This window comes from Bactrocera dorsalis, chromosome 6 (assembly GCF_023373825.1).
Source record: "Bactrocera dorsalis isolate Fly_Bdor chromosome 6, ASM2337382v1, whole genome shotgun sequence".
NCBI classification, from domain to species: Eukaryota; Metazoa; Arthropoda; class Insecta; order Diptera; family Tephritidae; genus Bactrocera; species Bactrocera dorsalis.
The window spans coordinates 4,904,033-5,048,211 of record NC_064308.1 but is presented as its reverse complement, the minus strand read 5'-3'; the positions used below and the strand labels follow the sequence as shown (position 1 = coordinate 5,048,211).

General features: G+C 37.8%; 2 protein-coding genes across 2 annotated transcripts; one reads left to right on the top strand and one right to left on the bottom strand.

Moving 5' to 3' along the window:
* Positions 1-13,635: 13,635 nt before the first annotated feature.
* Positions 13,636-15,432, top strand: LOC125779252 (proteoglycan 4-like). Its single transcript, XM_049459893.1, has one exon. The coding sequence runs from the start codon at positions 13,636-13,638 to the stop codon at positions 15,430-15,432; it is 1,797 nt and encodes a 598-aa protein (XP_049315850.1).
* A 60,110-nt stretch (positions 15,433-75,542) lies between these two features.
* Positions 75,543-119,482, bottom strand: LOC125779251 (uncharacterized). The gene is made up of 5 exons (XM_049459892.1): positions 118,191-119,482; positions 117,641-118,136; positions 116,035-117,570; positions 75,799-76,047; positions 75,543-75,724 (listed from the first exon to the last, which is right to left on the bottom strand). The coding sequence occupies exons 1-5, from the start codon at positions 118,506-118,508 to the stop codon at positions 75,543-75,545; spliced, it is 2,781 nt and encodes a 926-aa protein (XP_049315849.1). The 5' UTR covers positions 118,509-119,482.
* Between the last annotated feature and the right edge of the window lie 24,697 nt (positions 119,483-144,179).

Below are 144,179 nucleotides of genomic sequence, written 5' to 3'. Positions count from 1 at the left end.
AAAGGAGAATCGACACTCACCACCTATTTGTCGACTTCAAAGCTGCTTTCGACAGCACGAAAAGGAGCTGCCTTTATGCCGCGATGTCTGAATTTGGTATCCCCGCAAAACTAATACGGCTGTGTAAACTGACGTTGAGCAACACGAAAAGCTCCATCAGGATCGGGAAGGACCTCTCCGAGCCGTTCGATACCAAACGAGGGTTTCAGACAAGGCGATTCCCTATCGTGCGACTTTTTCAACCTGCTTCTGGATAAAATAGTTCGGGCTGCAGAACTCAACAGAGAAGGTACCATCTTCTATAAAAGTGTACAACTGCTGGCGTATGCCTATGATATTGATATCATCGGCCTCAACACCCGCGCCGTTAGTTCTGCTTTCTCCAGACTGGACAAGGAAGCAAAAGAAATGGGTCTGGCAGTGAACGAGGGCAAGACGAAATATCTCCTGTCATCAAACAAACAGTCGTCGCACTCGCAACTTGGCACTCACGTCACTCTTGACAGTCATAACTTTGAAGTTGTAGATAATTTCGTCTATCTTGGAACCAGCGTAAACACCACCAACAATGTCAGCCTAGAAATCCAACGCAGGATAACTCTTGCCAACAGGTGCTACTTCGGACTAAGTAGGCAAGTGAGAAGCAAAGTCCTCTCTCGACAAACAAAAACCAAACTCTATTAGTCACTCATAATTCCCGTCCTGCTATATGGTGCAGAGGCCTGGACGATGTCAACAACAGATGAGTCGACGTTGCGAGTTTTCGAGAGAAAAGTTCTGCGAAAGATTTATGGTCCTTTGCGCGTTGGCCACGGCGAATATCGCATTCGATGGAACGATGAGCTGTACGAGATATACGACGACATTGACATAGTTCAGCGAATTAAAAGACAGCGGCTACGCTGGCTAGGTCATGTTGTCCGGATGGACGAAAACACTCCAGCTCTGAAAGTATTCGACGCAGAACCCGCCGCGGGAAGCACAGGAAGAGGAAGACCTCCACTCTGTTGGAAGGACCAAGTGGAGAAGGACCTGGTTTCGCTTGGAATATCCAATTGGCGGCACGTTGCGGAAAGAAGAAATGACTGGCGTGCGGTTGTTGACTCAGCTATAATCGCATAAGCGGTGTCTACGTCAATTAAGAAGAAGAAGATATTGTGTTTTTTGCGAGATTGAAATGCTACTTTATTTAAAATGTATCAAGATTAGAAACTTTTTATTATATTTTTTTCACGATATTGTATTTTTTGCTAGCTTGAAAAGCTGCTTTAATTAAAATGTATCAAAATTATTTATTTTTTTATTTTAGTTTATTTTTGGCCTTTACACTATTGTGTGTATTTAAAAAAAGGGCACAGCCCGACTCGTTGTAGAGGGTATTTTAGACGAATAGGTTCTTTTTTATGAAAGATCTTTTGCGCAGATCCTACCGACTGCGCCAGTAATATTTTTATAACAATAGTAGTTTTTTATTGAATAATATTTTTGTAACAATTAACAGTTTTTATTAAATAATATATTGTAACACGATCAACCTTACGAGTAGAATGACGAAATATGAGTGAATCGTGACAAACGCGATTTAGCAAATGGTGCCGCTTAATGTGCGGGAAAATACTGAATTGAAGCACTTTGGCAATGTTGCTTTTGCTGGCAAAAGCATCCAATGCAGCATTGGGATATATATATGTTTTGTGCAATTGAGAGCTCGTTGAAGAGATCAATGCGCTTTTTGTACGCAATCCTGCTTGTTTGCCAAAGAACAAGAGGTACTGCCGGATAATTGTCAATGTGGACTTTGCAAATGTACAAATACTATATATTGCCAAATATGTATCAAATTAATTAATTGCGTTTAACCGATGGTTTTGGTTTAATAAATTTAATTGAATGAATTTGTGTTCACTTTACCGTCGTTTATTGATTAGTTAATTTCAAATTTATTTTTTTTTAACTAATTGAAATTTATAATTTAGTATTATTAGAAGATTTGCATATACATATGTATGTATGTTTGTTTTATATGTTGTTATTTTGATTAACATTTCTGCCTTTGCTTATGCAATACCGCTTATTATTTTGTTAAACATGCGAGTTAATACTTCAACTTTTTTTTGTTGTTGAGGAGATATTTTGCGTGTTTTAACACAACTGTAAGCATTTATCGGGATCAATAATTTCTTATATATATTACCAAACTGTTTTGTGTGTTAGCAATATTTATAGGAAAATAAACCGAGTGCCAACGAAGTTTTGGTTAGAAACGCAAATTTAATTTTGAAGAGTATTTCAATATGACCCGTTCATACATAATGAATTTACTTATTTCAAACACCAGTTCTTGCCAAAATACAATGAACATCATATACGCAATACTAGGCAAAACATGTGCTTAGAGGGCTCAGGATGTTTAAATGAGTTAAGCCTCCCCTTATATGTATCTATACACAACAAACAAAGTGGCGCACAAAGTGACACACCTCACCTGAGAAGACCACCACGCTCAGCAAGTGGTCTCCACACGACGATATCGTGCAAACTACCAAAAAGGAATTGAATCGTCGCTCACATTACGTTCGTTTTTTTCAAAATCATCCCGCGTTCTGCGATATATTCGATTGGACAGCTGATTCCGTTGTTTACATAAATGCGACACCGATTTGCCCGTTTTTATTAACTCGATCATCCAAATGAGAATCAGGACATTGGCAATACGAACTGATATACTGATGTATTTGTAATTAGAATAACCGTACGATTCTGTACTATGATACAGTCTAAAGTCTCTAAATTTGAGATTTTGAGTTAGAGACAATTTTTGAGACTTGAGACGATTTTGCTATTCTGTAAGTGACAGTCACAAAATCTATTACATTTCATTATTCAGATATGTTTTTGCTTTTTTTTGTACTTGAATGAAAATAAATATGTCGATAACAAATATTACATTTTCTTTAACATAGTTAAAAAACATCATTATCCATAAAAATAAAAATATATGTTTACTTTTTTTTCATAATATTTACGAAATTTATTTAAAATTGATTTATTTTTAACATTTTCGTGTTTAAGTTGCTTACAAAATATAAAAAAAACGACAACCGATTAATATCTATGATGATCTCAATTCAGTATATTCAAAATGGCAGACAAGAATTCTTTTTAGTTTTGTGACCTGCTATCTACCAGGTCTCAATATTTTGAGACTAACGCTAGAGACTGTTTAGTGAGTAGTAACTAGTCTCCAATTGAGATCTTACCTCAAAATGTCTCAAATAGAGACTAGAGACTGGTTAGAGAATCCCGCTATAAGTTTAACATAAATAGCTTTATTATAAAAATAAATTATTCTTTAATTCGTACCCGAGATCAACCGGATTTTCACTTACATATGATAGTTAACGCGAGTTATGTTTTCTGTTGTCGCAACAGAAAATATTTTTTTAATAATCGATTCACCGTACTGTGCGGTTTGCCGTCAGGTTCTTTATTAAATTATATTGTTATGTATCCAGATATTCCCCACACCCTACACACCATATTCCGTACGCTTCCCAACATTTAATCTCTATTTCTCCTTGTCTCCCATCTCCTATTGCAATTATTATCATCTCGTCCACTCCACCCGCTATTCGCTTTAAGTAGGCTATGTGCATTTCAATGTAACTAGAATAAGTCAGTTCGATTTTTGAATTGCCGAAATAAAAAACTCGCTTAACATACTTAACTGGCGCAGCCGGAAGCGAACCACGCGTAGTATTTTCTGGAAAAGAAATTTAAGAGCGTGTGCAAAGAAAAACCTAAAAGAAAATTTCGGGATTTAAAAGAAAAATAAAACTAGTGTTAATAAAAGGCGCGAGAGTAAATTTCGGGGCTCATAAGTCAAACGTGCATTACGTTCGAATTTAATATAAGTGTAATATTGAAGCTATTTATTGGACAAAAGTTAGACCAGTGAAGAAAGAAAATAGTAGAAAAACGTACAATTTAAGGAAAAAAAACTTAACAGTTAAACCAGTGAAGAAAGAAAAAAAGTAGAAAAACGTACATCTGTAGGTACAGTTGCGTAAAGTTTAAAGCGAAAAGAACAAGAAAAAAATTACATGCAAAACCAATAAAAACTGAAATTTAAAGTAAGAAAAAAAACTTAACAGTTAGACCAGTGAAGAAAGAAAAAAGTAGAAAAACGTACAATTGTGGGTACAGTTGCGTAAAGTTTAAAGCCAAAAGAACAAGAAAAAAAATTACATGCAAAACCAATAATAACTGAAATTTAAAGTAAGAAAAAAAAAACTTAACAGTTAGACCAGTGAAGAAAAAAAGTAAAAAACGTACAATTGTGGGTACAGTTGCATAAAACCAATATACTTAAAAGAGAATAAAAAATCACATTCACGAGCAACAACAGCGGCAACAGTGACAGCTATAAAAACAGCAACAGCTTCAGCAGCTACAGGCAGCAAACACTTGCAAACGTCGTATTGGAAGCTTAACAGAACCAATTGCAGCATCAATAACAAGAACATAATTTCCTTCAATTTAAATTATTATTCAATTCTACAAAATGAAATGTATGTATAATAGAAGTTAATGTTACGTATCGTATCGATAGCTTAAGAATTAATTTTTTTTTCTTCCTTCTTGAGAAGTATAATACTGATAAGTACAAGTTTGTAACGCAGAAGCGAATTAGAAGTATTGTTGTTTAAGTTAAGAAAATAAATCGAAAATTGCTTAAATTGCGTACTAAGTTATAAACATGGATCAGTTGGACATAAGTAGCAGATTTAAGCTCATTAGCTCATTTCGAGTAATCTAAATGCGGTTCCGCATTATGATGGTAATGGAGACGCATTACTTAATTTTATCGAAAGAATTGACTTAATGGTGCCTATTTTGGAGCCTCTCCCATCCGAATATAAAGTATTGTTAATGGGCAACATTAAAGACAAAATTACGGGTAATGCAAGAAGGTCCCTGCTAATGAATGGAAACTTAGATACTTGGCCATCAATTAAACAGGTTTTGATCGATTATTATGGCGAGAAAAATTCAGTTGAAGAATTAATCGACAAGATTAGAGCATGCCGATGTGACTCTTCTATTGAGAACTTCTATAATAAATTAGCAACACTTTTATGTCGGTTGAACAATGCGCTTTATTTCAGTGAAAACAAATTCCCTGAAGTTAACAGCGAAAGCAATGCCAGAATTGCCCTAAATTCTTTTAAATACGGGTTACCGGAACCTGTCAAAAGCATAATCGTAAGTCGAGACCCAACAAGTCTAAAGAACGCTTTCGAAATCATAAAATCTAACGGCTATTTAAATTATAAAGCCTCGAATTCTAATAATTTCAGTAGTAGACTACAACAAAATTACAATAGAAATGGAGGAAATTTCGAACAGACATTAAATTACAGAAATACGGGAAGATACGACAATAATAACGAAAGATTCCAAAATCAACATAGACAACAACACAGTTATAACACTCGACAGCCAAATTTTTCTACACAATCGATACAAACGCACAACATTAGCCCCCAGTCACACAGAACACAAAATCACAACCAACAAGCAAACCATAGTACACAATACAATCATTTAACTGGACGTAACCAACACCTTCATAACAACCAATATCACAATCCTTCTCATAACGAACCTGCACTTGAGCCAATGGATATAGGCATGAATGAAAGCAATCAGAATTTTCAATTTGGCGCTCAAGGAAATTACCCTATATAGTCATAAATACGAATGTGAAAAAACTAAAATTTATTATTGATACTGGCGCCGAATTTAGCAAAATAAACCCAAAGCTTTGCATTCCGAAATGGAGAACAATGTCGCCCACCTTCAATATTAAACTCCTAAATGGAAATGTCTCAACAAACATACGGTATAGCGTACCACTTTTTAAAGAATTTCGGAAAGAAAATCAGTTTGTCGATTTTATTATAACAAACTTTATAGGTACCCGGTAGACAGACAAATAAACGAGATGTTAGTGCAGAAAATAATTGTTCCGAGCAACAGTCCTTATAATTCGCCTCTATGGGTCGTACCAAAGAAAATCGACAACGGTGGCGAATTATAATAGACTACAGGAAGCTAAACGAACAGACGATGGACGACAAGTTTCCAATTCCGAATATGCAAGACATATTCGACAAATTGGGAAAGTGTAGCTATTTTAGCACAATCGACCTTGCTAAAGGCTTCCACCAGATCGAAGTACATGCAGACGATAGATCCAAGACGGCATTTTCGACAGCAAGTGGCCACTACGAGTTTAATAGTATGCCCTTTGGGCTAAAAACAGTTCCCGCGACTTTCCAAAGACTAATAAATCATGTTTTACGAGATTATGTCAATAAAATTTGCGTTGCGGATACATCAAAAACTATTAGCAATCGCAGCGATGCCACCACCATCCACCGCGAAAGAAATTAAACAATTTTTGGGTATCACAGGGTATTATCGGAAATTTATACGCGATTATGCAAAGGTTGCCTATCCAATGGTTCGATATTTAAAAAAGGATTGCGTTGTTGACACTAAAGACAGTGAATTTTTAAACTCTTTCGAAACATTGAAGAAGTTAGTTACAAATGAACCAGTTTTACAACCACCGGATTTTAATAAAAAATTTACATTAACAACCGATGCATCTCAGTTTGCCATCGGGTCTGTGCTTAGCCAAAGCGGACATCCAATTTCCTTTGCATCACGTACTTTATCAGACCATGAGATACGCTATTCGACTATAGAAAAAGAAATGCTTGCTGTTGTGTGGTCTGTAAAACATTTTCGAACCTATCTATACGGTCGCAAGTTTACAGTTCACACCGATCACAAACCTTTGACGTGGTTAAACAATCTCAAAGAGCCTAACATGAAGTTACAAAGATGGAAAATTCTTCTTAACGAGTACGATTTTGACATAACCTATATAAAAGGTAAAGACAACACGGTAGCGGATAGCTTAAGCAGATACGTAAAGAATGAGGATTGTAAAACAGCAATAGTATTTAATAACGAAACTATTCAAAACAATAATAGTGAAGAACAATTAGAGACATGGTCCACGGACGGACCGGTTCACAGTGCGCAGGAAGATAATTTAAAATACATTTTTTTTACAGAGAAATCCATCAATTATTTCAAAAATCAAATCTATCTTCGATATGGCGAAAACGAAAAGTTTTTTATAAAAATTGTACACAATAAGTGTCAATCACATATTGTTGTAACAGAAAAGTAAAATTTAAAAGAAATAATGCGAAAAGTATTGTTAGAGAATGGGTTACTGTGCATTTTTTGTGAGAACGACGAACTTTTTCTTAAATTTCAAAACATTTATACTCAGAATTTTCAAATTCAAAATCTAACATTGTATAGATCAAAGACAAAACTAATGGAAATTACGGACAAAAATGAAATACTAACTATAATAGAAAACGAACACCTTTGTAACAATCACAGAGGCATACAAGAAATATTTCTTGAATTGAAGAATAAAGTTTTTTACCCTAAATTATTTAAAATAATAACCAAAGTCATTAATAATTGTTCAATTTGTAAAATAGCAAAACACGACAGAAATCCAGTTAAACATCCTTATCAAATAACAGAAACTCCAAAGTATTTCAACGACCTAGTCCACATGGATATTTGGTTTCCATACAGAAATGTAATGTATCTCACAACAATAGATAAATTTTCAAAATACGCAACGTTCCATTAACTTAACGACAGGAATTGGATTGCGATCTTGGCAGCTTTTAAGCAACGTATACAATTTTTAGGCAAAATGCGGAAACTAGTATTTGATAACGAACGCTGTATATTGCACAGCGCAGTAAGATTGTTTTTGGAAGAGGAAAACATTGCGACACATGTAACCACCCCATGGCACAAAACAGGTAACTCCGACATCGAACGTTTACACGGTACTCTAAACGAACATTTGAGAATAATAGAAGCAGATAAAAGCAATAAGACAGTAGAGTTAAGTGACAAACTTTTCAAAATATTTAACTCGTACAATAACACAATATATTCAACAACAAAAATGAGGCCAATTGATTTTATAATTAAAAATTTTGACAAAGAATCGATTCAGAACTTATCTAGAGAATACGAAGAAGAAAAAATTGAAAGAAGCAATCAGCCTAACAAAAAGAGGCACCATGAGTCAATTCAGTTGGATAACGTAGTAGTTAACAGACAAATTGCAAATAATACACCTAAATACAAAAAATTGGATAAATATGAGGGCCATGGTAATTACGTAATAGACACATCAAATAAAAGAAGAGCGAAATATTATAAAACACAATTGAAACGCAAATATAAATTCCAAAATGAATGAAGAGAAAATTTATGATAAATGAAAAAAAAATGTTTAAAACCAAATGTATGAATTATAAATCAATTAAAGAAATTTATGTGATATGAATAATTTGCAGAGACGCAAATTTCCTAAGGGTGGAGGTGTAATGTATCCAGATATTCCCCACACCATATTCCGTACGCTTCCCAACACTTAATCTCAATTTCTCCTTGTCTCCCATCTCCTATTGCAATAATTATCATCTCGTCCACTCCACCCGCTATTCGCTTTAAGTAGGCTATGTGCATTTCAATGTAACTAGAATAAGTCAGTTCGATTTTTGAATTGCCGAAATAAAGAACTCGCTTAACATACTTAACTATATTACTTCATTCTTAAACTATGCTTAGCTTAATTTAGTTAGAGCCGTTGTGCTGATTCGACATTTCTCGCTGTCAGCGACCGGCATAACCCTATGTAATCAATTTAATAATTAGGTTATCTTATTACAAGAACATTTGTACATGTATATACGTATGTATATAAATGTGTGTTTGTATATACACGACCATGGCCGTATTTTGTTTTGCAACTTTTGTATATATGTATTTATAGTTGCAAAATACACATATTTGCAATTATTATTTTATTTTTTTTTTTTAAATATGCTTCTTCGTACATTAGGCAATATTTATTTTGGGAGAGGTGGAGTCATCTGATGACGCAACTACACCAGCGTTACTATAGGGTGGGCCATCTAACGTTTTAAATTTAAATTATCTATATTTCGACATTGGAAACGTCAAATACCATTCGGAAAGTGACAGATATTCAGTAAAAAGTCTAAAATTTACGAAATGGGTCGCTATTCACTATTCTACAGTTCGTAGTTTGGGCAGAAGATCATTTGACCGAGGATGGTCAATTTTACCGAAAAATCATCTTTTCGAACCAGGCTCATTTTTCTTCGAAAATGAAGAAGGAACCGTTACCATCAACGGTGAGCGATATCGTGAGTTATATTATTACGTTCCTTTGTTAATTGCACCAAATAAAACACTTTATCTTCTTGAAGGTTACACCAATGAAGATCTTTATTTTTAAATTAATTTAACATGAAGGTAAATAAGTAAAAGAAATTTGATGAGTGAAGAAAAAATACAGTAAAAATTAAAACAATAATAATTGTATAAAAGTTGGTAAACAGGATGTATGTATTAATTAGTACACAAATGTTGCAATGTTTTGTTCTGCTGACTTTAATATTTTAAAATTAAAGGGAAAAATTATTATTAGTAATTTATGAATATGAATACTTTTATATTGCTGACTTAAACTATTTAAAATTCAAATGAAAATTTTATTAAGTATGTCAATAAAAAATAAAAAAGTACAATAAGAAAATAAATTTAATGATTTGTTGTTGTTGTTTTATTTGTATAAAGTAAATGATTTATTGTTGTTGTTTTATTGGTGTCTTCTGGGTTTTGGTGGGGGTTGATGTGACGATATAACTCCTCTCCCCTTAGAGTAGAGCGATGGCCACAACGAAGTTGGTGGGGACAGAGCGGCTTCAGTGGGCTTAGGATAATACCAAATTCTGGGGTTTTTCCATAACAGAGTTAAACTAGTGATAGTTATGGTGATGAGTATCAATGCTGTTATCGTTATTATGTTTCTTCTTTGAATTGCATCCTTTCTTAATTTCATAATATCATTTTTGTTGATGAAACTGTAATCTTTGATTTTCTCTAGGCTCAAAGTCTCTGTTACTGTTGTTATTTGCACTTTTTCTAGATTTATACATATGTTGTTCCCGCTATCGTGACGGAGCAATTCGTGTAGTGGAGGTTATCGGTAGTCCCTTCTCTCCTACACAGAGGAGTCCGTTCATCAATTCCGTTCATTTTCATCACCGTGCCAGCTTCAACAAGCGTCAACGCCTGGCTCATCAATTCCGTTCGTTTTCATCACCGTGCCAGCTTCAACAAGCGTCAACGCCTGGCTCATCAATCCCGTTCGTTTTCATCACCGTGCCAGCTTCAACAAGCGGCAACGCCTGGCTCGCCAATCTCGCTCGTTTTCATCGCCACTGTATACATCACGCTGGTCTGGCTGTCCACTGAAAGGGGGGTGTGGACACTTCATCTATTGAATTAAATCTTTTATTTGCTAAGGGTTCGTGGGTCCCAAGGCTGACCCTGGAGCGGCTGAGCATACCTCAGCTATGGAAGAAACCCCATTACAAATGGCGCCCGAGCAGGGACCTGACTTTGTGAGTGATAGTGAAAAACATGAAACGGTCACCAACGCTCATGAATCAGGTTCGCCGCGCCCCACACACAATCATAAGCATCGCAGTACTCCAGCGATGAAGGCTCTAACGCTTGAGACGGACACGACCAGTTGGATTTACTGGCTGAAGAAGAACACCACATCGCTGTCGATGGGCGCACCTTAGCAGACCTCCGTAGCGAGCTGAGCGCCTGCATCCGTGCAAAGCGCCACCATAAATTCACGGATCACCTAGTGCAAGCCTTAGAAAGGGAGATGAAGGAGGAAGGTAACGCCGCCATACTCGTTCCAACCACCACGGTAAGAATCCCAAGCAAAGCGGTAGCAACACGTGGCGACATAACCTCAGCTGCAAGAGTGCCGGATTTGGAGGTTATAAACTCCGTGCGGCGATGGAACATACGCTACAGCGGTCGCGAAAATTTACACGACTTTCTAGAGCGATGCGAAGAACTAGCCGAATGCTACTCTATAGCAAACAACCAGCTTTTTGCCACGATGCCGGAAATTCTGCAGGACAAAGCGCTGCAATGGTTTCGTGTAAAACGCAACACCATCAACACGTGAGACGACTTTCGTTACGAGGCTGAGCGGTTCTTTTTACCGAAGCGTCACCTCGAACATCTGGAGGAAACCATCCATCAGCGCAAGCAATTTCCCAGAGAGAAGGCAAAGGATTATGTGCTGGCTATCCAAACGCTTATCCGCCAGCACCCGAAACTTCGCAATGAAGATCACACCGAACGCATATATGACGGCTTAAGGGTGGAATATCGCTTATATGTCCGTCGGAGCGATTTGAACAGCGTGGACGAACTACTGGAATTAACGGAAGAATTCGAGTTGCTGAAAGGAGACCAGGAGACCAGGCAAGCGAGAAACACCAATCACTGTTTGACGGCGGTAAGTAATAAGTATTGCCGCGAGAACGTTTGTTGGCGATGCAAGCAGCCGGGACACCGAAGACACCAATATCGCAACCAGCAGCGAATATTTTGCTCTCGCTGCGGACTCGACGGAACCATGTCGCGAGACTACAATTGTCCTACACATGTGGCAGTGCGAGCCACTCCGCCCGAAACCAGCACAGCAGCACGCAAAGCAACGCTTCCGTACCCAGAATGAAAGCACGATGGCCGTTATTATTGCCCATTACTATTGCGGGCATGCAGGTCGAAGCCCTGGTGGACACCGGAGCCACGCTCACATACATCGGTAAGGAACTCCAGCGTCATCTAGACAACCACAGGATTAAAGCCAAATGCCAGACCCGTCGCATTCAGCTAGCTAACTGGACGTATATACCTAGCACGAAAATGTATCCCGTTACCATCGAGCTGGGTAAGAAGACGACGCATCTACTCGTATCCGCTTTACCGACGCTGTCGGAACCTGTCATCCTGGGCATGGATTTCCTGAGGAAACGGGACCTGACTATTACCGTCGATGGTCAACCCCTAGCCGCTACACGCCTGAGCACGCAGGCACCTGCCGACCACCTCGCGATGCTAACCGAGAGGCAAGATCTTACAGAAAGGGAGAATCACCAACTGAATACGCTCCTCACTGAAAACGCAGCAGTGTTCTCGACCATCACCAGCCCCAGCACAGCCGCCGAACATATGATTCGACTTAAACACGATCGCCCATTGAAGCAGAGCTATTATCCGCGCAACCCAGCGATGCAAGGAGTAATCAGTCAGGAGGTGAACGAATTGATTGCAACCGGCCGCATCGAAGTCTCTAACAGCGCTTACAGCTCGCCCATTGTCTTAGTGCGAAAGAAACAAGGAAGTTGGCGAATGTGTATCGACTACCGGCAACTTAACGCAGCGAGTATACCAGACGCATACCCACTTCCCCAAATAAACGCAATCCTGGACCAGTTGAAGGAAGCTCGGCTTATCTCGACCATCGACCTGAAGAACGGCTACTGGCAGATTCCGCTACACCCCCGCTCACGCCCTTACACCGCATTTACCGTACCGGGGAGAGGTTTATTCCAGTGACGAGTGATGCCTTTTGGGCTGCATTCGGCGCCAGCAACATTCTAGCGAGCCTTAGACACCGTCCTGGGATCAGAACTACAGCCGAAGGTCTTCGCCTATCTGGACGACATCATTGTACTGGGAAACTCTTTCGAAGAGCACTTAGACTACTTGCAAGCAGTGTTCACGCGCCTCCAACAAAACCGCATGCAGATCAACTTTGAGAAGAGTAAGTTCGTGCAGCAACGCCTCCATTACTTGGGCCATGTAGTCAGCAACGAGGGTATTCACACCGACCCGGCTAAGGTGGCAGCCATCTACCACCATCCGAGAACTACGCCGTTTCCTGGGAGCAGCCTCGTGGTACCGACGTTTCGTAGCAGACTTCGCCACAATATCAGCACCACTGAACCGTTTATTGAAAAAGAACCAGCGTTGGTCATGGGGTGCCGAACAAGAAGAAGCATTCCAGGCGCTAAAGGAAAGACTAACTAGTGCACCCATCCTGGGCTGCCCTGACTTCGAGAGGCCTTTCTGTCTGCAGACTGACGCCAGCGGAGAAGGACTAGGCGTGGTACTATTTCAACGCCATTCGGACCAAGAACGGGTTATAGCATACGCCAGTCGCAGCTTGACAGAGTTGGAGAAGCGATACTCCGCCACCGAACAGGAGTGCCTAGCCGTATTGTGGGGTATAAGGAAAATGCGACCATACCTGGAGGGCTATCATTTCGCCGTAATTACCGACCATGATTCGCTTAAATGGCTTCACACCCTGCAGAACCCATCCGGAAGACTCGTAAGGTGGGCCCTAGAGCTACAACAGTTTGACTTCGACATCGAGTATCGCAAAGGTACCCTCAACGTAGTCGCCGACGCGCTATCCAGATGCCCACTGAAAGGCCAAGAAGGCAATGCATGCCGTCCATGATCAACCGGACAGATGGTATGAAAGACGTACGCGCCAGGTACACGATCAACCAAAGAAACATCCCGATTACAAACTTATCGATGGCCGGCTCTTTCGGCACATCGCCCCACGCAATACGCTATCCAGGAGCACCGTCGACTCGAAGTCCTGAGAGAAAATCACGACGCCAGCACCGGCGTCGATGCCAACAATGTGCCGAATATAAGATAGACCAGCGCCGACCTGCCGGGATGATGGCCACCATGCAATGCTCACGACCATGGGAAGTTGTAACGGCAGATTTTGTAGGCCCACTACCACGCTCAACAAATGGCAACTCGTGCTTGCTAGTGCTCAGGGATAAGTTCTCCAAGTGGGTGGAACTCGTGCCAGTCCGGAATGCAACCACCGCCAGTGTTATAAAGGCGCTACGAGAACGCGTGATATACCGGTTTAGCTGCCCTGACGTATTCCTTACCGACAACGGGAAGCAATTCACCGGAAAGCCGCTTACACAGTTCCTGGAGAGCCACGGAATTCAACATCGTTTCACCGCCATTTACGCTCCACACGAGAACCCAAACGAGCGCACCAACAGAGTCGTGAAAACTATGATCGCCCAACGAGCAAAGGCCGATCACCGGACCTGGGACCACCAACTAGCCGAAATAGCTTTCGCGATAAATACATCACAACACGACTCGACAAAAACATCAGCAGCTGAGATAAACTTCGGGTACATACCAGCTACACCGAAACAAATCCGCAAAGAAGGAAACGTGCCCGACGAAGAAGCCACCACCGTGCCGACACTCACCGAGCTTTGGCAAGAAGTTTCTCGCAACTTGTCCACCGCAGCAAAACGCCAGAAGAGATACTACGATTTGCGCAGACGACCATGGAAGCCACTTATCGGCGAGAAAGTACTCAAAAGAGATCATCCGCTCTCTTCCGCAGTAAACAACTTTGCACAGAAGCTTGCTCCGAAGTATTCTGGCCCATATATCGTCAGAAAATTCAAGTCGACCAATACAGTTGAACTTGTGAAGCCGCCGGACGAGCCGCAAAGGCCGCCACCTTTCCGGCCACCCCCGGAAGCACGACCGCGGGTGCACCCGAATACAACCGCGTTATATGCGATAAGTACCGACAACACTGGGTCAGCTGCCCGAACTCGTCCTAGGGTACCCAGACAGCACCTGGAGCACAGCGTCAACGCCTCCACCCGAAGTCGGCCGGCCACAGAACCAGCGGCATTAGAAGCATTGCTACGACAGACGCCGCTCAGCACCAACGCCCGGAAGCTCCCGACCACCAGGCGAGCCCCAACGCCACGGGAAGCAGACCGTGAAGCTGGTGCTGCGACAGAGCCGCGCGCCGCCCAAACCCCGACGCACCCAGCAGGCCAAGCGAAGGCCCAGGTAACGCTCTCCGCCAAACAAAGCGACCTGCCGACTGCAGCTTCGCTCCAACTCGGCCAGCGACGCACGGCAAAGAGTACCGCGAGGAAGGAAGCCAGTACCGCGGAGCTACTCGCAGAGAAGGTGCAAGAGGCACCCGCTACAACAACGTCGGCATGCTCGAACGACGATGGGGCGTCTGCCCCAGCAATTGACAAGACCAACGTCGAGACGACGCCGCCTCACCCAAAAGCGACGCCAACCCCGACAACGATCCGGCCTCCAACTGCCGAGATCAGCGCGCAACCGGCCACGCCTGAGCCACTCGCAGAGAAGGTGCAAGAGGCGCCCGCTACAACAACGCCGGCATGCTCGAACGACGATGGGGCGTCTGCCCCAGCAATTGACAAGACCAACGTCGAGACGACGCCGCCTCACCCAAAAGCGACGCCAACCCCGACGACGACCCGGCCTCCAACTGCCGAGATCAGCGCATAACCGGCCACGCCTGACACATCACCCCCACAAGTGACACCGGTGGGCGAAATCCCAGTGTTCCTGGAAGGGCTGGTGATGACCAGACAGCATTTTATCAAGCGCTCCAAGCGAACGCTGTTCTTCCTGGGACGACGTCTAGCCCTTCAGAAGCTAGAAGGCGACCGGGTTCTGGTGCGATACGGCGAGGACAGATGCGTGCTTCACTTATACGAGTAACACCTCAGAGCAGCCGTTATAATTAAGTAATTAGCTTTAAGTATGTATTTGCATTACCTTTAACTGTACAATCCATCCCGTAGGCCAGAATTTAAAACTAGTTCTTTTACCAGTTACCATGTTATTCATGCATTTATACGATTACATTAAATGGGTGTCACTAGTTGTAAGCTATAAGACCTAATACGCCTTGTACTATAGGTTAAGAAATACTATTAAATAAAGGTTTCCACACCCGCTCCCCGTTCACGGCACACGCCAACTAGGACAGCCAGCCAGCCTCCAGCCGAACCATCGTGGGAGATCTCGTTCCACCCGCCGCCAGCGAAGTATCATTGTCCGCAGTCAGGGGGGGACTGTAACGTGGCTTTTACCACCTTACAATAATTTACGTCAACTTACCTCACTACAATGTTGAACGCCGCTAGAGCCTTCCACCGTGTACCCGCACCATACGCACACAACTTACCTCACTACGATGTTGGAAGCTGCTAGAGCTTTCCACCATACGTCCTAACGCACCATACGCATACTTACCTCGCTACGGTGACGAAAGCTGCGCTGTGCTGCTATATAAGCAAGCACTTCACATCGAGTGGGATCATTCCTTCCAGCACTCTGGCGAGGACGGTCGCCATCGACAGCATCAGGCAGGGGCAAGTTAAAAACAATAGAAATAGGAAGTAGAAGTAGGCAGTATGGGGTAGAAAATCACGCAGAAAAGGCATCATGCCAGTGCTCGCGATGACTGCCCTATACAGTAGAAGGGGGGGAGCGCACTACCTGCCCGGTAGTTGAGGGAATGCGCAGGCCTCGCGCAGAAAAGGCATCACCGCCGGGTGATGCCAATGCTCGCGATGACCCTACCCGGTAGTTGGGGGAATGCGCAGGCCTCGCGCAGAAAAGGCATCACCGCCGGGTGATGCCAGTGCTCGCGATGGCCCTGCCCGGTAGTTGGGGGAATTCGCGTGCCTTGCGCAGCAAAAGGCATCACCGCTGGGTGATGCCAATGCTCGCGATGAAACTGCCGTAGCCGCGTCGAGAACACGTGGCGTCAGTACCGCTGCTTACGGCACCGTTATTAAAACTAACGCGACTAACAGGCGACATGTAATGTAAGGACAGGGCAAGACAGTCGATAGTGGGAGGCCAACGAAGACGGTTGGCTATTAACGAAATCTCTCCTACACAGAGGAGTCCGTTCATCAATTCCGTTCGTTTTCATCACCGTGCCAGCTTCAACAAGCGTCAGCGCCTGGCTCATCAATCCAGTCCGTTTTCATCACCGTGCCAGCTTCAACAAGCGTCAACGCCTGGCTCATCAATTCCGTTCGTTTTCATCACCGTGCCAGCTTCAACAAGCGTCAACGCCTGGCTCATCAATCCCGTTCGTTTTCATCACCGTGCCAGCTTCAACAAGCGGCAACGCCTGGCTCGCCAATCTCGCTCGTTTTCATCGCCACTGTATACATCACGCTGGTCTGGCTGTCCACTGAAAGGGGGCTGTGGACACTTCATCTATTGAATTAAATATTTTATTTGCTAAGGGTTCGTGGGTCCCAAGACTGACCCTGGAGCGGCTGAGCATACCTCAGCTATGGAAGAAACCCCATTACAGTTTTAATTACTTTCGTATTATTCATAGGAAGAGGAATGAGATGGAAAAGCGAATTCGTACTTTTAGCCAAGTTTGGTAGTTTTATATTAAAAATTAGGTTGCTATTATTATAATATGCTTGGAGTTCCAGAAGTTCGTAAAGGTGTCCGTCCGAAACTAAGTCAATATTTTGGGACTTAAAATGGTGTCTTATTTCATCCAATTCATCTGGATGAAGAATAAGCTTTGATACTATACCAAGCTTTGCGAGCATTACAGCTTTTATTATGTCAGAGATATGGTTCAATAATAAATCTATATTATAATCCAGCTGATTCATGTATTGGATTTCTATTAGCGCAGTGTCTTCTTTTAGAATATGATTAGTTGTTTTTGCTGAGAGTTTTCCTAAAAATTTTGTATTGCTTTCCTGATTGTTATTTATATGCTCTGTCAAATTTTTAAATCTATGTATCATCTGTATATTCAAACTTTTTTGATTTGCCTATATTATTTTTGAATTTAATGTTGTGTCCTTGAGTTCTTGAATTTGTTTATTTATAGTCATAGCGTCATTTGCGTCCATGTTCCCAGTTACATATTTTTTTACAGTGCCTAAGCCGTTGAATAGTCCTCGTTTTGTACGTTTATATGGATTTAAAGTCTGTAGTTTGTTTTCGAGTCCCTTAAGTTTCAGCTTACAAATTTTAGCAGCATCTTTTAGAAGGCTACTTTTAATTTGTCTACGATAGTAATTAATTTTGAAGTTTGCGAATTATAATTGTCCGAGGCTATTGTATGAATGAAATTGAAATAACTTTCAATCGTTCTCGTGTGTCCAATCTTCAGGGCTATCAGATTCTGGTCTTTGTGAAAATTTTGTATTCCCAAGACTTGTCCGTAAGCAAAGGCTATTCTAAAAGTATATGATTGTTTATTATTTTCGTGGTGTCAGTTTAATTTTTGATTTGTGTAATTTTTTGTCTATAGTAAATAGTTTGTAAAGTAACGTCATTATCTTTTAATACTTTATGTTTTGAGAACACTTATTACACTTATTTTGTTTCTCCTACATTCTTTTCTATATATATCCTCTTCTTTGTTCCTACACTCTGGAGGTTTCTTAGATTTATTAAGACGACTAATATTTTTTTAATTTAGCTTTCATAACTTTTTCTTTAACAATAGGGTATAGTTTTTCTTTAAATTCATTTAACTTAACTAAAAAATCGTGCTTGTTGTCGTATTTTATGTCTCTTGAGAAGTTATACGGTCTTCCAAATGGTGTAAATGGTGTATGGTGTAAATTTTGTCGATGAATGGATTGTATTATTGTAAGTTATAAACGTCTCATCTAATATCTCTTCGTGATCTAATTCCATTGTCTTGGATTTTCTGGTTGTCATTATAATTCTGTATATTTCAGTTAGGGTTGAATGAAGTCGTGGAGAGTTGCTACTGGATTGTTGAAATGATGTGAAGTAAAGTATAATTTCATATTGTCTACAAAAATCTTTAAAAATGTTAGATATAAATTCGGTACCCTGATCACAAACAATTTTCTTAGGTATTCCCGCAATGTTCATAAATGTTTTTAAAGCTTTGAGCACACAAACGCTTGTTCTTGATGGTAATGTAAAGCCTGTCGCATATTTAGAAAACTTATCGATGATGGTCAAAATTCATTTACTATTTATAGTATATAACGGGTGAATTTTTTGAGGTTAGGATTTTCATGCATTAGTATTTGACAGATCACGTGGGATTTCAGACATGGTGTCAAAGAGAAAGATGCTCAGTATGCTTTGACATTTCATCATGAATAGACTTACTAACGAGCAACGCTTGCAAATCATTGAATTTTATTACCAAAATCAGTGTTCGGTTCGAACACTTTTTTATCGACAAATTTTGTTCAGCGATGAGGCTCATTTCTGGTTGAATGGCTACGTAAATAAGCAAAATTGCCGCATTTGGGGTGAAGAGCAACCAGAAGCCGTTCAAGAACTGCCCATGCATCCCGAAAAATGCACTGTTTGGTGTGGTTTGTACGCTGGTGGAATCATTGGACCGTATTTTTTCAAAGATGCTGTTGGACGCAACGTTACGGTGAATGGCGATCGCTATCGTTCGATGCTAACAAACTTTTTGTTGCCAAAAATGGAAGAACTGAACTTGGTTGACATGTGGTTTCAACAAGATGGCGCTACATGCCACACAGCTCGCGATTCTATGGCCATTTTGAGGGAAAACTTCGGACAACAATTCATCTCAAGAAATGGACCCGTAAGTTGGCCACCAAGATCATGCGATTTAACGCCTTTAGACTATTTTTTGTGGGGCTACGTCAAGTCTAAAGTCTACAGAAATAAGCCAGCAACTATTCCAGCTTTGGAAGACAACATTTCCGAAGAAATTCGGGCTATTCCGGCCGAAATGCTCGAAAAAGTTGCCCAAAATTGGACTTTCCGAATGGACCACCTAAGACGCAGCCGCGGTCAACATTTAAATGAAATTATCTTCAAAAAGTAAATGTCATGAACCAATCTAACGTTTCAAATAAAGAACCGATGAGATTTTGCAAATTTTATGCGTTTTTTTTTAAAAAAAAGTTATCAAGCTCTTAAAAAATCACCCTTTACATATCTCAATGTGCAAAATTTGAAGAGGTTCGTTTGGTGTTTTTATAACTTGGAATTCTAATTTTGGTGGGTGTCTGTCGTATTTGAGTGTATTTCAAATTTCACAATTATTTAGAGTTTTATTTATTATAGATTGCATAAGGGGAAAATAATGTTGTCTCTTTAAGTATTCATAAATTTCGGTAATTCTTCCTATTTTCATGACAGGTACGAATTAGTTCAACTTGTTTATCATTGTCAGTTACATCTGATAGGATTTTAGTGCATCGGACGATACGAAATTGTTTTCCATTTGAAAAGTATTTTGAGTATATCAGTTGAATAGTTCTGAAAGTTGGTTCATCGGAGAAGATGGCAGTTAGTTTACCTGAGAGCATACATTTTTTAAATATCTGAACTATTGTGTCTTGAGAAAATTCTTTTTCTCTTATAGTTCTACGTTGTTTGTTTCTAAAGATGGTTTCAACAGTCATACTGGGTTTTTTGTCAGACCTTTCAAATAAAAGTTGCATGTTGAATTCATTTAAAGGTTTTTCTGAAATTGGTATGCCATCATTCACATTTTCCTTACATGAATGTATTGCAGACAGTTCGTCCGAATCACACAAATTTATATCAGCGGTTTTATCATGGTCTAATTCTATCCTGCTCAATGCATCTGCGTTACTGTTCAATTTTCCTTTTTTGTACGAGGGCTGCTATATATATTTCTGGCCTAATAATGAAAATAGGCATATTTATCAACGAAAATGTTTTTTTTTTTTCGTTAGATTTGGCTCGTCTTTGAAGCCCCACACGGTCGATTGCTGTTTTGTTTCGGGCTCATACGCATAGATCCATGATTCGTCACCTGTGACGATCTTATAAACGTCTTTTGAAGCACCGCGATCGTATTTTTTCAGCATTTCTTTACACCAATCCACACGAGCCTTTTTTTGAGCGATTGTCAGAGCGTCGGCCACGATTGAATTCGTTGTACCAGTTTTCACACTGCTATAGGATGGTGCTTCATAGCCATACACAGATTTTAGTTCATCGATGCACTCTTGTCGTGATAATCCACGCCGAAAGTTGTGAAAAATTATCGCACAAAAATGTTCACTAGTTAATTCCATTTTTTGGCCGAGATGAATTTTTTAATTCCCTGTAAATAAAACAATTCGCTATTAAATGACAAAACGTTCTGAGTGATGTTATGCTAAAAAATGTCAAACTTTCCAATGGAAATGTCAGATTGCACCAGGCAACACTTAGTGTTGCCTAGTCCAGAAATGTATATAGCATTATATGTATACGATCTCGTAGTCATACTCTTCCAACTTCAGGTGCCATCTCTGACTATTCGGATGCCCAATCAGCATTTATATATTGTGATAAAGCACTTCACTAGCATGTTTAATTATATCCAATGTAATGTGGAGCACACACTACTGCTTTAATTCAACTAACAAACACTTTATACACTTTGTGTTTTTTAACGAATTTATTTAAATTATTTAAGTTTATATTTTATAAATATTATACAAAGATGATGATTTGCCGGAGCTGGCGATCGAGATTCCGCGAATCGAGGGCGAATTGGTTAATCGCGATAGAGAAGGGAGAAGATGATGCGGCGCAGTGTATATGCGAAGCTCTTGTAGACAATGTTCGTGTGCGAATGTTGATGTTGATGGGCGAACTTCAGCTGACGAATTGAGGGTGACGAAAGTTGACGTGCGAAGTGTCAATAAGCGATTATCTAATTCCTTTTTGTTAGGTTGATGGTGTATGGTGTCGTCGTCCGGTGATCGCTGGCTGAGCGTGGTGGTGTTGTCCTAGGGTGCGCCAGTTTTTCCCAGGCAGAGTGGTGTATATGTGCGGGAAGATGATGAAGTCATTTAGACATACTGGGCCCCCTAGGAAAATTTTTTGGCTAGTATTACGTATATGATGTTCTATGTATTTCGGCGGGAAACTTGTGTGTTTGAAATAAGTAACTTCAATATGTATGAATGGGTCATATTGAAATACCCTTCATATTTCATGACTTGACGACTTGTATTATTTTTAAACCCGTTTATATATTTTTTTTATTGGCGGTTATTATTTGTGGTTTTATTTAAAATTTCTTTACCATCGGCTTGGTAAAATAGCTGTTTATTGTTTGCCTTTTTTTGTGTTATCGGCTTATAAAGGATAGTAACTTCACGCCTGGCTCAGATGTGGCCAGAATGGGTACTCCCAAGCCCTAGATTTTGGACTATGAAATTAGAGGGTTCTTGCGAGCGAGTAGCCGGTAATTGCAAACGGCTTCATTTAGAATTATAATTTTTGAAGTGGGATGTTCAAGTTGTACAACAGGTTCCCATTCAAAACCTTATATGGAGCGCTTATGTAGGGACGATAAGAGCGACCTCTGCCTTTTTTTCTATCCCTTTGGAACAATTTTGTTATATATTGTGTTAAAGTGCGTATGCACTAATTTGGTTTTTAGTATCCACCGCTCAATGATTTATTCAGGATTGTGTTTTTTCCATTATTGGCGAAAGCCATCCTGCGGGGTCGAAAAGTAACATATATTTGAATTTTTAATATTGTTAGACCGAAATCTTACTTTGTTTTTCTTACCAATATGTGAGGTATTGGAATATTGTGGCTCTAGTGGTAGTCGTACGACGTACCGGCCATTATTTGATCGAGTAGTTGTAGCTTTAGAGAAGTCTTCACAATACTGATCTTCTAGAGTTTGAAATTTCCTTAATTGTGAATTAAGGTATTTATTTGAATTGTACTCAACTTGAGTTGGTGTGGTCGTAACTAGTTCGGTAACTAGTCCACTTTGTGTTTCAGAGTGGAGCGTTTGAACTTTTTGTGCCTTTGGGCAACATGGTGTGCCTTGGCAATTTTTAGAATTGTGGATTTCGGGATTTGCTTTTGTTAAACGCGTGGTTCTTGTTGTGTAAGCACCTTTTTGGAGTGAGTTAGGATGTCTGCTGTAATGAAGCATTGAATGGTATATTTTGTGACAATGTAAGCAATTAAATTTGCTTTTGCAATTTTTATATGTGTGCGCATGTGACAGGCAATTTGTGCAAAGTCGTTTTGACCTGACAAAATTATTTCGCTCGTTAACTTTTAATTTTTTAAACTTCTCGCAAGTTTTAAGTTTATGCCCTTTTTTTACATAGTTTGCATGACGTTTTCTTTTTCTGTTCGGATATGAACGATTGCGTTATGTGAAAGCGTTTGGTTGGTTTAGCTTGAGGTCTATTTGAGCTTATGTTTTGGTCATGTTTAATGGTCTTAGTTTTGATTATTTTTTCTTCTAACCTTTCCGCAATTTCATATTGGGTGATGAGAAAATCTTTCATTTGTTGCCACGTTGGGCACTTTTTTCGTGATGAGAGCGATTGCTCCCATAGAAGTAACGACTTTTCTGGTAATGCGGCGGTGGAAATGTTTACCAGAATAGGATCCCAGCTGTCTGTGGGGATATTAAGTGTCGATAGAACCGACAAACAATTAGTAACAGTGGATTCTAGTTTAATGAATTCTACACTTGTTTCTTTCTTAATTTTAGGCAAGTTTAATAGTGTCGTTACTTGCTTATCGACCAGTATTCGTTCGTTTTCAAATCTAGCTTTTAGAGCTTCCCAAGCCAAATTGAAATTGTCGTCATTTAATGCGAACTGTTTAACTATTTCTCCTGCTTGACCTTTGGTTTTGTATCGGAGGTGATACAGTTTTTGTGCCCTTGATAGTTGTGAATGGTTGATGTAAACGGTTGTAAACATGTCCCGGAAGGACTGCCATTCTTCATAACCTCCATAAAATGTTTCTGTGTCACATGCGGGCAACTCGAGGTGGATGCCTGAACTTGCCTCGTGACTGTCCATTTGTGGCAGCTCTACTCTACTGTGGAGAGTAGGGGCAATTGCCTTAATTAGTTTTAATTGATCGGAGATCATAGCTTTTGTTTCCTCATATTGGTCCAAGCAGTTTTCGTAAATATCGTAAGCCGATGATTTAAAATTATGTCGCAAGTCTGAATCGTCAGATTCTAGTATGGCGTCATGAGCCGCCTGGAAGCGAGTCCAAAAATTTTTAAGATTTTGGCTTTTTATTTCTAATAACGATTCCGAGTTTTCGTGAATCGGTGATGCGGCAAATCTAGCGCAGTATCGTAATAAACTGTCACTTTGTGAAATATATTTAACAACCTGTTTTGAGCGTGTAGCTCCAGGTGTACTTTAATTTTTATTATTGTTCATTATTTTAGGTATTCGTAGAAATATTTTTTAAAAATTAGATAAGCGTTTCTCAGTGTGAACTGAATACTTTTTAAGTATATAAACGTTTTTTTTTTGTAAAAGACGGGTTATCTTTTTTCTTTTAATTTTATGTTTATTTTATTTACTTTGCTTTCAAACCGCACTATTAATTTTAAGTATTTTCTATATATGTAGGTATATAGGCACACTCTAACGATTGGCTTGTATGTACTTATTTTGTGCAATTGAGAGCTCGTCGAAGAGATCAATATGCTTTGTGCATAAGTAAGCACGAATTGTTTGTGCTTGCGATTATGCTTTTTCTTATATTCTTAAGCAATTGAGAGCTCGTTAGAGAGATCAATTCGCTTTTTTGATTCTTCTTCTTCTTAATTGGCGTAGACACCGCTTATGCGATTATAGCCGAGTCAACAACAGCGCGCCAGTCGTTTCTTCTTTTCGCTACGTGGCGCCAATTGGATATTCCAAGCGAGGCCAGGTCCTTCTCCACTTGGTCCTTCCAACGGAGTGGAGGTCTTCCTCTTCCTCTGCTTCCCGCGGCGGGTTCTGCGTCGAATACTTTCAGAGCTGGAGTGTTTTCGTCCATACGGACAACATGACCTAGCCAGCGTAGCCGCTGTCTTTTAATTCGCTGAACTATGTCAATGTCGTCGTATATCTCGTACAGCTCATCGTTCCATCGAATGCGATATTCGCCGTGGCCAACGCGCAAAGGACCATAAATCTTTCGCAGAACTTTTCTCTCGAAAACTCGCAACGTCGACTCATCTGTTGTTGACATCGTCCAGGCCTCTGCACCATATAGCAGGACGGGAATTATGAGTGACTTATAGAGTTTGGTTTTTGTTTGTCGAGAGAGGACTTTGCTTCTCAATTGCCTACTTAGTCCGAAGTAGCACCTGTTGGCAAGAGTTATCCTGCGTTGGATTTCTAGGCTGACATTGTTGGTGGTGTTTACGCTGGTTCCAAGATAGACGAAATTATCTACAACTTCAAAGTTATGACTGTCAACAGTGACGTGAGTGCCAAGTCGCGAGTGCGACGACTGTTTGTTTGATGACAGGAGTATGCACAAATTATTTGTGCTAATGTATATGAGCAAACAATATACTGTAATATTTTTTTGTAATTCTGTTTGGTTTGTTTTTGTTATTAAGCAATTGAGAGCTCGTTGAAGAGATCAATTCGCATTTTGAATGCAATCCTGCTTGTTTTTGTTTGCCAAAGAACAAGCGGTATTGCCGAATAGATGCCAATGTGGACTTTGAATATGTACTAATGTTTATGTGTTAATATGTATTTTATATAGTTCTTACAAGTTGTGTATGCTTTGTTGTACCTTTGGTTTTTTTTTTCTTTTGAGAGAGGCAGGTACAGGGTAGGCCATTTAAAGTTGACCCATCTGGCAATGCTGTAACTTTTAACAGCGCTGACAAATCGGCCGCGTTAGAAGCGTCATTCGAAGACAATTTATACCATGGAACAGTACACTCCAAAAGAACGCGCTGAAATTGTTCAGCTTTATATTCAAAATAACTTTTCAATTGTGTTAACTCAACGTGCGTTTCGCAAAAAAAATAAAGTGAAATATGCTCCAGTTAAGAACACAATTAAGTCTTTATACGCAAAATTTGTGAACACCGGTAATCTCAGTAATGCCAGTCATGCATCCAGACAACGCACAAGACGTTCTGATGAAAATATCGAAGCTGTACGAGCCAGTATTGAGGAGACTCCATCGACATCGAGTTATCGCCGCTCTCAGGAATTAGACATCTCTCGCACCACTCTCCGACGCATAATTCATAAAGATTTGAAGATGTTTCCATATAAAATTCAAATGGCACAAAAACTAAACCCAGCTGATTATCCGCGACGCCTTAATTTTGGCAAATGGGCCATCGAAATGGCTGATATCGAAAAATGGTGATGTTGACTGGCCACCGAGATCACCAGATTTGACGCCACCAGACTTTTATTTGTGGGGTTATTTGAAATCCAAGGTATACGCTAATAAGCCAAAGACCTTAGCTCAACTGAAAGCCAACATTCGACGTGAAACAGCCGCCATATCATCCGAAACATTGGCCAAAGTCATGGAAAATGTCGAAAAAAGAGTGCATTTAGCTGTCAAAGCTAAAGGTGCCCATTTACGCGATCTAATTTTTAAATATTAGCTGAAACAAATCCCCTTGGACCAAAATAAATTATTTTTGAAATGAACAAAAAACATTGTTTTCTTTTGTTCTTTTTTTTTAGAAACAAATGGGTCAACTTTAAATGGCCTACCCTGTATTTGAGAAAGTTATTTTCTCTTATGTACATATATGTTCATATGTAAATAAATATGCACTTTTACAATTAGAACCCTCGTGTAATATGTATTATAGATATATGTATGTATGTATACATATATATTTTGCGCTTGGCAATTATGCGCAATTTTGGGCATACATATGTGCATATATTAAATTAATAAAGGACAAAATACGCTTACTGTGGTTTCCTTTGTGACTGTATATACAAATTTATGTGCATTTAACAAATTTCCTGTGCTCCTCTCCAATCTGTTTCCATCTGGTATGCTTCGTAATATTGTTTGTGCGTATATTTGTCTGCGTTTATTCGAGCCTCTGATATCAACTCCTTCTCCTTCGCTTCCAGTTGGTTGTCTTTGGTTTAGCGTTGTTTTGTTTATTTTATGTTGTTTTAGATTCGCGCCCGCTTAATTTGTTAGTTTATATTTTAATTTTGGTTTCGCGCGCGTTTAGTTTGTTCGTATGTTTGTATGTATGTTGTACTGCTGGGTTTCGCACCCAGTGCTTTTTTTGTATGTAACTATTTTTAGTTTCGCGATTTCACGGGCGGTTTATGTGTTGTTTTTAGTTTATCTCGACTGTTTTTTATATAATTTTAGTTTTGTTGGCGCACACTTTTAATATGTACTAGAGGACCTGTCCACGCTTCACTGTGGCTGATACATAGATAATACTACTACTACCATCTATATGATTTCTATTAGTTGGATTATAGCTATTAGTTAATGAGGTATAGCATTTTTCTGAAGCAACTTGTGTTAGTTTAAAAAAATCGAGCATTTCATGTGTCAATAAAGCATTGTTTTTTTGTGAAAAATACTGTTGAATTTGGGCTCAGGGAAATCGACCGTTGAGTTGCAAAGTAGGTGCTCGCAAGTTCATAATCCAACAAAAACAACTAATTCTGAGAAGTGCTTAAGTACTCTCTAATCGCAATAAATAAAGAAATATAGCTCCATCATTTCCCGCTGGAGTCCAATCGACAGTCATTCTAGTGGACTGCACATGATGAAGTTGGTGGTGATGGTTTTCAGGCGTGGAAAAACGAAAAAGGCGGCTGAAAAGGTTGTGACATCAGTCTTTAGGGATGCACGTGGTATAATACATACTCAACGACTGATTACTGAACCATTTATAATCTATTTCACGGCGTATTTGGTTGCAGTTCTTTTCTTCTATTCCAAATACTTAGCAATTGTATTATGGAAAACGTCAATGTTATTGGAAGTGTTTCCGCTGGGTGTACTGTATTCTCTGGGTTGAAAAACACTCTTTAGCCATTCTTCAAATAAACTGCGAGACGCACAACAGTCAAAAAACGTTCATGAATTGCAGAAGTAAATACCCTACAAAGCCCTTTATTGCAGTTCACGTATCGACCGTATCGTTTAAGACCAATAACCGCCATATTGGTTCCTTTGATGACGTACTTACAAACGTATTTTATAGATTACACCAAACTGCCATACTAAACATTGATATGAGTTTTGAATGTGAATTAGACAACAGTGGAGAATATAGTACGATCAATATGTTCTCAACTTCGATACACTACTCTAAGTTGAATGGTAAATGTCCTGCCATTGTCGTCTGATGAGCTACGACGATAGAGTGGATAGCCATCATTTCAAGTTTGCGTTTCCGAAAGAAAAGCGCGTGGATAGTGTTTCGTGCATTTATTGCAAGTGGGATGTCTGCAAGGTCCATGCACCATATTGGTTTTCATCGCTTCGTAGAATAATGGATCTTTCTCTGCATGAGGAATTTCGGCAGAAATGATTTCATCAATTTGATCTGGTGTAACCACCATCCACCATTCAAAGAGAAATGTGTGCCTGGGGCAAACCTCTTTTTTGCAACTCAACAGAGTATATCCAGCATCTGACTGCACCATACTTGTATATACATACGTTGCTTCAAGATAAAGTTCATCAAACACCGTAGCTGTTGTTTGAAAAGCCTTGCTGTATTATCGCGATGATCGCTTGCTGATTGACAGCGATCCATAATTCCACACATATGTCATCGCATCGTGGGAGTCTCATGAAGTTCTTGTGTCTTGAGCTGCCATACGTTGATGGCAAAAAGAACGCCGACCGATATTAGCGATGTCTTCGTTGCTTCGTAACAAATTTCAATCTGTAATTGATCACTTCGTTTGAAACACACATCAAGTTTTCACTGAATAATTTTCAATAATTTTTCCGGAATAAAAAAGTAAGCGACCGAAATTGAACGATTCAAATAATTTACAAATCAAAATATTGAAAAACAAAACAAAAAAGAAGTGTATGAAAAGTCACTTTTTGGAAATTTCCAATTTTTCGACTTTTCCTTATGAAAAGTATATGGTTTTTTTATATCTAACCCTTTCCAGATCCACAGCGAACAACTTCTGATTTCATGAAGATTGGTTCCGCCGTTCTCGAGCGTTAGCGTTACTAACAAACTAACAATCATTTTTACTTATGTACATATGTATGTATGTATGTATATACAAAATAAAACGTTTGTATGGGAAAAAGAAAAGGGCTGTTTTTAGGGGTTTCCGGCAACTTTCGTAATTTTTTCTTACATAAGAACCTTCTCCTAATAATAACATATACAACAAAAAAAAATCAGCCAAATCGGTTCAGCCGTTTATGAGTGATGAAATTACAAAGAAAGTGGCATTGATTTTTATATATATCGATTAATGTTTTTAGTTAGTTTTGTCCATATTTTCTGTACTTTTTAGTTTGTTATGATATATGTATGTACATACATATGTGTATATACATATATAAAAGCACCATTGTTCTGCTTGTTCTGCTTGTTTATTTTGTTTTCTTTTTTGTTGTGTCACTGCACTTTTTGTCTATTTATTGTATATGTATGTATATACTTATAATAAATATATTTTGATCTTCGTTCTGGTTGGGTCACTGCACTTTTTTTTGTTTTTTGCTCACCGCACAAGTATATATTAATATGTTTATATGTATGTTTATTGTGGTTTATGTTTTTCCACTAGTGCCTTTCTGTAAGGCTCGAAGGACCATGACTACTCGGATGCCCAATCAGCATTTATATATTGTATAAAGCACTTCACTAGCATGTTTAATTATATCCAATAAATGTGGAGCACACACTACTGCTTTAATTCAAATAACAAACACTTTATACACTTTGGGTTTTTTAACGAATTTATTTAAATTATATAAGTTTATATTTTATAAATATTATACAAAGAAGATGATTTGCCGGAGCTGGCGATCGAGATTCCGCGAATCGAGGGCGAATTGGTTAATCGCGATAGAGAAGCGAGAAGATGAGGCGGCGTAGTGTATATGCGAAGCTCTTGTAGACAACGTTCGTGTGCGAATGTTGATGTTGATGGGCGAACTTCAGCTGACGAATTGAGGGTGACGAAAGTTGACGTGCGAAGTGTCAGTCAGCGATTATCCAATTTCTTTTTGTTAGGTTGATGGTGTATGGTGTCGCCGTGCGGTGATCGCTGGCTGAGCGTGGTGGCGTTGTCCTAGGATGCGCCAGTTTTTCCCAGGCAGAGTGGTGTATATGTGCGGGAAGATGATGAAGTTATTCAGACAATCTCAAAATTTCGAATTGGGCTCCTTGACACTCATTAGCCATGTAAGTGGCCTGTGGTCAGTAATTATTTTAAATTTACGACCGAAGAGATATGGGAGGAATTTATTTAAATTATATAAGTTTATATTTTATAAATATTATACAAAGAAGATGATTTGCCGGAGCTGGCGATCGAGATTCCGCGAATCGAGGGCGAATTGGTTAATCGCGATAGAGAAGCGAGAAGATGAGGCGGCGTAGTGTATATGCGAAGCTCTTGTAGACAACGTTCGTGTGCGAATGTTGATGTTGATGGGCGAACTTCAGCTGACGAATTGAGGGTGACGAAAGTTGACGTGCGAAGTGTCAGTCAGCGATTATCCAATTTCTTTTTGTTAGGTTGATGGTGTATGGTGTCGCCGTGCGGTGATCGCTGGCTGAGCGTGGTGGCGTTGTCCTAGGATGCGCCAGTTTTTCCCAGGCAGAGTGGTGTATATGTGCGGGAAGATGATGAAGTTATTCAGACAATCTCAAAATTTCGAATTGGGCTCCTTGACACTCATTAGCCATGTAAGTGGCCTGTGGTCAGTAATTATTTTAAATTTACGACCGAAGAGATATGGGAGGAAATATTTGGTTGCCCACACTGTGGCTAAAAGCTTTTTCTCGATAGTGAAATAGTTAATCTCACTCTCAGAAAGAGTCCTACTTGCGTAGCAAATAGGATTGTCACTACCTATGTGATCTTGAGAAAGGACTGCTCCAAGTACAATGTTACTTGCGTCTGTTGTGAGTAAAAATGGCTTTGTGAAATCAGGGTATTGCAGTATTGGATCGTTCATTAAAATGTTCTTGCATGTTTCGAAAGCTTCTAGATATCTGGCGTTTAATGTTATGCTTCTGCCCTTTTTTAAGCATTCTGTCATTGGTTTTGCAAGTCTTGCCAGGTTCGGGATAAACTTCCTATAATAACTAAGTAGGCCTATGAACGATTTTATTTCACGATTAGTGCGTGGTATTGGAAATTTCTGGATAGCTTCTATTTTTGTCGGATCCGGTTTCATCCCTTTCGTCGTAACTACGTGTCCTAAAAAAGCAATTTTTTTTCGCATAAACTCTGATTTGTCCATGTGGATCTTAAAATTTGAACATCTTAACTTTAGAAAGACTTTTTCTAGATTCTCAGTATGTACCTGGAGGGACGTCGAAAATATAATAATGCCATCTAAATACATTAGACAGATGTTTCCAACCAAATCATTTAAACATTATCCATAACCCTCTGGAAAGTTGAGGGTGCGTTTTTTAAGCCAAAAGGCATTCTTACGTATTCATAGTGACCCCCTTCCACAGTAAAAGTTGTTTTTGATACGTCCCGTGGATCAATTTCAATTTGATGGAAGCCACTTGCTAAGTCCAAAGTCGAAAAGTAAAGGCATTTGCCCAGTTTATCCAAGATCTCAGATATGTTCGGGAGTGGGTACCTTTCTGAGACGGTTTTCTCGTTCAACTTCCTGTAGTCAATGACCAGTCTCCATTTCGTCTTCCCCGATGCGCCCTTTTTTTTTGAACAATCCATACTGGAGAGCTCCATGGGGAAAAGCTCGGCCTAATAATCCCTTGCTCCAACATCTCTGATATATGTCTCCGAACTTCCTCTTTGTGAACGAAAGGATATCTATAAGACCTAGTATGAAAAGGAATATCGTCCGTCGTCCTAATTCTGTGTTTTATTTCATTTGCAAACGTCAACTTTTCATCCTCTCTATAAAAGATATCACTGTATTTAGTACAGGGTGATGGAGTCATGTGTAGAAGTTCACGCAAGTGAGGAAAGTTCTCTGATTGCCATTCACTTGGGAGTGGCCAGAAACGATTCTTTTACATGTGACTCAAGCAGCTCACGACTTCCGGTTTTTGACCAAGTATCCTCTGGGTAGCCTAAGAACATCCGTTTGAAGGCGAGCTAACGTGAGAAGGCGAAACATCCCCTGCATAGGGTTGTGCGCTGGGTTTGGGACCCGCCACGTAAAAAAACACCCCCAGTGAATAATCATAACCAGCCTCGGATGAGAGACCCCCCTTTTGATGACGACCATGGCAAACGAAATAAGGACTACGAATTGAGGGCATGCACCTGGAATGTCCGGTCCCTTAACTGAAAAGGTGCCACTGCCCAGCTGGTTGATGTCCTCGTGAAAACAAAGGCTGACATCACCGCCGTCCAAGAAATGCGATGGACGGGACAAGGACAGAGACGAGTAGGTCCTTGTGACATTTACTACAGTGGCCATATAAAGGAGCGCAGGTTTGGTGTGGGATTCGTGGTGGGAGAGAGACTCCAACGCCGAGTACTATCATTCACTCCGGTGAATGAACGTCTAGCCACAATTCGCATCAAAGCGAGGTTCTTCAACATATCGCTGATTTGCGCCCACGCCCCGACGGAAGAGAAGGACGATGTGACCAAAGATGCCTTTTATGAGTGCTTGGAGCGCACTTATGAGAGATGCCCCCGTCACGATGTAAAAATCGTGCTTGGCGACTTCAACGCCAGTTTGGGCAAAGAAGGTATCTTTGGTACTACGGTCGGTAAATTCAGCCTCCACGACGAAACTTCCCCAAATGGGTTGAGGCTGATCGACTTCGCCGGGGCCCGAAATATGGTTATCTGTAGTACTAGATTCCAGCATAAGAAGATACATCAAGCTACCTGGCTTTCTCCGGATCGAAAAACTACCAACCAGATCGATCATGTTGTGATAGACGGAAGACACGTCTCCAGTGTTTTAGATGTGCGTGCGCTCCGAGGGCCTAACATCGACTCGGACCACTATCTTGTTGCAGCTAAGATTCGCACCCGCCTCTGTGCAGCAAAAAACGCACGCCAACAAACACAAGGAAGGTTCGACGTCGAGAAGCTGCAATCACAACATACAGCCGAACGATTCTCTACTCGGCTTGCACTCCTGCTCCCTGAGAGCACTCGTCAACAACTCGGTATAAGGGAACTGTGGGACGGCATTTCAAACTCCTTACGTACAGCTGCAACCGAAACCATTGGTTTTCGGAAAGTGCAAAAGAACAGCTGCTACGACGAGGAGTGCCGTGTCGCAACGGAGAGAAAACAAGCTGCCTACCTCCCAACGTTACGATCGACCACAACACGTGCGGGATGGGATAGATACCGAGAGTTGAAGAGGGAAGCGAGACGCATTTGTAGACAGAAAAAGAAAGAGGCCGAAATGCGTGAGTACGAAGAGCTTGATAAGCTGGCCGACAGGGGTAATGATCGAAAATTCTACGAAAAGATGCGGCGGCTTACATAAGGTTTCAAGACCGGAGCATACTCTTGTAGAACCCCCCCAAGGCGATCTAGCCACCGATGCCCAGAGCATACTTAAATTATGGAGGGAACACTTCTCCAGCCTGCTGAATGGCAGTGAACGTACAACACCAGGAGAAGACGAACCCGATACCCCAATCGATGACGATGGAGCAGACGTTCCATTGCCCGACAATGAAGAAGTTCGAATAGCAATTTCCCGCCTGAAGAACAACAAAGCGGCAGGTGCCGATGGATTGCCGGCCGAGCTATTCAAACACGGTGGCGAAGAACTGATAAAGTGCATGCATCAGCTTCTTTGCAAAATATGGTCGGACGAAAGTATGCCCAACGATTGGAATTTAAGTGTGCTATGCCCAATTGATAAAAAAGGGGACCCCACAATCTGCGCCAACTACCGTGGGATTAGCCTCCTCAACATCGCGTACAAGATTCTATCGAGCGTATTGTGTGAAAGATTAAAGCGAAAAAACTGATTCCACCTTATCAGTGTGGCTTCAGACCTGGTAAATCAACAACCGACCAGATATTCACCATGCGCCAAATCTTGGAAAAGACCCGTGAAAGGAGAATCGACACTCACCACCTATTCGTCGATTTCAAAGCTGCTTTCGACAGTACGAAAAGGAGCTGCCTTTATGCCGCGATGTCTGAATTTGGTATCCCCGCAAAACTAATACGGCTGTGGAAACTGACGTTGAGCAACACGAAAAGCTCCGTCAGGGTCGGGAAGGACCTCTCCGAGCCGTTCGACACCAAACGAGGTTTCAGACAAGACGACTCCCTATCGTGCGACTTCTTCAATCTGCTGCTGGAGAAAATTATTCGAGCTGCAGAACTGAACCGAGCAGGTACAATCTTTTATAAGAGTGTACAGCTGCTGGCGTATGCCGATGATATTGATATCATCGGTCTCAACACCCGCGCCGTTAGTTCTGCTTTCTCCAGACTGAACAAGGAAGCAACGCAAATGGGTCTGGCAGTGAACGAGGGCAAGACGAAATATCTCCTGTCATCAAACAAACAGTCGTCGCACTCGCGACTTGGCACTCACGTCACTCTTGACAGTCATAACTTTGAAGTTGTAGATAATTTCGTCTATCTTGGAACCAGCGTAAACACCACCAACAATGTCAGCCTAGAAATCCAACGCAGGATAACTCTTGCCAACAGGTGCTACTTCGGACTAAGTAGGCAATTGAGAAGCAAAGTCCTCTCTCGACGAACAAAAACCAAACTCTATAAGTCACTCATAATTCCCGTCCTGCTATATGGTGCAGAGGCCTGGACGATGTCAACAACAGATGAGTCGACGTTGCGAGTTTTCGAGAGAAAAGTTCTGCGAAAGATTTATGGTCCTTTGCGCGTTGGCCACGGCGAATATCGTATTCGATGGAACGATGAGCTGTACGAGATATGCGACGACATTGACATAGTTCAGCGAATTCAAAGACAGCGGCTACGCTGGCTAGGTCATGTTGTCCGGATGGACGAAAACACTCCAGCTCTGAAAGTATTCGACGCAGTACCCGCTGCGGGAAGCACAGGAAGAGGAAGACCTCCACTCCGTTGGAAGGACCAAGTGGAGAAGGACCTGGCCTCGCTTGGAATATCCAATTGGCGCCACGTAGCGAAAAGAAGAAACGACTGGCGCGCTGTTGTTGACTCAAGTTTATGCTTTTCTTCGCCATTCAGATGTTCCATTCGGAGTAAGTCAGATAAATTTGCAATTCTTTCACTGTTTGATTTGCAATGCATATTAAAGTTATTAAGTTCGACGAAGTTTTCTGAATCATACGGACTTTTTTTCAGGGGTTGCTCTAGGAAAATTGTTTGGTCATTCCCCGTGGGATTAACTACTTCTATTGTACTAAACCAGTCTTTCGCAAGGTATTTATAGTTTATGGAGAAATAAATAAGCCGTTGTCCAAAGTTTTTGTATAATCAACTGGCAGTTTTACGATTTGTTTCAAATTTGCTTCTATTGTGAATTTATCAGAGGAAAAATTTGGTTTCATTTTAAGAGGTATTGCAATATTATTTGTAATTAGTATTTTATTTTCAACATCGATTTTAGCTTTAATTTTTGTCAGAAAATCTAAGCCTAACAGTCCGTCAAAATAATCATGGAATTTAAAAACTATGGATGTAAGAGTTCCTGTTTTTCTAATTTCTTTGAAAATGTCACTTGCTTGTCAATTATATATTTATGTAAGATAGTAGATACAGTTATTGGAATACATTTCTTGATATCTAAGGGATTTATAAATTCCGCGTTTATAAATGAAGAAGAAGCTCCGGTATCTATTAGGAATCTTAATTGTCTGCCAAATGGAGAGCTTATACTGATATAGGGTAAAATTATTAGACAAGGCTGATTGGATTTCCCTTATTTCGCTGTAATATTTTTCAATCGATTTGCCGTATTGTTTTAAACAATGAAGATCTCTAATTAGGGATGTTTCTGTCCTTTTATCTGAATAATGCGATATCAAGTTCCCTCTGATTTCATATCAATTGAGGGATATGCCATACATGTTTAAGACTTCGTTGGCTTGACCATCTATTTTATTTCTTATGGCCCTCAAGAGGATTAGTCCATGAGGAGTGTTATCTGCTCCCCTAATGTAAAGAAGTATTTCTTCCACATTAGTAACGAATTCGTTCAGCAATCTTGGATTACCATCAAATTTCGGTAGGTCCTTGATTACATCTAGAGTTCTAAGTGAGTTAAAAATGCCGATATTATTCATGTTTTTACTATTACATAGCTGTCGTTTTAGTCCCTGATATACTTGGAACTTCTGTAATTGAAAGCATATTAAAATTTAATGTATTGTCCTCGGATATAACGCGTAGGCTTCTTGACTTAAAAATCTAAAAACTTCTAGGATAAGGAAAATATCTAGATTTACTACTGATCAAAAATAATAACTTGTTTTATTTACATAAGATAATTTGGTTTCGATTGATAGGATTTTGGAATCAAAAAATGCCTACACAAAAATAATTTAATTTAAATATGTAATTTATTTTTTATTTAACTTTTCCACTTTTCCACTTCTTCCTTTTTATTGTTGAAAAATTTTTCTTTTGAATTAATATATTTTTATTGAAAATTTTTTCTAATTTCATCTATTTTCGCAATATATTCAATAACCACTCATTTACTTACAGAGCCCTTATGAGAATTGTACGCATGAGGGATTTAGGTTCTTTTTCCAACGGTTCTCGAGTATTTCCACTTATTTTCCTTGTAGCCTTATACCAATATGCTCTTGATATTCGTTCTCCGTCCGATTCCTTCGAGTTTTTGAACAGGCGGCCCCTTATGTGGTCCAAGGATTTAATTATTAACAAAGATATTAGGGTTCTTGCAAGATTGCAGATTGCAAAAATACTACACCGAAATATACAAGGGCACGAGAGCACCCATTGCAGAATCTAGTGATATATGAGCGACTGATTCAGTCAATTTATTGTAAATGACTATTGTGCATGGCTGTTGCGAATTGGCGCACCTTCTGCATACATTTTTAACAAAAAAAACTGTAACAAAACTTTATAATTTATATAGAAATTATAAAATATAATTAAAATTTACCTTTCTCAACAATTTAACGACGTAATATGTCTTTATGTAAAATGGCAACTACAACAGGGTTGCAGTTTTATTTTTGCGTGACACGCTAATATACATGGGTTTTGGTCTGACATATTTCACAGCCCTTGCAAATATTTTTCTGCTTGTGTTTTTTGTTGTGCCGTTGTAAATCTGCAATGCTTGCACCGTGCACCGGGTTTTGCAAGAGCAAGAGAATACCCCTATGGGTTTTGGTCTGACATATTTTACAGCCATTGCAAATAATTTTCTGCGTGTGTTTGTTGTTGTGCCGTTGTAAATTTGCAATGCTTGCACCGTGCACCGGGTTTTGCAAGAGCAAGAGAATACCCCTATTATTTTGTTAGCACTTTTAGTTAAGTTTCAACCCGAACCGTTAGCTTTCCGACTGCGCCAGTTATATTATTACATTCCTTCGTTAATTGCACCAAATAAAACACTTTATCTTCTTGAAGGTTACAAGTAATGATCTTTATTTTTAAATTAATTTAACATGAAGGTAAATAAGTAAAAGAAATTTGATAAGTCAAGAAAAAATACGGTAAAAATTAAAACAATAATAATTGTATAAAAGTTGATAAACAGGAAGTAAGTATTAATTAGTACACAATTGTTGCAATGTTTGTTCTGCTGACTTTAATATTTTAAAATTAAAGGGAAAAATTATTATTAGTAATTTATGAATATGAATACAATTTAGTTTGTAAGAAAATAATCTTTTATATTGCTGACTTAAACTATTTAAAATTCAAATGAAAATTTTATTAAGTGTGTCAATAAAAAATAATAAAATAAAAGCAAATGAAATTAATTTATTTGTTGTTGTTGTTTTATTGGTAGAAAGTAAATGATTTATTGTTGTTGTTTTATTGGTGTCTTCTGGGTTTTTGGTGAGGATTGATGTGACGATATAACTCGCGCAATGTTACCCGAATTTTTCTTCAAGCAAATTGAAGAGGAAGACTTATACAACATTTGGTTCTCGCAGGACACTCAACACTCAATCTTTTACGTCCTATCCTCGAAATTTAAAATTTTATATGGCCCACCCTATATTAGAACTCTCCTGAGTTCTTGAATTTACAATTTTTATTTTAGTTGTTTTCTTCTTTACCATTCTTGTAATGATTACTATTATTATCATTACTACGAGTAGAATTATTTATATTATGTTGATACCATATGATACATTTTTAAGGTATTTTAATTCTTCAACTTTTTTTACATTTTTAATATTTTTTAATGCGATATCATTAAATGTCAATTTTGGTGTGTAGCTCTGGTTTAATCTTTCGACAAGATACACATTGGTATGAATACATTCTATTTTATTATTTTTATATTCTTGTTACAAAATTTCTATTTTACAATTTACAAATTTAATTACATAATTATTATTTAGAGCGATTTTTCTATCATAGCAGTTTTGTTTCATTACTTCGTTAAGTGCATTTCTTATCATTACTGTATCATATAAAAATGAATCGCAAAATATGTTGCTAAGCGCATAACTCAACAACGCCTCTACCAATTTGGCCAATTCTTTTTTCTAAATTTTCGTTGAGGTTCAATAATGGTTTTTACGGCAAGGAAAATTCGAATAATTGCCGGAAACCCCCTAAAAACAGCCCGTTTCTTTTTTCCATACAAACGAATGAATGTTTGTTTATTAGTAACGCTAAGAGAACGACTTAACCAATCTTGATGAAATTTTCAGAGAATGTTCTGCGGGGATCGGGGCAGGTTTAGAAATAAAAAAAAAACATCTATGCTTTACTTGAGGAAAAGTCAGAAAATTGGAAAATTCCAAAAAGTTATTTTTTCCAATACAATTTTTTTTTTAAATTATTTTGTTTTGTTTTTCAATTATTTAAATCGTTCAAACTTGTCGTTTGTTTCAAAAATTTTTGAAAATTATTCAGTGAAAATCGTATGTATATTGCGCACAAAGTGATTAATTACAGATTAAAATTTGCTACGATGTCACGAATAGGTCGCGTTAATATCGGTCGGCGTTCTTTTTGGCATCAACTTACATTAGCAGCTCAAGGCACATGACCGAGTACTCCCAAGATGCGATGCCATACGTGCGGTATTATGGATCGCGTTCAGTTAGCAAGCGAGCGTCATGATGTCACAGTAAGACTTTTCAAGCAACAGCTTCGATGGTCTTTATCTTAAAGCAAAGTATATATGGTGCTGTTAGATGCTAGATGTTCTCTGTTGAGTGGCAAAAGAGAGGTTTGCCGTACGCACACATTCTTCTTTGGATGGTGGATGGTGGTTACACCAGATCAGCAGAGAAAGATCTAGTATTATTCGAAGTGATGAAAATCAATAAGGTTCATGGACCTTGCGGACACCACAATCCCACATCGGTTTTTATGTCTGACAATAAATGCACGAAACACTATCCACGTGCTTTTCCTTCGGAAACACAAACTAGAAATGATGGATATCCGCTCTATCGGCGTCGCTCACCAGACGGCAATGGCAGAACATTCAGAATTCAATTTAGAAGAGTAAATATCGAAGTTGACAACACATGTATCATACTATATTCACCATTATTGTCTAATTCGCATTCAAAACTCATATCAATGTTGAGTATTGAAGTTTGGTGTAATCGATAAAATATGTTTGTAAGTACGTCACCAAAAGAAGCAACATGACGGTTACTGGTCTTGAACGATACGGTCGATACGTGACCTGCACTAAAGCGCTTTGTAAGATATTTACTTTTGCAATTCATGAACGTTTTCCATTCCTTCATTTCGACATATCAGCCTTCAAATCCGCGTCTATTATGGGATACGAACAAAAATGACATTGCCGAAAACATTTTACATCACCTTTGCTAAAAATTGGAAACGGATCAATTCCAGTTGATACTTCCGGTGGTTTGATATCAATTCCATCTGCAGTTTATCGATTCACGAAAGATGAATCACGAATGGTTATTTGAACATCGGCCAGATTATCGTAACTGCGATTCTTTGAGTGCACGTACAATGATAGCTGTCCAAAAGTACCGATGTTATTGACTTAAACTGGAGGATTCAAAGTCAAATTCCGGGAGGCTTGCGCTTATACAAATCGATCGATCGTGTTGACAATGAAAACGACGCCGTGAATTATCCAGTGGAATTTCTAAATTCTTTGGAGAGTCTTGGTATGCCACCGCATCATTTGCGTCTCAAAGTTGGATCTGTCATTATTATGTTTCGCAATCTGCAAGCGCCGAAACTGTGTAATGAGACTCGACTGATTGTGGCGCACCTATCGAATACCAGGGGCAGAATTGTTGATTCTACGAATTTCTTTGAGTTCTATCGATTTGCCATTTCAGTTCTAACGGATTCCGTTTCGAGTAAAAATTGCATTTGAGATGACAATCATCAGGACACAAGGGTACAAATGTGTGGCATAAATTTGGAACTGCTATGTTTTTCACACGGCCAAAAATACGTGGCGTGCTCACGAGTTGAAAAACTATATTCTCTGTACATTTACGCACCAAAACAGAAACCAAAAAATTTTGTTTATCAAGCTGCGTTACATTGAAAAAAAAGAAATAATAAATTTAACTTTCTTTTCATTTCAAAACACATAATTTCACGCAGAAAAACGACTGCGGGGTCAGCTAGTTGTATATAAATTCACATGTATTTGAAAATATACATCTTTTACATAGTTTTAAATTTTTTAATGATTTATTCGCTTCATAATCGAAATAGTTTTCGCAAATCTAGGTGACAACTCTTTCTTTTTCATTAATGTGTAATTTGTTTTCATTTCGTAGCGGAGTTATTATTTGAATTTCAGTTTTAAGAAAAGTCTTCGGTATTTGAATGGCAAATATAATTGTGTGATTTTATATACTACTACTCCTACTTTTGACAATTCTAATTATTAAAAATCAATTTCATATTTTTCAATTTCTTCCCCGGTTAACATACTTGGGTGCACCATATTGTACTTTGCCGCCGCTATGTTGTTTTGTATTTCTTGAACTTTATTTCCTATCAATTTAAGTTTGTTCAGTTGGTCATTATATAAAAATTTTCCTTCAATTATATTTTGTTCTTTGGTTATTCCATTTAGAGATTTTATTATTTGTTTCCTATCTAATTCTATGGCCTCTTTCAACAGGTTTAATGATCTATTGAAATGTTCATTAATAGCTATTTGTTTATTATTTAAATTTTCAATTGCATTATGGTTATTTTCTTCAAAATTTTCAAATGATCTACTATGTCTTGCCTGTCATCATCATTCATATCTCCAAAAATCCATTTATAGGCTTTTCCCCCTATATTTATCAAACCTCTTTTCTTTCTTTCTTTGATATATGGTGTTATAGACGTGATTTTTGCTTTTATATTTTTTATTTCGTTATACAAAATTTCTTTGTTGTCAATATTCAACTGTCCTATGTTTTCTTTAATCTGGTCGACCATTTCTGTTATTTTGTGTGGATTTATGATATGAAAAATTGTACTTATTTCATTGACTATATCTATGTCTTCCATTTCTATGATTGTGTACCCCGCTTCTTCTATTATTGGTGTGATTTGCAAGAGTGCTGCCACCAATGTTATAGTTACTGAAAAAAACACAATTGTCCCCCTCATCTGTATGAATTAAATTATTATTTTACAACCGTTTAGTTTAATAAGTGCCTATAGATATTATATTATTATATTATCTATTACTCCGTTGGGTTTTAGTCCCCTCTTACGACAGGCATCATCGACCATGGGTATATTCTTGGAAAATCCCGTATCCACTGGGGTATTACAAAAATTATGCAATAAAACTTTTTTAGTTTTTTTAGTTTTTATTATCCCCATTAAATGCCCTTAAACTAAATTAAACGTATCTTTATCCCTCTCTTTTCAATTTTCAATATTTGCCAATTTTATTGATCTTTTAATATTCGTCGGATGAACGTTCTGTAGTGGACTAATTCGGTAATACGGTTGATATTTATGCCGTACTCTTTTGAAGTTTTTTTATTGGACCTTCTTCTCTTGTTTCTATATAGTCTTCCCTTTCTTTGTTCCACTTGAGCGTTTCCCTTCGCATCTTCAAAACGTTGGAAGGCACTTCAACTCTTGCCGATCGTTAAATTTCCTACAACAACCTGCATTCTCATCTTTGTTGAAAGATCAGGGTCCTCCTGTATTCCTGTTAGTTTCTCCAACAAGGTTGAGTGCAATCTCTCTACGTCCGCATTTCCTGTATGGCTGTTTGGCTTTGTGAGATGAACCTGTATTCCTTCATCCCAAAGGTATGCCAGTAATCGTTCTGCGCTGTCTATAATGACTTTCTTCAGTTTACCGAATTTCGAAAAATGGTCAATCATTATTGCTTTCCTTACGCGCCAGTTTCTATCTGTTATTTTATACACTCCCCAAAATTTTGTGAGCTTATCTAATGCTGTTACGAAGGCTTGTTTTTTGAAATGAAAAGTATCAATGGGCACTATTTCATTTTTATTTTCAGGGGTTTTTGTTAATTGAAATTTTGGTTTTATTGGATTGCTATCATATTTGATTTGTTGGCATTTTTGACAGTTGTTTATTAGTAGTTGAATATGTTCCTTAAATTTAGGGTAATATATTTTATAAGTTTCGTTTATACCACTATGCATAGATTCTTTTGTATGGTAAAGAGATATTTGCTTATGTAACTCCTCTGCTTCTTATATATCTGAGGCTCTTTTTGTGCATTTTAGGAATTTTAAATTTCTATCTTGAGCAAAAATTTCAATCAGTAATTTTTGCATTTTATGGTAATCCGCTTCAGATACTTCGGAAAATATTCCCACTATTCTGTTTCCTTTTATGTATCTTTTTAGTGTTTCCTTGTTCTCTTCTTCTTCATCCATTGGGTTTATTTCCAATATTTTTCTACCATGGATATTTGAGCTTTTGGCCTATATATTAAAATAGTTAGAATTTTTTATTTATTTACATCTTCTTCTTTAATTGGGAAGTGCTCAAGCAGTTCTTCATCTGCTGAATGAGTTGTTTCTGACAATTCCAGGTTTGATTCATTGTTGCTACCTTCTTTTATTTTTAGTGAGTTCTCAATTCGACTCAAGAAATCAGCTACGACATTATTTTTTCCATTTAATTATTCTATTTCAAAATTGTTTTCCTGTAATTTCAATAACCACCTCTCATGGCGTTGAGAAAAATCCTTTCCTTTATATTTATTAACTAGATATTTTATTGGACTATGATTGGTAATAACTTTAAATTTTGTGCCATATATGTACGACCTGAAGTAAGTTATTAAATATATGATTATATATGACTAGGAATTCTTTATCTGTTGTAGCATAATTCCATTCATGATTATTTAATGTTCTGGAAACGTTGCACATTAGCTGACCTTGTTGAGAAAGCACTGCGCCTATTGCGTAATCACTTGCATCTTGCATCAATAGTAAACTCTTTATCATATTCAGGGAATTTTAAAATGGGATCTGATGAAATTAGTGTTTTCAAATTTTCAAAAGTATACTGCGGATCTCCTGGATTTATTTTATAACCTTTTTTAAGTATTGCTTTATGTGATATGCTACTTTCGAATAGTATTTAATAAATTTCCTATAATACCCCTCCCAAAAAACCTTTAAGCTGTCTCTCTGTTTCGAAGCTCTTTTACTGCCAAAATTTTTTCTGTATTAGGTTTAATTCCATCTTTTGTTAAAGAATGCCCTAAAAATTTTGTTTCTTTTGTTAGAAAGCTACATTTGCTTGCTTGAATTTTTAAATTATGATTCGCTAAAATCGCGAAAATTTTTTCAAGTGATAGAATATGCTCTTCCAAGGACGTGGAAAAGACCAAAATATCATCCAAATAGACAACACAAATTTTGTTTATGAATTCTCTTAGAATCTCGTTTATCATTCTTTGGAACGTGGCTGGGGCATTTTTAAGCTCAAAAGGCATACGGGCGTATTCATATAGTCAAGCCGGAGTAACAAAAGCTGTTTTCTCGATGCTCCTTTCTGCCATTAAAATCTGGTGGTAACTTTTTGCTAAATCTATTGTGCTTTGCTCAATTTATCCAAGATTCCTTCGATATTTTGTAGAGGATCCTTATCATCTACAGTTAATTGATTTAATATCCTATAATCAACTACTAGCCTGAATTTCTGAATTCCTGAATTATCTATCTTCTTTGGTACTATTAAGATTGGTGAGCTATATCTATTGTGATTTTTTCTAATTATGCCTTGCTCTTCTAACACACAAATTTGTCGTTATGAATAAACTTGCTCCTGTATCGTTTTCATGTGGAATGGAAGATTCGCACCATTTTTTTAAATTATTGTCATATTTTCGACATCAATTGTTTTTAAATTTTTGAAAATGAAATCATTCCCTATCAATAAATCATATGGTTTATTAAAATCCATTAATACCCATCTCCTTCTGGCGTTTTCCGGATATTTGAATTTGAATTCTTTTGGGCAAGGGCTCTTCACCTTAATATTTGGTGTTTTAATTATTGCGTTTAAAGTATTTATCACAATGTTTTCACTTTCAAGCACTGGCAATTTAAATTTTTCAAAACTAGATTTTTTTATTACGCTTATGGTTGAGCCTGGGTCAACCAGAGCATATAATTGTTTTCAAAAAATCGTTAATAAAATTGTAATTTTATTTTCCCAAGATTCCGAGGCTAGTTTGTAAAAAACTCCTCGTTCGCATTGGATTCTTGTAGATCACCTCTTCTACTCATTGCGTCCACGTCCATGGGTTCAGGTCCCCTTCTTTGAAATTGTCTACTATTTTCCGAGCTTCTTTGGTGTCCCGAGTAATTAAAATAGTTTAGATTAGTTTGAGTTTGCCTTGAATAATTTTGATGACTTTGCCCCGATGCACACCGGTCGAGTTCGTAGGCCAAAAATGAAAAACTTAAAGTTTGAAATTTACCACTGTTTGTATGAAAGCTACAGTCTGGTTCACTTGATTAGAGGCAACAATTTTTGTGAAAGAAAATGTTGATTAAAGTTTCTATATTTGATCTTTCAACAAATAGTTTTCTGATAACTCAAGCTAGGACTGTACTGGTTTAAAAATACAAACACATCGAAATATTATTTCAGCTAACGGTATTTCGTAGCGGTAAAAGCTCGGCAGTTGCAATATTCTGCTTGATTTATTGTTTCACTTGAATAGAGGCACTTACAAATTTAGAAAAAATATATAAAAAGATACAAGAACAAAGTTTTTTAACCATTATTTTTTAAAGATTAATATTTTGTGCTGCCACCTTGTTTGTAAATTACTTCATAAACACGTTGGGGAATGGATTTGTACAAACTCTCGAGATAGACTAGCGAAATTTCAGACCAGGCCGCTTTAATGCTTCGAATTAAATCATTTTTGTATTCAAATTGTTGTCCGTTCTCATAAACCTTACGAGTGAGCCATCCCCATACATTTTCTATAATGTTGAGATCTGGGGAATACGGGGTCATGCCAAGATTTCAATGTTTTGGGACGCCATGCAAGCTTTGACCAATCTTGCAGTGTGAGCAGGAGCATTATATTGTTGAAAGATCCATAGAATTGGTCCAAATGTTTCCCGAATCTCTGGAAAAGATGATTCCAACATCGTTTTATAGCTGTTTCCCGTATTTCTGGAGTCTACAATTCTCAGCTCGAACGCGCCATAGTACGATATTGCTCCCCATACCATAACTCCACCTTCACGGCTGTGATGGCGACTCAAGTAACGGGTGATTTTTTTGAGGTTAGGATTTTCATGCATTAGTATTTGACAGATCACGTGGGATTTCAGATATGGTGTCAAAGAGAAAGATGCTCAGTATGCTTTGACATTTCATCATGAATAGACTTACTAACGAGCAACGCTTGCAAATCATTGAATTTTATTACCAAAATCAGTGTTCGGTTCGAAATGTGAAAATCCGCTTTTTTATCGACAAATTTTGTTCAGCGATGAGGCTCATTTCTGGTTGAATGGCTACGTAAATAAGCAAAATTGCCGCATTTGGGGTGAAGAGCAACCAGAAGCCGTTCAAGAACTGCCCATGCATCCCGAAAAATGCACTGTTTGGTGTGGTTTGTACGCTGGTGGAATCATTGGACCGTATTTTTTCAAAGATGCTGTTGGACGCAACGTTACGGTGAATGGCGATCGCTATCGTTCGATGCTAACAAACTTTTTGTTGCCAAAAATGGAAGAACTGAACTTGGTTGACATGTGGTTTCAACAAGATGGCGCTACATGCCACACAGCTCGCGATTCTATGGCCATTTTGAGGGAAAACTTCGGACAACAATTCATCTCAAGAAATGGACCCGTAAGTTGGCCACCAAGATCATGCGATTTAACGCCTTTAGACTATTTTTTTGTGGGGCTACGTCAAGTCTAAAGTCTACAGAAATAAGCCAGCAACTATTCCAGCTTTGGAAGACAACATTTCCGAAGAAATTCGGGCTATTCCGGCCGAAATGCTCGAAAAAGTTGCCCAAAATTGGACTTTCCGAATGGACCACCTAAGACGCAGCCGCGGTCAACATTTAAATGAAATTATCCTCAAAAAGTAAATGTCATGAACCAATCTAACGTTTCAAATAAAGAACCGATGAGATTTTGCAAATTTTATGCGTTTTTTTTTTTTTAAAGTTATCAAGCTCTTAAAAAATCACCCTTTACTTCTCCTCCTTTCTTAAATCATGGAAATAGTAATTGTATCCATCCGGCCCATCCAGATTAAATTTCTTTTCGTCACTAAATAAAACTTTTTTCCATTCACTAGGGTCGTTATTTGTGACAGAATTCCAAGCCATGTAGTCTCTTGCAAAATCGAGGCGACGTTGCTTGCGAAGTTTATTCAAGGCGGTTTTTTTTTGTAATTTTTTATATTTCAGATGTGGTGCTTTCAGAATAGCCCTTCTAGCTGTGGATTTGCTAGCTGCAACATCAGCTAATTTTATAATTTTTGATGTTGAAAGTGCGGAATTGGATGCAATCCTAAGGACTTTCCGGGTTTCCTTTGGTGTTAAAGCCATCGCAGTCCTACCTTTGTAGTTCTTTCCGTAGGAGGCACTCTTTTTCACATAATGATCAACAACATTTGGACTTCGACCAATCTTTTTGGCAATTTAGCGATTCGAAAGTCCTTCAGAGGTCAACTTATCAATTTGTCCTTTTTCTCGGTCTGATAAACTTTTCCGCTTTCCCATTTTATTCGAATTTATGTACATGTTTAAGACTTAATACAATGAATGCTTAGAAAAAATATTTAGTTTCACACCTTTATTGTGCAAATGATGTAAGCAAACTAAGTGCCTCTATTCAAGTGAACCAATAAATCAAGCAGAATATTGCATCTCCCGAACTTTTACCGCTACGAAATACCGTTAGCTGAAATAATATATCGATGTGTTTGTATTTTTAAATCAGTACAGTCTTAGCTTGAGTTAGCAGAAAACTATTTGTTGAAAGATCAAATATAGAAACTTTAATCAACATTTTCTTTCACAAAAATTGTTGCCTCTAATCAAGTGAACCAGACTGTATTTCTTAAAACACCAATAAAACTAACGGTAGATACATATTTGCTCTATCCCATTCGTAGGGGCTACGAAAAGCGCGAGGGAATGAGAGAATAGAAACACGCGGACTGTGCACTGAAAATAGCTTAAAAATTATCTCTTATAATAAATTAAATTGCAATATAAAATCGTGTTTAATCTCCATAAATCGAAATGAGTATTGATAATAAAGGTATATATTATATAATAAAGTGGTTTTTATGTAATAATATTTTGTTTTATTATTTTAAAACAATTGTTTTACAAGTGCCCTTTTGAGTGGTACGTTTTTCTTTTTAAGGTATACAAAGAGTTGTTATCCCTGTCTCGCCCTTAAATGAATCAAGTTTGTTTATATCAGTTTATGTTTTCTAAATCTATGCTTTTGATTTCAGACGCAACTTTTTGCAACTTTCTTTGTTATTCATGTTATTCTACCAGGCATGCAATTTGTTGTGTGATATTTCTTTTTATAACTTTTTGTATTTACGTGTATGTATATATATTCGTGAGTATTTTATTATTTTGTATGTTTTTTTTTTTTTCATCATACATATATATACGTATTTGAGTTTTCGTTTTCATTTTATCAGTTGATCACTTTTATCAAATTTTTGTTTTATACGTACGCTTTATCCAGCACATCGGCAACTTTAACGTCTATATATTTTTGAATTCTGGTGTTTAGAAAATGTGTGAAGAAATATCACTTATCACTGAAGCAAATTTAATAAAACTTCAGTTTCTACTTATTAGAAGTTCCGTTAACAAAAAACTTGATATTAACTTTTTACCCTGCTATGATAACATTTTGAAGGAAAAACAGTTATCCTGAGCAAATAAAGGTCTCAGAATCTGATGTTGAAGTTGAGATAAAAAAATTATTGGACTACATTGTGACACAAATGTAATTAATGAACGGAATAATTCCTCTAATTACCTATTATCAACCGGAAAATGTGGCTTAAATGGCATTTCTGGTCAGAGCGAATATAAGCAGAAATTTGTAAATAAATAATTTGGAAGACAATAATTTATTTGTCACGACACATGACCCAAAATGATGAAGAGCACAAACAAATTTGGAAAAATCGCAGGCCTTCGTCCACCCGATATTGCTGTCCTGTTCGAATTCAAATTCAATTTCAAAAGGAATCAGTTTAATAAACCCTAAATGCACTAGATTTGCGCTAGATCCTGCAAAGGAATAACCTTCAAAATATTCCTGAATTATCTTCCTTCGTCAGTCCGTAAAATTTTAATTCACGCTCCCGATTGAATAATTGAATAACATAATATGCACCAGTTTCAACTGGAGAACTCTCATAAGAATATGCTGAGTCAAGCAATAAGGACGTTAAGATGTATCGACTCCATCATACACGAAAGAACTAACGGACTAACTAACTAGTCAAAGAAACGCAAATGCAAATGCAAAAGTAAATCAGTTTTATTAAAACCAGTTTTTGATTTAGTCGAATAAAATTCAAAAAATTCCTTTTTTCGTTTATCAACTTTTTAATTTAATATAATTAAATAAATATTGTTACCATCAAGTGATGGCGTAGTGGAAAACGGGAGAGAGAAATTTCAAGAGTTTTGGCAAAAGTTTCACTATTATGTAGGCAGTGGAAGTATTTTTGGCCGCAGATCCCATACAAGATCAACCACTGTGCGATAGCTGTCTTGTATGGTTATTTTGTTGTCCATAGGAACTTATTTGATGTTGTCCAGATTGTGGACGATACTGTTGTTCTGAGGAATTTTGGTCTTGTGAACGATAATGTCCTGAGAAGCTTTGATTTTGTTGTGAGCGATATTGACGAGTGGTCTGTTTTGATAAGTGGTCTGTTCCCTTTGTCCCGAATGCAAATTTTATACTATACTATATTACTATTACTTCTGATATTAACTTGAAAATTGGTTTCCTTTAGTTGATGAGGATTTAAATTGCCTTCATCCAAAACAGTAAATTTATAAATTTCATTTGTTATGTCAGTCAATGATGTGATTGGTTGCACTGTATATGCATATGTCTCTGCTGCTAATTGTTTTATTCGCTGAATTAGCATTCCCGAAAAAATTTCTTTCATAGTATCACCATTTTCACTTGGCGCACTATATTCTGTTATATTATCTATTATTTCTTTTATTCTTCTACTTAATTCCGCTATGCTGTTTACCCTAAGTTCCGACATTTCTTTGTGATCGTCATTTGATCTTTAGTGGGTCTGTAATGCTGTCTTAGCTTAGCTTTACAACTAACCCAATCTTAAGGTGGGTTTGTCTGCAAAAAATTTTTTGCTGAACCACCGATTTTTAGATCATAGATCGCCCTAAAAAATGTTTCTTCCTGTCCTATATAGTCTCTGCTTTTTGCGCAGTTATTTGAGTTAAAGATGCTAAGCATCGAACAAGTATTTCTATTTATTCTGTTATTATACTTGGTGTGTTTTTAAATTTAATTTAATTTAGATTAAGAAATAATAATTGCTTTTGGCAAAATGCTTTTGTATAATTGTATATTCTGAAGTTAATTAGTTTAAGCGAGTAGAGGTGTATATACTTATTTTAAAATTTTAATATTTTAATATCTAGAGTGTAATTTTTATTATTGTTTTTGTACCTTACTGTTCTTGCTGCTGGCTTTGATAAAAATATTGATTGTTGCCACTGTTACTGTTGCTTTTGCTGCTACTCCTGTTGTTGCTATTGTAGTTTTTGCTGCTGTTGCTGTTATTGTTGTCTTTGCTGCTACTCTTTTTGTTGTTATTCTTGCTTTTGCTGCAATTTTTATTTTATTTAATTTTTTTCAAATTTTTAACTTGGTTTCTGTGGCGTTTTTCCTTTCTCTTGTTTTACGCAAAATTCCTGCTTACTTGTTAATTAATGCAATGTGTTTTTATTGTGTTGATGCTTTTTTCATATTTTTATTTGCTTTCCGTGGCGTTTTTCTTTTCTAGTGCACTGTTTTTTCTATTGTTTTAATGTTTTTTATGTTTATTTGCTGAAGAAGAATTGTTTCACCTTTCAATTTGATCACAGTAGTAATTTTTTATTTTAATTAAATACCGCAACCGAAAACCGAAAAAAGGTTATTTATTAAATTGAAATTTTTCTGTTGTCGTAACAGAAAATGTTTTTTATGAATAAGACCTCTATTCACCGTACTGTTCGGTTTGGCGTCAGGTTTTTTATTAAATTATATTATTTCATTCCTAAACTATGATTAGCTTAATTTACTTAGCCGTTGTGCGGATTCGACATTTCTCGCTGTCAACGACCCGGCATAACTTAAGTAATCAATTTAATATTTAAGTAATGCGATACCAGGAACTTTTATACATGTATATATTATAAATGTGTGTTTGTATATACACGATCATGGTACAGTATTTAGTTTTGCAACTTTTGTATATATGTATTTATACGAGTAGTTGCAAAATACACATATTTACAATTATTATTTTATTATTTTTTTTTTAAATATGCTTCTTCGTACATTAGGCAATATTTTGGGAGTGGTGGAGTCATCTGATGACGGAACTCGCGCGAGGAAGTGACTCAAGTGTGTGCTTCCCACTAAGTTGGGCACCCACATATTCACCATTCATTGTCTATACGACGATCTCGACAAAAGCAATGTGAAGAAAATCAAAACACGATAGAGTGAAATACCTGGGTGCAAAGCTGTAAAAGTAAAACGGTAGATCGGAAATACACCAAATTCCTATTGTCCTCGATAGAAGAGACTGTAGGAAAGTGATCGGAATTCTAACTGGCCACTGTCTGGTGAAGGCACACGCCCGCAGAATGGGGCTGAGAGATCGAGAAGACTGCAGGAAATGTTTAGGACTAGGCACCACGGGAACGGTGAAGCATCTCTTGTTCATTTGTGCTGAATTATCAAGACTACTCTCTAGGCATCTGGGGTCCCCAGAAAGACAGCAGAGTCCGTTAAAATTCGTGTCATCCTAAGGCATCTTAAGATCTAAGGATAATTACATCCCTTGCTCCTAGGAAGACCTCTATCTGGTATCGTAAAGGACCAACACTGGTCTATGCGTGGCTTGTTGTCTACCAGTTTAATCTAATTTAACCTATATAGAGGTTAGGCCAAGTTTTCGCGCAAATGTATCTATTTTAGTCATAAAGATACACTGTTATGAATTAAACACGCTGTTTTATTTTCATTGGGATAACGCACACATTGACCGCTATATGCGTTACAAAGTCACACGGAAATTCGAAAATCTTTATATTAGGTAAATGGGGTTAAGGGAAGTGTTAGTCTAATTCACCCATTTTTGACATACAGACATAACATTATAACAGAAGATTAATTTCAGTTATATTGATTCAGTTATATAACACATTGACCAATATTTTCGACCAAAAGTCAACTATAGGTATCGGGGTCTAAATATTCGCTATCTCGAGACATGAACATGTTTTATTGGATTTAAAAAATTTTTGGTCATAAGGTGGGTCGATTCCGGACTTTTTTCGATTCGGGATTTCTAATAGTGCGGAAAAGTTGCCTTAGTACTTCCTGACTCCAATGCAACTTTTTGTTTTGAGATCGGATGGCATCTTCAATCCCAACTCCGGCCTTGAAATTTCGTAAATTCGCCTAAAATCGTGAAATTGTCTACCTAGCGCCTGAAATACGCATCTCATGGCAAAATGTACAAAAGAAAAGTTATTTGTCACGTCAATTGCTACCGAAATGGTATATGTGATCATGGCCATAGGACCAAGTTCCCGAGATACGAGCGAAAATGCGGCGCGCCACAGCGCAAGGTGAAAATCGGCTTGCAGCCACACTTCTTGACGTTGATTTCGCCGAGTGCTATCACTTACATTCATTCACCTACGCCAAAGGACACGTTCGGATAGGTCTCCACACAAATATTTTTTCATCGAGTTCCTTCACTCTTGTCGGTGATTTCGCCAAGTTCTATCACTTACATACATTCATTTTCCTGCGCCATACGACACGTTCGGACTGGTCTCCACATAAATATTTTTTCATCGAGTTCCTTCACTTATATTCTCTCAACAGAACACAGAACTCAAAATGTCTGTATCTAAATTAAAATTTAGACAGAAATGTCCTGTGTTTGGCATATATCCGTACAATCTCTCTGAGTCCCAGTTACCTACTTACCAGGATGTTCTTTTGTGTTATCAGTTTGAAAGATTTCGTATAGGGCGACTCCGAGGCGACAACTATGAACCTAGGAGTAAAGAGGTTACAGAAATAGTTGCAAAAAAGGTTGAAAATACTTTCAAAAAGTCATCAATTCCGATAGTTTCACACACCAGAGTTGTACAAATGCTCACCACATACCATAAGAAATTTCTGACTCTTAAACAAATGTTTTTAAGGAACCCAAGAGGTTTGAGCTCTAAAAGAGACGACTTTGTCTCTTCTGCCGGAAAATTATTTAACATCGCTACTTATAAATGCATTTTTTTTTCTTCTTGCACTTGCCCAAAGGAAAGGAAAGTTCCTATCAATGAACAACCATTTCTCTTGGACCAGAGAACCAGAAGAATTGGTCGCATTGGAAGTGTTGATCTACCTGAAACAAAAAAGATTACAAAGAAAAATGAACGTAAAGAGAAGCTTTCAAAACGTCATTTAACATCAACACTTACCAGAAAAATGTCAGCTAGAACACGTGACCATTCAGATCAGCCAGACTCTCATACAGACGACAACAATGTAGGTGCGTCGCACATGGATTCTTCCAAAAACGATGCTGATGATGAATTTTCTCTTCCATCCCCTAAAACCAAACAAAACACACTAGCATTAGAACACACTGCTTTAGCTGCCCAAAGGTTTGGAGTAAGTGATAGAGCAGCGGCCTTGATTGCTTCATCTGCTTTCCTGGATGCCAAAAAAGCAGGTTTGATAACAGAGGATCAGGCTAGCTTTGTCACTGACAAATGCAAGATTAGTCGGGCAAAAAAAAGTGTTGGAGTTAAGCTCCAAAACACCGAAAGTATTGACTCTAAATATAGGCTGTATTATGACGGCCGCAAAGTCAATACACTTACACAAGTCAGCGAAGGTGAAAAGTACTACCGCGACACTGTCAAAGAGGAACATATTTCTCTTATAGCGGAACCTGGTTGTCATTACTTTGGCCACGTCACGTCTCCTTCCGGGTCAGCTGAGGATGAGACGCAAACTATATGGCAACATTTACAAGACAACACTTTTACACCTTTACAAGGAACACAGGTTGGAAAGGTGGAATCATTCGGAAACTAGAAGCAAGAATAGGTAGGCCATTACAGTGGGTTGTTTGTCTTCTTTATTTCAACGAACTTCTATTTCGTGCTCTTTTCGAACACATAGATGGTGTCTCGAAGAGTCCAAATACATTCTCTGGCGAAATAGGTAAACTGCTCCCTGATTGTGAGAAGTGGCTTGTTGTCAAATTTGAAAGTTTTCCATCCTGCCAATTAACTTCTGAGGTTATTAATCCGACCCAACTTAGCACAGACTAAGCTTATCTCTATAAAATATCAGAAGCTGTTATTTCCGGTCAATGTTCCTCAAATTTAGCGTCGATGCATCCAGTTAACATGTGCAAATCTCACTGGCTCACCTGTGCAAATAGAATTCTGAGATTATACATTTCTACTGGCAAACTAACAAAGGAAATAAAGATTTTGATCAAGTACATACTTACAGTTTACTCACCTTTGTGCTTCTCAATAAGTTTCAACAGTTCAATCAAAGATGGCTCGCGCCATCTCTATGCTGCAATTCAAAGGTCGAGATACCTACCTGCTAAACTGCGCAAGGTTGTCGATTCATCCATTCAACAGAATGCTTTCTTTGATCTTCCAGAAAACATTCTCCTTAGTATGATGAATGACGAACGGATAGAAGTCAGAAAGTTGGCCTTGACCGTCTTCTGGCAGCCAGAGAAGCAGAGTCTGACACTGTAAATGGAAGGGTTAGATGTAATAAAGTGCCAAAGCTGAATTTCAAAGCTAATAATTATTACGATATGATTAAATAGAAGAAGGGCTGTCTGGAGACACTGCAGAGGTATGGAAATTAAGTGAATTCCCTTTCACACCGTGGCAGTCGAGAAAATCGTCAAACTGGTGACAGAGGCATCTTTTAAAGTTATCGTTTTATACGCTCTACACTGAAATCTAGGCAGCAAGTGCCAAAGTTTAGTACAAAATCTGATTTTATCAATAAATTTTACACAGATTCAGACTAAAACAAACCTGACATATGGTTGGTTGGTTGGGTTGGGCTTGGGAGGAACCCGAAGAGCAGCCACCCCCACGCGGTGTGTTCTGGGTGACCAATACAGGTTAGCTGAGAGCTGCAACAATTTTCACCTTGCGCTGTGGCGCGCCGCCTTTTCGCTCGTATCTCGGGAACGGTTCGTCCTACGGCCATGATCACATACCATTTCGGTAGCAAATGACGTGACAAATAACTTTTGTTTTATACATTTTGCCATGAGATGCGTATTTCAGGCGCTAGGTAGACAATTTCACGATTTTAGGCGAATTTCCAAAATTTCAAGTCCGGAGTTGGGGTTGAAGATGCAATCCGATCTCAAAACAAAAAGTTGCATTGGAATCATGAAGTACTAAGGCAACTTTTCCGCACTATTAGAAATCCCGAATCGAAAAAAGTCCGGAATCGACCCACCCTAATGTGGCTCACATTTGCTTTCGTAAACATACAGACAAATGTGCCAAAGAAATAATATATTGTATATGCCATAGAACAGTGCTTCCTAAATTGAGTTTTGCCATGTCCGGTCACTTTCACACTGTCCTTTCGTGACCCACTTAATAATGTTAAACTCAAGACGGTTACATGAGATTAAATAATACACGTTTAATAATAGTAAAAAGAGAAATGTTTTATTAATATTAAATTATAATATTTTGGTATCTTTGGTACTCACTTTTTAGTGCGAAGTATGTAGCGGTTGCTTATTTTTAATTATAGAGTTCAAGTTTGCTGAAATTTCTGAAAGTTTTATTCTGAGATCGGGTTCCACTTCCAGTCTGTTTCGATATTTATTTTTAAGGTAAACAAGTGTTGAAAACCCAGTTTCACATTTGTAAGTGGTCACAAAAACATTAAAAAAGTCATTGCTTGATGAGCTAGCATTGTGTATTCTTGACGAAAAGATAACCAAAAATCAATCAATGGTCTTCTGTCAAATGTATTCTTGAGTGCTGTATCCGTCGACAGTTCAATCAAAGAATCGACATCTGAATCTGGCAAATTTGTTTCGGTATCTAATTTGAATGTAAATGCGTTTCTTATCCAAGCTTTGTTGCCATTGATTGGAGGAAAATATTCTTGAAGATTCCTCCCAAATGTTATAAATGTTCTTTAAAATGAGTTAAGATGTCTTGTGGCAATGCACAAATGTTCTTTGTACTTCACATAAATTACTAAATGCTTTACAGTTCCCTGTCTCCACGCGTTGTAACCACACTATAAGTTTTTTTCTTGCAGCTTCCACTTTGTCTCGTACTTTAAATATTGTTACATAGTTACCTTGCAATGTTTAGATTATTTAAAAATTCAAAAATATCAGATATGTAAGCAAACTAGTTAACATCATGAAATCTGTTCTTGAATTCAAATATTACATCTCTAGCTGTTGGGGGATGTTGCTCCAAAAAAACTTTTACTTCTTCTTTTAATTCGATAAGCCTTTTTAAGACATTACCTCTTGACAGCCATCGTATCGTATGTGTTTGAGTTCCTTGTGAAAAAGTAGACTTCATATTTTTTCCTATTGTTTAACTCTCTCTTCCTATTTACGAAGAACTCTTTTGGCTTTTCTTTGTATTCAGGATGTTTCAGTTCCCAATGCCGCTGCAACTTTGAAGGTTTCATTGATTCGTTCGATAGTTCGACACTGCAAATAACACATAGTGGTTTGTGATCTGTACCCTCCATAAAACCGAATTTAATGTAATCTTCAAGATATTGTCGGGTCCATGACTCCTTTTTCTTTTTTGAAGATTCATTTATTTCATTATCGTGGACCCGTTTGTTGGAATCAATATTAGAACTTGTACTTGGCCGTACTAACTCACTATCACTCAAATTTTTACTTGTGCTGCTCACGTAACTGGTACTTTGTGTTATTATCTATTTATCCATTGTTATTGTTGTTAATAATCGTTTTGATATGTAAAATACGTAGTTAATTCAACACTGCACAAACCTGTTTGTACTGCCCGAGCGGAATGTCAGTGATTGGCGGAGTTGGGTGATTCGAGGTGAGGGAGGAAAGGGGAGGCGCTGAGCCAGAGAACTTAAAGATATAGAGAAGATGCAAGCTCGATGTCGAACATTTTATAGAATTGTAGTACTGAATTCACCTCACAACCACAGAATTCACGATGTGAAATGTTAACATTCTTAACAGTTCTCTCACATACTCAAACAGAGAATATGAGAGAAATAAATATATGTATGTACTCGTATTTTCGGCATATAACGACATAGCATATATGCCTAAGCAGGGAATATTGAAGGAAAATAAGTACTTTGATATTCCACTTTTAACAGCGAAAAATGTGTATAAAACACACCTCTCACACAGAGAACATAAAGACATTTTTTATGTTCTCTGTCTCACATACCCAAGAATATGAAGAGACGTAAATACGAGTATATGTATTAAGGTGGGCCAAAAATAGTTTTTATTTTTATTTTTCTTAGTTACCATGAAAATCTCATCCAACATGACTAAAAACAAATTCTGGTAAGACCTGAGCTCTTAATATCAATATTAAGAGATGCCTCATCGACATTTTTGATTTCCCATATAAATAACACAGGAAATTTTGTTTATTTTGTTTGGATTTTTAATGTACACAAACAAATAATTGGTAAGCGAGAATTAACACTTATTCTTATAGGAAATTTAACGATCTACAAAAAAGGTCTAGAACATTTTTCGACTGAGGCAACGCATTCAAAGGTATTCGTTGTTAAAGTCCAACAAAAAATTATAAAAAGTGATTTCCACAATTTTTCATCTTATATTGCAAATTGATGCCTAATAAGCATACAAATCATATTTTTTCGATTTATCTCATTTTTATTTAATTAATTCATAAAAGAAATGCAATCTTGTCATGCTGAACTTAATTGTTAATTTTCATTATTATTTTTTTATTTTACCGCTTATGTCATTGTAACTATCGATCTTAGCGACACCTATATTTTTTTTTTATTATTTTATTTATTGGATCTGCTTTTTCTTAAAGCCTAACAATAAGTTATAAAATCTTAAATCTATTTAAAAACTAGACAGTCTCAAGCAAGTGATTGAGCTGTTTTGGTGATGCGTCGCTCTTTAATACGCAGGCACATCTCTTCTTTTAAGTCGTGTTTGATCACCGGAATGTACCAAAGCATTAGCCAAAGAGTTTGGGTGATCTCAGAGCTTAGATATTTACTTAATTCTGCTGTCTTCTACTTCTTTCTTTACCAAAGGGATACCAAGGTCTTTATGGATATTTTCGTTACGCATGTACCATGGTAAACACGTGATTGTTCTAAGAATTTTCGATTGAAACCTTTGTAATATATCAATATTAGTTGCACAGGTCGTACCCCACAGTTGAATGCCATACATCCAAATCGGCTTTATGACCGCATTATATAAAAGCACTTTGTTGTCTAGGCTAAAGGGAGTGTGGAATCCAAAATCTAGAGACAACAAACGTCAAAAGTCTACGAAAAACAAGGAGCGGCACACAAATAGCACTTATATGCATGCGCGCTCAAGATGCTAAGGCCGCACTCAAAGTGGGAAAGATAAAAATTGGTTGGTCAATATGTCGCCTTCGGGAATACTCGCCTATCCCCAAGTGTTATAAGTGTTTCCATTTGGGTCACATGGCTCGTAAATGCTGCAGCTTGACAGACAGATCTTCCCTATGCACGCGTTGCGGATCCGCAGGACACGTAGCAAAGTCGTGCACAAACGTTCCGAGCTGTATGCTCTGCAAAGGGGAGCACTCTGTATTGAGCACGACTTGCCCAAAGTACCTCGAGATGATGAAATCGCTAAGTAAATGAAGATACTACAGCTGAATCTAAACCATTGCGCAGCAGCACAAGATTTGCTAGATCAGATAATCATAGAAGAGAACATTGATGTCGCCATACTAACAACAATACTCCCAGCGTCCGGAAAGCACATGGATTGCAGACCAAGCTGGCAAGGCAGCAATATGGTCCTGTAAAGGGCAACCTTTTAAGACCTGCTCCAGAGAAAAACATAATTATTTCACATGGGCGAATATTCAGGGGATTTATTTTGTAAGTTGCTACGCTCCTCCCAGCGCCGCAATTGCAGATTTCGAAGATTTCCTCTTAAGGCTGTCTTTAGAAACCAGAGGCAAAACACTTTTTATAATAGCGGGTGATTTTAATGCTTGGTCAAGTGCATGGGGCAGCAGATGTACAAACCACCGCGGGCGGCTAATTCATGAATATCTGAGTCAAACGCACTTAACAATAATGAACACCGGAACTCGAAATACTTACCAAAAAGGCAATAAAGGATCCATTATTGACATTATGTTTGCAAACGATTCGCTGAGCAGGCACATTAAGTGGGCAGTGTCAGACATATACACAAACAGTGATCACATGGCAATTATAGCGCAAATTTCGTACACCCGAGAGCAGGAGCTTCTAAGCAGAAACCCCTCCCGAAAGCGAAGTTGGAAACAACAAGAGTTCGACCCAGACCTGTTTGACCTAGTCTGGAGTGCATCAAAGCCATCTGGTGACAGCGCCGCCCACTTGGTATCAACAGCTCGAAAAGAACTCGTGGCAGCATGCGATGCAACAATGCGTAGAACGTCACATCACCACAAGCGGCGGCCTGTATATTGGTGGAAAGATGAAATTTCCATGCTGAGAAAGCTTTGTCACTCAGCCAGACGGCGTCTACAGCGTAACTGGGGCGAAACTAACGAAAATCGCCTTAGGGAGGAGTTTAAAAGCTACAAGAAGCTCCCGAAGTCGGAAATTACACGAAGCAAAAAATCATGTTTTGAGAAGCTGTGTGAGGAAGCAAACCTTGACCCTTGGGGTACTGCATACAAAATATGCATGTCCAGATTTAAAAACAAGCAGCAGCAACCTAAAGATGCCTCTTTTATTAGAAAGGTCGTCGAAACACTATTCCCGAAACACGACCGGATTTCATATGTCAAGCGACGAAACGAAGCTGCATAGTCACCCCCGTTAGTCACGGAAGACGAACTATTGGCAATAGCAAGGAAAATCAAAAACACCACAACGCCTGGATTGGATGGCATACCTAACAGAGCTCTGAAGGAAGCCATAAGCTTAAAACCCCTAGTTTTCGCTAAAATGTACAACGCTTGTTTAAAGGAAGAGGTATTCCCCGAATTTTGGAAAGTACAACGTTTGGTTCTGCTCCCAAAACCAAAGAAACCACCTGAAGAACCTTCACCTTACCGACCTCTGTGTATGCTCGACACAATGGGTAAAGTGTACGAAAGTATAATACGAAACCGCTTGGAATTAGCAATCCAGAAAGCTGGCGGATTACCAGAGAGACAATGCGGCTTTAAAAAGAAGAGATCCACTATTGACGCACTACGAGAAATCGTCGATGCTGCGAGATGTGCAGTAAGTGGCAAAAGATGGAAAGGTAGCAAAAAAAAAAAACTGCGCGCTGATTACCCTGGATGTAAAGAATGCGTTCAACTCAGCAAAATGGGCACAGATAATCAAAGCCCTGGATGGAATACGGGCCCCTGAATACCTCATAAACATAATAACGAGTTATTTTAAAAACAGACGGACGAAGGCACCAAGAGCCACTCTATCTCGAGTGTTGGCCCACTATTATGGAATCTTATGTACGATGGGGTGCTAAAAAGACAGCAACCAACAGATATTAAACTAGTAGCTTATACGGATGACCTCATGGTGGTAGCAGTAGCCAAACAATTAGCCGACCTGAGAATTAAATGATTAATGAGTGCATAAATGGTCTACGCCTGTGGTTCTCTTCTGTGAGTCTGAAACTGGCGGAGGAAAAAAAAGAAGTTTTACTCATAAGTACTAGGAAGATAGAAAAACGAATAGAGCTCACTATAGGGGAGTGCGAGATTACCTCGCAGCCGCAACTGAACTATCTGGGAGTAATATTGGATTCCAAATTAAAATTTATAGAACACCTGGAGTATTCTTCCGCGAAGGCAAATAAAATCTATAATGCCCTATCGAGAATGATGACCAATAGAGGCTGTGTTCGTTCCAGCCGGCGATTCTTAATAGCGAAAGCAATGAGTTCCGTAATACTGTATGCGGCACCAGTTTGGAGACAGGCAATGGATATAAAAGCGTATGCTAAACAAATAATTGCAGTGCATAGGCTTTCTGCAATTCGAGTAATAAGTGCTTTCCGGACTATATCAACCGACGCTGCTGAAGTATTAGCCAGCATGCCGCCCATTGACATCCAGGGAGATGAACTCGAGCGTCTACATCAGCTATCAACGCCTAAAACAGAATCGGCAAGGATCGAGGAGAGAAACAAGAGCACCAAAATGTGGCAGGAGCGGTAGAATTCCTCATCTAAAGAGCGATGGACTCACCGACTTATACCAGACATCCACTCATGGATAGACAGACGACATGTGGACCTAGAATTTCATATGACCCAAATGCTTTGTGGTCATGGATGCTTTAGAAGCTACCTTTTCGGATTCCACAACGACATCAGTCCGAATTGTCCGACATGTGCAGGGTATATAGAAGACTCTGAGCATGTATTATTTTATTGCCCTCGATTTTGGAGTACAAGGGAAAAGCTAAAAACCACACTCGGAGGTAGTTTTACGGTCGATAATTTAACGACACTCATGTGTCAGTCGACTGATAAATGGAAAGCTGTCAGCGAAGCGTCAGCATTCATAATGACCGAACTGAGATCTTTCAACAGAATAGACTCCGTCGCCGAGTATTATCATTCACTCCGGTGTATGGGCGTCTAGCCAAGAGCCGCATCAAAGTGAGGTTTTCAACATATCTCTGATTTTAGCCTACGCCCCGGCGGAAGAAAAGGACGATGTAGCCAAAGATACATTCTAGGAGCGCTTGGAGCGCACCTTTGAGAACTGCCCCCGCCACGATTGTGCTTAAATACTTTAACGCCAGGGTGCGCAAAGGAGGTATCTTTGGCCCAACAGTCGGTAATTCAGCCTCCACGAGGAAACATCCCCAAATGAGTTGTGGCTGATGGACTTCGCAGTGGCCCGAAATATGGTTATTTGTAGTACTAGATTCCAGCATAAGAAAATACATAAAGCTACCTGGCTGTCTCCGGATCGAAAAGCCGCCAACCAGATCGATCGTGTTGTGAAAGACGGAAGACATGTCTAGAGTGTTCTAGACGTGCGTACGCTCCGAGATCCTAACATCGACTCGGACCATTATCTTGTTGCAGCCAAAAATCGCACCCGCCTCCGTGCAGCGAAAAACGCACGTCAAAAAAACACAAGGAAGGTTCGACGTCGAGAAACTGTAATCACAACAGACAGTCCTGCTCTTTGCGAGCACTCGTCAACAACTCGGTATAAGGGAACTGTGGGACAACATTTCAACCTCCTTACGTACAGCTGCAACCGAAATCATTGGTTTTCAGAAAATGCAAAACAACAACTGGTACGACGGAGAGAAAACAGACTGCCTGCCTCGCAACGTTACGATCGACCATAACACGTGCGGAAGGTTTCAAGGCCGGAGCATACTCTTGTAGAACCCAAGGAGCCGATGTAGTAACCGATGCCTAGAGCATACTAAAATTCTGTAGGGAACACTTCTGCAGCCTGCTGAATGGCAGTGAAAGCATAACGCGAGAAGAAGGCGACCTGATTCCCCAACCGATGACAATTGAACAGATGTTCCATTGTCCGACCATGAAGAAGTTCGAATAGCAATGGCCCGTCTGAAGAACAACAAAGTAGCGGGGGCCGATGGATTGCGGCCGAGCTATTCAAACACGGCGGCGAAGAACTGATAAGGAGCATCAGCTTCTTTGTAAAATATAGTAGGATAAGAGCATGCCCAGCGATTGGAATTTAAGTGTGCTCTGCCCAATCCACAAACACGGAGACACCTTAATCTGCACCAACTACCTTGGGATATGCCTCCTCAACATCGCGTATAAGGTTCTATCGAGCGTATTGTGTGGAAGATTAAAGCCCACCGTCAACAAACCTGGCAAATAAACAAATGACCAGATATTCACCATGCGCCAAATCTTGGAAAAGAGCCGTGAAAGGTGAATCGATGATTGCTACTTTGTTGATGTTGCAAATAGGCGTTTTCTCCGAAGTTTGCGGTTCTGTTACCACTTAACATAGTTGCGCCTATTTCGGAGGACGCAACCACTTTGTCTGTGCCAGCAGCAAGAATGTTTTACCGTTGCCATCTGGTGCGTCCAAGCAAAAGTCACGTTTGTCGGCTATCTAGGCGGATTGTTAGCAAAAAGAAAATTTACCTCTGCTCCGGTAGTAACAAAGCTCTTTTTGGTTGACTTGAAGCCAAAGCCACAGTATCATAAATAAGCTCTGAATTTAATGCTCTTCCGTCCTTTGTGGGACAGGCATACTAAAATCGGGAAGCGTTTTCAGACTTGTCTTATACTTTCCGGGGGTTGTGGACTTAATCCTTTGGGTCGATCGAAACGACTGTCTCACGGTAAAAGCGCCTGGCCACTGCCCTATTTATTTACTTACATATACGTATATAGTTGATAGTCTGGATGACAAACTCCGCATTTATGTGAACGTAAATATGGGACCACCCAGTTAAAGTTGACACTCTTTCTGCAGTATCACTCTGTCTAATATTAACAGTCCGTCCCACTTCCCGGGGCGCACTACACCTATAAAACGGGTAACCATTCTCATTCGTTTGTGGTGTTTAAGAGCATACGTTGATATGTTTTGTGCATTTTCCGTCATTCATGCAAGCGACCGTATGGTTTAGTACGTCTCATGGTCCGTGGATTTAGTGATTGTGTCATATAACTTTTAATCTTTGTTGGGATTGGACATATTTATAAAAACACTCTCGTCAATTTGGCTAGGACGAAAGTTCTCTTTGAGCCGACCAATAAATGGACATGCGGCAGTCCCCATTTTTGCCTTTCAATTGAGTACATTTAACACTATATGCCTTTACTCGAAAGGCGCGAGCGGCGATGTCGTGTCGGTTTGTTCGTTTTTGACCGGCCATTAACTCCTTATTTATTTCGTGCTAGGCTGGGTTACATGTCATCATGTCGGACTGCACCTAATTGCGAACATATTGGGTTGTCAAAAAAGTCTTGCGGTATTTTCGCTAATTGTCGCTGAAAGCACGTAGTTCTAGTTTTATTCGTCGCATCGGGTCAAGCTATACCTTTTTGGAAAGCCCATTTCACGCGCTAACGCGTGTTTGATTGATTGTCGTTTCTTTTAGGTCACTCGTGAGTTATAGCGTCGCAAACATGGAGCAAAATAAAGAGAAAATACGGCATATTTTACAATACTACTACGATAAAGGCAAAAATGCATCTCAAGCCGCCAATAAAATTTGTGCAGTTTATGGACCCGATACAGTTTCCATTTCCGCCACACAACGATGGTTTCAACGTTTTCGTTCTGGTGTAGAGGTAGTCGAAGATGCGCCACGCTCCGGAAAGCCTGTCGTCGAAAATTGCGATAAAATCGCTGAATTGGTCGAAAGACATAGTAGTCATCAAACTGTTATAAACCATTTGAAGAAGCTTGGAGTCACTAAGAAGCTCGATGTATGAGTGCCACACGAATTGATTCAATAAAAATACCGCAAAACTTTTTTGACAACCCAATATTAAAATGCAGCTAGAGTATACTCATACAAATAGCAGGGCTGTAAACAAACGACGATGGGAGGATCCCGATGTGACCCAACTCCTTCGGGTTGACATTTTCGTGACTTGCAATGGTGTCTTGGAGTTGTACGTAACTCTCGGCCCGCAACTTGTTCCCTCCATAATCTTTGCATACTCTGGACATTGGTTATTACATCACATTTGTGGGTTTTATAAAAGTATGCTCCAGTCTTGAAACCTTCTGTTAGTCGGCGCATCTTTTCGTTGAGTTTTCGAGCAATACTCCTGTCGTCCAGCTTGTCAAGCTCTTCATACTCACGCATTTCGGCCTCTCTCTTTTTCTGTCTGCTAATGCGTCTCGCTTCCCTCTTTAGCTCTCGGTATGTATCCCATCCCGCACATGTTGTGGTCGATTGTAAGTAAATTTTCGAGATAGTCGCTTTTCTCTCCACGTCTCGTCGTACCAGCTGTTCCATTGCCTTTTCCAAAAACCAATAGTTTCGTTTGCAGCTGTACGTAAGAAGCTTGAAATGTTGTCCCACAGTTCCCTTATTATGCTTGGTAAAGCCTAATAATAAGTATTCAAATCTTAAATCTATTTAAAACTAAAGAAGCTCAAGAATGTGTTTGAACTTTTTGGGTTTGATTGGGTTTGAGGCATTTGACAATGGTTTCGGATGTTTGCGAAGTTTAGAAATATATCTCAGTCTGCTGTACTCTATCTCCTTTTTTACCATATGATTTTCAAGATCTTTATGAATGTTTTCATTACGCATGTACCATGGTGTACCCATAAATGTTCTAAGCATTTTACATTGGAAGCTTTATATTATATTAATGTTGGTTGCACAGGTCATACCCCACAGTTGAATGCTATACATCCAAATCGGTCTAGACTAAATTTAGAACTTTTATTAAAAGCCAAATTAAATTTGTTGCTCTTAACTTCATGCAAGTTATTTTACTCGCTATATGTTTTCGCCACGTGAGCCTTCGATCCAGGTGAATCCCAACATAAGCTGCTTCACTCATTGCCAACTTTGCATTCATTGAGGTACTAAAGCATTGTTTATTTTAACTGTTCAATACTTTTCTGGTCTTAGCGATAACGTAACATGCTTGCATTTTTGCTCATTAATATTTATTTGCCAGTTGGCTAGCCATTCTTCGACAAAAGGTAAGTGCTGCTCTAATACTCTTGATGCTCTGATGGGGCATTTGTTACGGCCTACTAGAGCTATTTCGCGAAAGTGGATGTCAATATGTTAATACGAGGGCTGTCCGATAAATAACCGACCTAACCATGATGCACGCGACTTTTTCAAATTTTTTTTTTTTTTTTTTCTAAATAGTCTCCTTGTAACTCCACACACTTCTCCGAGCGATGCTCCCATCTCTGCAACCCTTCCAAATAGTACTTGGCGTCTTTGTCTGCAAAATACGAGTTCACGAAAGAGAATTCGAAAATCTCTGGCCGCCGAGCGCAGTTTTAAGTTGAGGAAACAAAAAAAAAGTCGTTTGGTGCTAGATCCGGTGAATAAGGTGGATGGTCAAGCAGTTCGAACCGCAATTCGTGGATTTTCGCCATGGCGACTGTTGAGGTGTGAGATGGTGCGTTGTCTTGGTGAAACAAGACTTTCTTTTTTTGCAAATGTGCCCGATTTTTCGAAATTTCTTCCTTTAGCTTGTCCAATAATGATACGTAGTATGCTCCTGTTATAGTTTTTCCTTTTTCAAGATAGTCGATAAAAATAATTTCTCAGCTATTTCCCTAACTTTAATCCGGCGGTCGTTTAGTACCAATTGATGAACTTTAGCGATGTTATCGTTAGTGGTTACAGTTTTTGGACGCCCAGGACGTTCATCATCTTCCAAGCTCCTGCGACCACGTTTAAATTCAGCTGCCCAAAATTTTACGGTGGTAAACGATGGTGCAGAGTCACCATACACAGAGCCCAACTCATCTTTGATTTGTGAGTAGAAGAAGTAAAAATGAGTCAAAAGAATATATTTTGAGCTGCACCGAAATGTGTACTCGCTATTTCTACTCTTAAGACTGACTTATTACATGGTTCTTACTTCTACTTACTTATTACTAGTTGATAGTTTGTTGACAGATTATATTATTTGTTTAGGTTCGTTTAGATACATTTTCTTTGTTTTAAGATAAGGTTGTTGTGGTATTCAAACTCAATGTTGTTTTGATACTTATTTGTTTAGGATTGTTTGTTGCAGTGATAGTGCATTTCAATTGTTACAACTCAAGGTTGTTTTGCTGCAATCTGTTTGCTGAAACAATAGGTTGTTTTGTTGTTTGTTGCTATTATAAGAAATACGTTCCTTAACTCTTCCCTCTGTTAAAATGAAATGTCCTCATTTCAAAACGTCTAGGCTTAAAGTTGGCTTATAATAATTACATAATTATTGTATATGTTTGATTAATTTTTGAGTTTATACTTTAGACCTTTTTATATTATATAGTAAACTAGCTGTTACCCTGTGCACTTCGCTACACCTAAATCGATTAAAACTCTTAAGGGTTTTTACTTTGTGTTTTATTTATTGTTGTAAAACTGTTACTTATTTATAAAACATATTGGTATACAACATTTTTGGTTTGTCCACCTGGCGCGTAAATGAATAAGCACCTTGGTGTTCCTACTCTCGAGCATGCGACGAACAATTGGCCGTGGGAGAAGCACGGTTCTTCCAAATTGACGTCGCACACTTGAAACGTTTGCCCTTGCGATTTGTTGATATTCATCGCAAAGGCAAGACGTACTGGGAACTGCAAGCGCTAAATTCAAACGGCATGTCCGTTGGAATCATGGGAATGCGTGGTAAGAGTACAACTTCACCTGCTCCTTGCCATTTAGTATTGTTGCTTCAACCAAATTTGGCACATTTTTTTGACTGAAAGTCTTGTGCCATTACACAAAGTCGGTGGCTTCAGATTTCGTAGAAGTATAATGGGTGAACCGACTTTCAGGACCAAACGATGCGGTGGCAGACCGGGGGGATCCAAAGAATTCAGTTGGATAATTGACTACTTCATCTTGATTCAAAACGCTATTCAATCGATGTATATGTTGTAGCTTCTCCTGGCAGTTTTTCTTGAATGGCAAAATTGATTTCGTTGACGTGTACAACAATATTCGGAAATACACTTTCAATCAATTCTTCTTTCGATTGTAAAAGTGTACCTAAGTTGTTCGGCAATGTAATCAAATTGGTATCATCGATTGGTATTTTGCCTTCGCCAATGTCCAACAACTGCTTCGAAAACGCCGCTACGGATCGATCATTTTGCAATTGGACTCGCATGTTGATGGCAAGAGTCAGCCTTTGAACATGTCTCCACAAAACTGACGATTTTAAACATGCGTTTATTTCGTCGGCAGGAGTTGATCGAGGAATGACTGGCAAAGTTTGCCGAAAATCGCCGGATAATAAGACTAATGCTCCACCAAAAAGTTGTTGCTTTTGTCGTAAATCTTGCATTGTTCTATTGAATGCTTGTAATGACTTTTTGTTAGCCATTGGGCACTCATCCCATAGAACTATTCCAGCTCCTCGCAAAACTTTTGCCATTGCTGAATTCCTCGATATGTTGCACGTTGGTGTTTCAACGACTTGGATGTTCAACGGTAATTTCAATGCAGAATGTGCTGTTCGGCCGCCATCAAGTAGAGTAGCAGCGATGCCTGACGAAGCAATTGCCAGCGCAATTTTCTGCTGTGACCGTATAGTTGCAAGAATCAAAGAGATCAGAAACGTTTTCCCTGTACCACCGGGCGCATCCGGAAAGTAGAATCCACCGGCGTTATTGTCAACCGCTCGTGTAATCTTATCATAAGCATTTTTCTGCTGAATATTCAATTTGGTAATGATAGCTTGTATGAAAGCACGCAATTCATTGCAATCGTATTGTTGTTCACGTTGAAGCTCATGGTCAAGCATATCCATCACTGAACGATTGGGCGCAGTTATGCCAAGTTGCGCTAATGCCTTATTCGCAATTGTAAGGCACAGATCTTCAACCAATATCAAAGCATCATTATACATTTGTAATGTATGTATATAGCAAGTCTGCTCGATTACGCGCCATAATTAATGAGTCCTCGGTCATGCAGGCTTTGTACTTATTCCACAGTTCTTGCGGATTTGACGGAAGGCATGTAGATATTATTATGGCGAATAGTACGCGTATTTGTTTTGGATGAGATGTGAGTGATGCGTCATGAAGTGCGGTGTCCCAATGCATATCATCTTCTAACAAATGCAATCGCTGACATGCTTCACGATACGTCGCACACAACTGACCGTTAACAGTTTTCAAATCATCAAATGATCTTGTTGTACATTGTCTGTAGTGAAATAAACGCGTTGACCATTTTCGAGATAAACTGCCAAATGAAGAACAACGGGATGCCGGTCGTGTATTGGGAACGATAAAATGCGCCATACCGCTTCATTGCTGCTTATATAACGGCCCATTTGGTATTGCTGAATTTCATCTATTCTCTGATAACCACTCCGAAAACTGCTATATCACTGCCTTTATTTACGTATTTGCAGATGTATTTGATCGATTTGACAGAGTTGAAATATTCTACATTGATGTGCATCAACGTCTTGATTCCGAACTTTTATGACCGTTGTATTACCGCCATCTTCAGCGGATCGACGCCGATATAATGGATATCCGTCATTTCCAGTGATTGTATCATCAACTAAAGCTCTAGGATAGCGCTTTGAACACTTATTGTCAATCATGCATGGTGACGTTGGATTAATAGCGCCGCAAGGGCCGTGGATCATGTTTTTTATTACAACGTTGAACAATTGTGGGTCGATTGCTTCATCTGGAATTTTCGCTGAGATGACTTTATCAATCTGATCTAGTCGTATTTTTTCGAACTAACCAAATCAAGATGTGTGCATGCGGTAATCCTCTTTTCTGCCATTTGATCGAGTACATCCAGCATCGAACTTCTCCAAAAACACGAAGTTTCACAATTAAATCCATCATTGCTTTTTGCTTTTTCCTGAATACACGTGCTGTTAAGTCGTGACGATCAGTTGTTGATTGACCGGGGAACAAATGGCATTTGATGTCATTCCACTTGGGATTGCACGTGAACGTTATGAACAGATCCGGACTGCCGTAATGGCGCACATACGACATCGGATCTTGCGTATACTCGTGCATATGGCGCGGACTGCCGATGTATGTGGCTGGCAATATTGCCAGACGTCCAATGCTATTCACATTTGCATCATTCATCACGGCATCTCTCAAATGGATGTACTCTTCAGAACGCAATTTCGCTTGGTTGAATCGAATAAAGTGGACACGTTCGGTCTCGATCTTCGCATACATATCAACTAAATACTGATGGAAAAGCTTGCGACATTTCAGGATGCAGTTGTCTTCTTGCACTGAGTTTTTTTGGTGTTTCTTTGGCTATAAATGAACAATACACAAAATATTGAATCGTAAGTAACATTTCTTCGATTTATCAATCGCATATTGATGTGATAGCCGTCATCACCTCTCCAGAATAATATCGGATACTGTAATGCATTATAACTACGTTGTAGCTCGGAAACACGCTGAAGTTGTTCGTTTCTACGGTGCAGTACAATATCTCGCGATTCAAACTGTTCGCCAACAATGACGATTACCAACTCATCGATTGTTGGTGCGTTGAATCGTCTGGCATGCTGCCCCATCGGCATTTTGTCTGCTCTGATGACGATTCGATGGTTATCAGACGGCATGCGGTCCAATGCGATTTTGAACAATCGAATCAATTCAGGAAAAAACGATCAACATGCGATGTCAGTGTTTTTTTTTTATTAATTGTAAACATCTGCCAGTTGTTTCTGTTTATTAGTAAAAGGCATTTGACAGGACTGCCAATCTGTCGGCAAAACATTATTTCAGGAGAATTTGTATAGGCGGGATGTATCATTTTTTTTTTTTGCAAAACGAGCAATGATACACCAATTAAATTTCTTATGTGCACCCTCCAAACGGACCCCAATCACCCCTGAAAATTTCATTGAAATCGGGCAAGCCGTCTACGAGGAGTATGCGAACAGGAAGTTTTGCCACTTAATTTTATATATATAGATTATTATTTTTGCATGTTTCTTATTATGCTTTTTTTTCTCTTATAATTTAATTTTTAATTAGCTTCAATTTTCTACAATTCAACAACCTTTTTCCTTTTTGGCTTGCCTTGTTTTCGGTGCCTTTTTTTGGAATTATTGGCTGTGTTTGTGGACATGTTTACCTTTCGTATGTGTTCGATTTTTTTATGTTTATAATTAGTACATTTCTATATTATATATTTAAATATTTTTTCGTGTTTCATATGATGTTTTCTTTTAGTTAGTTTTTAATTAGCTTTATTTTTTTAGAATTCTACAACAATTAACCTTTTCGGCTTCCTTGTTTTCGGTGCCTTTTTTGGGTAATTGGTGTTGCTTGTGGAAATTTTTGCTTTTCGATTGATAATCTTTGTATAAATTCCTCTTGTTGCTTGTTTGTAATTACCATCAATGCAGTTGCTCGTGCTTGGAGTTGAGCCATCTTTGCTTCTTCCTTATTGATAATTAACTGTCCAATGTTTCAGGAATTTTCAGGATTCAACGTTGTCCGCTTTTTCAGGGTCTATTGCAAATCTTGGTGAAAGTGTTATCCATTATTTCAGGACCTATACTTTTTTACATTGTTCCACTTTTTCAGGAATTGTCGCTGTCCACTGTTCCAGGGTCTGTTGTGAACCTTGCTGAATTCGTCGCTGTCCGTTTCTTCGCGATCTGCTTGTGATTCATTGTGGAAGTATTGTCCGCTGTTACAGAACTTTTACCTATATTCATTGCAAATTTTTTCTGCACTTTTTTCAGGCATTTAGTTCTGGAAGTCCTACTTCCTGTAGAATTTTCCTGATTTACTCCTTTCGGAAAAATCTGTCTTTTTGGATAGCAAATAAATTTGCCATCCCGGTTGAGCCCCCAGTTAATTTTTACCAGAAGTAAAAATGAGTCAAAAGAATATATTTTGAGCTTTACCGAAATGTGTACTCTCTATTTATACTCTTAAAACTGACTTATTACATGGTTCTTACTTCTATTTATACTAACTAGTATGTTTGTATCTAAACGAACCTAAACAAATAATATAATCTGTAAACAAACTATCAACTAGTAATAAGTAAACATACTTCTTCTTCTTCTTTACTGGTGTAGACACCGCTTACGCGATTATAGCCGAGTCAACAACAGCGCGCCAGTCGTTTCTTCTCTTCGCTACGTGGCGCCAATTGGATATTCCAAGCGAAGCCAGGTCCTTCTCCACTTGGTCCTTCCAACGGAGTGGAGGTCTTCCTCTTCCTCTGCTTCCTGCGGCGGGTGCTGCGTCGAATACTTTCAGAGCTGGAGTGTTTTCATCCATCCGGACAACATGACCTAGACAGCGTAACCGCTGTCTTTTAATTCGCTGAACTATGTCAATGTCGTCGTATATCTCGTATAGCTCATCGTTCCATTGAATGCGATATTCGCCGTGACCAACGCGCAAAGGACCATAAATCTTTCGCAGAACTTTTCTCTCAAAAACTCGCAACGTCGACTCATCGGTTGTTGTCATCGTCCAAGCCTCTGCACCATATAGCAGGACGGGAATTATGAGTGACTTATAGAGTTTGGTTTTTGTTCGTCGAGAGAGGACTTTATTTTTCAATTGCCTACTCAGTCCGAAGTAGCACCTGTTGGCGAGAGTAATCCTGCGTTGGATTTCCAGGCTGACTTTGTTGGTGGTGTTAATGCTGTTTCCTAAATAGTAATTTCGTCTATTCTACAAATTTAAAGTTATGATTGTCAACAGTGACGTGGGAGCCAAGTTGCGAGTGCGACGACTGTTTGTTTGATGACAGGAGATATTTCGTCATCCCCTCGTTCACTGCCAGACCCATTTGCGTTGCTTCCTTGTTCAGTCTGGAGAAAGCAGAACTAACGGCGCGGGTGTTGAGACCGATGATATCAATATCATCGGCATACGCCAGCAGCTGTACACTCTTATAAAAGATTGTACCTGCTCGGTTCAGTTCTGCAGCTCGAATAATTTTCTCCAGCAGCAGATTGAAGAAGTCGCACGATAGGGACTCGCCTTGTCTGAAACCTCGGAAAGGTCCTTCCCGACCCTGACGGAGCTTTTCGTGTTGCTCAACGTCAGTTTCCACAGCCGTATTAGTTTTGCGGGGATACCAAATTCAGACATCGCGGCATAAAGGCGGCTCCTTTTCGTGCTGTCGAAAGCAGCTTTGAAATCGACGAAGAGGTGGTGAGTGTCGATTCTCCTTTCACGGGTCTTTTCCAAGATTTGGCGCATGGTGAATATCTGGTCAGTAGTTAACTTTCCAGGCCTGAAGCGACATTGATAAGGTTCAATCAGTTTGGATTGGAGGGCTTTCATCTTTCACTCAATACGCTCGATAGAACCTTATAAGCGAGATTGAGGAGGCTTATCCCACGATTGTTGGCGAGGATTGTGGGATGTCCCTTATTGTGGATTGGGCAAAGCACACTTTAATTCCAATCGTTGGGCATACTTTCATCCGACCATATTTTACAAAGAAGCTGATGCATGCTCCTTATCAGTTCTTCGCCGCCGTGTTTGAATAGCTCGGCTGGCAATCCATCGGCCCCCGCCGCTTTGTTGTTTTTCAGGCGGGCAATTGCTATTCGAACTTCTTCATTGTCGGGCAATAGAACGGCTGCTCCATCGTCATCGATTGGGAAACCGGGTTCGCCTTCTCCTAGCGTTGTATGTTCACCGCCATTCAGCAGGCTGGAGAATTGTTCCCTTCATAATTTAAGTATGCTCTGGGCATCGGTGGCTAAATCACCTTGGGTGCTCCGGTCTTGAAACCTTATGTAAGCCGCCGCATCTTTTCGTAGAATTTTCGATCATTACCCCTGTCGGCCAGCTTATCAAGCTCTTCGTACTCACGCATTTCGGCCTCTTTCTTTTTCTGTCTACAAATGCGTCTCGCTTCCCTCTTCAACTCTCGGTATCTATCCCATCCCGCACGTGTTGTGGTCGATCGTAACGTTGGGAGGTAGGCAGCTTGTTTTCTCTCCGTTGCGACACGGCACTCCTCGTCGTGCCAGTTGTTCTTTTGCCTTTTCCAAAAACCAATGGTTTCGGTTGCAGCTGTACGTAAGGAGTTTGAAATGCCGTCCAACAGTTCCCTTATATCGAGTTGCTGACGAGTGCTCTCAGAGAGCAGGAGTGGAAGCCGAGTAGAAAATCGTTCGGCTGTCTGTTGTGATTGCAGACGTTTGTTGGCGTGCATTTTTTGCTGCACAGAGGCGGGTGCGAATTTTGGCTGCAACAATATAATGGTCCGAGTCGATGTTAGGACCTCGGAGCGCACGCACATCTAAAACACTGGAGACGTGTCTTCCGTCTATCACAACATGATCGATCTGGTTGGTGGTTTTTCGATCCGGACACAGCCAGGTAGCTTTATGTATCTTCTTATGCTGGAATCTAGTACTACAGATATTTCGGGCCCCGGCGAAGTCGATCAGCCTCAACCCATTTGGGGATGTTTCCTCGTGGAGGCTGAATTTACCGACCGTAGTGCCAAAGATACCCTCTTCTTTATATGGCCACTCTAGTAAATGTCACAAGGACCAACTCGTCTCTGTCCTTGTCCCGTCCATCGCATTTCTTGGACGGCGGTGATGTCAGCCTTTATTTTCACGAGGACATCAACCAGCTGGTCAGCGGCACCTTCGCAATTAAGGGACCGGATATTCCAGGTGCATGCCCTCAATTCGTAGTCCTTATTTCGTTTGCCATGGTCGTCATCAAAAGGGGGTCTCTCATCCGAGGCTGTTTTTTCCTTTTCATTTTTTTACGTGGCGGGAAAGTTAGAAATCCTGCGTCTGGAGTTGACGAAACCATAGAACAATTTTGGATTACGTATAATATTATTTTTTACTTTATTTATATAATTATAATAACATATTTTGTTAAGTTCAGCAAATTGTCGACGCAATTTAGAATATTTTGAATAGTCAGCAACGAAACCAGGTTTTTTTAAATAGTTTAAAAGCACGAAATTTTTTTAATTTCCATAATTCTTATATTTTTCAAATAAGTTTAAAATAGTTTCATTAAAGTGGGAAGCACTAAATTCAATTTTGCCACTGAAAGTTCGTAACTAATCTTCTTAAAATTAGCTTTCGCGAAGTTGAACCGAAAACAAAAATCTTGTGTATTATTATAAGCGAAGTTGGCTACGATTTCGATGTCAATTTTCAAAGCAGGATTTTACGGGTCCTCTGGCCGAACCAAAGGATCAGATCGGACAACGGAGAACAATGAAGTGTTATCAACATAAACTAGACCTAAGAACTTACCAAACTCGTTTGAAATTAAATTAATTTGGTTAAAACCCAACTCCGACATTTCATTTAAGAACTCGTTAAAACATAAGCGAGTACTAATAGGAATGGTGTAATCATCAATAGATTTCCATGATACGCACGGTAAATTGAAATCTCTCAAAACAATCATAGAATCAGTATTATTATCCATTGAGAAAACATTATTTATTAATGAAGCATGCTGCATATATACAGATATATCCGAGTGAGGCGCTGTGTAAGATTAAGCTAAGTAGATATGGCCACTATTAGCGCAAATTCGAATGCACTTAAATTGAAGAATGAACAGCAAACAAGACACCACCTCCTTTTCTGTTCAGCCGGTCATATATAGAGATTTCGAATTCGCTGTTGAATATTTCATTATCAAAAATGTGAGGCTTTAGCCAAGCTTCTCTGAAAGCAATGATTTTAAACTTAGAATGAATGCTATTTAAATACAAATCAGTAAGTTTTGTATTAAGACCTCTAACATTTTGATAATAAATAACCAGCGAATTATTGATAATTAGTTTTTTGTATTCACGGGATTTCTTGGCATTTTACAGGAGGCTTATCACGTTTGAGCTCGAATTCGCGCACAAACACCCGAGATGGCCAGAATGAGTAGTCAAGTATCAATTGAAAATTGTCAGCGGATAAGTCGATCGTAAACGACGAAATATCCCTGTTGTATTTGAAATTAAATTTACGGATGTCTATATCTATATTACAACTAAGTTTTTATAAGCTGACTTAGAGGTATTTGAAGGCGGATCTTGAAAAGTTTTCCTCTTACCGTGTTCAGTAACAGTTTTCTCTGTGTCCTGAGCAGACGGAACCTTCTCTCCTTGAGGACAAAGGGATGAAAGATTAATGAGGTCTTCATCAGACGGACGTTTACGTTTAGATGAAGGTTTTGGATTCTCTTCTAGCACATTTAGGCATTGAAACGATTGAAACAGAGTTTCAGAATGCCTAAATATTTCAGTAAGTGTTTCAAGTTCACTACCAATCTCCTTGAAACCATTTCGCGCCTGCTTAAAAACTTAAAACAATACAATTTCAGTTGGTCTTCATTTTAAGCAAAACCAGCGCAATCCGTTACTGTCAAGAATAGAATCCAATATCCTACCTGTCAGTCCAGCACATTTAAGATGGGCAAGCCCATCACGAAGCCAGCAAGAAACAAAGCGTTCCGACTCGCCTTTCACAGAGCAGTTCGGAAAGTTACAAGTGATAATGAACTAAAAACAATATTAACTCTTCAATTCCCATGTCCAAGTTAGCAAAAAAAATATTATCTCTATATAAAACAGTTTGGATACATTTGGATACGACAAAAAAAATATAAAAAATATGTAACCTACTCCTTTTTTTATGGGGGTGTACAGGTGACACTGGGCATTGAGCAATGAAAACTCCAAAAGGCAGGCGTTTTTTCTTTCGGTAGGAATAAGGCTTCAGTTTTATTATGAAAGGTAATCTTTATTTATGTACTTATTACAAAAAAATTAACACTTGTTTAAGTATTATGAAAGTTGTAACAGCATTTTACATGCAAACCAATAATACACTTGGCACACATTTTTCTAGTGCGTTGGTGACAAAATCCGCATCTTCGTTGAGAACAGTCGATTTGCGAGTGATCATCTGCACTTCTTGCACTCCTCACCTCGATAGGCACTCTCTTCTGCACAGGAACACTACAAACAGAATTGCGGGTGGGAGATTTGCCATATTTTTGCAGGTAAATTTCGACGGAAATCGCAGTAGGTTCAGTTGTTATCTGAATTTCTTTTGATTAGCCATGCATTTTGGCAACTTGCATCTAAGCCAAAAGCAAAGAGCGGGAACCACCACTTTTTGCCGCGAAGGGCTACTCTCATGGAGTGAACGTTTTCGTCAAAACGGTCTATTCCACCCATGTACTTATTGTACATATTGATAATGGCTGGGGAATCAACTTGAATTTTAGCCCGCTTTTTGTGCACAAATCCAATTCGATCCACTTTTGTGATGGGATCTAATCCATGGCAGTTGGATGCCATGGTGACGATACTATTATCATGCTATTTAGCTGCAATAACCTCTTCCGATGCTTTATGACATAGCTTACCTCTTGGCTCTTTTTTCATATCCTTTGAGTTTGGCAAATTGTAATTCTCCAGTCGATTTTCCCGAACAGTACCTGTGCTCCAAACATTGTGCTCTCGGAAATACTTTAGCAACGGTAATGCAGTAAAAAATTATCAAGATATAAGTTGTAAGGTCCTAACTCAATTGGTAATCTTGAATAGAGCTCTAAAATAATAGCAGCTCCTAGGCCTAACTCAGACTGCATTTTCAGGCCAGGGCCCTGATAAGGCTCACAATTGACCAAATATCCATGTCGTGTAGCTGCTGACCAGAGCTTGTAACCAAATTTTATTGGTTTTCCGTGTATATGTTGCATGCCTTCCGAAGTATGGTACTATAGTTTCGTCTATGGAAATGGCAGTAAAATATACGTTTACAGCCCTATTCTGAAAAAACCTCTCAACTGAATTGAAAGGAAATATATGAGAGATTTCTTGTGAGGCATAATTTGTGAGGCTATTCTTGCTCAAACCTCATAAGAAAAAAGCTTAAAAAGGCTTAAAAAGTCACCACGTGAGGTAAAAAGCTTTTTTCTGTCAAACAGCTTTTTAATAAACATAAGCAAACAAAAATGGACACACAAATGGATAATCAGCATATGTAAGTAATTTTGCAAATTTTAACTATATATATATATATTAGGGTGATTCAAAAAAAAAAAATTTTGTTTTTTTTATTGGTACTCGGAAAAATGGGTTCCTAGACACCTCTAAGAAATCCTCTCCAAATATGAGTTTTTAATTGTAACGGGAAGGTCCTCCGCCTAACAGTTTTCTATTTTTTCTTATTATCAGATAGAAAAATTTATATCTCGCTTCCAACTACTTAAAAAAATATCTTGTTAATTAGGTTTTGTAGGATATTGAATGCTCTAAAATATGGTCTCTTATGATTTTTATTTGATTTTAAACCCAACCGTTTAAAAGATATTAACGGTTGAAATTTGACTATTTTTGGAAAAATTCCTTATTTCTTATTAATTTTATAACTCATTGAAAAAAAAATATTATGAATGATGAAACACATACTTTTGTAGGAAATTTACTGCTCTATAAAAATGGTAAACTATGATTTTTCGATTAAGTTAAGCGTTTACGAGATATTCATCGTCAAACATCAATGCATATTAGGGTGGATCAAAAAAAAAATTTTTTTTTTGTTTGGTTCTGTGAAAAATAGGTTCCTAGACACCTCTAAGAAATCCTCTCCAAAAACCTGTTCATAATAATTTTTTTTCATCTATATCTTCTATCTATATATATAAAATTAAGTGGCAAAACTTCCTGTTCGCATACTCCTCCTAGACGGCTTGCCCGATTTCAATGAAATTTCCAGGGGTGATTGGGGTCCGTTTGGAGGGTGCACATAAGAAATTTAATGGGTGTATCATTGCTCGTTTTGCAAAAAAAAAAAATGATACATGCCGCCTATACAAATTCTCCTGAAATAATGTTTTGCCGATAGATTGGCAGTCCTGTCAAATGCCTTTTACTAATAAACAGAAACAACTGGCAGATGTTTACAATTAATAAAAAAAAAAACACTGACATCGCATGTTGATCGTTTTTTCCTGAATTGATTCGATTGTTCAAAATCGCATTGGACCGCATGCCGTCTGATAACCATCGAATCGTCATCAGAGCAGACAAAATGCCGATGGGGCAGCATGCCAGACGATTCAACGCACCAACAATCGATGAGTTGGTAATCGTCATTGTTGGCGAACAGTTTGAATCGCGAGATATTGTACTGCACCGTAGAAACGAACAACTTCAGCGTGTTTCCGAGCTACAACGTAGTTATAATGCATTACAGTATCCGATATTATTCTGGAGAGGTGATGACGGCTATCACATCAATATGCGATTGATAAATCGAAGAAATGTTACTTACGATTCAATATTTTGTGTATTGTTCATTTATAGCCAAAGAAACACCAAAAAAACTCAGTGCAAGAAGACAACTGCATCCTGAAATGTCGCAAGCTTTTCCATCAGTATTTAGTTGATATGTATGCGAAGATCGAGACCGAACGTGTCCACTTTATTCGATTCAACCAAGCGAAATTGCGTTCTGAAGAGTACATCCATTTGAGAGATGCCGTGATGAATGATGCAAATGTGAATAGCATTGGACGTCTGGCAATATTGCCAGCCACATACATCGGCAGTCCGCGCCATATGCACGAGTATACGCAAGATCCGATGTCGTATGTGCGCCATTACGGCAGTCCGGATCTGTTCATAACGTTCACGTGCAATCCCAAGTGGAAGGACATCAAATGCCATTTGTTCCCCGGTCAATCAACAACTGATCGTCACGACTTAACAGCACGTGTATTCAGGAAAAAGCAAAAAGCAATGATGGATTTAATTGTGAAACTTCGTGTTTTTGGAGAAGTTCGATGCTGGATGTACTCGATCAAATGGCAGAAAAGAGGATTACCGCATGCACACATCTTGATTTGGTTAGTTCGAAAAAATACGACTAGATCAGATTGATAAAGTCATCTCAGCGAAAATTCCAGATGAACAATTGTTCAACGTTGTAACAAAAAACATGATCCACGGCCCTTGCGGCGCTATTAATCCAACGTCACCATGCATGATTGACAATAAGTGTTCAAAGCGCTATCCTAGAGCTTTAGTTGATGATACAATCACTGGAAATGACGGATATCCATTATATCGGCGTCGATCCGCTGAAGATGGCGGTAATTCAACGGTCATAAAAGTTCGGAATCAAGACGTTGATGCACATCAATGTAGAATATTTCAACTCTGTCAAATCGATCAAATACATCTGCGAATACGTAAATAAAGGCAGTGATATAGCAGTTTTCGGAGTGGTTATCAGAGAATAGATGAAATTCAGCAATACCAAATGGGCCGTTATATAAGCAGCAATGAAGCGGTATGGCGCATTTTATCGTTCCCAATACACGACCGGCATCCCGTTGTTCTTCATTTGGCAGTTCATCTCGAAAATGGTCAACGCGTTTATTTCACTGCAGACAATGTACAACAAGATCATTTGATGATTTGAAAACTGTTAACGGTCAGTTGTGTGCGACGTATCGTGAAGCATGTCAGCGATTGCATTTGTTAGAAGATGATATGCATTGGGACACCGCACTTCATGACGCATCACTCACATCTCATCCAAAACAAATACGCGTACTATTCGCCATAATAATATCTACATGCCTTCCGTCAAATCCGCAAGAACTGTGGAATAAGTACAAAGCCTGCATGACCGAGGACTCATTAATTATGGCGCGTAATCGAGCAGACTTGCTATATACATACATTACAAATGTATAATGATGCTTTGATATTGGTTGAAGATCTATGCCTTACAATTGCGAATAAGGCATTAGCGCAACTTGGCATAACTGCACCCAATCGTTCAGTGATGGATATGCTTGACCATGAGCTTCAACGTGAACAACAATACGATTGCAATGAATTGCGTGCTTTCATACAAGCTATCATTACCAAATTGAATATTCAGCAGAAAAATGCTTATGATAAGATTACACGAGCGGTTGACAATAACGCCGGTGGATTCTACTTTCCGGATGCGCCCGGTGGTACAGGGAAAACGTTTCTGATCTCTTTGATTCTTGCAACTATACGGTCACAGCAGAAAATTGCGCTGGCAATTGCTTCGTCAGGCATCGCTGCTACTCTACTTGATGGCGGCCGAACAGCACATTCTGCATTGAAATTACCGTTGAACATCCAAGTCGTTGAAACACCAACGTGCAACATATCGAGGAATTCAGCAATGGCAAAAGTTTTGCGAGGAGCTGGAATAGTTCTATGGGATGAGTGCCCAATGGCTAACAAAAAGTCATTACAAGCATTCAATAGAACAATGCAAGATTTACGACAAAAGCAACAACTTTTTGGTGGAGCATTAGTCTTATTATCCGGCGATTTTCGGCAAACTTTGCCAGTCATTCCTCGATCAACTCCTGCCGACGAAATAAACGCATGTTTAAAATCGTCAGTTTTGTGGAGACATGTTCAAAGGCTGACTCTTGCCATCAACATGCGAGTCCAATTGCAAAATGATCGATCCGTAGCGGCGTTTTCGAAGCAGTTGTTGGACATTGGCGAAGGCAAAATACCAATCGATGATACCAATTTGATCACATTGCCGAACAACTTAGGTACACTTTTACAATCGAAAGAAGAATTGATTGAAAGTGTATTTCCGAATATTGTTGTACACGTCAACGAAATCAATTTTGCCATTCAAGAAAAACTGCCAGGAGAAGCTACAACATATACATCGATTGAATAGCGTTTTGAATCAAGATGAAGTAGTCAATTATCCAACTGAATTCTTTGGATCCCCCCGGTCTGCCACCGCATCGTTTGGTCCTGAAAGTCGGTTCACCCATTATACTTCTACGAAATCTGAAGCCACCGACTTTGTGTAATGGCACAAGACTTTCAGTCAAAAAAATGTGCCAAATTTGGATGAAGCAACAATACTAAATGGCAAGGAGCAGGTGAAGTTGTACTCTTACCACGCATTCCCATGATTCCAACGGACATGCCGTTTGAATTTAGCGCTTGCAGTTCCCAGTACGTCTTGCCTTTGCGATGAATATCAACAAATCGTACGGGCAAACGTTTCAAGTGTGCGACGTCAATTTGGAAGAACCGTGCTTCTCCCACGGCCAATTGTTCGTCGCATGCTCGAGAGTAGGAACACCAAGGTGCTTATTCATTTACGCGCCAGGTGGACAAACCAAAAATGTTGTATACCAATATGTTTTATAAATAAGTAACAGTTTTACAACAATAAATAAAACACAAAGTAAAAACCCTTAAGAGTTTTAATCGATTTAGGTGTAGCGAAGTGCACAGGGTAACAGCTAGTACATATATAAAAATGAAATGGTGTATAGTTGTAACGCTAAAACTCGAAAACGGCTGAACCAAATGAAATACTTCCTTTGGGGGATTTGTTTGTTATTACCACGCGCAGGTCATGTCTTAAAATCAGAATAAAATATTAAGGGGGCGTGGCACCTCCCATACAAATTGAATTTTCCAAGTCGAATATCTTCAAAAGTGTTTAAGGTAGGAACATGAAAATTGGTACAGAGCTACAGGATAACAACACCACTCTCACCTATAAAACCGGGGGCTATCGAATAAGGGGGCGTGGTACCTCCCATACAAACTAAATTTTTTAAGCAGAATATCTGTGAAGGGAAGAAGGGTTCAAGGTAGGGACCTGAAAATTGGTATAGACCTATATGGTATCAAAAGCTTTCTTACACATAAAAGAAGGGGTAATCGGAAAAGGGGGCGTGGCACCTCCCATACAAACTGAACTTTTCAAGGTGAATATCTGCAAAAGTGTTTAAGGTAGGAACATGAAAATTGGTATAGAGCTATAGGAAACAACACCATTCTCACCCATAAAGCTTGGCGTTATCGAAAAAGGGGACGTGCTACCTCCCTTACAATCTTTAATTAGTTTGGTTGTTAATCCACCATATATTTATCTCATTATCCACCTAGCACGACATTTTGGTTGTTCTTGCTGCAGCGGTTATATGGTAATTTTGGTTGTGTTACGTGCTATTTTTGGTTTATGGAAATGGCAGTTTTATGAAACAAACACAAATTAAATTAAACGTCATTTTGCTTTGCAATCGAACACGCAAAATTTAGAGGGCAATAAAAATGCGCCTTGCTTTACTGATATATTGATATATTTTGTTTTAAAAAGTGAGTTATTTAGTGAAAGTGATTTAGCGTGTTGGCGAATACCGATTTATGTACATTGGAATTTATCATTCAATTGATCTGTTTCCTTAGTTTAATTCATTCATTTTTGGAGTTTCCAAAGGTAAGTTATTGGTCCGTAAAACCTTATATTAACTTTATGCAAATGAATGATCATTTCCAATTAGATATTTGTTACGATGTCAAGAATCAGTACGTATGGTAAGACTTCTCGGAGTTCCCAGGCCGCAAGGAGAACACGAAATAGCAGAGCACGTCAAAGGGAAAGTGTTATTGAGAGGGTATCACTACGAAATAGACTGCTGGAGAGTAGCACGCACCAGTTAGAAGATGTCAACCAAACATACAATCAGCAAGAACGATTGAGAAGAAGGGAAGTTCACAATCAGCAACAACGATCGAGAAGAAAGGAAGTTCGTGCTCGTCAAAGTGATGAAGTAAGATCACAACATGCGATTATTCGACGACAACAGCGGCAACATCTTTCTTTTGTGAACTTTGTACGGGCAGGTTTTCAATATGATCCAAACATTCAATATAGCGCATCTGTTCAAATCGGTCAGATGTCAGTAGTTTGTCAATATTGCAATGCAGTCAAATTTAAAAATGAACCGTTGCCAGAATTGCTTCCACCACCACAGCCATTGTTCCAGGTGAATCTCCTCACTCGAGCCATTTCTTAAAGCAAATTGTAAATGAACAAAACTACAATCCAACGTTTAAGGTATTTTTGCCAAACAATATTCGACAGAACTACAGAGCTTTCCTCCAATTATACACGTTCATGGGCAAATGTTTCATCTCGCTGGATCGCTGTTGCCGCATCCAGATGAAGAACACAAATATCTCCAAATTTACATTCTGGGAGATTCACATGATGAAGTAAATCGGCGTTGTGCTATCTTCAATACAACAAAAAGAGAAATAATCGAACAATTGCAGCAAATGTTACACGAACACAATGGCCTCATTAAACTGTTTACGATTTCGTTGGAACGTATGCCAACAGATGATCATAGTATAATCATACAAGCGGACAAAAGACCAACAGGGTCACGTGAAAGACAATATAATGCACCTACAGTTAGCGAAATATCAGTTGTTGTTGTTGGAGAAAATTTGCAGTCGCGTGATATTGTTATCAAACATAGAAATCAAAACGCACTAAAACGGATAAGTGAGACACATCGGTCTTACGACGCAATGCAATATCCGCTCATGTTCTGCCGTAGAGAAGACGGATATCACTTAGGATATAAGATGATAAATCCGGTGAATGGTTAGTAAAAAAAAATTTTTGTTTGCTACTTCATATAGGTAATTTAAGCTTTTAGGTGTCGAGACAAATAAAAAAGTCAGTTCAATGAAGTTTTACGCATATCGAATGATGATTCGCCAAAACTATGACAACCATTTACTGAGATATGGACGGTTATTTCAACAGTATGCAGTTGACATGTATGTTAAAGTTGAGACAGAACGACTTAATTACATGCAATACAATCAGTCGAAGTTGCGATCTGAAGAGTATATTCACTTAAGAGATGCAATGAATGGTGATGCGGATATTACAGATATTGATCGACTCTATATTTTGCCATCGACATACATTGGCAGTCCTAGACACATGCATGAGTACTCCCAGGGTGCGATGACTTACGTGCGCAATTATGGACGGCCGGATTTGTTTGTTACATTAACTTGCAATCCAAAATGGCCAGACATTACGAATCTATTGCATCCCGGTCAATCACCAAGCGATCGCCACGATGTTACAGCACGCGTGTTTAAACAAAAACTCAGATGTTTGATGGACTTTATTACGAAACAACGTGTATATGGCACTGTTCGATGCTGAATGTACTCATTGGAGTGGCAGAAGAGAGGTTTGCCCCACGCACACATTCTTCTTTGGATGGTGGAGAAAATTACACCTGACCAAATTGATGACATCATTTCCGCCGAAATTCCTGATGTTGAAATAGATCCAGAGTTGCACGAAGTGGTGATGGCCAATATGGTTCATGGGCCATGCGGAGAACACGATCCATCTTCGGTTTGTATGTCGGACAGTAAATGCAAAAAACGCTGTCCCCGTGCTTTTATTTCGGAAACTCAAACTGGAAACGACGGATACCCTCTCTATCGGCGTCGCTCACCCGCTGACAATGGCAGAAAATTCATCACTCAATTGAAAGGAAAGAATTTCGTGGTTGATAACACATGGATCGTTCCATATTCGCCAATTTTGTCTAAGGCATTCAAAACACATATAAATGTTGAGTATTGCAGTTCAATAAAATCAATTAAGTATGTTTGCAAATATGTCACGAAAGGAAGCGATATGGCGGTTATTGGCGTTGAACGAGATGAAATTAGCAAATTTCAAATGGGCAGATATGTGAACTGCAATGAAGCAATCTGGAGAATATTTTCATTTGCAATTCATGAACGCCATCCTACTGTTGTGCATCTGTCAGCTCATTTGGAGAATGGCCAGCGAGTTTATTTCAACGCAGAGAAAATAGTACAGCGAACGCAAATACCACCAGCAACCACTTTAACAAGTTTCTTTGCAGCTTGCGCCAGTGATCCGTTCGCGAGAACATTGCTTTACTCGGAGATGCCTCGGTATTATACATGGAATGCATCGTCTTTCCCCCGGCGCAACATAACCCTGGCGGTTCATTTTTAAATTTGACTGCATTGCAATATTGACAAACTACTGACATCTGACCGATTTGAACAGATGCGATATTTTGAATGTTTGGATCATATCGAAAACCTGCCCGTTCAATGTTTACAAAAGAAAGATTTGTAAAAATTTTGTTAAAGTATACACAATGAAATTAGGAAAAATCGTTCATATTCTATTAAAACCAATACCGGTGTAATTTTTGAAATGAAAAAAAAATCTATTTTGAGCAGAACGAAGTTTGCCGGGTCAGCTAGTTGAGTTATAAAATTAATAAGAAATAAAAAATTTTACCAAAAATAATCAAAGTTCAACTGTTAATATCTTTTAAACGGTTGGGTTTACGAAAAAATCTTAAGAGACCATATTTTAGAGCATTCAATTTCCTACAAAACCTAATTAACAAGATATTTTTTTAAGTAGTTGGAAGCGAGATATAAATTTTTCTATCTGATAATAAGAAAAAATAGAAAACCGTTAGGCGGAGGACCTTCCCGTTACAATTAAAAACTCATATTTGGAGAGGATTTCTTAGAGGTGTCTAGGAACCCATTTTTCCGAGTACCAATAAAAAAAAACAAAAATTTTTTTTTTTGAATCACCCTAATATATATACAATAATTTTATATATATAATAATTAAATAAGTAATAATAAAAATGTAAAAAAATAAAAAAATCAAATAAAATAAAATGAATTATTTAAGCATATGTATGTAGATGTCTTTTTATTCATTCTTAGAAGAAGTAAAATGTACAGTGACAGTAAGTAATTTACATATACATATGTATATATTTATTTTTACAGATGATTGGCTCATAGAGAGCATATAACTATTACCAACGCATTTTTGGTAAGAGCCATGCCCGTAAAAATACAAACACGCCAGGAAACGTAGATCAAAAGATATATTCGACTACTGCATATAACTACAAAGAACAGTTCCTCCATGCTCAAATATTTTTTAAAAAATGTAAAACATTGATTTAAAATAAAAAAAAAATATTATGATGGCTGCTTTCACACGTCACAAATATTTGTGATAATAGTGAGCATTTGAGCTTTTGAATTTTCGCCAGAATAAGTTTACCCTCACTACAGTGAGAAACATCACTGTAGTGAGGTTGGTGACTTTTGTGAGGGCATGAGAATAGGGCTGTTAGTTTCGTGAAATATTGTCGAACTTTAGCGAATTTGTCGTTGGGTGGCAAGAATATACTATCTGAAAGATGAAGGTACTGCTGAATTTAAAAAAATCTATTTCGCCTTATACTAGATGCCACTAGTTCATTGTGCATGTCACTTTTTACTTCCCAGAACATTTGCATGTACTTTGGCGTCAAATATGCCGTAAGTAGCAGTATTGCAATGTAAACTCTAATTTCATCACTAGTTACATTTAGAGTGTGATTTCTCTGCAAAGAATACAAATTGCTCATATCAGTTATGAACTTTACTATGTCGTCGCTATAGAGCAATTCAAAACATTCGACGGCAGACATCTCCTTCTGAGAGTTCAAGAAAACTTCTTCATCACAGTCTCCTTTATCGCAAGTAATAAAAGAAGTATTGCTGACATTGCTGTACCATTTCTTTATAGTATTTTCTTTTTTCCTTTTTTTTCGGTGCGGGTACTTCGACTTCTTCCCCGTCTTCTTCCAGATTATCTAAACAATTGTCTCCAGAGATTAGTGATGAGCGATATTTCACTACCGGTGATTTTTTCACTGTGATTGAAAAATCGCAAATCGCAACTGCGATCACTTTTTATAAATAGCAGTTCGCTTCTATGAACTGCGATTGCGATCGCAGTTCGAAACTGTGATCGCAGTTCGAACCTGTGAATTGCGATCGCAATTCGAAACTGTGATCGCAGTTCGAAACTGTGATCGCAGTTCTAACCTGTGAATTGCGATCGCAGTTCGAACCTGTGATTTACGATAGCAGTTCGAACCTGTGAATTACGATCACAAATAGCAAATTGCAGAAAAGTAACAACTTTCTTCAGGGTATTGTATATATAGTATATGCTACTTTTCGTCATAGCGGTTTGAAGTTTTGAGTGTAACGTTCTTATAATTTTTTATAATGGCAGGAAATGTATCAAGGAAAAGATGTGAAATGTGATGTTTGAAGTGGTAGATGAAATATAATCAAAATGGAATATTTTAATTTGTTTTAATAAAATTTTTAATTTTACTTATTGTTAAAACCAAATGTGAAAGCTTTTTGTGATGAAAACAAGAATTGTAACTAATTAATTTCAGAAAAAAAGATGGAATAAAAAAATTACGTTTTTTTAACATTTTCCCAAAGATTAGGAAACTCGCGTTAATTATTTGGTCTTGAAAATATTAAAAGCGGGTATTCGAAACAAACAAATTATCAACCACACTAATGGTAATTCCTTTTAAGAAATGTGTGAAACCATCATACCAACATACAAATGAACTATGCAATACGCTCTAAGTGTCAGGTAGCCAAACCGCTCCAACATTTGCGAAAATGTAGTGAAAAGAAAGGCGGAAAAACTTGACTCGAGTTACAGTAGCCAAAAAAGGATTTGTCGCCAATAACGACAAAATGTTTCCGTCGTTCCCACGACAGTCGGGTCTACGTAAGTGGAACAGACCCAGACTTTTATTCGGCCAAACAGTGTCAAATTGGCAGAATCTGCCGCTACAACAACAACAACGACGTTTGAACGTCGACTTAGTTGCGATCGCAATAGCAATATAAAATCACAGTGATTTAAAAATAGCAATCACTGAAATCACAGATATCGAAAAATCACAATATCGCTCATCTCTACCAGAGATGAGATCGAAGCATGCGACTAGAAAGATGAAGAATATTAGCTTCGTTTTCATCCCCACTGTCTTCTCCGTTACCACACCATCATCAGGAGGAAATAAAGTAATATCGCCTGGGTCGTCCTCGGCCTCCAACTCCTCGGCAATTTCATCTAACGTCAACCTGTAATACGTAAACAAGCTATAAAGCAACATCACCGCATAGCAACAAGCCCTATTGTAAACAATACTCTTCTTATTACTTATGAATTCAAACAACAGTAAAGTTATTATACTCGTATTGCCCAGTGTCACCTGCAGGTGCCACGGCATATTTCCAAAGTTGTAGCAATGATACGATAAGTTATTTTTACTGTAAAATATATTTGTATTACAGCTTATATATTTGTTTATTTTATGTAATAACAAAACAATCAATACTTATGGTCTAGGCATTTTTATTTCACTTTAAATCGCAAGAAATCACACAAACTCAGACTGTTCAAGTATCGCGCTACACAAATGAACGAATTTGACAAATGACGTTTGACTAGTGTTGCCAGAAAAAAATAATAATTAGTGTTATTAATAGACTTTGCTACAATAGTGGTAGAATTTAAAAATTAAATTTCCGTGTGGTAGAAAAAAATATCAAACTTGTGTCACCTACAGGTGACACTGGGAATTGAAGAGTTAAATAAAAATATAAAAAATGTCAAATAATAAAAGTAAAAGAGCAATGACAAAAATATTTATAACAAATGAGTGCAATAAAAATAGTTGGTTATCAAAGATAACAACCAATGTAGCGAGCAGTTTGAGACGCACTGTAAACACACGAAAAGTAAGAAACTCGCGAACAGCTGTGGACAAAGATGGAAACGAATAAAAACAAGAAAGAAATTTAAATAAGCAATATAAATTAACACTAACAATTGGACTATTTAAAATGTAGCACAAAAACAAATTGAAAATGCCTCGGCGGAATAAATTAAATTTAGCCAACAAATTACTTCAATTACTTTAATAGAACAATATTACAGTGATACTTATCTTAACGGATCACTTAATTCAGATAATTTCCACAAAGTTTTAAATGTTTTATAAATTAAACAAATTTCTAAGTTCCTAAGAGCACGAAAGCACAGCTGTACACGAGAAAAGTTGCCAGATAGTAAAGGGTGATTTTTTAAGAGCTTGATAACTTTTAAAAAAAAAAAAACGCATAAAATTTGCAAAATCTCATCGGTTCTTTATTTGAAACGTTAGATTGGTTCATGACATTTACTTTTTGAGGATAATTTCATTTAAATGTTGACCGCGGCTGCGTCTTAGGTGGTCCATTCGGAAAGTCCAATTTTGGGCAACTTTTTCGAGCATTTCGGCCGGAATAGCCCGAATTTCTTCGGAAATGTTGTCTTCCAAAGCTGGAATAGTTGCTGGCTTATTTCTGTAGACTTTAGACTTGACGTAGCCCCACAAAAAATAGTCTAAAGGCGTTAAATCGCATGATCTTGGTGGCCAACTTACGGGTCCATTTCTTGAGATGAATTGTTGTCCGAAGTTTTCCCTCAAAATGGCCATAGAATCGCGAGCTGTGTGGCATGTAGCGCCATCTTGTTGAAACCACATGTCAACCAAGTTCAGTTCTTCCATTTTTGGCAACAAAAAGTTTGTTAGCATCGAACGATAGCGATCGCCATTCACCGTAACGTTGCGTCCAACAGCATCTTTGAAAAAATACGGTCCAATGATTCCACCAGCGTACAAACCACACCAAACAGTGCATTTTTCGGGATGCATGGGCAGTTCTTGAACGGCTTCTGGTTGCTCTTCACCCCAAATGCGGCAATTTTGCTTATTTACGTAGCCATTCAACCAGAAATGAGCCTCATCGCTGAACAAAATTTGTCGATAAAAAAGCGGATTTTCACATTTCGAACCGAACACTGATTTTGGTAATAAAATTCAATGATTTGCAAGCGTTGCTCGTTAGTAAGTCTATTCATGATGAAATGTCAAAGCATACTGAGCATCTTTCTCTTTGACACCATATCTGAAATCCCACGTGATCTGTCAAATACTAATGCATGAAAATCCTAACCTCAAAAAAATCACCCGTTATATATAAATGATCAGTATGTTGAGCTGAGTCGATTTAGACATATCCGTCTGTATACATACGAACTAGTCCCTCAGTTTTTAAGATATCATTTTGAAATTTTGCAAACGTCATTTACTCTTCAAGAAGCTGCTCATTTGTCGGAACTGCCGATATGGGACCACTATAACATATAGCTGCTATACAAATTGAACGATCGGAATCTAGTGCTGGTATGGAAAACTTTTGAATTTGTCAAGATATATTCACGAAACAGAGATTATTTTCTATGGCAACAGTGTAATTTCCGAAGAAATTGTTCAGATCGGTTAACTATAGCATATAGCTGCCATACAAACTGAATAATCGGAATCAAATGCTTGCATGGGAAACTTCCTCACTCGACGTGGTATCTTCACGAAATTTGACATGGATTACTGCTTAAGATAATAATATAAAAATTGTTCAGATCGGATTACTATAGCATATAGCTTCCATACAAACTGAGCATATAAGAAATTCACCTGTGAAGAGTATATTAGCTTCGGTTCAGCTGAAGTTAACGTTTTTTTGTTTAAACTTACGTACAGCATATTTTCATTAAAGGGGAGCAACTTAACTGCCTTTCACGTCTAGCTTGCCTTTTCCCATTTACAAGTTTTTCTATTTCATTATTAGTGAGCTTTCTAAAACCAACTGATTAGTTCTTACATCATTAAATTCTCTAATACTTTCCTGTATTTATTTTGCAATCAATATTGATGTGGGTGCTGATTTTTTTCTATACTTCAACCAATTACTTTAGATGTTAGAGAAAGTTTTGGCTTAAATTTTATAGGCTCTTCGTATAACTTTATTAGCACAGGAGAATGATCAGACGATAGGTCTGTGCATGTATCAGCGGTCATAAGTGACCTGTCTATATTTTTGACTACTGCAAAATCTATTAAGGCTGGTATTTTTTATTCTATCACTATCTCTAAAACGAGGTGGACAGTAAATATATAAAAAGTGTTTATTATGTTTTATTAGGTATATAATGTTGTTTATAATTTATAAAAGTCAAAATTAATTGGCATTTAGTTTAGTAGAAAAATAGATCATCCGCTGCGTTTACCTACTTCGCCAACTGTCGTTACTTCTCGAAACGTGAAGTTGGTTGCTGCTTTCCAGCAACATGCAGGGTGTGGGTAACATTACATTCGGTCATCCTGCTCGGCATCTATCTCAGATGTCAAATCTTCATTAATCTCGAAATGTACCCAAAGTTTCATATTATCAACACTAGTGTACCTGAGTCCCATAAAATATGCTGCTTTTTCGACAGTATATCTCCCATTATGTTTGATTTCTATGACTCTATAAGGACCATTCAATTTGTTTGATAACTTTTTATTTGAAAATTAAGTTACTTTTATTCCGACTAAATCTCTTTTTTGGTATTCTGTACTGCGAATTCGTTTTTTGTCAAAGTTTCTTTTTAAATTTTGTTGACGAATGAACGTGCGCGTTTATAGCTTTTTGTGCTGTATAATAGTACCACTTGGCTGGATCATTAGCTTCGACAACTTCGACAACATTGAAATAATTACTCTATTGACTCGTTCGATTTGCCTATAGCCTCTCAGAACGCCTGTTGTTATTTTTATATGCTACTATTAATGCTGCGCCTTTATCGCTGATAATACATTGCGGATTTCCAAAAATCTTGTTGGATCGCATGAATCGTCTTCTGCGAGCTCATATGACCAAAATTGTGAACGTTTCGTATAATTTCTTTCGCCTTATTTCTCGGTACTACCAATAGATCTTGACCCTTCCTTTGCTTATATAACACTCCATTTTTTCATGACGTGATCTGCATATGGTTTATCATCGAGAACTATACGTAGGCTGCTATATATATTTCTGGACTAGGCAACACTAAGTGTTGCCAGCTGCAATCTAACATTTCCATTGGAAAGTTTGACATTTTTTAGCATAACATCACTCAGAACGTTTTGTCATTTAATAGTGAATTGTTTTATTTACAGGGAATTAAAAAATTCATCTCGGCCAAAAAATGGTATTAACTCGTGAACATTTTCGTGCGATCATTTTTCACAACTTTCGACGTGGATTATCACGACATGAGTGCATCGATGAACTAAAATTTTTGTATGGCTATGAAACACCATCCTATAGCACTGTGAAAAATTGGTACAACGAATTCAATCGTGGCCGACGCTCGCTCAAAGACGAATTCCGTGAAGGTCGTCCAAAAACAGCCGTTGTGCCAGAAAACATCGATGCCGTACGGAACTGATAATGCAAGACCGTCATGTAATATACCTTCAGATAGAGGCATGCCTATGCATTTCTCCCATAAGCATACATTCGATATTGCATGATCACCTGGCCGTAAAAAAGGTTTGTTCTCGTTGGATCCCGCACAATTTGACAATCGCTCAAAAAAAGGCTCGTGTGGATTGGTGTAAAGAAATGCTGAAAAAATACGATCGCGGTGCTTCAAAAGACGTTTATAAGATTGTCACAGGTGCCGTTATTAGGCCAGAAATATATATAGCAGCCCTCGTAATAATCGCTTTTAGGTGAAAACCCGAAACTTTGCGCCTTCTGCAGAACCATTTTTACATACTTCAGACATTCGTCCCTTATCTGACCGAAAACAACAATATCGTCTACATATAATTCCATAATACCGTCGTTTATCATCTCCCGAAAAATATAGTTTACCTACCGTTTGAACACTACTGACGAATTACAAAATCCAAACGGTGCCTTAGCAAATTCAAACAACCCTTCTCTGGTTACAAATGCTCTATATTTCTGACTCGTTTTCGAGGTCCATAACCGTAAATAATTAAGCTGATTGCATCTTCTCTAATACTTCGTCGATGATTGGAACAGAGAAATGATCTTTTAATGCGACAGCATTCAGTTTATGATAGTCACGATAACTTCCAACTTTTTCCTTTTCAAAAAATATCTTATTATCTTAAACTCTAATTAGAAACGCTGAATGAAATCATATCCGACAATAACTTCGATGTTTATTTTATGATCAGCTGCGACAAGAAATGTATGCTCAGTTTTTATATTATCAACTTCAACTTCTAACGATAACGAACCTTTCGTCGGAATCGCAATATTTTCCAAACCATACAATTTCGCAAAACTTTTTTGTAGGCTTTGATTACCAAAATTTTTTTTCATAAACACATTGCTGCATAAGTGACACATCTGTGCCTGTGTCTATTAAACATGAGATGTACTTGTTGCTCATTCGCATTCGCTTACTTCGTTTATCCAGAGAACATACAGCATAGAGAAGGTGCAAATAGAATTCTGTATGATGTTCGATTTGATGGCTAACAGAGCTAATAAAGGGTGATTTTTTAAGAGCTTGATAACTTTTTTTTGCCTTAGCAAATTCAAACAACCATGTCTGAAATCCCACGTGATCTGTCAAATACTAATGCATGAAAATCCTAACCTCAAAAAAATCACCCGTTAGAATTGTAGTAAGGAATTCAGCATTATCGCTGCTATTTAGCAGAAATGAGCTCGTTCAATGACAGAAATATATGTAAAAATGTTTACAAAATCGTGAAAAATTAGGTAAAAAAATAATTTAATTATTTATTAATTTGAAAAATAATAAATATAAGTTCTACATACATATTTCCTGTGGAATATCAAAGAAATTATTTTTCTTCAATATTCTCTGTTTGGGAGTATCATCATGGGCATGCATACATATTAAGGTGGGCCAAAAATAGTTTTTATTTTTATTTTTCTTAGTTACCATGAAAATCTCATCCGACATGACTAAAAACAAATTCTGGTAAGACCTGAGCTCTTAATATTAATATTAAGAGGTGCCTCATCGACATTTTTGATTTCCCATATAAATAACACAGGAAATTTCGTTTATTTTGTTTGGATTTTTAATGTACACAAACAAATAATTGGTAAGCGAGAATCAACACTTATTCTTATAGGAAATTTACCGATCTCCAAAAAAGGTCTAGAACATTTTTTGACTGAGTCAACTCATTCAAAGTTATTCGTTGTTAAAGTCCAACAAAAAATTATAAAAAATGATTTCCACAATTTTTCATCTTATATTACAGAGAAGTGGAGAAAAATAAAGTGTAAAAGAAATAAAATCAATAAATTCAATAATTTTAAATATTGACAATAATTAAAATAAACAACTCGTTTGTTTACGAAGGTGCTTTTCACGGAGATCGACTGGAAGTTGAAGCAGAGAACGTAAAGTATAGAGAAGGTGCAGGTTCGATGTCGAACATTTTATAGAATTGGGACGGGGAATTCACCTTACAGCACGATGTGAAATGTTAACATTTTTAACAGTTCTCTCACATACTCAAACAGAGAATTTGAAGAGAAGTAAATATTTATATGTATTTTCGGCATATGACAGTGGTCGGCATTTCATAGCAAAATTTTGCAAACTAACTTCACACGTACGCTTACGCTCTATCGTTCAGTCGTTGTCGAGCCATCAACGAATTAACGTCACGCAAGACTATAACGCAAAACGAAATATGCCCTGCGAGAAATATTTTATGGTTCTAAATGCCTTTGATGCCATGCAATGCCTTTTATGTTCCAAGTCTTTTAAAGATAACAGGGAATATATCCTCAAAAGACAATTTGTTAATTTTCATTATACTATTAATTAATAATTAAAATTGCTTAATTTTAATTCCAATTTCTCACTGGGCTACTTTTTTTTCGTGCTCACCAACACAGTGACAGATCCTCTCATGCCGACCACTGAAAGAGGACATAGACGGGCACACATGTGCGTTCGATCTGTGTGAATTTGTTTGCCCATACACGACACACAAATCCATTTTGCGTTCGTTCTTCACACAGTTAACATGTGCGACAGGCAAGCGGAACATTTCTTCGAATTTATTTCTAATGTAGCACTTTTATCTATTTCTTTGTATTTCGTTAATAAGTTATTCCAACTTTTATTTTTCTCAATATTATTTTTATATTTATCACTTTTCGTTTGCCAAATTGCGAATTAATTTTTTATAAGATCAATAAATTCAGATACGAAATCTTTATTAAGGGGAGAGTCTGCTTTAGAAGCTTCAAACAATCGCTTAAATCTCTTTAAAAATTATCTAACAAACAAAGTTATAGATTGGAACTCTAAATATTGTCGAAGCTAGAAGGGAAATAGTGTCCGAGCGTCAAACAGATACATACATGAGCGCTTGGGAAAAAAACGAAAAGCGCGATTTCTCGGTTTTTTATTTTTACGATTATTTTAATTGGCGGGCAAAGTTGGAATTGGGCAAAGTTTATTATCTTTGGCATAAAATTATCTTCCATTTAAACTAAAAAAAACTAAGAAAAGTCAAGTTTGAACATATTTTTAAACAAAATAAAGTAAATTTTTTTTTGGAATTTTCTTAGTTTAACTAGAAGATAAGTTATTAAAAAACATGAATCTCTTTGAATTTTTTGTTCCTGATAAATGTGTATGCGAGATGCATCGGGTAATTGCTTCCTAAAGGCAGAATATCAAAGATTTCGTATTCAAAAAATTTGTGAAAGATGTTCGAATATATGACTATAAAGCCTAGAAATTTCGCTTGAATCAATTATTTCTTTCCCTCCCAAAAAAATCCTAAAAAAAAATCGATTTTTTGATGCCTCTAAAGCAGTCTCTCCCCTTAACACTTGCAATTGTCCGCGATCTTCACTGCTCGGCGACACGAGAGAAATGAGATTTTGTGCGCTCACAACGCCATACACGATAAACATGCTCGCGCACCGATCGTAAAAAATCAAACATTTTCGCGAACATGGATCGGTACGCGAACAAGCCCATACACGAGTAAACCGCATGTTTACACATACCGATCGAACGCACATGTGTGCCTGTGTATGGCCGCTATGATGTAAAACGACTGAATTCATGCGAGAATGAGTAAAGAGAAATGATATGAAGAAAAATATGCAAAGCGACACAGAGAATGTAAAAAAGCATTCTCTGAGTCACATATGCATGCGTATTTTGTATTATATGAACCATTGTCACATATGCGTGATTATCTTGTATTACAATATATGAACCATTGTTTTTCGAAAAATGGTAAACATTGTATATTATAAAATTAAATAAAAAATTGTTTTAAATAAATTATTATTTCAGAAATTGCATTAATTTTGACTATTATAAAATGAAGATGTGCCAAATGAACTTACATAAATGTGCTCATATAAACACTTCATTTCATTCCTTTCATTTCTTCTAAAATATTAATGACCTTCATGAAATACAGATGCATATTCGCATTATTTCGTTATAATTTCCATATTCGTAGCAATAGAATTTCTATGGCACATACATATGTATGTATATTATTTCTTTGGCACACTTGTCTGTATGTTTACGAACACAAATACGAGCCACATACATATGTACATACATTCATAACAACAAGTGTCGCACGCATCTTTCGCATCTTCGTTTTCACGGTCAACCAATGGCCGAAACAGGCGTTTTATGGAAGAGTCAAGTGCTGAACACATTGAGTGCGACAGACTGCAATCTGTCAAATATTAATATACACACGTTCTTATGGACACAGTGTAGTTGTGCAGCTGGCTCAATAACTGTGTTCCTAAGAACGTGTGTATTCTAATATTCGTTTGCAGTCTGTCGCGCTCATTGTGTTCAGTACTTGTATGATGATAGAAAATCGGAGTTGTGCCGAAAAAGATAAACTAATGGCCGCCGATTGTCACCGCTTCCCTTGTCGCTATAACACAGCTTCGCCTACAAACGTGCGTAAATATGTATGTTTTTGTATGAGCTTGCATACATATCGACGCAGATTTTTGCGAGAAGCATCAGAAAGTTGTTCAATTTATGATTTTTAGCTTTTGCCATCGTCGCGAAAAGACGCTTGTAGGCAAAGGCATGCTCGGGGAGATGTTACGGCGTCTGTTTATATGAATGAAGCGAAGTCACTTGTGGCATATGCGCCTGCGTTTATGAATGAAATCGTTTTTGTTGTAAAATTTACTACATTTCAGCTTCGCCAATTCGGCTGCCATATTGACTTGTGATGCTTATGCTGAGGCGATTGTTGTTTTCGTAGAATAATGCTTCAATTTTTTGTTGGTGACATATTCACATATGACGGCAAAACGCAAAGGCATACATTGCACATATGTACATACAAGCGATTTCTTGCTTGAAAGCAAAAATTGAAGCATGACAAATTGAAATGCCGACGGCAAAACGAAATTCCTTACATTCGTACATTGTATATGAAAGGAATTCCTTGGATGAAAGCTAATATGAATCATGAAAATATCATAATGGTGTTAGGTAAATTTTTTATTTATTTAAAATGAATGAAAATGAGAATTATAAAATAAAATAAAATTAACATAAAATAGTTTGAACAAAAATTAATAAAAGTTCTACATACATTCATATTTCCATATATAATGGAACATATTTCCTATGGAATATCAAAGATATTATTATTCTTCAATATTCTCTGTTTGGGAGTATCATCATGGGCATGCATACATATATGTATGTATTTATGTCTTTTCATATTCTTCGGCATGTGAGACAGAGAACATAAAAAATGTCTTTATGTTCTCTGTGTGAGAGGTTGAGGAGTGTACTCATGGGCATGCATACATATATTTCTGTCTATTCATATTCTCCATTTGGGCACATATGCCTTGTCATCATATGCCAGTGGTCGGCATGAGAGGATCTGTCACTGTGTTGGTGAGCACGAAAAAAAGTAGCCCAGTGAGAAATTGGAATTAAAATTAAGCAATTTTAATTATTATTTAATAGTATAATGAAAATTAACAAATTGTCTTTTGAGGATATATTCCCTGTTATCTTTAAAAGACTTGGAACATAAAAGGCATTGCATGGCATCAAAGGCATTTAGAACCATAAAATATTTCTCGCAGGGCATATTTCGTTTTGCGTTATAGTCTTGCGTGACGTTAATTCGTTGATGGCTCGACAACGACTGAACGATAGAGCGTAAGCGTACGTGTGAAGTTAGTTTGCAAAATTTTGCTATGAAATGCCGACCACTGTCATATGCCGAAAATACATATAAATATTTACTTCTCTTCAAATTCTCTGTTTGAGTATGTGAGAGAACTGTTAAAAATGTTAACATTTCACATCGTGCTGTAAGGTGAATTCCCCGTCCCAATTCTATAAAATGTTCGACATCGAACCTGCACCTTCTCTATACTTTACGTTCTCTGGTTGCACCTGCTAAAAGTTTCTCAGCAGATGTAAGGCAGCCTATTACCATTTTTTCTTATTGGACTTTGACCCGCAAAAAGGAATTTGGAAAAGTCACTACCATAGTAAAGGGTGATTTTTTAAGAGCTTGATAACTTTTTTAAAAAAAAAAAACGCATAAAATTTGCAAAATCTCATCGGTTCTTTATTTGAAACGTTAGATTGGTTCATGACATTTACTTTTTGAAGATAATTTCATTTAAATGTTGACCGCGGCTGCGTCTTAGGTGGTCCATTCGGAAAGTCCAATTTTGGGCAACTTTTTCGAGCATTTCGGCCGGAATAGCCCGAATTTCTTCGGAAATGTTGTCTTCCAAAGCTGGAATAGTTGCTGGCTTATTTCTGTAGACTTTAGACTTGACGTAGCCCCACAAAAAATAGTCTAAAGGCGTTAAATCGCATGATCTTGGTGGCCAACTTACGGGTCCATTTCTTGAGATGAATTGTTGTCCGAAGTTTTCCCTCAAAATGGCCATAGAATCGCGAGCTGTGTGGCATGTAGCGCCATCTTGTTGAAACCACATGTCAACCAAGTTCAGTTCTTCCATTTTTGGCAACAAAAAGTTTGTTAGCATCGAACGATAGCGATCGCCATTCACCGTAACGTTGCGTCCAACAGCATCTTTGAAAAAATACGGTCCAATGATTCCACCAGCGTACAAACCACACCAAACAGTGCATTTTCGGGATGCATGGGCAGTTCTTGAACGGCTTCTGGTTGCTCTTCACCCCAAATGCGGCAATTTTGCTTATTTACGTAGCCATTCAACCAGAAATGAGCCTCATCGCTGAACAAAATTGTCGATAAAAAGCGGATTTTCTGCCAACTTTTCTAGGGCCCATTCACTGAAAATTCGACGTTGTGGCAGATCGTTCGGCTTCAGTTCTTGCACGAGCTGTATTTTATACGGTTTTACACCAAGATCTTTGCGTAAAATCTTCCATGTGGTCGAATAACACAAACCCAATTGCTGCGAACGGCGACGAATCGACATTTCACGGTCTTCAGCCACACTCTCAGAAACAGACGCAATATTCTCTTCTGTACGCACTGTACGCATTCGTGTGGTTGGTTTAATGTCCAATAAAGTAAACTGAGTGCGAAACTTGGTCACAATCGCATTAATTGTTTGCTCACTTGGTCGATTATGTAGACCATAAATCGGACGTAAAGCGCGAAACACATTTCGAACCGAACACTGATTTTGGTAATAAAATTCAATGATTTGCAAGCGTTGCTCGTTAGTAAGTCTATTCATGATGAAATGTCAAAGCATACTGAGCATCTTTCTCTTTGACACCATGTCTGAAATCCCACGTGATCTGTCAAATACTAATGCATGAAAATCCTAACCTCAAAAAAATCACCCGTTATAAGCTTTATTGTTATCCAATACAAGAACCAAATTTTATTTGCGTTTTTTAAGTTAAGTTTTTTTTAGCTGCACTAGGCTAGCCTAAAAGTATACACCTAAATTGGTAAACGTTTCATCTGGTAGTTGCCACATATATATTTATTTATTTATTTATTTTTACTAACTATTGGCTAACTAACTCACCATTACCTACGAGTAATCCCTTATAACGGGTGATTTTTTTGAGGTTAGGATTTTCATGCATTAGTATTTGACAGATCACGTGGGATTTCAGACATGGTGTCAAAGAGAAAGATGCTCAGTATGCTTTGACATTTCATCATGAATAGACTTACTAACGAGCAACGCTTGCAAATCATTGAATTTTATTACCAAAATCAGTGTTCGGTTCGAAATGTGTTTTATCGACAAATTTTGTTCAGCGATGAGGCTCATTTCTGGTTGAATGGCTACGTAAATAAGCAAAATTGCCGCATTTGGGGTGAAGAGCAACCAGAAGCCGTTCAAGAACTGCCCATGCATCCCGAAAAATGCACTGTTTGGTGTGGTTTGTATGCTGGTGGAATCATTGGACCGTATTTTTTCAAAGATGCTGTTGGACGCAACGTTACGGTGAATGGCGATCGCTATCGTTCGATGCTAACAAACTTTTTGTTGCCAAAAATGGAAGAACTGAACTTGGTTGACATGTGGTTTCAACAAGATGGCGCTACATGCCACACAGCTCGCGATTCTATGGCCATTTTGAGGGAAAACTTCGGACAACAATTCATCTCAAGAAATGGACCCGTAAGTTGGCCACCAAGATCATGCGATTTAACGCCTTTAGACTATTTTTTGTGGGGCTACGTCAAGTCTAAAGTCTACAGAAATAAGCCAGCAACTATTCCAGCTTTGGAAGACAACATTTCCGAAGAAATTCGGGCTATTCCGGCCGAAATGCTCGAAAAAGTTGCCCAAAATTGGACTTTCCGAATGGACCACCTAAGACGCAGCCGCGGTCAACATTTAAATGAAATTATCTTCAAAAAGTAAATGTCATGAACCAATCTAACGTTTCAAATAAAGAACCGATGAGATTTTGCAAATTTTATGCGTTTTTTTTTTAAAAAAGTTATCAAGCTCTTAAAAAATCACCCTTTACAACAAACATATAATATATAGCTGGATTATGATTCGTACCCCGCTCCCTGGAGGGGGTCAGGAAATAACAACAAGCCAACCGAAAAAATTAGTTTCCGAAATAGATGAATTGAGACAAAAATTGAAAGATTTAGAACAATTATGCGAACAATTAAAAAGAGAAAATCAGAAGCTTAAAGAACAAAATAATCGTCCACTTGTGCCTAATTATAGTCAATCTCAATACGAAACTGATGAAGAAGAATTAGCTATGAAAACAGACTGGATTTTGAAGAAAAATAAAAGGCCTAGTAAAAAGCGTAAGGCCGAAGCTTCACCAGAAGTGATCTTAAAAGAAAATACTTTTTTATCGAGTGAAAACCACACAGTTAAAAATGAAAAACCGAAATATGAACCGCGGCCTCCACCTATTATGATTTCGAATATCTCTAATTATAAAGAACTAAATAACATAATTAAAGATAATACTAAGGGTTCATTTGTATTTAAACTATTAAATAACGATATTCATAAGATAAGCGTTACATCAAATGATGACTACAGATCAGTGACAAAAATGTTGTCTGCGTCGGGAGCTTCATGGTATTCCTTTAAAGACAAACAAACACGTTCAATAAAGGTCATGATTAAAAATCTCCACCATTCGTGCAGCATTAGTGATATTATCGCTGATTTAAAAGAACAAGGTTTAAATGTTATGAACGTCGTAAATAAACTCAAGTGGAAAACACGAGAACCTTTAAACATGTTTTTAGCCACTTTTGATTCTAATGAAGACATCAAGAAATTTTATGAAATCAAACACATTCTTCACACCGTTGTTCTCATCGAGCCTGTTAGGAATTCTAAACTTATTCCACAATGTAAAAATTGCCAGGCATTTGGACACACCAAGAACTTCTGTGGCAAAATGTCAAAGTGCGTTTAATGCGGTGGTAAGCACAAAACCATCGAGTGCCAAAAAACCAACTCAGAAAAACCAAAATGTTCTAACTGTGGCGAAAGCCATCCGGCAAACTACAGAGGATGTATTGTTGCCAAGGAGCTTCAAAGTATTCGTAACAAAGCCTTGAAAAAACAAAAAATTTCCACAAATTTGCCCAGTACATCAAAAAATCTACCCATTGGTAATAAAAGTACTGTCAACAAGCAGAATCGTGTACAGACGAGTAAGCTCACTTTTTCTGAAGTATTGAAAAACAACTCAAACGTGGCGAACGAAAAACAAAACACAAAGATTACCGAAGACCTACTAACTCAAATCCTTGAGAAGTTAAATAAACAAGAAAAATTCAATAACGATCTGTGCAGCCGTTTGGATAACTTCGAAAAAAATAAAAATAAAACAAAATCTAAGGTATGAATGGTGCTCTCCGAGTTATGACATGGAATGCAAATGGACTATTAAAGCACCAAGAAGAGCTTCTACTAATTTTACAAAAAGAGAAAATAGATGTATGTCTAATATCCGAAACTCGAGACACAGCCATATAACTTTCCAAAATTACGATGTCTATCATAAAATCCACCCTAGTAATTGTGCGAGGGGAGGCACTGCTGTTATTGTTAAAAACAGCATTAAACGTTATGAGGATAGAAAAATCAGTACGCACAATATTCAAACCACAAGTATTACATTAAAAGCAATGAACCAACCCTTGTCAATTACTGCAATATATTGCCCGCCGAGATACAAAATCCTCGTTGAAGAATATAAAGAACTTCTCAATATGCACAAACACAAATTTATTATGGGAGGCGACTTTAACGCTAAGCATGTTTACTGGGGATCGCGCCTAACGACAGCTAAAGGGCGAGACTTATTCCAGGCAGCTAAGGAAACCGGGTGTGAGTTTGTATCGACCGGAACTCCAACTTATTGGCCAACGGACACCAACAAAATACCAGATGTTATAGACTTTATAACCAGGAAAATATCTCGAAATTTCATAGAAATAGAAGGTGGGTTAGATCTAAGCTCTGATCACTCCCCATTATATTTAACAGTAAGTGAAACACTAATTCAAAGAGATACTAGTCTGAAGTTATACAACAAAAATACGGACTGGACTTCGTTCAAACAAATACTTCAGACTAAAATAAAGTGTCCGAAAATCACAACAATTGCACAACTAAAGTTAGAAGTCAACACATTTACAAAAGAAATTCAACAAGCAGCTTGGGATAATACTCTGGAGATAAAGCGTAAAATTATAGGTTCAAATTACCCTAAAGAAATAAAAATCCTTCTAATTAAGAAAAGAAAGTTACGACGGAAATGGCAACAAACCCGCTCACCTCTCGACAAAACCAACCTTAATAAGGCAACAGCAGAATTAAAACGAGAAATATTAAGAATGAATCAATTAATAAATATTTATCTCAACTATCCGCTGACAAAAAAGATGATTACTCACTCTGGAAAAGAACAAAGTATCTGAAACGTCCAATAAGTCACGTTGCACCACTAAAAGTTGCTTCAAATACATGGGCTAGAAGTGATTGTGATAAAGCTAATGCATTTGCAAAACACCTAGCTGAAACTTTTCGTCCAAACGAGGATAGTGAAATCGCGTTCCTCAGTAGTATTCAACAGGATCATGCAACAATCCCAGCAATCATCATTTGTGAACTTAAAAGTGAAATTAAAAAGCTTAAAGTTAAGAAAGCAGCTGGCTTCGATTTAATTACAGCTGAAGTGTTAAAGCAGTTACCATACAAATGTTTACGGAAGCTCACCTATCTTTACAATACAGCAATCCGTCTGACACATTTTCCAAGCCTTTGGAAAGTCGCCGAAGTTGTTATGGTTCCTAAGCCAGGAAAGGATCCTCACGTAGTCTCGTCATATAGACCAATTTCACTACTTCCACAAATCTCAAAACTTTTTGAAAAATTAATTTATCTAAGATTAAAATCTATAATCGACGAAAAGCAGTTAATCCCATCGCATCAGTTCGGTTTTAGAAATAAGCATTCAACAATAGAACAAATTCACAGAATAACATCAGAAATAGAAAAATCCCTGGAGGAGAGAAACGTATGCTCAGCTGTATTCCTTGACGTTGCACAAGCGTTTGACAAGGTATGGCACGAAGGCCTTATGCAAAAACTAACAGAACTTATAAGATTCAGAAATGAGCCCGTTCTCTGGCAGAAATATATGTAAAATGACTGAGAATAAATAAAGAGAATTGCTTTCTAGAAAAATATACAAAGTTACACAGAGAATGTAAAAAAGCATTCTCTGAGTGACATATGCATGCTTATATTGTATTGTATGAACCATTGACACATATGTATGCGTGATTACTTTGTGTTATAAGAACCATTGTGTTCCGAAAAATGGTAAAAATTTTGATTTTTTTACAAAATCGGGAAAAATTAGGAACACTTATTTTAATTTTATTTCCTTATTTCGTTTGCCGTGGTCGTCATCAAAAGGGAAGCTCTCATCCGATGCTGTTGATTAGTTTTCATTGGTTTTGTTTATTACGTTGCGGGTCTCAAACCTAGCGCACAACCCTGTGGAGGAGATATTTCGCCTTCTCACTGTAGCTCGCCTTCAAACTGGCGTTCTTAGGCTACCCAGAGGATATTTGGTCAAAGTCGTGAGCTGCTTGAGCCATATGTAAAAGTATCGTTTCTGGCTACTCCCAAGTGAATGGCGATCAGAGAACTTTCCTCATTTTCGTGAACTTCTACACATGACTCCATCCTCCTATAACGATACTGTTAAAAACTACTAAAAACGCGATAAATCAGCAACTAAATACACTAGAGACATTAAATATTACCACCAAGATTGTTTGTGAGAACGTTATGACTGCTGATGTTAAAAATTGGACGATGAGCGTGGCTCCACGCACTTTTTAATGAAATCCCATATCTCGGGACCCGACCAATCGATTTTGACAAAATTTAATACCTGACATTCTTTGTAGATTCCTATATAACAGTGTGAAAGTGGACGAAATCTGACAACAACCACGCCTACTTTCCACATCGCACAATTTTAAAATCCACTTGATTCCTTCAGTTTCCTGTACACAAATCAAGAAGCTTTTTAATATAACGCGATAAAACATTGCACGAATAATTCATTTAGTGTGCGCTAGGGTCGGTCGATTCCGGATGTATGTGGCTCGCATTTGCTTTCGGAAACATACAAATGTGCCAAAGAAATAATATACATACATATGTATATGCCATAGGAATTCTAATGCGAATATGCATATTTCATGAAGGTCATCAATTTTCTTTGAAGAAATGAAGATCATTTTGCACATCTTCACTTTGTAATAGTCGAAATAAATATTAATTAATTTAAAAATTAAAAAATAAAAATAAAGAGAAATAACATTAAAATAATTTTCCCTTATTTTTCCTGATTTTGTAAAAAAAATTAAAATTTTTACCAGTTTTCGGAAAAAAATGGTTCATTTGATACAAAGTAATCACGCATATGTGACAATGGTTCATTAATTCAATATAAGCATGCATATGTGAAAATCACGCATATGTGACAATGGTCATATAATACAATATATGCATACATATGTCACTCAGAGAATGCTTTTTTACATTCTCTGTGTGCCTTTGTATATTTTGTATATTTTTCTACGAAGCAAATTCTCTTTATTTATTTTCAGTCATTTACATATATTTCTGCCACTCCATGTGCTCAATTATGCTAAATAGCAGCAAGCACGGCGAATTCCCTAATAAAAATCTATCAGCTCTGTTAGCCGCGCAATCGAACCATCATACAGATTTCGATTTGCACCTTCTCTATGTTTTTAGTTTCTCTGCTCTGGCTAGATTACGTTGGAAAGAGCATATTAAAATAAAAAGGATTGAACTTAACCTGAAATTGTCGAAAATGAAATGGCTAATTGGGCGAAGGTCAAACCTGTCCATATAACGGGTGATTTTTTTGAGGTTAGGATTTTCATGCATTAGTATTTGACAGATCACGTGGGATTTCAGACATGGTGTCAAAGAGAAAGATGCTCAGTATGCTTTGACATTTCATCATGAATAGACTTACTAACGAGCAACGCTTGCAAATCATTGAATTTTATTACCAAAATCAGTGTTCGGTTTTTTTTTTTTTTCGGACAAATTTTGTTCAGCGATGAGGCTCATTTCTGGTTGAATGGCTACGTAAATAAGCAAAATTGCCGCATTTGGGGTGAAGAGCAACCAGAAGCCGTTCAAGAACTGCCCATGCATCCCGAAAAATGCACTGTTTGGTGTGGTTTGTACGCTGGTGGAATCATTGGACCGTATTTTTTCAAAGATGCTGTTGGACGCAACGTTACGGTGAATGGCGATCGCTATCGTTCGATGCTAACAAACTTTTTGTTGCCAAAAATGGAAGAACTGAACTTGGTTGACATGTGGTTTCAACAAGATGGCGCTACATGCCACACAGCTCGCGATTCTATGGCCATTTTGAGGGAAAACTTCGGACAACAATTCATCTCAAGAAATGGACCCGTAAGTTGGCCACCAAGATCATGCGATTTAACGCCTTTAGACTATTTTTTGTGGGGCTACGTCAAGTCTAAAGTCTACAGAAATAAGCCAGCAACTATTCCAGCTTTGGAAGACAACATTTCCGAAGAAATTCGGGCTATTCCGGCCGAAATGCTCGAAAAAGTTGCCCAAAATTGGACTTTCCGAATGGACCACCTAAGACGCAGCCGCGGTCAACATTTAAATGAAATTATCTTCAAAAAGTAAATGTCATGAACCAATCTAACGTTTCAAATAAAGAACCGATGAGATTTTGCAAATTTTATGCGTTTTTTTTTTTAAAAAAGTTATCAAGCTCTTAAAAAATCACCCTTTACAACAAATTACTTCTTTATAAACAAATAATCAAGCCGGTATGGTCATATGGTGCGCAACTGTGGGGGTGTGCCAATGATGGCAGTATTAATATTATACAACGTTTTCAAAACAAGGTGCTAAGAGGCATTGTAAATGCTCCCTGGTACTGCAGAAATGCGGATATTCATCGAGACCTAAGGATGAATACAGTCGCCGAAAAAATAAGGAGTCAGGCAGATGCCCACTACAAAAGGCTTAATGCACATGTGAACGAGGAGGCGAGAAATCTTCGTTTAGACACATGCCGCTCTAGTCGATTATGTCGCAAAAAACCACATAGCATAGTTGGAAGCTAAAATATAAAGGATTTAATTAATTATTTACCATCTATGTATGAATATTACTATTAATTTCTATGTAATTCGTTTTTAAGTTATTCAAATCAAACTGCTCGTTAGTTTTGAAACTAGTTGTAGTGATATCAAACATTGTTAAAGTTTTAAAAATGTTTGTAATAAAACAAAAAAAAAAAATATTACAAATTGATGGCTAATAAACATAACAAATCATATTTACGGTAAACCTTATCGAGTGTTTAGCGATGCAATCATAGAATTTTCTCAAAATATCGATAATCGTTTAATAAAATCAATTTTTAAGTACTTAATTTAAACAAAAACTTTGAACTCTACTCTGTGTGAGCGATGACTTAGAAACATTAATCGTAATTATTATCTTGGTATTCACCTATATAGAAGGCTCACGTGGAGAAAACACATATCTAGTAAAATAACATGTATGAAGTTTAGAGCTGCAAATTTAAATTGGCTTTTAAATAAAAACTCAAAACTTAGCCTAGACAACAAAGTGCTTTTATATAATGCGGTCATAAAGCCGATTTGGATGTATGGCATTCAACTGTGGGGTACGACCTGTGCAACTAATATTGATATATTTATTACAAAGGTTTCAACCGAAAATGCTTAGAACAATCACGTGTTTACCATGGTACATGCGTAACGAAAATATCCATAAAAACCTTGGTATCCCTTTGGTAAAGAAAGAAGTAGAAGACAGCAGAATTAAGTAAATATCTAAGCTCTGAGATCACCCAAACTCTTTGGCTAATGCTTTGGTACATTCCGGTGATCAAACACGACTTAAAAGAAGAGATATGCCTGCGTATTAAAGAGCGACGCATCACCAAAACAGCTCAATCACTTGCTTGAGACTGTCTAGTTTTTAAATAGATTTAAGATTTTATAACTTATTGTTAGGCTTTAAGAAAAAGCAGATCCAATAAATAAAATAATAAAAAAAAAAATATAGGTGTCGCTAAGATCGATAGTTACAATGACATAAGCGGTAAAATAAAAAAATAATAATGAAAATTAACAATTAAGTTCAGCATGACAAGATTGCATTTCTTTTATGAATTAATTAAATAAAAATGAGATAAATCGAAAAAATATGATTTGTATGCTTATTAGGCATCAATTTGCAATATAAGATGAAAAATTGTGGAAATCACTTTTTATAATTTTTTGTTGGACTTTAACAACGAATACCTTTGAATGAGTTGCCTCAGTCGAAAAATGTTCTAGACCTTTTTTGTAGATCGTTAAATTTCCTATAAGAATAAGTGTTAATTCTCGCTTACCAATTATTTGTTTGTGTACATTAAAAATCCAAACAAAATAAACAAAATTTCCTGTGTTATTTATATGGGAAATCAAAAATGTCGATGAGGCATCTCTTAATATTGATATTAAGAGCTCAGGTCTTACCAGAATTTGTTTTTAGTCATGTTGGATGAGATTTTCATGGTAACTAAGAAAAATAAAAATAAAAACTATTTTTGGCCCACCTTAATACATATACTCGTATTTACGTCTCTTCATATTCTTGGGTATGTGAGACAGAGAACATAAAAAATGTCTTTATGTTCTCTGTGTGAGAGGTGTGTTTTATACACATTTTTCGCTGTTAAAAGTGGAATATCAAAGTACTTATTTTCCTTCAATATTCCCTGCTTAGGCATATATGCTATGTCGTTATATGCCGAAAATACGAGTACATACATATATTTATTTCTCTCATATTCTCTGTTTGAGTATGTGAGAGAACTGTTAAGAATGTTAACATTTCACATCGTGAATTCTGTGGTTGTGAGGTGAATTCAGTACTACAATTCTATAAAATGTTCGACATCGAGCTTGCATCTTCTCTATATCTTTAAGTTCTCTGGCTCAGCGCCTCCCCTTTCCTCCCTCACCTCGAATCACCCAACTCCGCCAATCACTGACATTCCGCTCGGGCAGTATAAACAGGTTTGTGCAGTGTTGAATTAACTACGTATTTTACATATCAAAACGATTATTAACAACAATAACAATGGATAAATAGATAATAACACAAAGTACCAGTTACGTGAGCAGCACAAGTAAAAATTTGAGTGATAGTGAGTTAGTACGGCCAAGTACAAGTTCTAATATTGATTCCAACAAACGGGTCCACGATAATGAAATAAATGAATCTTCAAAAAAGAAAAAGGAGTCATGGACCCGACAATATCTTGAAGATTACATTAAATTCGGTTTTATGGAGGGTACAGATCACAAACCACTATGTGTTATTTGCAGTGTCGAACTATCGAACGAATCAATGAAACCTTCAAAGTTGCAGCGGCATTGGGAACTGAAACATCCTGAATACAAAGAAAAGCCAAAAGAGTTCTTCGTAAATAGGAAGAGAGAGTTAAACAATAGGAAAAAATATGAAGTCTACTTTTTCACAAGGAACTCAAACACATACGATACGATGGCTGTCAAGAGGTAATGTCTTAAAAAGGCTTATCGAATTAAAAGAAGAAGTAAAAGTTTTTTTGGAGCAACATCCCCCAACAGCTAGAGATGTAATATTTGAATTCAAGAACAGATTTCATGATGTTAACTAGTTTGCTTACATATCTGATATTTTTGAATTTTTAAATAATCTAAACATTGCAAGGTAACTATGTAACAATATTTAAAGTACGAGACAAAGTGGAAGCTGCAAGAAAAAAACTTATAGTGTGGTTACAACGCGTGGAGACAGGGAACTGTAAAGCATTTAGTAATTTATGTGAAGTACAAAGAACATTTGTGCATTGCCACAAGACATCTTAACTCAATTTAAAGAACATTTATAACATTTGGGAGGAATCTTCAAGAATATTTTCCTCCAATCAATGGCAACAAAGCTTGGATAAGAAACGCATTTACATTCAAATTAGATACCGAAACAAATTTGCCAGATTCAGATGTCGATTCTTTGATTGAACTGTCAACGGATACAGCACTCAAGGATACATTTGACAGAAGACCATTGATTGATTTTTGGTTATCTTTTCGTCAAGAATACACAATGCTAGCTCATCAAGCAATGACTTTTTTAATGTTTTTGTGACCACTTACAAATGTGAAACTGGGTTTTCAACACTTGTTTACCTTAAAAATAAATATCGAAACAGACTGGAAGTGGAACCCGATCTCAGAATAAAACTTTCAGAAATTTCAGCAAACTTGAACTCTATAATTAAAAATAAGCAACCGCTACATACTTCGCACTAAAAAGTGAGTACCAAAGATACCAAAATATTATAATTTAATATTAATAAAACATTTCTCTTTTTACTATTATTAAACGTGTATTATTTAATCTCATGTAACCGTCTTGAGTTTAACATTATTAAGTGGGTCACGAAAGGACAGTGTGAAAGTGACCGGACATGGCAAAACTCAGTTTGGGAAGCACTGTTCTATGGCATATACAATATATTATTTCTTTGGCACATTTGTCTGTATGTTTACGAAAGCAAATGTGAGCCACATTAGTGTGGGTCGATTCCGGACTTTTTTCGATTCGGGATTTCTAATAGTGCGGAAAAGTTGCCTTAGTACTTCATGATTCCAATGCAACTTTTTGTTTTGAGATCGGATTGCATCTTCAACCCCAACTCCGGACTTGAAATTTCGGAAATTCGCCTAAAATCGTGAAATTGTCTACCTAGCGCCTGAAATACGCATCTCATGGCAAAATGTATAAAACAAAAGTTATTTGTCACGTCATTTGCTACCGAAATGGTATGTGATCATGGCCGTAGGACGAACCGTTCCCGAGATACGAGCGAAAAGGCGGCGCGCCACAGCGCAAGGTGAAAATTGTTGCAGCTCTCAGCTAACCTGTATTGGTCACCCAGAACACACCGCGTGGAGGTGGCTGCTCTTCGGGTTCCTCCCAAGCCCAACCCAACCAACCAACCATATGTCAGGTTTGTTTTAGTCTGAATCTGTGTAAAATTTATTGATAAAATCAGATTTTGTACTAAACTTTGGCACTTGCTGCCTAGATTTCAGTGTAGAGCGTATAAAACGATAACTTTAAAAGATGCCTCTGTCACCAGTTTGACGATTTTCTCGACTGCCACGGTGTGAAAGGGAATTCACTTAATTTCCATACCTCTGCAGAGTCTCCAGACAGCCCTTCTTCTATTTAATCATATCGTAATAATTATTAGCTTTGAAATTCAGCTTTGGCACTTTATTACATCTAACCCTTCCATTTACAGTGTCAGACTCTGCTTCTCTGGCTGCCAGAAGACGGTCAAGGCCAACTTTCTGACTTCTATCCGTTCGTCATTCATCATACTAAGGAGAATGTTTTCTGGAAGATCAAAGAAAGCATTCTGTTGAATGGATGAATCGACAACCTTGCGCAGTTTAGCAGGTAGGTATCTCGACCTTTGAATTGCAGCATAGAGATGGCGCGAGCCATCTTTGATTGAACTGTTGAAACTTATTGAGAAGCACAAAGGTGAGTAAACTGTAAGTATGTACTTGATCAAAATCTTTATTTCCTTTGTTAGTTTGCCAGTAGAAATGTATAATCTCAGAATTCTATTTGCACAGGTGAGCCAGTGAGATTTGCACATGTTAACTGGATGCATCGACGCTAAATCTGAGGAACATTGACCGGAAATAACAGCTTCTGATATTTTATTGAGATAAGCTTAGTCTGTGCTAAGTTGGGTCGGATTAATAACCTCAGAAGTTAATTGGCAGGACGGAAAACTTTCAAATTTGACAACAAGCCACTTCTCACAATCAGGGAGCAGTTTACCTATTTCGCCAGAGAATGTATTTGGACTCTTCGAGACACCATCTATGTGTTCGAAAAGAGCACGAAATAGAAGTTCGTTGAAATGTAGAAGACAAACAACCCACTGTAATGGCCTACCTATTCTTTCTTCTAGTTTCCGAATGATTCCACCTTTCCAACCTGTGTTCCTTGTAAAGGTGTAAAAGTGTTGTCTTGTAAATGTTGCCATATAGCTTGCGTCTCATCCTCAGCTGACCCGGAAGGAGAGGTGACGTGGCCAAAGTAATGACAACCAGGTTCCGCTATAAGAGAAATATGTTCCTCTTTGACAGTGTCGCGGTAGTACTTTTCACCTTCGCTGACTTGTGTAAGTGTATTGACTTTGCGGCCGTCAAAATACAGCCCATATTCAGAGTCAATACTTTCGGTGTTTTGGAGCTTAACTCCAACACTTTTTTTTGCCCGACTAATCTTGCATTTGTCAGTGACAAAGCTAGCCTGATCCTCTGTTATCAAACCTGCTTTTTTGGCATCCAGGAAAGCAGATGAAGCAATCAAGGCCGCTGCTCTATCACTTGCTCCAAATCTTTGGGCAGCTAAAGCAGTGTGTTCTAATGCTAGTGTGTTTTGTTTGGTTTTAGAGGATGGAAGAGAAAATTCATCATCAGCATCGTTTTTGGAAGAATCCATGTGCGACGCACCTACATTGTTGTCGTCTGTATGAGAGTCTGGCTGATCTGAATGGTCACGTGTTCTAGCTGACACTTTTCTGGTAAGTGTTGATGTTGAATGACGTTTTGAAAGCTTCTCTTTACGTTCATTTTTCTTTGTAATCTTTTTTGTTTCAGGTAGATCAACACTTCCAATGCGACCAATTCTTCTGGTTCTCTGGTCCAAGAGAAATGGTTGTTCATTGATAGGAACTTTCCTTTCCTTTGGGAAAGTGCAAGAAGAAAAAAAATGCATTTATAAGTAGCGATGTTAAATAATTTTCCGGCAGAAGAGACAAAGTCGTCTCTTTTAGAGCTCAAACCTCTTGGGTTCCTTAAAAACATTTGTTTAAGAGTCAGAAATTTCTTATGGTATGTGGTGAGCATTTGTACAACTCTTGTGTGTGAAACTATCGGAATAGATGACTTTTTGAAAGTATTTTCAACCTTTTTTGCAACTATTTCTGTAACCTCTTTACTCCTAGGCTTAGTTGTCGCCTCAGAGTCGCCCTATACGAAATCTTTCAAACTGATAACACAAAAGAACATCCTGGTAAGTAGGTAACTGGGACTCAGAGAGATTGTACGGATATATGCCAAACACAGGACATTTCTGTCTAAAATTTAATTTAGATACAGACATTTTGAGTTCTGTGTTCTGTTGAGAGAATATAAGTGAAGGAACTCGATGAAAAAATATTTATGTGGAGACCAGTCTGAACGTGTCGTATGGCGCAGGGAAATGAATGTATGTATATAAGTGATAGAACTCGGCGAAATCACCGACAAGAGTGAAGGAACTCGATGAAAAAATATTTGTGTGGAGACCTATCCGAACGTTTCCTTTGGCGTAGGTGAATGAATGTGAGTGATAGCACTCGGCGAAATCAACGTCAAGAAGTGTGGCCGCAAGCCGATTTTCACCTTGCGCTGTGGCGCGCCGCATTTTCGCTCGTATCTCGGGAACGGTTCGTCCTACGGCCATGATCACATTCCATTTCGGTAGCAAATGACGTGACAAATAACTTTTGTTTTATACATTTTGCCATGAGGTGCGTATTTCAGGCGCTAGGTAGACAATTTCACGATTTTAGGCGAATTTACGAAATTTCAAGTCCGGAGTTGGGGTTGAAGATGCAATCCGATCTCAAAACAAAAAGTTGCATTGGAATCATGAAGTACTAAGGCAACTTTTCCGCACTACTAGAAATTCCGAATCGAAAAAAGTCCGGAATCGACCCACCCTAAGCCACATACAAATATACATACACTAGCTGTTACCCTGTGTGCCTCGCTACACCTAAATCGATTAAAACTCTTAAGGCTTTTTACTCTGTGTTTTATTTATTGTTGTAAAACTGTTACTTATTTATAAAACATATTGATATACAACATTCTTGGTTTTTCCACCTGGCGCGTAAATGAATAAGCACCTTGGTGTTCCCACTCTCGAGCATGCGACGAACAATTGGCCGTGGGAGAAGCATGGTTCTTCCAAATTGACGCCGCACACTTGAAACGTTTGCCCTTGCGATTTGTTGATGGTCATCGCAAAGGCAAGACGTACTGGGAACTGCAAGCGCTTAAATTCAAACGGCAAGTCCGTTGGAATCATGGGAATGCGTGGTAAGAGTACGACATCACCTGCTGCCTTGCCATTTAGTATTGTTGCTTTAATCAAATTTGGCCACAATTTTTTGACTGAAAGCCTTGTGCCATTACACAAAGTCGGTGGATTCAGATTTCGTAGAAGTATAATGGGTGAACCGACTTTTTTTTTTCGGTGCCAATATTGCGCGTTCACTTAAATAATCGTTGCGTTGATAGCATTCAACAATATTCGGAAATACACTTTCAATCAATTCTTCTTTCGATTGTAAAAGTGTACAAAAGTTGTTCGGCAATGTGATCAAACCGGTATCATCGATTGGTATTTTGCCTTCGCCAATGTCCAACAACTGCTTCGAAAACGCCGCTGCGGATCGATCATTTTGCAATTGGACTCGCATGTTGATGGTAAGAGTCAGCCTTTGAACATGTCTCCACAAAACTGACGACTTTAAACATGCGTTTATTTCGTCGGCAGGAGTTGATCGAGGAATGACTGGCAAAGTTTGCCGAAAATCGCCGGATAATAAGACTAATGCTCCGCCAAAAAGTTGTTGGTTTTGGCGTAAATCTTGCATTGTTCTATTGAATGCTTCTAATGACTTTTTGTTAGCCATTGGGCACTCGTCCCATAGAACTATTCCAGCTCCTTGCAAAACTTTTGCCATTGTTGAATTCCTCGATATGTTGCATGTTGGTGTTTCAACGACTTGGATGTTCAACGGTAATTTCAACGCAGAATGTGCTGTTCGGCCGCCATCAAGTAGAGTAGCAGCGATGCCTGACGAAGCAATTGCCAGCGCAATTTTCTGCTGTGACCGTATAGTAGCAAGAATCAAAGAGATCAAAAACGTTTTCCCTGTACCACCGGGCGCATCCAGAAAGAAAAATCCACCGGCGTTATTGTCAACCGCTTGTATAATCTTATCATAAGCATTTTTCTGCTGAATATTTAATTTGGTAATGTTAGCTTGTATGAAAGCACGCAATTCATTGCAATCGTATTGTTGTTCACGTTGAAGCTCATGGTCAAGCATATCAATCACTGAACGATTGGGCGCAGTTATGCCAAGTTGCGCTAATGCCTTATTCGCAATTGTAAGGCACAGATCTTCAACCAATATCAAAGCATCATTATACATTTGTAATGTATATAGCAAGTCTGCGTCCGATGCTCGATTACGCGCCATAATTAATGAGTCCTCGGTCATGCAGGCTTTGTACTTATTCCACAGTTCTTGCGGATTTGACGGAAGGCATGTAGATATTATTATTATATTTGTTTTGGATGAGATGTGAGTGATGCGTCATGAAGTGCGGTGTCCCAATGCATATCATCTTCTAACAAATGCAATCACTGACATGCTTCACGATACGTCGCACACAACTGACCGTCAACAGTTTTCAAATCATCAAATGATCTTGGTCCGCGCACGTTGACTAATAGCAGACGCAAATAGAAACATTCGGCGTTGTTCGGATGGACGGTGTAAATGCGTCCTATGGCATCGGTTTTACGGACATTTGGATAACCGTCAACACGCTCCCCTTGCTTTCGTCGTTGAAATGTTTTCGATGATGGATTCCAAGTGAAATATTGTGGTATTTCGGAATATAGCAATGTTCTTGCAAATTCATCGGTTTCACACAACTCGAAAAAGGTAGTTAGTGTTGTCCGCGGTGGTCGTGCTGCGCTCTGTTGTATATTGTCTGCAGTGAAATAAACGCGTTGACCATTTTCGAGATGAACTGCCAAATGAAGAACAACGGGATGCCGGTCGTGTATTGGAAACGATAAAATGCGCCATACCGCTTCGTTGCTGCTTATATAACGGCCCATTTGGTATTGCTGAATTTCATCGATTGTCTGATAATCAGCTACTCCAAAAACTGCCATATCACTGCCCTTATTTACGTATTTGCAGATGTGTTTAATCGATTTGACAGAGTTGCAATATTCTACATTTATGTGCGCTTCGAAAATTTTTGACAACAATGGTGAATACGGCACGACCCAACGATTATCAACATCAACGTCTTGATCCCGAACTTTTATGACCGTTGAATTACCACCATCTTCAGCGGATCGACGCCGATATAATGGATATCCGTCATTTCCAGTGATTGTATCATCAACTAAAGCTCTAGGATAGCGCTTTGAACACTTATTGTCAATCATGCATGGTGACGTTGGATTAATAGCGCCGCAAGGGCCGTGGATCATGTTTTTTGTTACAACGTCGAACAATTGTGGGTCGATTGCTTCATCTGGAATTTCCGCTGAGATGACTTTGTCAATCTGATCTGGTCGTATTTTGCGAACTAACCAAATCAAGATGTGTGCATGCGGTAATCCTCTTTTCTGCCATTCGATCGAGTACATCCAGCATCGAACTTCTCCAAAAACACGAAGTTTCACAATTAAATCCATCATTGCTTTTTGCTTTTCCCTGAATACACGTGCTGTCAAGTCGTGACGATCAGTTGTTGATTGACCGGGGAACAAATGGCATTTGATGTCATTCCACTTGGGATTGCACGTGAACGTTATGAACAGATCCGGTCTGCCGTAATGGCGCACATACGACATCGCATCTTGCGCATACTCGTGCATATGGCGCGGACTGCCGATGTATGTGGCTGGCAATATTGTCAGACGTCCAATGCTATTCACATTTGCATCATTCATTACGGCGTCTCTCAAATGGATGTACTCTTCAGAACGCAATTTCGCTTGGTTGAATCGAATAAAGTTGACACGTTCGGTCTCGATTTTCGCATACATGTCAACCAAATACTGATGGAAAAGCTTGCGACATTTCAGGATGTAGTTATCTTCTTGCGGACGAATCATTATTCTGTACGAATAGAAGTTCATCGCACTCAGTTTTTTCGGTGTTTCTTGGCCTATAAATGAACAATACACAAAATATTGAATCGTAAGTAGCATTTCTTCTCAGAAATTGTACTTTTTTACCAGTAGTTGGATTTATCAATCGCATATTGATGTGATAGCCGTCATCACCTCTCCAGAATAATATCGGATATTGTAATGCATCATAACAACGGTGTAGCTCGGAAACACGCTGAAGTTGTTCGTTTCTACGGTGCAGTACAATATCTCGCGATTCAAACTGTTCGCCAACAATGACGATTGCCACCTCATCGATTGTTGGTGCGTTGAATCGTCTGGCATGCTGCCCCATCGGCATTTTGTCTGCTCTGATGACGATTCGATGGTTATCAGACGGCATGCGGTCCAATGCGATTTTGAACAATCGAATCAATTCATTGTGCTCATGGAGAAATCTTTGCAAATTTAGTACGATTTCTCGCCTTGTGCCGGTCGCAATTTCACATCGTTGATTTAGTTGGTCAGTTTCATTACCGATGAAATATATTTGCAAAAATTGATAGTCGGCATCGGCAAATGGTATGAGCGAGCCTGCTCGATGGTATATTTGTCCCTGAATCTGCAGAATAAAAATGTCAAATGTTTCACTGGAAATTCCATGCAAAGTAATCACCTTGAACGTCGGCATAAATGGATCTCTAATGATCTTTGTGGCACCAAAAGAAGTCATTTGAAAGCATGAATTGTACGCTTGTATGTTCTGCAAGAAATGCTTAGACGTCGGCGATTCTCCAGTGAGCAAGGAATGTAATGGTTCTGGTGGCGGTTCCAATGCAGGCAGTTTCACTTTGCCACTGGAGCAGCACATGCCAGCTGTTTCTCCTCGAAATTTCGCTGCATTGCAATGCGTACAAATAATATCCATTGCTCCAATGGCACCATGCAGGCTGTAGTCGCAGTCAGGATCGTAGTGAAAGCCAACATGTTCCATTTGATCGCGAAGGCGGACCGGAACTCGGACCGGAACTCGGCCCTTGGCCGTTGATTGTCGGCGAATTCAGCTCTAATCTGTGCACGCCGCTCTCTGTACACCGCTCTACCTCGGGCATTCACTTCAGCGCGCTGCTCTTCGTTTTGATTTCTTCTTAATATTGACATTCGACGTGAATCACTCGTATGCCTGCCAACCGTATTACGTTGGCGTAGTCGAGGCATTTTCTAGAGTATGCATATTTGAAGTACATAAATAAAAATGTAAAAATTAACCTAAAACTACATCTTAAACTACACACGCATATGCAATAAGACCCACCAACAGTGTATTTGCAAACCGCATGGAAGCACTAACGAAACAATAACAATACTCACGTGCTTTGTGTGTGTTGCACGGTCAGCAGAAAAACACAAAATCGGTTCGAATAAATGTAACAAATCGATGGAATTAAATCTGGAAAAAACACACAATGTTGAAACACTTTTTTTTACACACACCGCGCATTTTCAAGCGACAATCGAACCGCATGGCATCACATACGAAACAACAACAATACTCACTTGATTTGTGTTGTACGCAGAATGTTAATCACGTTGAAATCAGAGAAAAATACACACAATTTTAAAATATGTCAATAGAAAGAACAAAAAGGCAAATACGATCAACATGCGATGTCAATGTTTTTTATTAGTTGTAAACATCCGCCAGTTGTTTCTGTTTATTAGTAAAAGGCATTTGACAGGACTACCAATCTTGCGGCAAAACATTATTTCATTAGAAGTTGTATAGGCGGGATGTATGATTTTTTTTTTTTGTTTTTTTTGCAAAACGTGCAATGATACACACATTAAATTTCTTATGTGCACCCTCCAAACAGACCCCAATCACCCCTGAAAATTTCATTGAAATCGGGCAAGCCGTCTAGGAGGAGTATGCGAACAGGAAGTTTTGCCACTTAATTTTATATATAAGATTCATAATAACAAGTTTCGCACGCATCTTTCGCACCTCTGTTGTCACGGTTAACCAATGGCCGAAACTGACGTTTTGTCAAAGAGTCAATCTGTCGAAGCACTGTCGCGACGACAAAGCGTCACAACATTGTGTTGCTGGTAGAAAATCCGAGCTGTACCGAAAGAAATTAACAAACGATAACCGATTGTTACCGCTTCCCTTGCTGCTCGAAAAGCTTCGCCAACAAGCTAGCGTATATATGTATGTTTTTGTATGAGCTAGCATATGTTACAATTAAAACCGGTTTTTAGACGTAACGCGTTTTTCCTAGTTAGAACTAGTTGTCTCACCGAGCTGTAGTTAAAACTAAAATTAGATAAAATAATTTAAAATTTATTTTAATTTAATAATTTTATAATAATTTAATAATTTTAATCTAAAAAAATTATAAAATTTCAAAAGGAAAGGACAGGATTTATTTGTTATTGCAAGACAAACTATTGTGGCATTTCTAATTGCATAGATAACCACTTTTCTTGCAGAGACACCTTTTTGATATACATTAGGCTGTTCTTACTTTGTATGGGAAAATTATTTTATTCGAAATTTTTGTCACGAAAGCTGAAAATAGTTGAGACTTGATAAGAAAATGAATCTACGAAAATTTCACGCTTCTCGGACCACGCCTTATAGTGCCGATAGAAAATTGTATTATTAATTGCACGTCAGTCATACCCCAATGGTATCTTCGTTGAATTATGTATGATACATAACAAAAAATTATTTACATTTCACAAATTATTATTTTATATTGCTTCATTCGAGTTTATTTCGTCTCTTACTATATCAAATTATCAATACATTGAATTAAGACAACATTTTTTTTGTTAAAATAAATTTCCAAAATCTATATTTCTCAATTGATGACAACTTACCGTTTCGTCTAGACGCCTTTTGCTAACACTTACGCTATTGTTTTGGTATTGTTTGCACTATGATTCTTTGATGAGCAAGATAGTACCGTTACACCGTCTCGGCGTCAATGCTTTTTGGCGTTTCTCATTTTACGGTGAGCTCATTCTGTTTATATTTACAAGCAAGAAAGAGTGACTTGAAGTGAAATGGATTTAAGAAATAAAAATAAAATATTTTTGGTTGGTTCGATCAACTTGAGTATTCTGGGCTCGAAACTACCATCAAATAAGCAAGTGCTACAGGTACTTTTTTATACTCTCGCAACAAAGTTGCTAAAGAGAGTATTATAGTTTTGTTCACATAACGGTTGTTTGTAAGTCCTAAAACTAAAAGAGTCAGATATAGGGTTATATATACCAAAGTGATCAGGATGACGAGTAGAGTTGAAATCCGGATGTCCGTCCGTCTGTCCGTCCGTCCGTCTGTCCGTCCGTCCGTGCAAGCTGTAACTTGAGTAAAAATTGAGATATCGTGATGAAACTTGGTACACGTATTTCTTGGCTCCATAAGAAGGTTAAGTTCGAAGATGGGCAAAATCGGCCCACTGCCACGCCCACAAAATGGCGGAAACCGAAAACCTATAAAGTGTCATAACTAAGCCATAAATAAAGATATTCAAGTGAAATTTGGCACAAAGGATCGCATTAGGGAGGGGCATATTTGGACGTAATTTTTTTGGAAAAGTGGGCGTGGCCCCGCCCCCTACTAAGTTTTTTGTATATATCTCGGAAACTACTATAGCTATGTCAACCAAACTCTACAGAATCGTTTTCTTTAAGCATTTCCATATACAGTTCAAAAATGGAAGAAATCGGATAATAACCACGCCCACCTCCCATACAAAGGTTATGTTCAAAATCACTAAAAGTGCGTTAACCGACTAAAAAAAAACGTCAGAAACACAAAATTTTACGGAAGAATTGGCAGAAGGAAGCTGCACCCAGGCTTTTTTTAAAAATTGAAAATGGGCGTGGCGTCGCCCACTTATGGACCAAAAACCATATCTCAGGAACTACTCGACCGATTTCAATGAAATTCGGTACATAATATTTTCTTAGCACCCTGATGACATGTACGAAATATGGGTGAAATCGGTTCACAACCACGCCTTCTTCCAATATAACGCTTATTTGAATTCCATCTGATGTCTTCTCTGTATAATATATACATTAGGAACCAATGATGATAGCGGAATAAAGCTTTACACAAATACGGTATTTGAGCTGAGGTATCACGTTTAAAAAAATATGTAAATGACGGATAAGGAATCTCGATTATCACTTTATCATGCGAGAGTATAAAATGTTCGGTGACACCCGAACTTAGCCCTTCCTTACTTGTTTTATATTCGTGTAGTAAAGTTATCTGTGTGTGAAAGTGCAAATCTTGTAATTCGAGAAGTACTAATATTTTGGGAAAAGGCTCGTTTGCCCACTAAAGAAAAGCACCATTGCACTAAAAAATTGCAAAAATTGTATGACGGTGATTCTTACCGTGAAAAAGAAAAAGCTTTTATTAAAAATTTGGACAATTTATTTGATGTTGCGCATGCAAATGTTATGAAACTCGTAAAGGTTGAAGAAGATAGGCTTTTTCTTCTCGGACAAAGACAGCAGGGTCGTGTTTGTTACCTTGGATCAGTCGATTTCAATTTATGTCAAAAAGGCAAACAAGAAGGCATGATGAAGAAGAACGTCGGGAGCGAAATATTGCTGAACAAAAAATTCAACCGGGAGAAATATCATTTAGCAGTATTTCTGATGATTCAAACGAAGTGGATAGTGATCAAGCCGAAGCTATACCGTCACTGAAGAAATCGAGAGAAGTCAAGAGAGGCCAAAAACATTTTATAACGGCAAATTAGTTTCCGTCCTAGATCGATGCCAAGTAAGTGTACGGAATGCAGTTTATATATTACAAGCGGCTGCAGAAGCTCTTGGCCACAATGTTGACGACTTGGTTATAACTCAAACGTCAATTTATCATCAAAAAAAACACCTGCGCTCTGTGCAAGCTGAGCTGACTAAAGAGTTTAAATCATCACTTCCGCCATTCCTTGTTGTGCATTGGGATGGTAAGATGCTGCCATCATTAAGTAAGTACAAATTTGATTTTATTTACAAAGATTAGAGGCAGGTATCTAAAAATAACATACATTTTATAATCAAGATGTCCATGATAAGAGTGCTGAGCGGTTGCCAATAGTTGTTTCAGGAATGGACCATGACCAACTTCTTGTCATTTCAAAACTGCCAAATTCAACGGGCAAAGAACAAGCAATAGCAGTATATAATGCGTTGGAGGAGTGGAATGTATCGAAGAAAGTGCAAGCATTATGCTGTGACACTACAGCTTCAAACACTGGCCGATTGAGTGGTGCCTGTGTGCTCTTAGAGCAAATGCTTGATAGAGAGATGCTTTATCTCCCTTGTCGACACCATAAATTTGAGATAGTACTGAGAGGAGTGTTTGAAGCTAAACTTCCACACTTCACATCAAGCCCCGATATTCCGTTATTTAAAGAATTTAAGAAATCTTGGTCAAAGCTTGACAGAGAAAAATATCAAAGTGGTATGGAGGATGAACATTGCCGTGAAAGCATTAACGATGTAATCGATGACATTGCTTTTGCTGCACAACAATTAAAAAAAGTCTAGTTAGAGAAGACTATCGAGAGCTTTTAGAATTGAAATTAATCTTCTTGGATATAAAAAGCGATACACGAATCCGACTTCGTCCACCAGTAGCAATGCATCAAGCCAGATGGATGGCACGCGCTATTTACTGTTTAAAAATATTCCTGTTCCGAGCTCAATATCCTATGCAGGAAGAACAAAAAGCAGCACTAGCTGATGTCTGCATTTTCATAGTGCGATTTTATATTAAGATTTGGTTCAAATGCTCCGACGCTACTGCTGCTCCCGTTGACGATTTAAATATAATAAAAAGTTTAAAATATTATGAAAGCATTGATTTTACAACCAGCGACGCTGCACTGCGAAAATTGTCTAAACATTTATGGTATTTGACAGAGGAAGCAGCCGCTTTAGCCTTTTTTGATGACAGACTATCAGTAGAGACAAAAGTCAAAATGGTCAGTGCTCTTAAAAAACCCGGCAGATGAGATGGATGCAAAAAACTTATTGTAAGTTCACAAGACATGGGACAATTGTTAGGTATACTATGAGAATAATACTCTTAAATTTTTATTTTATTCTGAAATTATTGTCTTACAGACGAGACCATGGAGCATTTCATATCTTCCAACAGTCTCAAATTGTTTTCAAGGCTGCAGATAGATACCAGCTTTTTGGATTTCAACCCAGAAACATGGCAGACGCAGGCTTCATATATGGATGGCAAAAAATAATAAACTCTCTAAAAGTAGTTAACGACACTGCAGAAAGAGCCGTAAAACTAATGCAAGATTACCATGGATTGCTAACCAAAAATGAAAGTGATTGGCGTTATATTTTGCAATGCTCACAAGAACATAGGAAAATGTATGAAATTTTCGTAGATTCATTTTCTTATCAAGTCTCAACTATTTTCAGCTTTCGTGATAAAAATTTCGAATAAAAATTTTTAACGAACAGGCTAATATACATCCTTTCTTGCACACGCAGCGAATAAATCCTTGGCCTGTTCCTATGGCCGTTTCCTTAGCAACAGTTTTCAAAAGTAAATTTGTATTCGGTACATCTTCTTCACGCAAAAATTTTTCTTTGCACTTGTCAAATTCTGGCCTGAAACGCACATTTAAATAGGTTACCCATTGGCGATATAATGAGAACAAAAGAATATAATTAAGTTTGATAAAACAATGAAGTAACGCGTATGTTCATACCTGCAATATAATTTTTCAAGCGTTCCATATTTCGTCCTTATCTTGTGAAAACCTTGATCATCCTCTTGAAAAACCACTCCGACTATATTACGTAGATCAGCTTTTGCTCTGTCAACATTAGGGATTTGTATAATTACATTATCTCCGATTTCTGCTGGAACGTGTATTGCATCTGATGTTAATGTCATTTTCTTGGCCTGTTTTTTTAAATTTTGATGTTCTGTTTCTCTAGATGCCATTATTTGTCGATTCATATTGTTTACAATTTCAAGGTCTTTGTCGTGTGGTGGTATTATAAGAGGTTCAGCGGTCGTAGAGGCTTCATCTTCAATGCCATATTCTCTTGTTTCTGGTACAATTGGCGATTCTCTATTTGTTTTGGACGAACTTTCTACATCTTTTGGTTGGGCTTCAGTTATAATCAGATGCTGTCCACTGCAACTAGCTACAGGCTCGGATTCTGCATTATCTGTATTCCGTCATATTTGTTTAATTCAACTCATTTTCAAAATCCTCTTCATCTCGTATATCCTCAATAACATCTCGAGGCAAAATCGAAGTCATAAGCCCTACTCGCGGTTTGATACCAAACACTGCTTTGTATGGTGACTGTTTAATACCGTAACGAAGTGCCCGATTTTTCATAAACTGCACAAAACGAATACCATTTAACCAATTTGTAGTATTGTTATCTAGCATTCATGAAGCTAAAATTTTCTCCACGTCTTGGTCAGCCCTTTCAACAGATTCTTGGCTTTGGTTGTGTCTTGGATTTCCATGGACCAGTTTACACTCGGGCCAAAATGAAACGAGCTCATTTATGACAGAATTTACAAATTCTCTGCCGTTATCGGAGTGTAAGATCCAAGGAGCAGCAAATGTTAAAAATATATCAGTCAATTGATACGCCACCTCGGCGGCTCTCTTATTTTTCAGTGCACGTAACAAAACAAATTTTGTCAAATGGTCCTGATACTTATACCATTATAAACTTGAATCCCCGATCTCCTTGTGTTTGCATGTCGATAAGATCGACTTAGCAACGACTGTTCATTTCAGAATGTATTATGGGTTTTGAAACAAGTCCTTTTTTCTTCATACTCTTTTTACGCTGACAAGTTTCGCACATAGAGAGAAAAATATTTATCATTTCTAACGTTATGTTTGCATATTTTCGAGAAGTTTCATTTTTCAGTCTATCCCGACCACCATGTCCGATGGCCACATGAGCTGCTTCAATTATGTCAAAAATTTCATCTACATACAAGTAGTACTTCATGGGCTCCTGTTTAGTCACTAATTTTCGTATACCACAAATATTAATTACCTTAAATCGCTTCAGTCTCCTGTATTGTTTTCGAGATTTTGAACAGCTAGTTGTGCTTCTTCAATTTCGTCCACTAATTTATCATAGACTTCTTTTATCACAATATTAAAGTGGTCTTCTTTTTTTTCGTGATCTCGAATCGCTAATAATTTGTTTAAAAACTCCTCTTCCGAACAAATACTGGACAAGCAAACAAACATACATATGCGTACACATGTGAATATGTCACCAACAAAAAATTGAAGCATTGTTCTACAAAAACAACAATTGTCTAAATAGCAGAAGCATCACAAGTCAATACGGCAGCCGAATTGGCGAAGCCCAAATATAGTAAATTTTACTACAAAAACGATTTCATTCATAAATGCAAGCGCAAATTACACAAGCGACCTCGCTTCATTCATAAAAACAGACGCCGTAACATCTCCCCGAGCATGCCTTTGCCTACAAGCGTCTTTTCGCGACGATGGCAAAAGCTAAAAACCATAAATTGAACATCTTCTTGTGTTTGTTCTAAGAAAGAAGTGAAAAAGCGGCAACATAGCTGTTGTCGATTTACAATATTTGTCAATTCTAAAATAGTTATTTTTCTGTAGCTCGCAAAAATCAGCGTCGATATGTATTCACGCTCATACGTATACATACATACATATTTACGCAAGTTTGTAGGCAAAGCTGTTACAGCGGCAAGGAAAGTGGTGACAATCGGCGGCCATTAGTTTATTTTTTTCGGCACAACTCCGATTTTCTATCATCATACAAGTACTGAACACAATGAGCGCGACAGACTGCAAACGACATCTGTCAAATATTAGAATACACACGTTCTTACTGTGTCCATAAGAACGTGTGTAAGATTTCAACGAAATGAAAACAGAAATTTATCACAATGAGCAAGTCAAATGTCATATTCTCACTACTCATTTAGATATAAAGGCTCCGTACGCGAGTCATGCCGATGTGACGATATCAACATCAACAAGAATTGGCGATTTGTATGCAATACATAGAATGCAAAATCAACCCTAGCGATATTCATAATAGTAAAAAATTTAATTTAATTGCCATTTATATATCACCAAATTCATTGATGAGAGATATAAAATTGTTCATCGCTAAAGCTTTATTACCGTTGTCAACTGCAGGTTCGCAAGCTTTTGCAGATATTATCGGATAACCAGTAGAGTATAGCGAACAACCGGTACTCCTTGCGGCCGATTTCAATGTAAATTTCTCATTGCCAGAAGCTGAACCATTACTGGCATTCCTCAGAGAGAAATTTTCATTAGAAATGATCAATGGAAGAAATGATCGTACGACAAAAGGAGGTACGACTATTGATGCGGTATTCGCGAGAAATATAGATAAAATAGATGTACATAAGACATTTCATATCGTATTTTAGTTATCATAATCCAATTGTAAATATTATAGATATCAATCCGTCAGAACCCAGAAATGATAATTGAATTAGACTTTGCTTTATAAAATGTGCATAATAAATTTATAAAATGTGAATTTAAGAAAGTGTTGGTCACTCCACCATATTTTTATCCTTTCCCTCTCGCTAGTTTTCTTTCATAGAAAATGATATGCATTTCTTGGAATATCACTAAGAAGTATAACTTCTTCCGCGCGTAGGGACTCCACGCACCTTTTTTTTTGTTTGATAGTCGGAAAAATAGGTTCCTAATCACCTCTAAGAAAGCCTCTCCAAGCGTGAGTACTTAATTGAAAAGATAGAAAAATTTATATCTCGATTCCAACTACTTGAAAATATATCTGGTTCCTTAGATTTTGTAGGAAATTAAATGCGCTAAAAAAAAGTCTCCTTTGAGTTTTTCGTAAACCCAACCGTTTAAAAGATATTAACAGTTAAAGTGTGATTATTTCTGAGGATATTTTTTATTTCTTATGAATTTTATAACTCAATGAAAAAAAATCATTAAGAATGTCTTGTAGGAAATTTACTGCTCTATAAAAATGGTCTCATATGATTTTTCGATTAAGTTAAGCGTTTACGAGATAGTCATCGTCAAACATCAATGCATATTAGGGTGGATAAAAAAAAAATATATATTTTTTTTCGTTTGGTGCTCTGAAAAATAGGTTCCTAGACATCTCTAAGAGCCTCTCCAAAAACCTATGAGTTTCATCATTCGCAATGATTTTTTGAAGTGAAACTTCTTTACGCGCGCTTGGCTTGGGTAGTAAGCTGACGAACGCGTAACGAAAACTGTGATCAGGCGAGGCGAACGTCCGAAATGCTTTGCTCACGTTTGCTCACTTCACGAAATGTTTTATTCAATTCCAATCACTGAGCGAAACACAGCGTTGAGTAAAAATCAGCTAATGTTGACGAACCGCTCATTCGCGTACAATGTGAGCCTTCGGTCCGAAATGCTTTGCTCACGTTTGCTCACTTCACGAAATGTTTAGCTCACTTTCGCTCAGTGATTGGACTTAAATAGAAACTTTTGCGTATGAGCTGATTCAAGGAAAAAGTGAGTTTTGCAGTTCCTGGTATGTATCAGAGATCATATCTTTACAAGATGAATTTCCTGGTATGTATCAGAGAACTGCAAAACTCACTTTTTCCTTGAATCAGCTCATACGCAAAAGTTTCTACATTTCGTGAAGTGAGCAAACGTGAGCAAATTTACTATATTTAAGTCCAATCACTGAGCGAAAGTGAAAATGTTGCTCTATCACGAGTTACCAGTATTGACGGACTCTACATAGTACCAAAAGACAATAATAGATTTTATCATGGGCCAAAAAATGATACATCGATCATATCTTTACAAGATGAATTTCGCCGATTATCGTTGAACACATTGTCAACAATAGGTAGAACGATTCTCGATTTTATGAATGACAGAAAAAAGTTGTCCATGGTTACTTTTAATTGCCAAAGTCTCAGAAAACACGTATCGGACTTGAGCGATCTCGCAATATCCTGTTTTTATCAGAAACCTGGTCAAATGACGATGAAAATATTGACATCCCGAATTTTGATTGTATTGCGAAATTCAAGCGTAAAAATGTTAGATCAGCAGGAGAAGCAATTTATCAGAAATCGAATGATACCTCGAATATAGTAACTTCGAACATGGACATTCTATTACGACATATTCGTGAAGTTGATATTGGTCAGTCATCAATTGGTGATATATGTGCTGCTCACTGTGTTTTGGACGATGGAACAAACATCATAATGGTAGTTGTTTACATTTCGCCCAATAACACAGTTAATAATATCATAAAGTTTATATACAGAAGACTTATGATTTATGGTCGCGTAGGTTCTGAAGAACTAGCAGAAAACTATCATACGTTGCCACTAATCTAAGCAGGAGATTTCAATATCAATTTCGCATCCGAAGATGGACAACTCTTGATAAACTTTCTACGAGATAAATTAGAATTACAAATGAATAATGACCGTAATGAGCCAACTACAAGACATGGAACAACAATCGATGCAGTTTTTTCTAGATTTCTGTCTAATTTTAATTCTAAAATATATGTATCGTATTTCTCGTATCATAAGCCTATTGTATCGGTTTTACAATTAACCACAGTAATTACTGATGTACCCAATAATGAAAATAACGAATAAAACAATGAAAAAAATAAAAGATCTATGCAAAAATATTAATTTACTAATGAAAACATAAAATAAATTTAAATATTTGTAGGAAATTAATATATGTATATGTGCATACATGTAAATATTGCACACACACATTCATATACAGTATGTCAAGAAACTCTTTACACACTGAAAATTTACAGCATTTTTTTACTTTGCATACAAAAACAAACACCTTCTGTTAAATTTTATCTAATTTTTTTAATGTAGAACTGTTGAATAGAATGTGTTTAGTTAATAAGTGCAAAAACAAATACAAAATATTGCAACGTTAAATATTAATTCAACTAAATAGTAGTTTACACATTTTTGACACTGTAAAGAAATTCTTTACACATTTTGTTTTTTGCTTGTGTTTTGTTTTTCTTGAAGAAAAAACGGTATTTTTACAGCTATCTATGATTTTGCAGTCATCGCCTTTTTGAATTCTTTCTCATTTAATTGTGAAATATTGATAAACCAAGCGTGAGTTAAAATGCCTGGAAAAAGATTGACCTTCGATGTAGTCCAATTGATTTATTACAATCACCAACTGGGAAAATCTGCGGCAGAATTATCAAAAATGTTTTGTGTCTCCAGAAAAACAATTTATAATGTTTTAAGTCGTGTGGAAAATGAAGGCATACTTGAAGCAAAAGGTGGAGGTGGCCGTAAGAAAAAGATTTGCGAACGGAATAACCGCCTAATCATGCGTAAGATCGACCAAAATCCCCGAATTTCTACCAGAACCCTTGCCAAAGAGCTGGAAGAAGAGTGTGGCACAGTCGTTTCACACCAAACAGTACGCCAAGCAATTCTGCGGCATAAGTACACTTCAAGAGTTGCTCGAAGGAAACCGCTGCTTTCCCAGATAAATGTTGAAAAACGTTATACTTTTGCTGTTAACCTGGTCAGCATGCCGGCAGATTATTGAGATGATCATGCTGTATTATAATGATGGACCAACCAGAGTATGGCGCAAGGCATTAACAGCGTTGGATCAGCGCAACATCATTCCGACTGTTAAATTTGGAAAATTGTCGGTTATGATTTGGGGATGCATCAGCAGTAAAGGGGTCGGAGAGCTGGCATTTATAGAAAATACTATGAATGCTGAGCAGTATCTCTCAATTCTCAAGACCCATTTGAAGCAGAGTGCCGAAAAATTTGGGTTTATTGCTGACAATAAGCCTAAATTTAAATTTTACCAGGATAATGACCCCAAGCATAAAGAGCTTAATGTGCGGTCATGGCTCCTTTATAACTGCCAAAAGGTGATTGACACACCTCCCCAGAGCCCAGACCTTAACCTAATTGAAAATTTATGGACACACTTAAAAAAAAAAGTGGCAAAAAGGCAGCCCCAAAATCGAACAGAGCTGAAAACGGCAGTGATTGAAGAGTGGCAAAAGATACCCTCTGAATATGACGTCCAAAAGCTAGTTAATTCAAAGAAAAAACGCCTCCAGCACGTAGTTAATGCTAAAGGGGGTCATACCAAATACTAAAGCTAGATTAAAATAGTATAAGTTATTAAATATGTTTATTAAACCGTAGCTAAAGCACTTTGTGCAAAGAGTTTCTTGAAAGTGACAAAAATGTATAAACTCATATTTTGTTGTTTTAAAATTTCCCCCTCGGTGTATTGTTTTTATTTTTGTGCATACTAATTTAAAATTCGCTAAATAATAGTTCTGCATTAAAAAAATAACTAAAGGCGTTATTTTTGCATGCAAAGTCAAAAAATATGTTTTTTTCCAGTGTGTAAAGAGTTTCTTGACAAACTGTATATACAAGTTAAATAAGTAAAACAATTATTATTATTTCAATTATTTATTTTATAATAATTTGGTGGACTACTGCTGCACCTTATGAGCTACAATTTATAACTAAAACTTAAATCTAAAGAAAAGTATATCTAGAGCCTATGTTTACTATTAGCTACGTGGCTTTGCATTGTTTCACTATTAATAGCATCAGGCGACCAATGCAGTGGCTGACGTGAGATAACGAATTTCCTTATCTTCTCAATATCTTCTGTTGTACTATTAATAATATCGAGCGACCAACGCAGTGGCTAGCGTGGGATAAGAATTTTGTTCACTCAAGCCACGCGTGAGTTCTCCGTCTGTGGATGAGCTATTTGAGTTAACTCCTCCCCTTCTAGTTGTAGGCCGTCCTCGGGCTTCCTCAGGCTGTCAATAACAATCTTTAGGGAAGATGCGCGTCTCTTTTCTTTTAATTTTTGGAGCACCTTCAAAATAGAAAATACAATAGCTATGATGAGGAGGATAGCCACGCTAAACGTTGCGGGCCTTGTTGTCAGTTTTTTTATCTATTTCTCCAATGTATTGTGGATTCTTGATGTTAAGCCATACCTACAAAGGCTTAAGATAGACTTAGAATTTCTTGGTGTCCAGTGATATTCAAGAACGCCGATGTCGCTGAGCTGGGATGTCGCCTAACAATATTCTTCATGTTCGAGAATAGAGACTCATTTATTTCGACTTCATCATCGAATGTCACCAGATATGTACCATAGATGGTTTTTCCGGAACTGTTGTCCATTTTTATAACAGCAGTTACATCATTTAAAATGATGATACCGTCGTCTATTACTTCCAATGGTTTTAGGTGGCTGGGACGAGTATTGCAATGTGCCGTGCCACCGGAGTGTAGTTGTTGAGCGCAAGTGGTGAAAGGTAATTTCTTGCAGAAAGTCTTAGTTAATGTATTGGTGCAGTTTCCAATTGGCAGGATCTTTTTGCCGCAATCTGCAACGTTGTTGCCTTTAGCGAAATGTAGTATTGTGCCGTTGTGTTCGACAGGAAAAAGAGTTATCTTTTTACAAACTAAGCTAGGTTCAGGATATTTAATTATGAAATGTATGAAATTATGATCTAGTATTACATTGACATATGCTACTTCCATTAAGTCTATTATTGTCATACCTGTAGAGTGCTCATTTAACATGTTTTCTGTATCTTTAGAATCGAGAATAAGAGGGTTAATAACGCGAATCTTTGCGAGTGTAATTGACAACAATAGTGTTTCAAGTTCTGAGATTAAGGTTCTATCCCTTGCGAGTAATGTTTCATAGAGGTGACCAGTGTCGATTTCTTTATCTTTTGCATAATTAACGATAGTATTTACGGTTTCTGTTAATTTGTTAATTCGTTCCTGTATCTGAGTATTTATTATTGCTTGTCTATCTATTGACTCAATTAGCTTTTGTTGATTGAATTTTAGTTTTTCAAAATCATCAAAATCGGGAGTTCCCGCAACCACTTTCAAAGCAGTTCCTAGAATATTAATACTCCTTGCTTGCCTATGGTGAATGTTAACTGTTTCTAAAAGTCTTTTTAAAATCTGATATAGGTCATGTAATATCAGATTCTAAAATTTTTTTCATATGCTACTGTGGAAAGTGTTTCATCAGTAATCTTGTTTCGCCAGCTATTTCTGAATACATGGTTAAATTAGATGAGTGTCTGAGATATTTAAAATGCTGCCAGATAACTACATTTCCATCGATTAGTGGGATGTAGTCCGAGTGTGTATAATCGGATAGTTTTGCAGTTGCTACAGTCACGAAAAACAGCACGGTCGATAGCCTAAATAGAAAAATATAGTTTAGAATAGAAAGTGGGATTTAGACTTATCTTAAATTGTCATTATGGACCTCTCTCCCTTTAATTAGAACCGCTGTTCCCAAGTCGGCTTCTATTGTAGCTTCTTCATACAGAGGCGTAAGTTTGTTGCCTAGCCTCTTATTTATTTTCATAAGTACTTTATCCCCTACCTGAAAAGTTCTGTTACGTCTTGTCTCATTATGTGTCCGTAGTTGTATTTCTTGACTCTTTTTTTAATTTTCTCTTATATCTGCTTCGAGATCTGGTGGGTGGGAGTGTATTACGTCGATTGGTCTCTTATTTATTATAGAGTGTACAGACTTACGAGTATTGAATTCAATTGTTGCTTGAAGTATTAATTCAACTGTGTCATTAATGTGTTTTTCAAGTTTCAAGCACCTAGCAATTTCCGCGAGGGTACTATGAAATCTCTCTATCTGTCCATTTGATGTACTATGGAGTGGTGGATAGTTTATAATTTGAACGTTAAAACTATTTTCCAGAAGTGATTTTATTGTTCCTGAATTTAAAGATGGCTCATTATCGCAAAATATAATTCTGGTATGCGCATAGAAATTCATAAGTTGTAAAATTGATGGTTCTATATCAATTACAGTTCTCGACGCTATAGGTTGTACTATGGCGAATTTTGAAAATTTATCGATACAAGTTAAGAAATATTTTTTATCTGTAGAAAATATGTCAATATGGAGTATTTCGCCTACATGAGAAGGAATAGGTGTTTCGCCGATAATATGTTTTTTCGGGTGTCGGACATATTTTGCTCTATTACAAATTTTGCAATTTGCAACTATTTCATTTATCACATGGGTCATCTTTGGGAAATAATAGTCTTGAAGTATTTGTTTGCTATTTTCTTGGGCTGCCCTGTGGGCCCTATTGTGTTCGGCGACTATTATCTCTTTTTGCTCATTCTTGTCGATAACGTCTATGACCATTTTTTTTGAGTGCCAAAATTTTGTTGTCGGGAAAATCTCTACGAGTTTACTTTGAATATGTGCTAAGATTGGTAATTCACACACGATTGCGTTAACCACATTCTTATTGACTGCGTCTTTTACTTTTTCTAGCAGACCCTTCCTGTCTGAAAAATTTATGATATGCCTTGTTTTTTGGCCAAACATAATTATAGTTTGTGTTGAGGAGACTGAGGTTTCTTCAATGATTATTTGATTCCGGAAGCAATTTACTGGTTTGTCAGTGGAGTCAATGACATATGTCAACGACATTTCGCTATGTACAGTGGCCATATCAGATAGTACATCTTCTTCTAAAGCATGTAAATTTTGCCTTGATAAAGCATCAGCAACAAAATTTTCTTTTCCTGGCTTATAATAGATTTGTGCATTATGTTCATCAATAAAGGCTTTCCATTTTTTTATTTTCGCGTTTGGATTTTTATCCGAAACTGCGAACGTAAGCGGCTGATGGTCGGTGTAAATGTTTAGATACTATAGCAAGTAGCTCACGTTCATTTGTTGCGAAATTTTGTTCGTTATCCCTAAGGGTTCTAGAAATCATAGTAATTGGTTTCCCAGCTTGGGATAAAACTGCTCCTAAGCCAAGAGATGAGGCATCTGTTTTTAAGTCAAATGGTTTTTGGTAGTCAGGATAGAGCAGCATGACGTCTTCCGAAATAAGAATATTTTTTAGTTTGTCAAAAACTAGTCGTTATTTTTCATTGAGGCTTACTGGTATCTTTTTTGATTGATCGGCACTCACTTTACCGTTATCACCCTTCAGAATTTCTGTTAATGGTTTGGCTATAGATGCAAAGTCTTTGATAAAGCATCTATAATAGCTTGCCATACCCAAAAATGATCGAACTTGAAACAATGTGGTTGGTTGTTCAAATCGGCTAATAGCTTCTATTTTACTTGGGTTTGTTGTAATGCCTCCTCGTGAGACTACGAACCCAAGATACTCGACTTTTTCTTTGAAAAAATGCGACTTTTCTCGTGAAACCCTCATATTGGCTGCATAAAGTTTATCTAATACCCATGCTATATGTCTTACATGGTCTTCCATGTTCTCTGAAAAAATTATAACATTATCTACATAAACGTAGCATGATATTCCTATTCGCTCCCTAAGTACATCGTCTATAGCTCTTTGAAAAATGCTGGGAGCATTTTGTTTGGGAACTTCCATGCTTTCGACTTCTGTAAAATTAACGTCAGAAGATTTTAAAAACTGAATTATTTCTGAACCGGATGCTGTTTTTAATACTTTATGTTTGAAATCCAATGTAGCACCTACTTCATTAAGCAGGTCTAATCCTTTTATTCCGTCGAATGTTGACAGATTTGGGAGTATAAGAAATGTAGTTATGGTGTTGAAAATATGCATAGGACATTTTTTTTTAAAGAAATTGTAGCCATGAAGTGACTTAACTAAGAAAGATTCGTTTACTGCAGTGACGTTATTTAGTTCAGTTAAAGGTTTAATATAATTTTTTGAAGCTCCTGTCTCAATAAGAAGCTTTATGGTTCTACCTGCTATCGTTCGCTCTACAAACGGTAACAGGGAGCAATTTCTAAAAAATTTACTTCATCATATTGATTGGTTTTATCTGTAATATCATTTGCCTCTAATTCGGCTGTAATTTGATATTCAGATTCGTCTTGAGCAAGTGTGGTTTTATTTTGTAAAAGATGATTTATCCTTTGTTGCTTTGGTCCCGTATACCGTGCAGTGCCATTGTATGATCTTTTAATGATCTGATTAGGGGGTGGTACATAATGAGAGAAACTTCTATTTGGTTGTTGGATAGATTGCCTAATCGAGATGAATTGTCAATATCCATCGGTTGGGGTGTATCCTGTTTTGAAAATGGTCTTCTATTTTGTGTTTTTTGTCTGCCAAAAAATGGATTTTTAGCCAGTTGCACGTTTTCATTGTTTGGATCTAAGCTTTTTTGATGCTGATATTCATTTCTATGAGCTCTTTCTTCTAAGCTTTTAGCAAAATTGTTTGCGAATTGGAAACGTTCATGATTAGACTCAACTTCTTGAGCTAAGGCTAATGCTGATGGCAGGTCATTTGGACGTGCTGCAAAAAGAATGTCACTTAAGAGTTTTTTCGTGCCTGAATTAAATACTCTCAGTGCATCTGTTCTGTTTTTGTCGTTAAGGGAGGAAGCTAAGGGCTGTCGTGTGTCATTATAGTTTTATTAATGAGGAGCGTTAACTTACGCTCGATTTCCTCATAGTACTGCATTATTGACAATTTTCCTTGACGTAGAGTCGATAACTCTTGTTCAATAAGGTAAATAGGTCGTTTGTCAGCGTAGGTAAAGTCTAGCCTGTTGATAATAGCTTTAAAATTCAGTGGTGTATCGTATGAGGACAGCACCATATCAGCGGAGCCCCTTATTTTATTTCTAACTAGCTGACCCCGCAGCCGTTGTCCTGCGTGAAATTATGTATTTTGAAATGAAAAGATAGTTGAATTTATCATTTCATTTTTTTTTTCAATGTAACACAGTTTTATAAACAACGTTTTTTGGTTTTTGTTCCGGTGTACAGAAAAGATGGTTTTCGAACCTCGTACCGCCTAACAGTTAATGAATGTCGTGTTACCCTTTAGTTGAACTAATATAGGCTTTGATGAACGTAATACAATGATACAAAATAATTTTAATATAGATAGAAACATGAAAGTATTTTATTATGATTAATGATGATGAATAGAAACAAAAGAAATAATAATAATAAAGTACCTCAAACACATGTCAGAAAAAAATATTGAAAACTATGTTGTGTAGATTGGGATACACTCGGATTAATTCATTAATGGGATTTTCATTTAAGCACTTTGTGGTAAACGATATTCTTTGTTTTTTGGTCAGGCGCAAGAACAAATAAAGGGGATGGTTTGCCGACACGTGAGCATGCCACGTACAATTGACCATGAGAAAAACATGCATTTTCTAGATTGAGCCCACAAATAGTCAAGGATTGGTCCTGTGATTTGTTGATCGTCATGGAGAAAGCAAGACGAATCGGGAATTGAATTCGTTTAAACTCAAAGGGAATATCCGTTGGGATCATCGGAATCCTTGGAATAAGAACTTCCTCATCTTTAAATGTTCCTTTAAGTATCGACGCGTGAATCACATTGCTCATCAGTTTTCTTATTACCAAACGCGTTCCGTTGCACAGTTTTGGTTGGTTTAAATTTCTAAGCATGATAACTACCGAGCCAACCTTCAGTTGTAAATTGTGCGGTGGTAAACCAGGCACATCCAAGGAGTTTAAAAATTCAGTAGGATAGTTAGTGGCTTCTACTTCGTTGGTTACACAGTCGATAGATTTGAATGAATACAGAGTGCCTACGATTTGATTTTGAGGTCATCTACATCTTTATTTTTAGCGGCCAAAATTGCTCGCTCACTTAACCATTTAGTATTTTTGTAGTTAGCAACGATATCCGGGAATACTTTCTTGATAAGCTCGTCCTTTGATGATACGAAATTGCAAAAATTTGAAGCAAATGAAATCAAACCGCTCGATTCGTCAACAGGAACACGGCCATTACCGATAGTCATCAATTGCTTCGAGAAATCATCAGGAGATAGATCGTTCAACAATGCAACTCTCATATGTACACAGAGTTGAAGTTTCTTTACATATCGCCAAAGATTTCATGCTTTGAGGCAAGCGTTTATTTCGTCGGCAACAGTAGATCTTGGAATGACTGGTAGTGTTTGTCGGAAATCGCCAGATAACAAAATCATTGCACCACCAAAACATCTCGAGTCATTGCGCAGATCTTTTATTGTTCGGTCTAGTGCTTCCAATGCGCGTTTGTGCGCCATTGTGCATTCGTCCCATATGATTATTTTTGATGCTACTAAAACTTTAGCCATTGCGGAGTGTTTCGAAATGTTATATGTCCGCTGTTCAGTAGTTTGAAGGTTCAATGGCAATTTTAACGCTGAGTGAGCCGTACGGCATCCAACTAACAATGTGGCCGCTATTCCAGAAGAAGCAATTGCTACCGCAATTTCGGATCTCACACGTACAGTGGCCAAAATTAATGACATGAGGAATGTCTTCCCAGTTCCACCCGGGGCATCTAAAAAAAATAAGCCACCGTTGCCATCATCAATTGCATTAATCAGTGTATCATAGACTTCCTTCTGCTTAGGATTCAACAGCGGTACATTTGATTGAACTGATTGGATTAGTTCATGAGGATCATATTCACGTTCACGTTCCAATTCTTTATTAAATGCGTCATTCATTCCGCGATCTGGCGCTGGCATTCCTAACCTAACTAACAAACTGCCGCACATGAGGTAACACATATCTTCGATCAAGAGCAAAGTCTGGTTATGCATTTCCTCATTTACCTCAAGATCGGAATTTCTTGAGCTGACACGAATTCGATGTATAATATCTTCTGACATGTTATCTTTGTATTTGTTCCACAGATTACGTGGGTTCAATGGGAAGCATGTCGAAATGATGATAGCAAATAATGTGCGTATCTGACTTGGAGATAATAATTGCTTCAGCGATTGTCGTGTCCCAATGAGTATCGTTTTCAAGCAAATTCAGCTCTTGACATGCTGCATGAAATGTGGGGCACACTATACCATTAACAGTTCGTAGTGATTCAAATGATGTTGGCCCTCGAACATGTACCAGCAACAATCGCAAATAGAAACATTCATCGTTCTTCGGATTAACTGTGTAAATACGACCAAGAGCATCAGTAGAACGTATGTTGGAATGACCAGGAACTGCATCGCCTTGCTTAAGACGTTGAAATTTTTTCGATGTAACGTTCCAAGTGTAATAACGTGGCATTTCTGAGTAAATCAACGTTCGTGCGAACGGATCGCTTTGACAAATCGTAAAGAAGCTGGTCAGAGTTGTAGCTGGAGGTGTTTCGGCACGTTGAGCAACATTCGACGCTGTGAAATATACTCTCTGACCGTTCTCTAGATGCACCCCCAAATGTACAACAGTGGGATGACGTTCATGAATAGGGAATGAAAATATACGCCAAATTGCTTCATTGTAGTTCACATATCTACCAACTTGATAGCGCGTGATTCCATCGTTGATATTGGATGTTTGGATACCAAAAACCGCCATGTCGCTCCCTTTCGTGACGTATTTGCAAACGTATTTCAGTAATTTCACCAATCTGCAATACTCAATATTGACATCAGTTTTGATTGTGAATTAGACAACAGTGGCGGATATGGTACGATCCATATGTTGTCGGCTTCGATATTCACTCCTCATTCATGTACAGCCATTGTCGTCTGGTGGCCTACGCCGATGGAGAGTTTGCGTTTCCGAAAAAAATGTACGTGGATAGTGTTTCGTGCATTTATTGTCAGACATACAAACCGAAGAAGGATTGTGGTGTTCGCAATGTCCATGAACCATATTGAGTTTTACCACTTCGTATAATTCTGGATCTATCTCTGGATCAGGAATTTCCGCAAAAGTGATTGCATCAATTTAATCTGATGTAACCACCATCCACTATCCAAAGGAGAAGAAGCGGCAAACCTCTATTTTGCCCCTCAGCAGAGTACATCTAGCATCCAATAAACGTTGCTTCAAGTAAAGTCAATCAAACATCGTAACTGTTGTTTGAAAAGTCGTGCTGCGACATCATGACGATCGCTTGCTGATTGACCGCGATCCATAATTCCGCACGTATGTCACCGCATCCTGGGAGTACTTCTTGCCTTTCCTTGCCTTGGGCTGCCATACTTTGATGGCAAAGAGAACACCGACCGATATTAGGGCGACCTCTTGGTGGCTTCGTAACAAATTTCAATCTGCAATTGACCTCTTTGTGTGAAACACACATAACGTAAAATTTTCTCTGAATAATTTTCAATAATTTTTCTTTTGAATAGCCGGAACAAAAAGCAAGCGACCGAAATTGAACTATTCAAATAATTTACAAATCAAAATATTGAAAAACAAAACAAACAAAAATCGGAAAAAAAAATATTGTATGGAAAAAGTTACTTTTTGGAAATGTCCAATTTTATCGAGTTTTCATTGTTTTTAATATGTATTCTGCTATTCGGGGCGGAGACAAATCCAACGAATCAATAACCATGAAAATTGGTTCAGCAGATCTCGAGTTATAAGTGTTCGAACAAACCCGTCTTTCTTTTATATATATAGGCTGCGGGGCCAGCCTGTCCTGCGTGAAATTATGTGTTCTGAAATGAAAAGAAAGTTGAATTTATCATTTCATTTTGTTTTTTTCAATGTAACGCAGCTTGATAAACAAAATTTTTTGGTTTCTGTTCCGGTGTACAGAAAAGATTGCTTTCCAGCTCGTGTGCACGCCACGTATATCTGGCCGTGTGAAAAACATAGAATTTCCAAACTTATTGCACACACTATGCGACTATCCTTGTGTCCTGTTGAGTGTCATCTCAAATGCAATTTTCGCTGGAAACTGAAATGGCAAATCGTTGGAACTCAAAGAAATTCGTTGAATCAAGCATTCAGCCCTTTGTATTCGATAGCTGCGTCACAATCAGTCGGGTTCCATTACATAGTTTCGGCGCTTGCAGATTGCAAAACATAATAACGACAGATCAAACTTTGAGACGCAAATGATGCGGTGGCATACCAAGCCTCTCCAAAGAATTTAGAAACTCCACTGGATAATTCACGGCGACGTCTTCAATGGCAAGACGATCGGTCGATTTGTGTGAGCGCAAGTCTTTCGGAATTTGACTTTGAATCTTCCAGTTTAAGTCAAGAACATCTGTATTTTTTGGCAGTTAATATTGCGCGTGCATTTAAGGAATCATAGTTAAGATAATTTGGCCAATGTCCGAAGATTGGTGATGAGTTCATCTTTCGTGAATTGATAAACCGCAGATGGAATTGATATCAAACCACCGGAAGCATCAACCGGAATTGACCCATTTCCAATTTTTAGCGAATACGATGTAAAATGTCTTCGACAATGTCATTTTTGTTCGTATCTCATAATTTACGCGGATTTAAAGGCTGATATGGTGAAATGATTATCGCGAAAAGTGTGGGAACTTCAGTGGCATTCGAAGTAGCTATCGCATCGTCCAACATTTGTTTCCACTGATTATCGTGTTCCAGCAATTGTAATTGCACACACCATACCATTCACAGTACGCAATACGCCGCGTACATTAATCAGTAGCAACCGAAGGTAGAAGCAATCATCGTTTTTTGGGTGGGTTGTGTAAATTCATCCTAATGCATTAGTTGAGAACACACCTGAATGTCCATCTACTGTTCGGTCTTGCTTTCAGCGTAACTATTTCTTCGACGATGCATTCCATGAATGCAAGGTATTTTCAAATAGAGCAATGTTCTCGTAAGCGGATCACTGACGAAAGTTGAGAAAAAAACTCGTCAATGTTAGTTTTGTTGTTGGCGGTGTTACCACCGGCTGTAATGTATTCTCTGGGCTGAAATAAACTCTTTGAACAATCTCCATATTAACTGCGAGACACACAACAATCGGAAACCGTTCATGAATTGCAAAAGTAAATATCCTACAAAGCGCTTTATTGCAGTTCACGTATGGACCGTATCGTTTAAGACCATTAAGCGCCATGTTGCTTCCCTTGGTGACGTACTTACAAACGTATTTTATAGATTACACCAAACTGCAATACTAAGCATTGATATGAGTTTAGAATGTGAATTAGACAACAGTGGAGAATATAGTACGATCCATATGTTGTCAACTTCGATATTCACTACTCTAAGTTGTATGGTCGTCTGATGAGCTACGACGATGGAGTGGATATCCATCATTTCCAGTTTGCGATTCCGAAAGAAAAGCAAGCGGATAGTGTTTCGTGCATTTATTGTTAGACATATAAACCGAAAAGGGATTGTAGTGTCCGCAAGGTCCATGAACCATATTGCTTTCCACCACTTCATATAATACTGGATCTTTCACACGTAAAGTTTTCACTGAATAATTTTCAATTGTTCAATTCACAACCTGTCGTAAAGCATCGTAAATCGTAATAGTAATAATTTTTCTCTTGAATAGCCGGAATAAAAAAGCAAGCGATCGAGACTGAACTATTCAAATAATTTCCAAATCAAAATATTGAAAAACAAAACAGAAATTGAAAAAAAATGTTTTTGGAAAAAAGTTACTTTTTGGAATTATCCAATTTGCCGACTTTTCATGAAAAGTATAAGATGTTTTTATTTCTAAACTTTCCTTAATCCACAACGAACAACCTCTTAAAATTTCATCAATATTGGTTCAGCCGTTCTCTTAGCGTTACTAACGAACAAACATTCATTCGTTTGTATGAGAAAAAGAAAAGGACTGTTTTTAGGGGTTTTCCGGCAATTATTCGAATAATCCCTGAACCTAAACGAATATTTTAAAAAAAGAATTATCAAATTACATTTTGGCGATTCATTTTTACATACATACATATTTATATAGACGAAGATGTTAGGTTGTTTTTATTGTTTTTTTTTTTTTTTTGAAGAAATGAAATATTGAAATGATTCCTACAAACATGAATTTTGAACAAATGCTTATGATTTGAAATATAATTTTTGTATTTATGAGTTGTATTAAATTTTGACATAAAGAGATAAAAAGTATCCTATGTCCGTCTCCTGGCTCTAAGCTACCTCCCTACCAATTTTCAGCCAAATCTGTTCTGCCGTTCTTGAGTTATAAGTGATGTAACTAACACGACTTTTTTTTATATATATAGATAATGCCTATTGCCTGGTAGTGTTTAGAACTTCCTACATAACTCTCAAACAGTTTATAAGCCGCATCAGCAGCCTTACGCATTGAGACATATGTCTCGTGTTTCCCTTCGAAATCATGTAGTGATTTTACCATGTCTAATGATTCATCGCAACATATTCCTGGTACTATTTCAGCATCTCTAAATACTTCTACTTCAGGTACCGTTAATGATGCAAATTTATTTTCTAAAGTTTTTACCCTTTGTTCAAAAATTTGAGCTTGATTTGAAAGTGCAGAGTTACCCGCAAACTCAATAAGGGTTTTTATTTCTGATTCTCTAAGCGACATTTTCTATTTCTGATTACTTTACTTCACTATCACACGTAAAAATATTACAATATTTAATGAAAATTAATTAACCTTTAGCACAGATTCTATTTGTTTCTTTGCTTAATGAGCACTCTACTTACATGCTTCTTTATTTATTTATAATAATTATATTCCAATCCGTTTGTTTTTGTTGGGTTCCAGTCCGTTTTGTTGGGTTCCTCCTTCTTGTTGGGCGCCAGTTAAATAAGTTAAACAATTCTTATTATTTCAATTATTTATTTTATAATAACTTGGTGGACTACTGCTGCACCTTATGAGCTACAATTTATAACTAAAACTTAAATCTAAAGAAAAATATATCTAGAGCCTATGTTTACTATTAGCTACGTGGCTTTGCATTGTTTCACTATTAATAGCATCAGGCGACCAATGCAGTGGCTGACGTGAGATAACGAATTTCCTTATCTTCTCAATATCTTCTGTTGTACTATTAATAATATCGAGCGACCAACGCAGTGGCTAGCGTGGGACAAGAATTTTGTTCACTCAAGCCACGCGTGAGTTCTCCGTCTGTGGATGAGCTATTTGAGTTAACTTACATATAGATAGAGCGAAAGAAGTTTCACTTCAGTCGTGCGGTCATAAGCACACTCACTTTTTTTTTCATTGAGTTATAAAATTCATAGGAAATAAAAAATATTCCCAAAAATAATCACACTTTAACTGTTAATATCTTTTAAACGGTTGGGTTTACGAAAAACTCACCTTTTTTTATAGCATTCAATTTCCTACAAAATCTTAGGAACAAAATATTTTTTCAAGTAGTTGGAAGCGAGATATAAATTTTTCTCTGATAATAAGAAAAAATAGAAAACTGTAAAAAGGAGGAACTTCCCGTTACAATTAAGGATTGTGGAGGTGTCTAGGAACCTATTTTTCCGAGTACCAAACAAAAAAAAATTTTTTTTGAATCACCCTAATACTTATGTAAAATGTGCAAGAATTTTCCATAGAAGTTTAACTTCCGAGTTTACAGTTCTCCACATACTCAAACAGAGAAATAACAAGAAGCTAAATACCCTTCACAGGTGCATTTCTGTTAGTAACTATGTGTTCAGTTTGGAAGCTATATGCTATAGTAATCCGTTCTGAACAATTCTTTCGGAGATTACATTGTTGCTTTAGAAAATAATATATTGTACCAAGTTTCGTGAATATATCTTGTCAAATG

What these genes read in the sequence shown, in the direction of transcription:
- LOC125779252 (XM_049459893.1), top strand. Translation starts at nt 13,636, where the DNA reads ATGGCCGGCTCTTTCGGCACATCGCCCCACGCAATACGCTATCCAGGA.
- LOC125779251 (XM_049459892.1), bottom strand. Translation starts at nt 118,508, where the DNA reads ATGGAACATGTTGGCTTTCACTACGATCCTGACTGCGACTACAGCCTG. An exon ending in CATTTATGCCGACGTTCAAG is followed by an intron (nt 118,137 to 118,190) that starts GTGATTACTTTG and finishes TTTATTCTGCAG; the next exon opens with ATTCAGGGACAAATATACCA. An exon ending in GAAAACTGTTACTGAACACG is followed by an intron (nt 75,725 to 75,798) that starts GTAAGAGGAAAA and finishes GTTGTAATATAG; the next exon opens with ATATAGACATCCGTAAATTT.